General features: G+C 41.9%; 1 protein-coding gene across 1 annotated transcript; it reads left to right on the forward strand.

Annotated features, from left to right (window-relative positions):
• The first annotated feature begins 30,053 nt into the window (after positions 1–30,053).
• On the forward strand, positions 30,054–110,711 carry EVL (Enah/Vasp-like). The gene is made up of 14 exons (XM_080619445.1): positions 30,054–30,192; positions 38,419–38,587; positions 46,097–46,274; positions 90,682–90,745; positions 94,246–94,307; positions 98,336–98,565; positions 99,222–99,343; positions 102,672–102,732; positions 104,741–104,807; positions 106,169–106,235; positions 106,339–106,401; positions 108,673–108,739; positions 109,117–109,174; positions 110,195–110,711. The coding sequence occupies exons 1-14, from the start codon at positions 30,182–30,184 to the stop codon at positions 110,230–110,232; spliced, it is 1,257 nt and encodes a 418-aa protein (XP_080475571.1). The 5' UTR covers positions 30,054–30,181; the 3' UTR covers positions 110,233–110,711.
• Positions 110,712–113,764: the final 3,053 nt, after the last annotated feature.

The raw sequence follows: 113,764 nt of genomic DNA on the forward strand, positions 1-113,764 counted from the left end.
GTTGCAAAAAGAGTGTTTTGTAAGCCAGCAGAGAAGGCTTAGATGGGAGGGTATCGCCAGCCTAATGTTGGCCGAGTTAAGAAATAAATAACAAAGTGCTTTATTCTCAGGATTTTTTTAATTGGATAAAAATATGAGCAGACAGGTAAAGAAGACAGCTAAATGTGAAACAAATAGAGAAGGTAATGGAGTTAACTGGGGATTAAAATTTATCTTGAATAGTGTGCTTGTAATTATTTATTTATCCTGGTGTCTCTGTTAGTGGGACTTTAATAATGGCATACGCAGCAGGCTTGGTTAAAATGAGGACTTGAAGCAAATAGCATCTACTTTTATTTAAAAAGAGCTTTCAAATAGGAAACACAGCAGGAAAAACAGGTGTTGAAAGAATTGTAGGCTGAGAAAAACATTATTAGATTATATTCAGCCATTAATGGATCTGATTACCTGGTCGTTATTCTGAACACTGTTTGCAAGAGGTGGGAGATGTAAGAAATGCACTTTCTCCATGAAGTTTTGCTACCAGTGTTGAGATGCTTCTGTAGCTAAATGTCAATGCATGGTTGAGCAGCTTCAGAGGCTGGGAGAAGCTTCTTTGCCTGATACTTGATTAGATGCAGCATCTGGTGGTAAGTTATGACTGAAATCAGAAATCAGTACTCCTGTAAATGTGAACTATGGAAATGAAATTAGTGTCTAGATCTCATTCCGGAACAAGAGGGGAAGCTTTTATTTAACATGTACTGTTGTTAAAACTAATTAATATGGAAATTCACACAGAGTGGAAAGCCAATACAAGAAGGCAGCCCAGTAGAAGGACTTAGGGGTTGGGTTTTACCTTTAATAAACCTCAAATATATGAAAGTATCAAAATCAAGGATTCAAAATCAAAGTATTCAAATATCTAAACTGTATTTTATACTTCTTTTAGTCTGTGAACCTTTGTCAGTGTGTGCCACAGCTCATTGCTTGGCTGGATGAAGGTTTTTGCTTGATTGCTTTTTTTTTACCTTTAAAAAAGGATTGTTAAAATCTGACTTCACTTTAGGATATTTTATAGTCAGAGCTACAGGCTGGTTCTTGAAGTTATACAGAATATCTACAGGTGGGAGGCTGAAAGTAGTTTGCATTTAAGTGTTAAACCATCATTACCTCTTCGTCCAGAAGGACAGAGCATGCTGCATTCATTCCTGTTAGTTCTCCGGCATCAGTTAAATAATGCAAATTCAAAACTTGGAAACTGAATAGAATAAACAGAAAATCAGGGTTTGGAGTTTTTGCTTAGTTGGTTTGGTTTTCTTTCCCCCCTGGTGTTCTAATTATGAATAAAAATGTAATCAAGGAGAACTGTTAGCTCTAAAGCTGTGGAGGAGACCAAGCTGAAAGTCTGTCAGTTCAGTGTGATGGCAGATGTTATTTTATCTTTATTTGGTAATATTTTTGAAGTTAATTTTTAGATGGCATGTAAGGTGTTATGTAGGCTTATTTTTCTATGTTGTGAATTAATTTCAAATTTCCATCACTACATAGCATGGCAAATCAAAACCAGAAAAAAAAGGCAAATTGTACATAATTCACTTTTGTCCAAATTAATGTAAAAATTAAAATTCTAAATAAAGATATATTTAATCTGTGTAATTCCTCATTGTGTTTAGATACAGAGCAATGTATTCTAATCACCTAAGAAAGCACTAAGTTTCTTCTAACCAATGAGAGTTTTCTTTGGGAGAAGAGCTTAAAAAAGCAAAAACGCAAACCAAAATGGAGATGGTGCAGGAAACCCTGTTTTAATTAATTTTACTGATTTAAATCATAATTAATATCAGTGATACAAGTCAGCCCATGTACTTAGTGGTTTTGCAAGAACAATCTGCAGGCTCCCATGGAGATGAAGGTAGTGGGCTCAGAAGGAACCTGGGCAGTGGGGAGGGAGAGGTGGTACCCCAGGCAGCAGCACCCACCCCAGCTCACTGCAACACAAAAACAAGCGTTTCTCACTGCCAGGGAAGAGAGCTGGCCAGGACAGAGACCTGTGGCGCAGACCCAAGGCAGCTTCCGCAGTGGTTGTGAAATTGTGCTCTGAAGTCCTCTTATGAAACTAGCCTTTGCTTTTATTAGAAAGGTTTAAAGTATCCCAAATTGGAAAGAAACACTTAGTTTCTAGTTTAATGTGAATAAAAGGATATTGTAGGCAAAAATTGTGGGGTTTATTATTTGTCATTTTTTTATGATGTTCATCTATAATAGTTCAATTTTTCTGTAAGAGAAATAAGTCACCATTATGTACTGATCTCTCCTTATGGTGGTTAATTTTAGTGCGATGGTTTGTTCTGCTTTCAAGTGTCATTAATCCCCAAGAAGTAAATCAGTTTCTGAATAAGCTTTTGTTTGTTGTATTTGACTGGGGATTTAATTCTCAGCATTGTTAAAAACGCTTTTCTTTTTACGGAGGTACCTTGTTAGGAAGTGCAGCATGCGAATGGTGAAAATTTAGAGATTGTAGTTGTCTCCTGTTACTACTGTTATTTCTCCTTTTCCTTTCTCCTTCAGCCACATGTAGCTGTCTAGGGTTTGGGGTGAGGTTCCCTATAAGCGTAGTGGTTTGTTTGAAAAGGGTGAGCAGAGGAGGACCTGTGATGCAGTCTGGTCTGGAGCTCTTTGTCTGATTCTGACTTTGCTGCTCACCTGCATGGTGGCTTTGGGCGAGTCTTTTAGTCTTTTAGTCTTGGGTGGTGCAGCATCTGTGCTGATGTCTCTGTGCAATGGAAAATTTGGACTTTCTGTACAGGAAGACTTGCTTCACAGCTGACAGCGAGACAGAAGAGACTCATTAAAACAAACAAAAAACCCTCAGTAAAACCAACATGCTAAGAAAGAACTACCACAAACCACATAAGTTGCTCCCATGCGTCTTTACCTGCTCTTTCCAAGCAAAGTTTGTAGCACATCAGCCAAGAGACAAATAGTTAAAAGCACTCCAATACTGTGTCCCTGAGAAGAGTCAACAGAGAGGAGTTCTGTCTCATGGACAGTTGGTACCTTTGGGAGAGAATGATTCTCTTCTCTGTTACCTTCCATGTTTCTGAAAGATGTTATGGGATGATCCAAAGATGTGGTGATGATCCCAATTTAATTCAAGCAGAATTGAAAAATTGAGGCTGTGTGTGGCAGAAGTGGCTTGTTCTCACTCTAGTCAGCTCCAGAGGAAAAGCTCCAGAAGGTCACTGGGCACTTGGAAAGGTTTCACATTCTAGAAAGAGGTTGCTGGTGGTGGAGTCCCTGCTCTGTTGGAAACACGGGGCACTCTAATGGTATGCAAGGCAGCAGTAAACCTGTACACAGAGAGACAGAGGAGCCCATATGGAGAGGATAGCATACATGAAAAGACAAGAAAACAAGGATAATTTGTTTCTCCTTTTTTGTCACAGGACAAATGGGGGGGGGGTGTGTTTTGTTTTGGGGTGGGTTTGTTGAGGTTTTTTTAGTTTTGGGTTTTTTTTTTTTTGGGGGGGGGGGGTTGGTAGCATTATGTAAATTTTACTTTCTCCTTTGCAAAAAGGACTCAATCTCTACGACAACAGCTTTTATCAGTTTGGGGCTAGTCTGCACATGTGATGATGATGCTTCAGTGTTGTGTCTTTCTGGGCTTTTCATTTGTGACTTTATATCTAAAATTTCTACTTAAATACATGGTTACTCACTCTTTCTTCAAGACTGCTACAAGAAATAAAAAATTACACATCTGCTTCATTGAAATTGACCCTTCAATCTGCAGAAATAAAAGAACTGGTGACTTTTTGTTATGTATTGAATGTTTTATTGTAGATTCTACTGTGCCTCAGGCAACCTTGCTAAAAAAGGCCAGAAAATGTAAATGATGTGCTATGAATAGGCAAATGATTCCTTAGCAATAATGGGTGCTGCATAACCCTTGTGCCTTAGCAAAATGCCAAATCTGCAGTGAAATCTGGTAGCTGAATAATGTGTTGGGTTTGATTCTGCGGCTGGTTGTGGGCATGGAAAGGAAGATCCTCCAGCCCTGGCAGTGGGACTGCTCTGTGGAGGACAGCACTTGAGGAAGTTCAACCACAGCTTCTCATTGAAATTGGAAGGCAGATTTCACTACAAAGCAGTGCTCAGGACCAGCTGATTTGGCTTTCTCCAGTCCCTTCATACTCCTTTTTAAAAGCAAAGCAAATTTGTTGAAATAGAATGTGCCCCTGCTGCTAGGCTTGGGGGAAAACACAAGATGTCCTCTTATAATAGTAAAGTGCAATGCAGCAGTGTCTAACCAACACCAAAACGAAAGAACATAAACACAACTGTGTGTTGTATTATGGGCTTCCAAGTGATTTTTTTTCCTGTTTGTTTCTAATTTAAGAATTGCAGTAAATCATTATAGGATGAATGTATCTTAAGAAGTAACTCATGTTCTAATAAGGATGTCTGTGTAAGCCATACTATGTAGGAAGTGCCACTTTCTGTCACTCTATGTCATCAGAGCTGTTTCAGAGCATGTTTTCAGCTGTGTCAGCCACAGTGGATATTTTAAAAAATGCTTTCCTATTGTGCCATTCTGCTACTGACTCAACGAAGGAAAATGGTAAGGCCAGCTTTCAAACTGGTACATACTCTGTCTGCTTCAATGAAATCAATATTTTCAGTCTCCACCTACCCTGGCCTGGGGTTATCTTTGTGAACTGTGTATCAAAAGAGCATTTTATCATCACAAGCATTTGAAAATAATTTTCTAAAATCAATGTTCTATTTTCTTTAAAATTTGCATTTAGTAAAAAATTCTCAACATTTCTTTCCTCTAAAAAAGTTAGTGGCTCTTAATCGTGGGAGAAATACATCTGATATTATTTTCCTCAGTGACACGGTTTCATCTGTACTATGCCCCACATAATTCTGTCCTTACCACAGTGCCATTCCAGAGGTTACACCCAAGATAAATTTATCTCGATGTATCACAGGTTATTTAGCCATGGAAATGCGGGGTGGATGGGGAACCCAACACAAAATCTGGCTTCTTCTGTGGCTGTGCACAAGCTAGAAAATCTGCTGGCAGCAAACATGGCACATGGCAAAAAGTTAGTTGCCCTGATTCTGTTTTTTCTAGAAAGTCGAAGAGACAAAGGCAGCCCTGAGCCCCCTGAACCAGCAGTGCGTGAGGCATGTGGGGGTGCTCTGCTTGCTGGTGCAGCTGGATGTAGCATGCAACGCTCCCTGCATAGCACCAGCCATCATTCTTCATAATGTCTGTACCTCACAGAACTAATTTTACACTGAGCTGAACAGTAAGTATTTCACTGAATTCACTATTACACTAAAGGTCATCTCCACGCTCATAGCTCTCTCTTTATGTGGCCCAACATTATAAAAACCAGCTGCTCTGATGCTGCAACCAGACAGGCAGAGAACCACACTGTGTAGCTACAGGAACAGAAACATATGTATGTCCCTCTAATACCCATGTGTTAACTTCGGAGCTGCTCAAGGGTCATATCTTCATCCAGCGAATGGACAAAAATTGCCATCCTCTCTCTCTGCTTCCCTCAGCAATTGCTCATTGTAGATTTTTTTTATTTCTTTCTCCAGCAATGGTCTGCAACCTTGAATTGTGCTAATAACACACACCAGATTGATGGTCATGCCACACAGGCTTGGTAGCAGGGTTGCCGTAGTGCAGCCAGCATCCTCCTCGTGGAGATTACAGCCATGAATTTCCATCTGCTGTGACTATCTACAACATGATTCCTGGGTATGGGAATGTCAGTTGGCTCCCAAGGCTGAACAGGTTTCCATGTGACAACCATTCCTCCACCCCCAGCATCAATGCTGTAAAGACATCAGCAGCAGGTCATTTGCTTTGGATCCATAGTCTATGAGCCTGCAATTATATATTTTCCTCTACTGCATTAGACTGGTACCCAGATTGGTACCTTGTGAGACTTTATGCATACCTTATAGCATTCAGTCCAGTAGCAGTCATCTCTTTTGCTGGCTAATCAGAAGTGTTATTGTTCAGTATTGATTTTTTGGAGGTTAAAAAAAAAAAAGAAAACCAAGAAAGCTTCAAACCTTAATACCTTAATTAAACATGGTGTGAGCCAAGCGTGGAATTTCAGGACGGCAATGGAAGAAGCAGATCCATTTGGAGGCCAGTAGGCTCACAGCCTTACCAGCTGCGAAGTAACATCCCTTCTTGGTATGGCAAGCTCAGCACATGCAAAATTTATTGTCTGACTTTGGAAGCCTCTTGAAAACTTGACCTACATGCTGCTGTCACCCTGCACCCCATCTGGCAGCTCTGGTCCCTTCTCCTCAGCCCTGTTTGCTGATGACTGCTCAGGCAAAACCCTGACTGTGGCTTGTGAGCGTATAATTCTGTTGAAACACTGGTTTCCTTGTGTGGGTTCCTTTAGCATCCTTTAGACAGCCCTCCCCCTAACCGTAGGCATGGTCCCCTTATGAACACTGGAAGTTAAAATTGCTCACAGATTTCCCAATGGAAATTCTGAAAGCTGTGAGCAGTACTACTTCATGTATGTGACTGGTGTTACTGGGATGACTTGGATGAAGCTTCTGGGGAATGTGGAGTTGAGATTAATCCCTCCATGAAGCATTGGACCCTGTAGGCTGCAGCCAATAAAACCAACAGCTTTGAGATGAACCTTGCGAGGGCTTTTCAAGCACTCATTCCCAGGATGTTTCTAAATAGAGCCTGTGATTACTCCAGAAACCACAACTGTAACACTTTGGAGGAAGAAAAAAGGCTTAATAAAACCAAATGTGTTTGCTAACAGTAATTCACAGCAGGCTCCGTGGCCGGTCCTACCAGCTGCAATAGTCTGCAATGATTGCATTTAGCCAGGCTTAAAAGCAAGAGCAGTACAGGCTCTGGAGGAAGCTTCTGCTCTCTCCTATTGCCTGGAGAAATAAATTGCTTTATAGCGATGCCTGGAAATTGTGTGCCAGTCACATGCTAAACAGATAAAGAGGAAGCAGAGTAAAAATTTGCACAGTAGATTTGCAAAACTTTCTCAGTGAGGTATCAGTCTTTTGGGCCTCCTGTTAATAAAGGGCTTGATTCCTCCCTGTTTTCTTCCACGTGGTGGTTTGTCCCTGCAGGGACTATGTAAAGCACTGTCATATCAGATGCTGTTTTGTAACACTTGGCTTGTGCAAGTGCTGACAGCAATACCGGAAAGTAGCATTTATTTCTTTTTACCATGGTATGTTCTAGATCCATCAGGAGTTGCAAATGTTCTAGGATAAATATAGCTTGTTCCTTTGCTAGCTCTGAGACTGCTTTGACAAAGCTACTTTCCTACTGAAAAAGGAGAATATGGTGGAAAGGAAGAGGCATCTCCTGTGCTATGACAAATCTGAATGGTGACATGTGGAAAAAGGGTCTTGGACTTTGAATACCACCATAACTATCTAACTGTGAACTGAACCATTCATGATGGTGTTATGCAGGCCAGTTCTGTTCTCTCACAGACTACTCGGGGAGTGTGTTTACACCATCCTTAGTTTCTCTATTGTAATGTTCATCTACAACCTTCCACACAAATCTGTCTCCAAACTCTGTCTCCAGCTCTGTTGCCTTCAAAATGTTGCTTTGCCCTCTTTTCCAAAGACATGGTGTCAGCTCTGTTCTTTAGCAGACCATTCTCAGTGAGCAGATGAACGACTCCACGGATGGCAGCAGGAGCTTTGCATTTCTGAACTCATGCTTCTCAGGTCAGGTTCTTACCTGGGGCAGCTCTCCTCTTTGATGCCGGTGTACCCGCCTTGGCTCCCTTCTCTTGATCCATCAGTAGTAGCTGCGCTTCCTGTGTCCTAGGATCTTGTTGCTGCTATGTGTATGTCTACCCTTTCCTCTGACGTTTGTGATATCTGCCTTTAGTGCCCAGTTTATGCTTAAATGGTCTGATTTTTGGAGCAGAGAATTTCAGGGAATGGAAGGATATGCCCTTGCAAATAAGAAAAAAACTCTTACAAGATCAGTGGATTTCTGCAATATAAAGTGAATTTGAGGGAGAAGAATCTCCTTCATTTCTCCACATTCCTATGTTTTTTTCCCCAAAGTATTGCAAACAGCAAAACTGCTGCTGGAAAGCACTATCCTGGTGGTGGAAATGGTTTTCTGTGGCTACTTACAATTACTGGGGAGATCAATAGGGACTAGCAGCAGTTATGCAGTGAAGAGTGAATGATATGAACTTAACTTTCTCTCCCCTGCTGCAATGTATAGTGTACTGTGGCCCTGTTTCCTTATTTTCTTTATACATGAATGTTATTTCAGGCTTGATTTTTCTTGATTATCAACAAACAAGGTGCCGATTTCACTGTATTGAGGCAATGCAGAACTTTTGTGTAGGAGAATGTCTTCTCATAATCAGCCTTTCAAGCATGTTTGCAGGCTCACAAGTCCCTTCACCATAATGTGCTTTAAGATCATCTTGTTACTTTTTGTATATATATGTCCATGTGATGCATTTGGAGCTGCATGGGAAAGACATGAGCTTCTCGTGCCTTCCCTTAAAGCAATGCTGGCCTCATGAGGTGCCAGGCAAAGCAAAGTGGAATAGACTTAAAAAGCTGGGGAAAAAAATAAAAGTATTCATAAAAGAATGGGAGGCATTTGGTGTAATCTAGATATTACATAGTCTTAATTTTTTAAGTTTGGACAGCATGCTTAAATTGTTAAAGGTTAAAGGTTAAATTGGTTCCTTCAGAAATAATTGACAACAGCAATTGTGTTGCAGTGGTTTTGAAGGCTGGACTGAACAGTAAGATAAATAAGAATTACATTTTTGGTTTGTGCATTATCATATAGCTCTAATTCAGCTTAATAAGTCAATTATCCACTTGCAGAAATTAATTACAAAACAGGCTCTAAGAGTGTCCAGGATAGGTTGTGTCCAGCAAGCAGCATATTGTGGGATGTGATGAGTGATGCTGAGTCTCTCTCCATCTTTGTACCTGTAGGAGACTTCTTTCCTCAGGATAGAGGAGGTGGGAATAGAGAGCTTTGGTCTTGAACTTCAGTAGGAAACCTCCTGTCCATCTGTTATACTTAATATTCTGCTTTGCCTTGAGTAAAAGTAGGCTTGAGAACATCGTATGTTGGGGAAAATATCTTGGGGGGGGGGCTTGTAACTAATTGAGCTGCAGTGTTAAGGGCTCTCCATTGTTCTAAGGTACTTGGGTGCTGCACAGAGAGGATTTCCTGCAGGGATTTCAATCTGTAAAATGTGAAATGCCTGTCTGTAGCAAAGGTGCGGCTCATGCCTAACTCTTCTATGATTCTATGATTCTATGTCAAGGGAATATTATGCAATAGATCAGAGTTAAATTAAAACTCACTTTGTGTATTTATAAATGAGCAGAGGTATCTCTTTCCATCCTTAGGAGAATTTGACACATGCAAATGTATGAACCACAGTCTCTGGTGGTTGTCATAATTTTAAGTGAAAAACCCAGAGAGAACAAATTGCTTGTGTTTCTTCATGACAAAACCAGATTACATACAATCTGGAAGGAAATACTATGCTCGGCAAAATAAAACTGATTCATGTATTGCCTCTTAATCTTTCAGCGTTAGCACTGACTGAAGTTGAGGTTGGTTTTTGGGGATTTGGAGATTGTTTCTTGTAATCACTGAAAGAAGTTAAGCATTGAATTGATTATTTGAATATTTAAAGGCTGCACTGTGCATCACCATGAATGCTGTGATCTTTAGAGGCACTGACAGCTTTCCCTCTGGCTGTTAACATGTCTGCTTTATACAGCATAAATGTCAACATCACTGCTCCTCTAATTAGAGCAGTAGGTCAAACAGTGTCTTTGTTTGTAGAGGAACCTGAGCCATTAGCCATGTTAAGAAGCAGCCCCTTTGTTACGCTGGATTTCTTTTAAGGTTTGTTTTATCTTGTGACAACCTATAAATGCTGTTTTTCAGAGTGGGGCATTTTTGCGTTACACAGAAAGGGAAATACATAAAAGAGATCGTCTCTCAACCCGCTCAGCCACCTGAGCTGAGAAGCAAACCTTCCCCAGCAGTGCCAGCTCACTGCTGGTCTGACCTGCATTGATTTCGTTCTGTTCAAACACAAGAAATGTATGTTCCCAGAGACACTTTAAATACTAATAGTACTGTAAGTTGTAGAAGCTTATGAAGGTAGAGAAATATAGTGCTGTCCTTTAAAATTGTTTTCTGTTAACTGATGCAAAGCGAAATTGTCATGATCATCCTCATTTCAGTACTCTGCTGGAGGCACCACTTTGGTTTTGCCTTTTCTCATTTGTTTTTAAGTAGAACTTGGCACTATTTCCATAATGATAAATCTTCCATTTAAGACCAAGAAACCAATACTGACCATCTTGAATATCTGAAAAATGTGATTGCTATTTACAGTTTATCACATTTGTTTTTCTGACAGTCTTTGATTGCTTCTCTGAAATTGCTTCACTGAAATTGCCTGTGGCATTATGGAAATAGATGGAAAAGTATTTTAAACTGACATCAGGTTCAGCATTTTTTTTTTACATAAAATAATTTTTAAATGTTTTTAAATACATTTAAATAAAATATTTTTTAAAATATTTTTATTTCTGTGATCTTCTTTTTGGTGGATAAGTAGTTGGTGAGTCTCTAATGGATATTCTCAGATTTCAGAATAGCAGGATTTTTCCTAAGTCAAATGAGCTAATACAGGCAAGAGCTACCTTAATCTGCCTAGTGGTTTCTCTGGAAGGTGAGTGACAGCAGTAGACAGAAGTCATACAATCTTTCCTCCTTGAAGAAAAGCACATTGAAGAACAGTGCCTAGAACAGTCAGACAATGGATGGTTTGAGCCTGGTTTCTCTGTTCTATTTCCTCATTAGCATTTGGCACAATGCCTTGTGCTTCCTTTCTCCTGAATTCATTACAGATTGAATTGGTAGCTGAGAACCTGAAATTGCTTGCTGTGTCTCAATCAAAAAAGTCTCTTCTCCCTTTCTGCTGTGCCCCCCCAGCACCATGCTGGCATGCCGCCTTGAGGGAGCTGGGGCTCCTGCAGAGGTGTGGTCTTCCATTTGTTGGAGGACCTGTTCTTTACTACTATGGGTCCTTGAAGTTTCTTTGTTTTGTTTTGTTTTGCTTTCTTCTACATTTGCTCAGTGACCGTCATAACATAGAAAATTAAAGCTGTTCATCCCCCCCCAGACAGAAGCTGTATTCGCAAATTTATTATACCCTTCTCTGAAGAGCCGCTGCTGCTTCTGCCAAGTTAACTGCAGCAGATCTGTGACCTGGAGGCTGCTCTTCAGTAGGCTGAAATTAAACTATTCAACACTTTTCCAGTATTGTTAATACTGCTTCTATAAAGAAGCTGAGGCAGAGGATGCCAGGTGCCGAATCTCCCTTGGATTTTAGAGTGGTATCTAATGTACTTTAAGAAATCCCAGTCTTATCACTAAAAAACAAATGGAACTGAAATAACTGAATCAAACTTAATTTGTTATTGCAGGACAGATGTATCAATTGCTGTCTTTTAACTAGGTTTTCCACTTCTTATTGAATATAAGTTGAAGGACTAAGGTATACTGTTTCCCTTTTTTTTTTTTTTCAGAATAAGAATGTCCTTGTATGTGCACCAAAATACTGCAAATAAAAAGAATGAAATAATTTTGCCTGTGTGTGTAAAATAAGTTTTACATGAAAATCATACGTAAGTATAACCACTTTCTTAGTTTGCATAGTTTGGCTCATATTGGCTCAGTACAAGCATGGCCTGTGGGCTCTTCTGGCTCTTGGCTAAGAGATGCTTTCTGCACTGCTGAACAAAGGAGACACAGAGATGGTCACAGATGACTGCTACCTTTAGGAATGAGCCGGGGAGTTCTGTTGTTTTGGAAATACGGGTTTCCACAGCTCACACACCATCTGTACCCTGGTTATTTGCTGGTAACCCTGCTCAGCAGGAGGCATTTCTTTCTCTCCCTCACCCGGTAATGTAGTAATGTCTCTCACACTGCTCTATGCAGTTCCTTGAGACTCCAAAGTCAGAGCGGGGAACTGAACATGGCAGCAGTGAGTATGGCAGTATGCATGGCAAGGGCTTGGCAGTACCTGCCTTACGCATGTCACAAACCGACAGAGCCTGCATAGAAACCCAGACATAGGAAGCCTCATGTATCAGCAGGTCTTATTCTTATTCTCATTTTTTAAATGGCAGTGGAAATGAGAGACTGAGAGCAATGAGGCATTTGGCACATCAATTAATAGGTGTTGTTTTATTCTATTTGGCCTTTTCTCTTGTTTTGGGGCAGAAGGAGTCCTGAAGAGCAAAATGCCACTATCCAGTAAAGATACAAGGGAGAGATGGAAAGCCAGACAGATGCTAATGATTCCACTAGCTGTATAACTCCAAGCTGGAAGCTGGAGATCGTTCCCTGTGCAGGCTACCATGACCATCAGAGTGAGGCAGGGCAGTTTTGTTTTCACACATCACGTATTTCAGAGGAGCATTCCCCAAATCCGTGGTCTGATTTCCAGCTGTGGTTGTATTATTAAGTAAATAAGGACCATTGTCTGGGTGTTAGAAGCCAGTCAGCCTAGGCAGAAAGAGATGAGACAGGCAAGGACAGGCAGAAATATTGAAGAGAAAGGCTTGTAGCAAAAAATGCAGACAGTACTTAGGAAAATGCTTCTTTGAGACTATGCTTCCTAACCCAGTTCCAGTGCCCATCACGGGAACACAAGCTGGATTTGAATAGGGGTCTCAGAGGTCAGTGTTTTATCCATTAAGCTGTAACTGTCTAAACTGCGTATGCAGCCCAAGAGATAACTCAGATCTTTGCCTGATTTGTATTATGTTTGCACTTTGGGGAGTTGGTTTCAGCAGACCAAATAATGCTGAAACGTTGCTCAGCTGATAACACAGCAATTACAAAGTTCACTGTGAGAGATCATGCTGTGAACTGGCTGAAGGTTTCTGCATCAGTTCTGGTTTTGGTAAGCTCTTCAGCATATAGAGAGAAGGCAACACGGATGTAGAGGGAAGATGCTGGAGGTTATGGCAATTTATTAAATCTTTCAAAAATCATGTATGTTTTGGTTTGGTGTTGGTTTTTTGGTTTTTGTTTCATTTTAGATTTTTTTATTAACAATTTAATCATAGTACAGCTTTGGATGCTGATTTCCATATTCTTGTCAGGGATGAAAAATAATGGTTGCTGCACCTGAAAGAGGAATTTGCCTTTTGATTCCACCTGGCCATGGCCGTTAGCATCACTGTAGAGGCTAGGCTGCCTTAGCACTGGCCAGGTGGAAGATGTACTGCAGGTATGTTGCTCATTCTTAGAAATCCTCCACCACCTCATCTCAGCCCTCCTGAATTTGTTATCTTGGGAGATGATGGACCTTTGGGAAGTTCAGGAAGGTTTTAGCAGGAAAGAAGAGTTGAGTTACTTTTGAAACTTTCCGGCTTTCTGTACCCACCTCTCCTTTCTGTAACCTGTTGACTTGGGGGTAATTTTTTGTTCTCTTTAATTTTTTTTTTTTCAAAGCATTGTGTCAGTTATGCAGAAGAACAGTTCTAAATGCTTCAGTGCTGTTATAATAAAAACAGGGTGCTATTGTGAAAGCACGTCTTGACACAGAGGCTGTTGAACAAACACTCCCAGTCTGTATATTGGCTCAAGGGCTGAACTTCTGTATTAAGCTGGAAGGGTTATCATTTGGCAAGTCTATCTGGAGTGCTGATAAAAATATTGCATGTTTTAGGCAGTAAAAAAATGTCACAGAACTAGAAAGTTACACTTCTTTTGAAAAAGTGTGTAATTCCCAATACAAATGAGAGGACAAGATGGAGAATCTAGGAACTATAATGAACTTTCACACTTACAAGATGTAGCTGTGTTTGCTGCAACTTAGCAAGTGTAGATTTGCAGTCAAAGGAATTTAGGTGGTCTTTTTTTACAACTCAGCACCACAGAATAACTGAGTCTTCCATGTCTCATGGTTATTCAAAGATGATTTGGCTGTTTATACTTCTTAATCAGCATTTAACTTAAGGAAAAATCCCCCTTCTTTTAAATTGTTATAGCTTTCCTGATTGGCAGAAGGACTTTAAATTTATAGTTTACAGTTCTGGAAATTTTACTGAAAATTGCTTTGCCTTAGATTTTTTTAATTTCTAGTCCTGTTATATTTCCCTTTGCTGAACACTGTGGCTCAGTAGAAATAGAGGATGCTGCTGCACAAAGTCTTGGCATTTTTCTAGACCTGCTTTCTCTTAGAGCTCAGATAAGGGTCTGTATTATTTGTTGTCTTACCACACAGTGATCTCAAAGTGAGCTGTTCATAAGACAATCCACTGAGGTATGGGAAGAAGATACTAAAACCTCAGTAATACATGTATATAATTTATGAAGAAGTATATATTGGGGTGCATGAAGTTTTTTCTGATAAGAGTGTGGGGTCAAAAAAGTTGGGAGTACATTTTCATTACAGGAGATTGCTTTCATAAGATTTAATGAAATCATCAGCAGGCTACGTGTAGCCAAAATGCCTGAATTTACTGCCTGAAGTGCTTTTAGTAGAAGTTTAGTCCTGGATACTGTTACACATAAACATCAGCAGTAAAATTATATTGTATTTGGCAATAGCCTGAAGCTGATTTTAAAAGGGACTGTGCATGCCATTGTGGAGGCTTTGGCAGTTGTTGGCTGCAGGTGTAGAAGCTGAGAGCATGGGTAAAGGTGAGCAGCAATTCTTTGGGAGGCCCTTACTACCAACCTTTCTTTAGATTGCTTTCTGAAGGAAATAAGGCTTATGCAGTTGTTTCACTTTAGTGTCTGTTACATCCTTTTTGATCTCAGCTGTCCCAGTAGCTGAGCAGCAGACTCAGAAGCATCAGTCTAGTTTGACAAAGGAATAAAAACCTCACTGGTTTGTGAGACTCAGCAAGTGAGTGGAGAAGAGAATGACTCAAACTGAAGCTCGTCCTGAAGTAAAGGCAGCACATGGTCTAGATGACCAACCACTTGCTGCCAAACTGCATGTCTTGTATAGCTGGCCATTTAGTAGACACGTAACCCCTGAGAAGTGTTGCTGTAGGGTGTCTCTGCAGGATGGGAATGTCACAAGGGACATACCAAAGTCAAGAACATCATTTTAGAAGAGGTAAGGAAAATTGCTAGGGAAAAAGAGTGCAAATCATGGGAAAGCAGAAATACTTCTGCCATTATTTGACAAACACTGCACACAAACAAGTCTGGTGCGCAAATGTGCTCAAGGATCCTGTTTCAGTTTTGGCTTTCATAAAATACTTTTATCTGCCAGGCAATGGGGACAAATCTTTGCCAAGAAATAATGGAAGGGGGGAAGGAAGGGGCTGCCAGGATAATTTTTGTTTGTTTTTTTTTTTTAAGTATTGCCAGTAGTTTTGGACAAGGGATTTTCTTACTGCACATCTCTGTTCACTAGCTCTCCTTGTGTTTATTTTTACTAAAATAGTCTGAAAATCATTCTTCTTGTAAAAGAAGATTACAGCATGTTAATATACAGATTTCTGAGTACAGTTTATTTACATCTGCTGCTGGTTTATGCCCACCTTGAAGAGGGCTATACCTTTTCCATGCTGTAAATCTACAAATGATCAGACCTGCGATGTTCACTTTTTATCAGAATGAAGATACTTAATCTAAAAACGTACTATGACTCAGATGCACAGACTGCTTTTTGTGCCCAGGCATAACCTGTTATTCTTCCTAGCTGAAGCATATCTGCAAATACACAGATGATACAAAAGAGAAGTTTCTGATGGAGCTGAATTTTCCCACCAACTTCAGCAAGGTGTCATGGTTTAAGACCAGGCTGTAAATTAGAACCACGCAGTCTACTTCCCCCCCACCCTTTCTTTCCCCCACTCCTGGAGGGACGGGGAGGAGAATTGAAAGAATGCAACTCCCACAGGTTGAGATAACAACAGTTTAGTAACTAAGGTATAACACAAATCACTACTGCTGCCACCAATAATAATAATGATAAGGGAAATAACAAGGGAAGAGAATACAACACCTCATGACCCATCGACCGATACCTTGCCCCCACCCAGCAGTGATCTAGCCCTTCCGGGTAACTCTCAGTTACATCCTGGGCATGACGTGCTATGGTATGGAATACCTCTTTGGCTAGTTTGGGTCAGGTGTCCTGTCTCTCCTTCCTCCTGGCTTCCTCTCCTCCCTGGCAGAGCATGAGACTCACAAAGTCCTTGGTCAGAGTAAACATTTGAGCAGTAACTAAAAACATCGGTGTTACCAGCGTTGTTCCCAGGCTGAAAGTCAAAAACACAGCACTGCACCAGCTACTAAGAAGGAGAAAAAATGACTGCTACTGCTGATCCCAGAACAGTATCCACCCCTTATTCCATACCATTCACGTCATGCTCAGATCCCACATTTTCAATATACCATCACTCTCATCTCAGTGCGCTCTTATCTTAGTGCATGAACCAATCCCTATAAAGCTGCTGAGTCCATCTGGTCCATGATGTCGGGCTCCATCTCTTGTGACAGTCTTTCAGGGCAGGAGAGGCTGGGTGCAGTGTTGGATCATTGCCTGCTGATGCTGATCGTTCTTTTACCGCAGAACTCTGGTTCTATCAAAGTTCATTCTCTGTTGGGATGATGGTCGGAGGGAAGTCAGGGCCAGTCGCTGGTGACCTGAAGACATCTAGTTGGTGGGCTATAAAAGTATTACATAGCAGGCAACAGCATACAATTGAGTTCATTGGCTGTTTTCCCCTAAAATCAAATCCCCTTGAGGTATACATCGGACTCACAGTATCACAGTATCACAGTATGTTAGAGATTGGAAGGGACCTCAAGAGATCATCTAGTCCAATCCCCCTGCCAGAGCAGGAACACCTAGATAAGGTTACACAGGAATGTGTCCAGGCGGGTTTTGAATGTCTCCAGAGAAGGAGACTCCACAACCTCCCTGGGCAGCCTGTTCCAGTGTTCTGTCACTCCCCCATCTTCCCGCATTACCCACCAAGTACATCTGGGTCCCTGAGCAAAAGCAATCCCACAAGTGGGTTTGCCTTTACCTGAAGCAGGAATAACCCAGACTGTCTTCCCCAGCAAATTCTTCATGTGCACCACAGGAACTTTGTCCCCCTCTACAATATGTGAAAGTTCTGACTGGGCTGGAGCAGCCCTGTTGGCAGATCCTCTGGTGTTGACCAACCAGGTGGCCTTTGGTAAGTGTGTATCCCAGTGCTTGAAAGTTCCCCCACCCATTGCTCTCAGTGTAGTTTTTAACAGCCCATTGTACTGTTCGATTTTCCCAGAGGCTGGTGCATGGTAGGGGATGGGATATACCCACTCAATGCCATGCTCTTTGGCCCAAGTGTCTATAAGGTTATTCCAGAAATGAGTCCCATTGTCTGACTCAATTCTTTCTGGGGTGCCATGTCGCCACAAAACCTGTTTCTCAAGGCCCAGGATAGTGTTCCAGGCAGTGGTGTGGGGCACAGCGTATGTTTCCAGCCATCCGGTGGTTGCTTCCACCATGGTGAGCACATGGCGCTTGCCTTGGCGGGTTGGTGGGAGTGTGATATAATCAATCTGCCAGGCCTCCCCATATTAATACTTCAGGCGTCGTCCTCCATATCAAAAGAGGCTTTAACCGTTTGGCTTGTTTAATTGCAGCACATGTTTCACACTCATGAATAACCTGGGCAATAGTGTCCATTGTTAAGTCCACCCCTCGATCACGGGCCCATCTCTGTATTGCATCTCTGCCCTGATGGCCTGAAGTGTCATGGGCCCACTGGACCAAAAATAATTCATCCTTATGTTGCCAATCTAAGTCCATCTGAGCCACTTCAATCTTAGCAGCTTTATCCACTTGTTGGTTGTTCTGGTGTTCCTCAGTGGCCTGACTCTTGGGTACATGGGCAGCTACATGGCGTACCTTCACCACCAGGTTCTGCACCCGGGCAGCAATATCTTGCCACAGTGCAGCAGCCCAGATGGGTTTACCTCTGCATTGCCAGTTGCTCTGCTTCCATTGCTGCAACCACCCCCACAGGGCATTTGCCACCATCCGTGAGTCAGTATAGAGATAAAGTACTGGCCACTTTTCTCGTTCAGCAATGTCCAGGGCCAGCTGGATGGCTTTCACCTCGGCAAACTGACTCGATTCACCCTCTCCTTCACCAATTACTGCAACCTGTCATCGAGGACTTCATACAGCTGCCTTCCATCTCCGATGCTTTCCCACAATATGGCAGGACCCATCAGTAAACAAGGCATACTGCTGTTCACTTTCTGACAGTTTATTATATGGTGGGGCCTCTTCAGCACGCATCACCTCCTCCTCTGGTGACATTCCAAAATCTTTGCCCTCTGGCCAGTCCATGATGACTTCTAGAATGCCTGGACGACTGGGATTTCCTATTCAAGCTCGTTGTGTAATTAGTGCAGCCCATTTACTCCATGTCGCATCGGTTGCATGATGTGTAGAGGAGACCCTGCCTTTGAACATCCAGCCCAGCACGGGCAAACAGGGTGCCAGGAGGAGCTGTGCTTCAGTGCCAATCACCTCCGAAGCAGCTCGAACCCCTTCACAGGCTGCCAGTATCTCTTTCTCAGTTGGGGTATAGCTGGCCTCAGATCCTTTGTGCCCCTGACTCCAAAAGCCAAGGGGTCGAGTCTCCCCTGGAGCTTTCTGCCAGAGGCTCCAGGTAGGACCATTCTCCCTGGCTGCGGTGTACAGTACATTTTTTACATCTGGCCCATTCCGGACTGGTCCAAGGGCTACTGCATGAACTATCTCATGTTTAATTTGCTCAAAGGCTTGTTGTTGCTCAGGGCCCCATTTATAATCCTTCTTCTTTCGGGTCACATGATAAAGAGGGCTTACAATCGAACTATAATTTGGGATGTGCATTCTCCAGAACCCCACAGCACCCAAGAAAGCTTGTGTTTCTTTCTTATTAGTTGGTGGAGACATTGCTGTTATTTTGTTGATCACATCTGTAGGGATCTGGCGACGTCCATCTTGCCATTTTATTCCCAAAAATTGAATCTCCTGTGCAGGTCCCTTGACCTTACTCCGTTTTATGGCAAAACCAGCTTTCAGCAGGATTTGGATTATTTTCTTCCCTTTCTCAAAGACTTCTTCTGCTGTATTGCCCCACACAATAATGTCGTCAATGTATTGCAAGTGTTCTGGAGCTTGCCCCTGTTCCAGTGCAGTCTGGGAATCAGAGAGTCTCGGTTGGTGTGATACTGCCGCCGGTGCACTGTTGTGGTCGCGATTGGCACTTGTTGTTCTTCGACCTTCAGCAACCCCACAACAGAAGGATCCTCTGAGAGACCAGGCAAGGTGGACAGCTGCTCAATTTCCTCTGTCTCCAAAGCAGCAATACCAAAAGCCCATCGGTACCTTTTTGGTTCTTTGGAGTACCCTCTCCTGAGGTAGTCTATGCCAAGGATGCATGGAGCCTCTGGACCAGTCACAATGGGGTGCTTTTGCCATTTCCTCCCAGTCAGGCTGATTTCAGCCTCCAGTACAGTCAACTCTTGGGATCCTCCTGTCACTCCAGAAATATACATGGGTTCCACCCCTTGACAGCTTGATGGCATCAGGGTACACTGTGCACCAGTATCTACTAGAGCCTTATACTTCTGTGGGACTGATGTGCCAGGACATCTGATCTACACAGTCCAGTAAATCTGATTGTCCCCCTCCACCTGGCTGGAGGCAGGGCCCCTCTAACAGTCATCACAATGTTGGACACTTAAGTCTTGTTGAAAGGGATTATTCTTCTTTATCACAGAAGCTGGATTAAAATCAGCTCTTCCACTCCATCTGGGAACCTGCTCACCAGAGACTGAAGCCGCAGCTCTCATGGGATGATTAGTCTTGACCCTTGTTCCCCTTTTCAATTCACACACCTGTTACTCCAAAGCTGAAGTAGGTTTTCCATCCCACTTCATCATGTCTTCTCTGTGATCCCACAGGTAAAACCATAGGGTGGCCCGTGGCGTATACCTTCTATATCTTCTCTCTCGAACAATAGAACGCCTTTTGTTAATAGCTGAGATGCGTGTTGGTACACGTGAGGAGCTGGATAAATCAGATAGATCGTCTCTCAATTGTTTGAGATCCTGGGACAGTTTTTCCACAGCTGAGATGATGGAAGGGGTGAGATTGTCTTCGAACTCTCAGAGTTTATGAACCATTTCATCCACTGTTAGTGGTACTATGTCATTCCAGGTTACTGTTGCCAATGAATGGGCATATGATGACAGTGCATTCCATGTAAGTTTTCGCTGCATCGGTCATGTACATTCGACTTCATCTGGATCTATGGGTATATCCCCATTATTCGGCTTGATGTGATAGATCATCTCTACGATGGCTGATTCCCTCAGAGACTGGATGCCTTTGTCTAAAGTAGCCCACTTGGCCGAACGACTCATAACATCCTCCTTGTATGGAAACCTTTCTTTCACAGCTGCCAAGAGCCGCCTCCAAAGACTGAGGGGCTTTTTCTCTCTTGCAATTGCTTTGTCAATTCCTCCTTCTCTAGCAAGTGATCCCAGCTGCTTGGCTTCTGTACCTTCTAGTTCGTGACCATCGGCCCCATTGTCCCAGAATTGGAGCAACCAGGTGATGATGTGCTCCCCTGGTTGATGGGTAAAATCTTTTTGCATATTCCATAGCTTGGTTGAGGTCCGAGGTCGAGAAGTCACCTCTTCTTCCTCTTCGTCATGTGATGATAACTCCTGATCAAATGCTGGACCGGGTAGTGAATACATTGTTTCTTCATCTTGCTTCACTCTTCTTGCCTCTTTTTTGCTTTTTCTCTTACGTACAGGGGCAACCGATATTGGTACGAATTGGTCCTCTGGTTTAGCTGTAGTGATTGTCACTGTGGTTTGAGTAGCAACAGTACTTGTCGCTGGGGGTGGTGTAGCTGCTGTGCTTGGAGCTGGGGTAGCTAAGCTGTCTGTTGCATTTGAAGTTTGAGTAGCGGCTGTACTTGTCGCTGAGGCTGGTGTAGCTGCTGTACTTGTCGCTGGGGTAGCTGTGCTGTCCGTTGCAGCCAAAGTTTGAGTAGCGGCTGTATTTGTCGCTGGGGGTTGTGTAGCTGCTGTGCTTGGAGCTGGAGTAGCTGCGCTGTCTGTTGCTTTGCCCTCAGATCCGGGTACATTTTTTTCCTTTTGAAGGTTCTGGATAGTGTTGAACAAGACCCTGTAAGCATAGGCCAAGCCCCAGCGTGTTACCATGATTTGTCTCTCTCTGTTATGACCAGGGTGACAACACACCTCATTTAAGTGTTTTACTAATTCTTCTGGATTTTGCACTTGTTCGGTGGTGAAATTCCAAAGCACTGGAGGGGCCCACTGACCTAGATACTTGCCCATACTATCCCACACACCCTGCCACTCATGGCTGTCCAGCCTTGGGGAAAATCTCTTGGTCCCTTTATATCGTTGTCTAACACCAGACAAGACCCAAACCTGACTCTGCTTAACTCTTGAGATCAGACATAATGGTTGTGGACAAAACACACTCTGTATGCGTGCCAACATGTGAACCCCATTACAATCAGCAAACAGGTCTCAACAGCATTAAAAGGCCATTCAAAAACTTCAAAACTCTCAAACGATGCTGTAAATGGTCGGGGTGGGCACTGGGAGGGTGAGAGAATGTCTCCTTCACCGGTTGACCACCCGAGAAGGAGGAAAAAGATGTGTAATTGCTAAACACTTCTATTATATACCTCCCAAAGTCTAAAGGTGATGACCACACTGGGAACATAAGCTAGATCAGTTTCATGATCAATGATTCTATTGTATTACAAGTCATTACCATAAAGTACAATGAGACAAGAACCTTAGCCCAAGGCTCCCACCTGATAAACACTAACACAGCAAATACCGGCTCTAAGTAAGCTGCAACATACTGAAACTGTGAGATCAAAAACAACAACTTTGAGAGCCAATAAATCAGCATTGTGACAAGTGACTATTAATCCGAAACACTGAATGCTTATCACAAATACAATTAGTCACACTCCGGTCAGATCTGTCGTTATCTCAAGCCCTCTTGCCCCACGTTGGACGCCAAAAAGAACTGTCGTGGTTTAAGCCCAGGCCATAAATTAGAACCACGCAGTCTACTTCCCCCCCACCCTTTCTTTCCCCCACTCCTGGAGGGACAGGGAGGAGAATTGAAAGAATGCAACTCCCACAGGTTGAGATAACAACAGTTTAGTAACTAAGGTATAACACAAATCACTACTGCTGCCACCAATAATAATAATGATAAAAGAAATAACAAGGGAAGAGAATACAACACCTCACGACCCATCGACTGATACCTCGCTCCCACCCAGCAGTGATCTAGCCCTTCCGGGTAACTCTCAGTTACATCCTGGGCATGACGTGCTATGGTATGGAATACCTCTTTGGCTAGTTTGGGTCAGGTGTCCTGTCTCTGCTTCCTCCCAGCTTCCCCTCCTCCCTGGCAGAGCATGAGACTCACAAAGTCCTTGGTCAGGCTAAACATTTGAGCAGTAACTAAAAACATCGGTGTTACCAGCGTTGTTCCCAGGCTGAAAGTCAAAAACACAGCACTGCACCAGCTACTAAGAAGGAGAAAAAATGACTGCTACTGCTGAACCCAGGACACAAGGATTGAGCAGGTATCAAGTCACATAAAACTAGCTCAACATCCTGTTAAATGTTACAAGGGAGTATTGTAAGAGCCACTATTTATGTACTATAAGACAAGGAAAAGGTGGAAGGAATACGGATGCTCTAGTGTTGTTATGAGAGACAGCTTCCCTGTGTGTGCGCGCCACAGCATGTTGCATGGTGGTGAAGGATGTGGTGGGTTGACATGACAAACTTCTGGTTGTACCCATTCCACCTTCAGGGATCCTTCTGAAAGTTGAAGTTTCCCTTCAGACTACTGTTTCCAACCTGTCCTGTTCCAAGAAGCACAGGTATCAGAAGCAAGGGTAGACACAAGCTCATTCTTCATCATGGTGTGAAGCAGTCTCTTGTCCTCCTGTAGCCTTAACAAATGCCATCCTAGCACATCTTTCTTCCCTAAGTAGAGGAGATCACCAGCTTCTGCAGCTATCCTGCACAGCATGGCCTTCACTTTGCTGTTGTGCTTTGAGCCCTGACTTTTAATGAGTGGTGTTGCTGTCCTGAAAAGTGCTTTCCCAATGAATATCAAATGTGATGTGATATCAATGAATATCAGTGTGGCAGCCTCAACATCAGGGACGCACATGCCTTCAGAGAACTTCAAGTAATAAAAATGCAATAAAATGTAATTTCTGATAATTTTTTTCAGTTTCTTGCCCTTCTATCTCTTAAGCTGTCCTTATATGCCTTCTCTTCACTCCAGCATCAGAAACATCAGAAAACCACTCCTTATCTTCAAACCTGCTAGGCTGTACCTCACCCATCCATGAGCCTCTAAAAGGCTTATGATAGAAACACTTCCACTGAGTTACAGTGACCAGCAGCATGCTATAGAGGTGTCTCACAATGCAAGTATCTTACCTGCTCAGTAAAACACAACATTGAATTACATTACTTAGTGGTGGATAGCATTAAATAGCAAAGGTTAGTACTAGAAATGAGCAAGTGCTAGTTTGGAGTGAGAACCTCCTAACCTTGCTTTAAGACTATGGTAAAGTTGGTATTTCTTGTTTCACATCCAAATTGCTGAAATTTATATGACCTCCCTGTAAATCAGGAGCTACAAAGATAATGTATGCAGTTCAATTCACCATTGCCCACCGCTGCTGAAACCACTCATGATAATCAACATGTTTACTAAAGTATAAGGGAAAATGCAAGATGAAAGTGAAAATACATCTGCTGTGGAACAATGTTGGGGATTAGGATGTGTTTGGTGGCGTAAACACGAGAATGTTTTTCAGCTGATAACCCAAGTAAATTTGTATTGACACTCAGATCATTGCTAACAGCTCTTCAGATCAAGGTCATTGCTTTGCTTTACCATAAAAATAAAAATACGTGGAAAAGCAAAGTACACCTCTTAAAAATTTCAGTACAGAAGAAGGTTACATGCCAAGTGCAAGGTCCTACACCTGGGTCGGAGCAATCCCAGGCACAGCTGCAGGTTGGGCAGAGAAGAGATTCAGAGCAGCCCTGCAGAGAAGGACTTGGGGGTGTTGGTCGATGAAAAAATGAACATGAGCCAGCTTCAGTGTGTGCTCACAGCCCAGAAAGCCAACCGTATCCTGGGCTGCATCAAAAGGAGTGTGACCGACAGGTCGAAGGAGGTGATCCTGCCCCTCTACTCTGCTCTCGTGAGACCTCACTTGGAGTATTGTGTGCAGTTCTGGTGTCCTCAACATAAAAAGGACATGGAACTGTTGGAACAAGTCCAGAGGAGGGCCACGAGGATGATCAGGGGACTGGAGCACCTCCTGTATGAAGATAGGCTGAGAAAGTTGGGTCTGTTCAGCCTGGAGAAGAGAAGGCTGCGTGGAGACCTCATAGCAGCCTTCCAGTATATAGTAGTGGCTATAAGGATGCTGGGGAGGGACTCTTCATTAGGGACTGTAGTGATAGAACAAGGGGTAATGGGTTCAAACTTAAACAGGGGAAGTTTAGATTGGATATAAGGAAGAAGTTCTTTATTGTAAAGGTGGTGAGGCACTGGAATGGGTTGCCCAGGGAGGTTGTGAATGCTCCATCTCTGGCAGTGTTCAAGGCCAGGTTGGAGAGAGCCTTGGGTGGCATGGTTTAGTGTGAGGTGTCCCTGCCTATGGCAGAGGGGTTGGAACTAGATGATCTTAAGGTCCTTTCCAACCCTAACTATTCTATGATTCTATGATTCTGTGAAGGTTTATAATAGTATGTACTATAATTCTCAGCCTCTGGAAAAAACAGGAGATCATAGCTTCATCTGAGGCTACTGATGGGACCAGTAACTGCTTCTAGAGCAGGTGTGGCTGTTTCTAACTATGAGCAAGGAGGTGCCTTCTGCCTGCTGCAAGGAGATGCAGTGGCTGCAGTGAGATTAGAAGATACATGACGACTTAGAAGATACAGTCCTTTGTACCACTGGCTGTCATGAAACAACATGGAAGTGTTTGTTTAATACAGACTGTAAAATGTCCCAGGCACTCAGGACTCTTAAGTACTTCCGTACTTCCACGGGAACTTTTCCTGGGAAACTTTGATCATATTAAATAAATTTCCCATGATATCATAACGCTCCATTCATTATAAATGTGCTGATTTGCGGATGTGCAATTAGCTGACTCAAGCAAAAAAAAACATTATAGATATCCTGTGTATGAAGTGGCAGTTTATTTCTCTCCATATGGTTTATAAGTTGTTCCATGCTGCTTAACGTGAGGTCTGGGCTTACTGCTCATTACTCATCACAGTTTATAGAGAGGAAATTTGAAGGCAGCCACAGAGTTAATTCTTTGCAATACCGTTATTTTCTTAATGCATTACCTAAGCTGTTTGCATCAGTCAAAATAGTCCTCTTGAAAGCAGGTGAGTCCTGAGTGTTCCCTCCGCAGAGTGGGAGTGCAGAGGAAATCATCTTAGAAAAGGGCACTGCATGAACTGAGAGTCAAGGGCTTCCCAAAAGGAACAAATAGGGCTCCCCAAATCCTGCATAACTCAGGCCCTGTAAGGGATTTGGTATATATGTCTATTTTTTCCTGACATACGTTTATTTATCACTACTTGAATGAATCTCTACCAGTGGTTAAGTCTTGCCCCTCTTAAGTCCATGCAGAACTTCCTTGGACGTCAGTAGTGGTGGGACTGCGCCCTAAATTAATAGTCTCAGGAAGACTCTCACGTAAAATATGCTCAGCACAGGATAATTGTTTTGCTATCAAAGTGGCAGTTAGTACCTTACCTCATTCACGTTTTTAACTCTCGTGGTACTAAATAAGTAAATTCTACTCTCCAGTATCTATCCTGCTCCTTTAAAATGAGTGGAGAGCATGAAACAAAACAGATTTGAGAAAGGAATAGCATATATTAATGTACAGGGTTAAACTTCTGAGAACAAGGAATCTTTTTTTGTCTCATCAGCATGTTTAGCAGTTGCAAATCTCAGTGTATATGGAAATGCCTTATATTCAAAGGGTATTAACAGCTGTGAAATCAGTTGTGCAAATCTGAATATATTTACAAATCTGAACTGCATGTTTTATGTTTTTATGTAGCATTTGTGCATATATTGGTACAATTGCCTTGTAGTTTTTGAAATCTGAGTGTACAGTTTCAGTGTGAACTTTCTGATTCCTTAATCATGAGGTAATTAAACGAAAGCCATTGCCATATGCGCATTTTTTATTCTGTGCAATATAATAAGATGCCTTTTGGGAGTAACAGTGAATTAAAACCAGCAGATACATGTGTAAAAAGTTAATTTAAGGTGTGAAATACATGTTTATTAAGAAAAGAATGTTTTAATCATGTCTGCCTTCAAGTAGCTCCTAGGTGGTTACAGGTTTATTTTTGTATTATGACTGTAATAGTCTTTTTAGAGCACACACAGCACATTCTACAGTGCATCTCCAAATCGTTGTGTTTAGAGATGAGTCATTTTTGAGGCTGAGACGCTTACCTTTCTGGGTTCAGCTTATAGCTCTAAGGATCTAAAATATGTAATGTTAGTGTCTTACACAAATCATGTTTCATCTGGTAATGAAACTCTCTGCAAAAAAAAAAAAAAAAAAAGAGAACGCAGTACTTGGATGTCTTTGCAACATGAAAGCCTAGTATGTGGCCAGCAGACGTGCTGCTCAGAAACCTATGGGAGTATTCACATGCTTGCCTTGCTTCTTTGTTCAGGAATCCTGATCTTCTCACACAGATCTCAACACATGACTGAAATAATCTCTTTATCCAGCATATGGTCCTTTGTCAGGACTGGATAGAAATCAGCTACTGGGTTTTATTTGTCATTTCTCCCAGAGTGCTGTTTCCTTCTAAGTGCTCCTTTTCTAGTTCAGGGCAATGGAGGCATTTTAGCAATGCAAAGAGGTGATTAGAAGCACTTCTGCTGGAATGTATGCTGTAGTGCTTAATGAAATTAATTTGGCTTATGACGGGGGCATTGAGAGGCAGCACTGGGCTTTGTCCCACTCACTGTCACTGTTTCCCAGCGTAGCATTGGAAGTGTCAGTAGTGACCCGCTCTTTTCTGCGCTTCACGCATGCACAATGCTAGCAGGAGCTGGGGGGAAGCTGGAAGGTTTTGTGTCCAGGAGAACTGAATCTTTAAACCCAGATTATTCTAGTTGATATTGTTGTAGCTGATACTTGTGTGTGTAAGGAGAATCATACCTGCTTGGTTTAGCAGGAAAACTGTTCTGACAACAAAGTGCAGTCTCCTTGCCCAAAATCAGTGACCATGTTGATCCCAGACACATAAAATCAGAGAAATAAAAAGGCTGCTCAGATCTTTCCTTAGTCCATTTTCCTGCATCTCTCTGCCTAGAACAGTGGAGCTGATCTGGGCAACTAGTGATTTGAGTCCACAGGTATTTGGAGATACATTTTTCAGGTTATGTCCTTATTTTCTAAGACATGCAGTAAAGTACTATTTGCACAGACAAACTCTACAATAATAGTCTAAGCAGTGTATGAGCTATACAGAGGAGCTTCCACTTGCCAAGTTGAAATCCCAGAAAAAATTATACTAAACTGCTTCATTAAACAGAAAAAAAAAAAAAAAAAAGAAAAGCATAACAGAAAAAGCATTACTTGAATGTCAGCAAGAACTTTTATTTGCTGTTGGGTTTTAAACTTCCCCCACCAGCTGAAAACTGAAACCCTTCAGTCGTACAGAGATTCACTGCAGAGGAATCGGAAGCTGCAGCTGGACGAGTGATGGACTAGCAACTATGAGATCAAGTAGATTTTGACACCCATGTTTTCACTAGCTGCCATTTCACCAACAGTTTCTGCAGATCTTTCAGTTAGACCACAGAAGTGATCTTTTGTAACAGGAAAACTAGAGAACATGAAAAGCACTCTGCTCCTCTGCTCAGGTAGAGTGGCGTTTGCAGCCCTTTCTCCCAACAGAAACTGTGCTGAAGTGTTTATGTAGCTGGTGTGCCCTGCCAAATTAAGCCTATTTCATACACTCCTCTCTTCTTGCTATATTAAATGGGGATCTAAGGTTATTCACGTGTATGTTGCACTCTGAAACCACTGCAAGGACATGAGGTATTGTATAATCTCCTGAGGACTGGTCTTCTCAGGCCTTTTCAGGTTTTACTGTCATTAGTGGTCAAGTTTGGGCAGATGTGCAAAAGGTGTCAAAGTAGGTGAGAAAGATAAGATTTTGAGCAAGGGTTTAGAGAAGGGAGTTAGTTCATTTGCACCGCAATTAGGGAAACTGGATTTAGATTGGGTAATGTGCCGGTTTCTGGTTTATGCAATATCTGGGTGGGCAGAAAGTGGCTCAGAAACATGCTGTAGAGATACACAAGTGAGTGGGAACCCTCCCTCCTTCCATGTGCTGATCCTGCACTACCTTACTGGGGTCACACCATGACGTGCTCAAGTAGTGGCACGGCAGAAGTGTTTTCTTAATCAATGTGAATTTAAAAAGTGGTATTAAGGTAAAGGATGTAAATTTGCAAAGTTGATTTGTATTACTAGGCCATCTTTCTGTGATAGCCAAATGACAATACCCAGTTAATAGAGTGGCAGAGCAAGCAAATGACAGCCTGTAGAGATAGCAAAGGAGATTGGAAGCATTATTGCAAGGAAAACCCAACTTCCTTGTTAACGGGAATGTGGATGCATGCAAACACATATGTGGGCAGCTCATGGCAGGATTGAAACAAAAGTTTGTAGTATCTCAGGAGTCTCTTGCAGGCACAGTGCAATCAAGGAGGCTTAGTTTTGCAAGGCACTCCATTAAAAAAAGACAGAATGGTGGACAGAATTGTCTGAAAGGTGGCAGTGGATGGCACATCTCCAGCAGAAGCTGTGAGATAAGGTATCCTCCTGCTTATGGCTATGACCTCCACAGTGGTTACTTCAGGCCAAATCCCATCTGCCATTTGTGGGAGGCTTAGCATGGGACAGGCAGGCAGGGGACGCATGATAAAGTTTCATCTTTGCTATCCCCAGGTGCCCCAGCTGGCTGAAGGCCTGCCTGCTGCTGAGCCACATGGGCTCTCCCAGCTGCTGGTGATGGAGGCCAGGCACGCACTGCTTGCATACCCTGTGGGGCAAACTTTGTCTTGTTTTGTAAATGCTAGAGATTTCTCCCATGTCCTTCTATAAACTGCTTGATCAACTGCCTCCTTCTGTGAAGATGTGTTTCTTAGTTTCTGTATTTATGGTGAGGCCCCAAGTAGGATCGTAGGGTTGGAGAGCAACCAGAAAAAAGCTTTCGCTCTGGCTGGACCTGAAGTTAGCCAGATGTAAGGCAACTCCCATCTCATCTCATCTCATCTCATCTCATCTCATCTCATCTCATCTCATCTCATCTCATCTCATGGGAGATGAGAGTCAGCAGGCAGTGTCCTGAGCACCGTGATGTGCCAGTTCAAGTCTGGGGATGGAGCTGACCCCAGCCAGCTGGTGGGCAATGCCAGGTTGGCTGCAAGGCAGGAGGGGGCCCTCAGTACCACCGGGAGGCCCTGGGTTTGGTTCTGCAGCGTGCAAACGCCCATGCCATAAATGAATGATAGCGATATTTTCTGTCTGAGGTTTGTTTGCTTTTGGTTTCTCTTGGACAGTGAACCTGTGCGTTGAGAAAATAAGCAAAATGTTTTTAATATCCATGCCACCAATGAGGCAAAGGTGGTGCATCTAATCTTAATCTATATTGTTTGGACTTTTGTTCATTAAATTGGCTGTAAAAAAGAATGCATTTCTTCTTTAAAGTCCCTTCCCCGCCCATGCTGTACAAGCGTTACTTCCTGCCCTTCTGCTCTCTCAGTAGTGCTTCCCTTTCCTGTTTTGGTTATAAGCCTTCATAGAGACTCCTGGCTTGTCTCCCTGCCAAATTTGTCTTCTCAGTAATCAGGTGAAATAGTCTATTTTGCTTTAACCACACGTGCTGGGTTTGAGTGTACGCTCCTGCAGGATTACCTGACCAGGTCTTCCTCAGATGGCAGGCACGTAAGTATCTGGGGACCGAGCAGGGAGGCAGGGAATTTGTTGACCAGCGTTAATGTGACTGGATGGGAAGGAGAGCGTATATTGTCATAAATACAGAAGGTCTGTGTTTTGGTTATAGCCTCATAAGATAATTTATAATTGTATAAAATGGAAATTAAGCTTTTATGGAAATGCTACATTAATATGCATCCCCTAGCAGTGAGGGAGATTGACTTGACAGAGTGATCCTCTTTCATTCCTGGTCTGCCTCTGTGAGCTCCAGGGGAATTGTCACAGATTTATTTGCATTTCTTCTGGGATTGAAGGGAAACCAAAGCAAAGCAATTCTAGCTTTAATGAAAGATCTTCATGTTGATTTCCTGTACTCATGTACGAGTCTGCCTCTCCTGATTATTAATGATTATGATCTTTCAAAACCTTTGTTTAAGGTACTGTTCTCCTGAAATATGGATATGGCTAGCCCACGAGTGAGAGCCCAAGTCATGTATTTTCACTTGACAGTTCAGTTTTGGGTTTTGAATAAAGTGTATTTTACAAGATTAGTTACTTCTTGGGTTTTTTTCTGTAATATAAGGGAAATATATGAGGGAAAGTAGCTTATATTAATAGCAATCCGATCTAGTCAAGTTGCTTTTTCACTGGTTTTGATTAATTGGGTTGATGGTGTTTCCCCAGGCCATTTGCTAGATTAATTTTTAGGAAATTCTAAATATTTATTTGGGTTTTATTTTTAGGAACTCCCAAAGTATATCTTCAAGGTGGTATGCAAAATCTGAAAGTGAACCACACTTCATTGCAGAAAGAAATGTTGTGTGAATCAAAGCATTACTGGAGCAGTGGAGTTTCTCCATTAGGAGACAGCAGCAACCCTACCTTTTTGGAGCAGGTGACAGCTGAAGGGCATGTTTCCTGGAGCATGGCATGGCTCTGGGAGTCTTCTCAGAATTACTACACTTCCTCCATGAAGTGCCTTTTGCAAAGCAGTTCTCTTAAAGCATGTTTTTAACATATTGAGATACTGATGGCTGGAGTTCCCCTTAGAATCATTCGCACTCTTCCGCATCAGTTTGCAAAACCTACCAGAAAAGTGATGGGTTAAAATTAACTCCACTGCGTAGTTTCAAAATCTCAGGAACTCAACCTAAGCAGATGTGCTGCTTTACAAGGGCATCAATCTGCAGCCACTCTGCTGGCCTTAAATCTCCACTAATTGGCAGATGTGCTATTTACATGCCATGGCAGACACGAAGAGGTCAGGGCTCCCTGAGGACTTTCACTGGTGGTGCTGAGGTCAGAGCTGTTCTGGACTGACACTCAGGCCCAGGTGGGACATCTCTTCCCCCGTGCTGTCATTTTGCATACCTGATTTTTGTATTTCTACTCATTTCTCCCATGCTCAAGAGCACTGAGGGGTGACAGAAGGTTATGCAAGTTTCTCTGGGCATGCCAAGGTTGTATGCATGTTCCCAAATTTAGCAACTCGTCTCCCAAAGTCCTGGCTTAGTGTGGGACCTGGGTGCTGCACAAACTGTCTCTTTTCTGGTTTGCAGCTGAAGTATCTGCAGTAGATGTCTGCAACAGATACTGGACAAGGGAATTCCCACTGGGTATGCCAGTGTAATAAGGGAAAATTCACAATGAATGTCTTATTGCTAGCAGAAAAAAAAGAGCTCTTAGATACTCTTCCTTGTGGAGGTGAACTGGTGTTCATATTGCTTCTGTTAATGCTGTAGGTACCAGTGTTTCCATTTCCTGCTCTGTAAAATATGTATTTATCTTGCAGGTGTGTCATTAATTTATTTATAGCATCAGTCTGTTTTGAGAGCTGCTTATAAAGGAGGCTTTATTTTTGCACTATTTTCTTGTAATTATTTAATATTGAACTGTTTAGATGCTGGAGTTTAACAGCAGAGAAAGGTGATGGCCAGTCACCTGCAGCAGATGCTCAGTGCAAAACACTCATCTCCCACTGGCAATGCAGCCAAAGCCCAGCACCAAAGGCAGGTCTCCAATGTGTACATACAAGATGGGTGGGAGACCAAAAAATAGCAGCTCCCTTGGGAGCTGAGTTTCACTTCAGGCTGACTTGGGCAAGGGCAGCACTGCAGGCAACCACGAATGAGTGCCAGCTGAGGACTTCTGACTACTGGTTCCCAACTGGGTTGGTTTTTCAAGGGATCCCAGGAAGTGGGACTCAGAAAAGCAAATGGAGGTAGTCATTGTGGTACATCCATATTATATATGAAACTGTGACTGCTATTTTTCTAAATCTCTGCTAGACAATATTCAGGAGTCTGCGTGTCACTGAGGATTAAAAGCTCCCATCTGGATGTAAAGTCCCTATGGGCTTCTGCTGTCCTTTGGTGTGATCAAGTGGCTGGGTACTGTTGTTTCACTATGAGGTTTTGCTGCATTGCTGAGGGTGTAAGTTCTTCAGTACTCTGGGACAGAGGTAGAGTGAACGATGGTGACACCGACTGTCCTGCAGTTTGGTTGCAGAGAGAAGTAGACTTTGAAATAGGAGGTCCCGGAAGGAGTCACAAGTATGACTAGTGATGTGTTGGAGAAATAAGGCTCCCAAATAGAAATGGGGTCATGAGGCAAGCTGGCAGAGAATCTCTGGTGGGAAAGCTGGAGAGCCACTGCACTACAGCAGGTTTTATCCCGAATGAGCTTGGATCTCAGATATGGTCTATATGAGCCTTACTGACTTGTGTGCAGAGGGTCTTCCAGGTTTTTTTGTTCTGTAAATCCAGTTGTCAGAGAAAAGTGTCCACCTGTTTCTGTAAAGACTACTTCTGAAACACTTTCCCTGCATCCCAGTCATTACTATTTACTGTAGTGAAACTGATGGAAATGTTTAGCAAATTAGTCCACTGGAGTTTGTGGTACTCCTTAAATGCTGCAGAAACATGATTTGTACATTTGTCATTTTGAAGTTAGCAGAGACCACACATCCCTGTACACCAGATTTTGTATTTATGTTAGCTGTTTAAACTGGCATTGAGAGAATTCTATCAGCTTCTTAAATCAGCACCAGCACCTATTTCTTGCAGACCAGGTTTAACCACAGAAATGTGTGGTTCAAGAAAAAAGTCACAACTGTGACTTTATGTAGGCAGACTCAGTGGACACGTAGAGTGAGATGTGTTAAATGGTTTGTGAATTACCTCACATGTTCTGTGTGAATATTATTATGTTTTAATAATTGTATTAATTATGTTATGAATATTATCGACTTATGACACTAATAAAGATTACTAGATAAGTTCAAAAAAATTTTAGTTATTAATCATTTAAAGGTTGGGGGGGTGGACGAATGGGAAATGGAAATAAAAAAATATGGTAAATGTTTGTAAAAGCAGCTAAGAATACCAGAAAACAGCTTGTTTGAAGGTGAGAGAATCATGAGCAGCTTGAAGCAAGGTAAATCCATAATGGGTTCAAAGCATGATAGCTTGGTTTCTCTCAGGGGAGCTTTCACAATGCTAAGTGAATATCTGCCCTGAGGAAATGGTTGTGTCTGTAAATACAGAGGGTAGTGAAAGTCTCCTGGTCCAGCTGACATGCCTGAGTTGAGCCCACAGAATTTGATATTCAACCATGAAGTTGGTTAGTTAGTCCTGGTCCATGGTTTCCCCACTCCCAGCCTCCACAATCATTACTGTCATTTCATGCCCCTCTGCGTTTCTTCCTCATATTTAACTACTTGCAGTCAGCCAAGCAAACCCATTAAGTCTCATGATACAGATATTTTTTTCCCTAAGACTCCCTGTGTTATCTTTTCCATACTCCTTGGTGGCTCCTTTATGGCTATTAGACCTTGATAATCAGAAATTTACTAAAAACCAGAAAGAAAGAACTGCAGTTTTCAAGTTCTGCGAAGGTGGAAGAGGAGAGAATTTCTGGATGAAGCCATCTTCACTTCAGCAGTGTCTGTTGCCCCTGACTGCTTTCCCAAGTGCAGCAGTCTCTGTATATTAACTGGAACCTTTAAGCTTGACATGACTCATTTGGGGCTGTAAGTGCTGCTGGTGCCATAGCTAGCAGTACAAGGAGGATAAAACAAATCTGTGTGGCCAGCATGTGCTTGGCTGTCCACTCTCACCAGGGCTGAGAAAGAAGGGTCAAAGCTAACCCTTCCAGGAAGGATTAACTCCAGATCAGCTAAGCTGCTAATTTGTGAAGACAAATCCTAAACAGAAGAGACTGTGAAAATGGGCTATACAAAATTGAGCAAACAGTATTATGTGTAAACACTTCTCCTTTTTCAATTTATAGTTTCATAATATTGAAGCAATATTCAATAAATCTCAACAATGAATGCTGGTTTTTATGTACCAGCTGTGAACAAAGGATTTCCCAGTGCAGCCTGCTTCTATCAGATAGGAAGTTAAACAGATTTGCCTTAACTTCAGGCAAACAAGTGGTCCTGGTGCAGAGGTTTGCCATCCCACAGATGTAAAGCACTGAAGAGAAAATGCTTTCAGAATAAATAAGGGTGGGTATTAGGATTCGAATGTAAGACATCCCTAGAAGAGCTCATTCCCCTCCACATTTGAGTAAGATGTCTTACATCTGCCCTAGAGCAAAATGTAGTACGTTGCAGTAGATGTTATTTATAAACCTGAACAATTATGTAATTAATTAAGTTCCCTTTGCAATGCAATTTTTATCTTTATTACACAAAATTGCCTGTAGTGGAAACTCAGCAGATGAGTCTGACCACTTGCATGTTAACGTAACATAACAAAGAACTAGGAGAGTTAGTAATATTTGGCATGATATGTGGAACCTGATGGATCTTCTCCAACACATATCCATTTTTCAGTAACTTTTGTATATTCTTAGGAAAATAAAGCAACTTCTAGAAGTCTACAATAATGATTTTGTGTATGAACGCTAATACCTGCCAAACTCTTCTCATGGAGAAGGCCTGTGGCTATGAACAATAGTGTGACTAAACCCCATATTTATTACCTGTTTTGTGTAGTTGGCGTAAGTATCAATGGTGTATAGTCCCAAAAATAACAAACAATTTTGCTGGATCTTCCTGAAACCACTGTTGCTGGATTACATTTAAAATGGTAGACTCCACAGAGAATAATAGATTGATTCTCACTGACCTTTGCAAGAGGAACATTTTCTGAGCTGTTTTCAGGGAGGTCCTTTAAAGTGGCAGTGGGACAGTTATCCGTTTTGTGGGTAGAACGAGTAAAGAGTCTTCAGGCATAGAGTTACACCTCCATTTAGGGTGAGACATCAGGCTAGCAATGGGTTCCTGGGGGCATGTTAGGTTTTGATAGATTGATGAAGTGCTTTGTAGGAAAGGACTCCCCTTGTGCTGTACTTGTTTTATTTTCCTTTCTGTTATTTCACTCGAGGCCAAGTAACAGGCTTAAGCCTGTTTCCATTTAAATGAATGATGAAAAAATTCCATTGACTGCAGAGAGAGCAGGGATTGAGCATGATGTGTTGCTTTATGTTACAGTAACAATTTGTTGTCGTGCATTAAATATTACTCCTGGGTTCTATATCCATATTTCAGCCATGGGGTTGTAGAGGGGCTCTTTGCTGCAGTTTTAGTGACAGCAAATTTTGAAGGCAAAGTTGCTGGATCTACTGGAATCTTGATATGGCATTATGAACAGCATCACAATAAGGCCATAATGTCTGTATGGTTAGGTGTATTCTCTTTGTTGTAAGTAGGTATAATCTAGTTAATTTTGACTAATTAAGGAGCCCATGGTAATTGTGGGTTCCAGAATTCATCTGAAATGGAGACAACATTGAGTCCCAGGCTTGTTCTAATGAAACCAGTGCTGTGCTCTTGGTTACTTCAGTGCAGTGAGGCTTGTAGTGACCAGCAAGGCTTGAGGAGAAGGACATGGTGTCACACTGACCAAGTGTGACTCTCCCAGTAACCATGTTTCCTGGGAGCCTTCACACTTGCTGGGCAGGGGGTTGCTGTGGCCCGGGCAGCTGATCCCCCCACCAGCTCTGGTGCTGGAGCTGGCATGAGGCACCTGATAGCACAGTGCACCCATGAGGATAGCACCTCATGGGCACCATCCAGCCACAGGACCGCATCAGAGATTAATTTTAGCCATTGCACTTCTACATGGCAAAGCTAATCCCATGTACTTGCCTTTTTGCTGGTGCATGTCCCTCCCATCCTCCCCATGTGTGAATCCGAGGCTGACTGAGCATCCCTGGGCATGTCTGGAGGATGCTTGCAGTGCCGCTGCTGCTGCCAGTCTGCGGTTCTTGCACCAGTTGGAGGATTAGGTGGACTGAAGTGAGCTCAAATCCCTCAGCTGCTAGTTTCAGATATGGAGAAGCTGCCACGAGACATTAGCTTACCTTAGAATAGGGAGGGAGAGGTATTTTCTTGCTAAGCGTATCAGCAAAGCCACAGCTGTTCTCCAGGTATCTTGTGTAACAAAGCAGCAGCAAACAGTAGATGAGCCTGATTTTACAAATTCTGAAGAATATAATAAAATAATGTTTAGTCTTTCTGATCTGGATATATTGTTCCAGTGCCACAATCTAGCTGTTTCTATGCTATGTATAAAAATACAATTTATTCTGAATTTTATTTCCTTGTACTTTAGGGAGATGATTGTCAGCGTAGTTGCTTCCTCAGTAAACACTGTGAAGAGTTTTCAGGCTCTTACCCACAGCCTGGAGATCTGTGGGCTGCCTGGAGGCTATGGGAAGTGACTGGTAAAACAAGCCAGAGTCGGTAGGCTTTAGTTTGTACAATGGGGAATGCATCTGCTGTGGAAATCTTTTTTGAGACCCACAAATCAGAAAAGATTGAAAATTGCTGCTGTAATCTACCCAGATCCTCTTAATACTTACAGTAATGTGCTCCTTTTCATTAAAAGGATGACAGTGATGAGGTTGGGTGGGTTTGGGTTTGCAGCAGTTAGTAGAAGTGGTATAATTTGGCATGGTGGCAGTGCAGCCAGGACAGGAGTTTAGCATCAACCAGGAGCTTCTAATTCATTTCTTTGTGTGCTAGTGAGGCATTACTGAGGCAAAGCCAAAACAAAGACATATATGCAAGAGAAGGGAAAAAAGGGATTTTTGTGCAAAGCAGATTACCGCTTGACATTGCATTGCTGAAAATGATCTAATATGGCTTGGGCTAAGGATGGGAGGTGTATGTAAATATATAGGTCTAAAGTTAATAGGATGGTCATGATTTTTGCAGGTCTTAAATCTTAACAGTTTTATTTAGGCCCAAGATACACTATTTGCTTGTTGAAAATCCCTGTTATATTTGAAGACCTCAAATCTCCAAAGTTTGGAGGTTTCATTTTTTTCCTTTGTATAAGGAACTCGTGTATCTTCTGGTATAAGAAAAGTGACTGGGAAGTCAGGAAAGTGGGAATTTGAAATCCTGGTCCGTATTGACATGTCAGCTCAACAGTATTTGCCAGTGGCATTTCTTGCACATGCAAGGGTGTGTTTTGGCATGAATCAAGTATAGGTGTGTTTGTCACGAATATGCAAGCAAGAGGTAAAGAACTGATGACTGTGAGTCAACAGAAGAAAAATAGTTATTAATGCTATACAAAATAATGCAGACATTTGTGGATACTGCTTTCCCACTTTCTTTGCTACTGGAATGAAGGGAAAAAAAGTTCCTGTGTGTTCTGCACTGTGTATTCTGGGACTTCTAAGTGCGTCAGTGTGTCTGGGTATTAGGCGTTAGCTGGATTAACATAATTGATTTCTTCAGTTTACCTAACATGGCTTTTGGTTCAAGGTCTGCTTGCTTCCAGTTTTAAAAGTGTAACTCAGCTGTGGATGTCGTGTTTATTGTGTCAGTAAGCCATAAAATATTGGTAAGTTTTCATGCAAATGCAAAAGGCTTCACTTGCCAATAGGCACATAAAATAAATGAAGCATTCATACTGTTGGACAGTTTTCATAGCATTTAAGTGATATAGGTTATTCCTCAGGGCCTAATATTTTAAAAAATAAAATAGATTATCAGTTTAAAACAGCAGCATGCTGGAGGTTTTTAATTCTATGAACACATACAAGCCAGCTTTAGCAGAGAGATTGCACTCAAAGGATTAGCAGATCTCTTATGAAACATATGTTGTAAACAGTGCTGATAATTTCTTTTGGTTTCTTTTCCTTTAGATGTTTTCAGTAGTATACAGCAAATTCACTGTTTTTTTTCCTGATTTTGTTGTTTTTGCTCTCCAGTGAACAGAGTATTTGCCAAGCCCGAGCTTCAGTTATGGTCTATGACGATACCAGTAAGAAATGGGTGCCAATCAAACCTGGACAGCAGGGGTTCAGCAGAATCAACATATACCACAACACAGCCACTAACACCTTCAGGGTAGTTGGAGTTAAACTGCAAGATCAACAAGTGAGTAACTGTATTGAGTTTCCTGTAAATTAACCTTTGATCTCATTTCATACCATCAGTTCTATGCTTAATGCAGTCTAGCAACATTTCCTGTTCCCTGCAAGATGCCTATGAGTCTGTTTACAGCACTTACTCAGATTTTGTATAGGTTTTTTGCACACAGAATGTATCGCGATTTACTGGTGGTTTTTCGCAAACAACTGTTGGTATGCGCCAGAGATTTTAATTTTATTCCCCTTCCATTTTTGCTTGAGAAATGAGTCTTATTTCATTCTGCAGGGTTTGCTCTTAGCTCCACCTGACTTACTTTCTGCTCTGTTTTTGTACCATAAAAAAGAAGCAATCGTTCTGCACTGCCATCTCGTGTGATTGTTGCATTGCTGTGGTAAGCAATTAGTTCATTGTAATGCACTTTAAAATTCTAGGTGCACACTGTGATCTGATTTATGGCAGCCTAAGCCTGCGGGGCCTCATTAGGTATTAAAGGAGTTAAATGGGATTTAGATTATCAGAACAGGGATCAGGCCCCGCTCAGCCACCAAAGCACTGTGCTCAACCTGGGGCTGCCATGGCATGGCTGTGGGCAGCCTGGCTTGCAGGTTTGCTGGCAATATGTGCCGTCAGAAGCTCTGTAACCAAAAGACATGCATAGACCCTGAATCACAGAAGTTTATTTGGGTGGAGTAGCAGTGCTATACTATAGTGCCATTTGCATTTTAGAGCAGAAATGTCAGAGTCAAGGACTCTCTCTGTATGGTGTCATGAGCCTGGTACAGCAGTGGCAGTCCCTCTGCCCAGACAGCCTGCCTCTTGTGCTCACCTCGAGCCTCACCGTGGCAGAAGAATCAGGAAACAGTGGGCAACTGATTTCCTGTTGGTTCAGAGAGTGGTGTCGCTTTCTGGGAAGGTGTGATGAGCGCTGCCATCAGTGCGAGACAGGCAGGGCCAGGGCAAGGCAGGGCAAGCCAAGGCAGAGAGCTGGAGCTGGGCCACTACCATCTCTCATCTGCCACAGATGTTGAATTGACTGATCGGCTCATGGAAATGCAGATGATGTCCCTCAGCTATAATGATGCTTGGGCCAACTGGAAAAGTTAGGTTGCTTACGGGAAGTGTTAATGACCGCTATGCTGTCCATATACACAGTCATCATTTTGAAAAAGGAAAAGCAGAATAGAAATAGGTGGGGATTCTGAGCACATTGGTTTTCAGATCCTTGCAGTGCACTTTTGAAACATCTGCCATATCTTTTGCCACTGCTTTTATGCTTCTCAGTAAAGGCAATATATTAATGTAGTTCCATTTCAAAAACAGAAAATATTTTGAACAATAAGGGAAATACAGTGACTTCTTAGTGAGTTGTGAAAGCCAGTGCTGCTTTGTAACAGGCCATGCTGATACATTTTACATAGACAGCAGGTGAATGTAAATTATTTTCATGTGACTACAATCTAAGATGGGTCTGACTAGGCAATGTAAAACAAACAAAAGTAATAAAGTCTACATATATATATATATAAGGGATACTATGTACTAGAGGTCTGTCTTAATCAAAGTATACAATTTAAAAAGTAGGATATATTAAAAAGTCAAATCTTGATCTGTACTTTAAACATGCTTTGCATTAACTCTAACATTACATTTGCTTGCAAATGTTCCTGCTTATGAAGAGGCTGCATGCCATCTAAAACTCATCTCAATTCAGAAGGAACAGATAGAAGAATATATTTTTCTAGACTTTAAGGACTAAAATTCCTCCCTTGAACAAACAGTTTATCTTAGTCACTTAAAACCATTTAAAAGAAAGTATTCACCTTAAATATGATTACAAAAAAAAAACAGTATTATGAATTCAAGGTGGCGTAGCATAGTAGTATTAAAAGGAACATTCTGACAGTCTCAAGATTCAGAACTTAGTATATTTTATATGAGTCTCACATGGAATCATAAGCTTGCTAAGTATTTGCATTTAATGAGAACAAAAATGAATTTCAGTTAAAATAATTCTCTACAAGCCATTTCATGCTTGCTCTCAGGTTGTGCTAAATCACACTGAAAATGAGGTTTCAGTAAAAGCTGTTGCTTTGCCAGGAAAGCCGTATTTTTCTGAAAAGGACCAATCATATGTGATTTGGCATATAATGAAGCTGCACAGATTTTCAAGAATTAAGCAACTAGTTTAAAAAACATCACACAACAATACCACAGAGGAACAATTTTAAGTTTTACTGTATACTGTTTGGCAAGGTGCAGACCAGAGTAATCTTTATAAATTCACCCTTGCCTGCCTAATTTAATGTCTCCCTTTTAATTTTTGTTAGTTTATATTACACCCCACTCTTTAACTTTCATCTCTTTTTTTCCCCCCGTCTTTTTCTGTTGACTCCTTTATTGTCTTTGTCTAGCTGTTGTTCTGTTTTCTAGCTGGTTTTTTGGTGCACTTGTTGGAGTTTATGATACTGTCTTCACATGCTGCTTACCTTATCTGTATTTATCTTCTCTAGCTGACGGTGTCTAAAAAGTTCACTGCAAAGAAATACGGGTTTTAGAGTGGCAACTCAAGCGTCATTCTCATCACCAGGAAGTGGTCACCCAACCTCTTGTTCTCCTTTTGTGTGTGGGTGACATGCTTATCGCATGCTTGCACGCAAAAGCAGTGCTGTTACAGACCAGGGGTACATGAATTCCCTTTTCTGCTCTGCACAAATGTGCACATTTGCGTAGACTCATGCTGACATGAATGGTAATCTTCAGAAAGCCAGAAATAGACTTTTGAAGCTTTGAAGTAGCCACAGAGGCCAGAACTGGTTTGAAGCTAAGGCCGGATCAGTGCTACAATCATTTCATATCATGAGCTTTGATGTTTCCTTGCAGCCTTCGTTTTCTCGAAGCCCAACAGTCACAAGCAAATGGCTCACCCTCTTGTTGCAACTTGCCAGCTGTCCTTGTAACCTTGCCTGTTGTAAAGGTGAAGCTTCTGTCATAACGCAAGAAGTTCACAGAACTAAAAACACACAAGTGGCCCATCTTTATGGCTTAACTGACAAGCCGTACCTCCACAGTTCAGAGTCCTGATCAACCGAGGGCTTAAAGTTATGGTCTTACATCAAGTGACTTCTGCTCAGCATGATCTCATCACCAAAAGGCATGTGCTGAACAAATAGGTGGGGAGGAGGGTGCAAGTCAAAAGTGAATCATATCTCCTCCTGAGGGTTTGGTGTATTGATGTGGCTAAGAAGTGAATGTAAAAGCAGGGCCTTGGGGAAGGTAGGACATTTTACATTTGAGCTGAAGCCAAAACTGCAACAGGGACAGCATTCTTGGGGTATAAACTAAACCACATTTTTTTGAAAAATAAAGAGCTAATTATGACAGCTATGAGAGCTAATTATAAACAGCTAATTATGACTTATCAGAAGTTGGTCAGGTTTGGGCCTGCTTATGGAAATGAAGAATCTGGCCTCAACTTTATCAGGTTTTAGCTGCTACACCATATCCTTCTTCTGTTAGCAGCCACAGTATGGCTCTCCATGAGAAGAGTCTGAACTCTGGCAATGCAGCAGGCCCCAAGCTCATACCAAACTTGTGAACCATTTCATGTTCTGGAGAAACAGGCAAATGTCTTGTTCCAGTTTGATAAACAAGAGTATGGGTGGTAAGACTAGTGTAAGAGCTCTTCCTGTGATCTTGGTTATGGTTACACCTCAGATGCAGACCTGAGTCCAACTTGATCCCTTCTAGCCCCATTCTTGTGAGTCCTGTCAGCCACCACCATCATCACTGCTGACAACTTACAACTCAGCAGTCTGCGAACTGCAGTCATAGGGAAGAGCTTCTTGATTTTGAGCTTTTTAATAGATCCCAAAATTCCTTGCCTGCCCCAGAGAGCCTGCATTTGAAACTGAGATGAAAGAGTGAAAGATAGATAGTACCAGGTAGAAGTGAAGCAAATCTTTTTTTAACATTAAATTGATAGGAACGTTGAAAGGTGTCAACATATTAATACTATGAACAACTGGTCTGTAAAACTCCTTGCCATGCAAGATCACTGAAATCCAGAATTTAGTAGGTTTCAAAATAACACAGACATTTCTATCAGTAGTGAGACTACTGTGTTTTGGGATAGAAAATACTAAAAGGGGGTGGAAAAGAAAAAAATAGGCATATAAAATGTCACATTTCATCTTTTAAGACAAACTCCAGGTGAAGATTATAGGAAGAAATGCTTGTTATAGACAAATCCATTACTTATTTCTTCAAGATTTCCAGTGAGTTTCTTCAATTCATCTATTATAGACTACAGCTGAAGATTACCAGATGAATTGTTGGTCTGCTCAGCATGGCAGATGTTATCATCCTAATACATGAAGCTTTAGAGTAAAGGTCCCTTAGAAACACCTGTAAAAACCCTCCTATGATCCAAACAGGGAGACCTTCTTTGTTTTAGTTACTGCTCTGAAGCACTTTATATTATTTATAATCATGTGGCTTGCAGAGTCTCCACATCATCTGTATGAAATACCGTTGTACATTCATTCTTAACAACAGCAGAAGCTCTCCTCTTTTTTCTATTTTCTAGAAACAGTAGCCAAAGGAAATAACATGAGATTCTGGCTGGTTTATGTTTCATTTCCCATTTTTAAACTCTCTGTTTTGACTTTGAAAACAAGGTATTACATGTATAGGCATCCTGATGATTACTGAAGGTCAATATTCAAATTCTGTCCTTATTCAACTGAAGGGATCAAACCCTCAGAAGAGAAGGGATTCTCTCAGTTCCTTGGGTTAATGTTAAGGAAAGCAAATTTTGAACAGTTTGCCTGACTCCTATCAAACAGGTTTTGGCGTAGTTTTTTGCAGTTTTTGTTTTTCATTTTAAAACTGCGCTACATTCTCTTGTGCTCTTTGGATTTAATAGCGCTGTCCTTTGAAACAGAAGATTCTTTCACTAGGTGAGAAATACTTTGCAAAGCCTGGCAGAAGCTCACAGTCTTTCTAAACGTTTCCTCAAAGTACTAGCTGTGCCTTCCCTTGTTTAAGCTGCTTGGAAGTGGTAGGGAGATGTAAAAATTGGTATATGTTAAAACTGTTGGGTTAGTAATCCGGGCATGAGTCTACTTGATACTCCAAAGATTTCTTGATTGTGAGCATCATTGGTTCAGGCTCTCCCAGTGCTCAGCGTTAGAATGGGGGTGATGTCACCATTTTTCCAGAGAAAAGGACTATCTAAGCTGTCAGCTGTAAGAGAGAGTTCATGGCTTTGCTCAGTGATCAGAGCAAGGTGGTTTCCGCATCATTCTGGTTGGAGTGGGTGGCTTTCCATGCCTCATGCTGGCAATGTGGTTCCCATTTTCAGGGGACCGTTAGGAACCTGCATACCAAATATAGACTGCTCTGCATCTCCCTGTGGATCACAGATCAGGAATCTCTCTATGAAATGTCACGAAAAAAACAGTGTAGTTCTGATTGCTGCCCAGTGCATTTACATGGAAACTTAACTGATTTGAAAGCAACACTTGGACCAGATACTGAGTGTTCAATAGCCATCAGGATAATTTATACCTAAAGCTAGACCAAGTATTCAAAGACTATCTGCTGTCACTGTTTAATGCTGGCTCAGGTAGGTAAATGCAGTATAGAAATAGAGTATATCTGTAATTATCTACTTAGAATAGTGGCTTCATTGCTGATTTCCATATTTTTTATATATTAATATAGTATAATTATCAGACATATTAACTATATAAATGAGACAATGTCATCTTTCAAAAATAGGATTGTGTGAAGAACAATTTGCTGCTTTTGTATTAGGTGACTGTCCAATGTTTTTCTGACAATTTGAATTAGCAATCCACTGGAAAGTCAAATCTCAGAGGTAGGAGTCATTCATCTTTGAAATTAGTTTTAAAACTAGCTTTTATAATTGAGAAGAATTATCAGTCATCTAGCAAAAATATTGCTAATCTAAATAAATATGTTGGGAGTTTCTTAGATGCAATAAAACTTTCCAAAGTACTGGTCGATCAGACTGCAAAAAAGATGTATTTGTAAGTTTTCTGATGTGTGGGGTCCACCTGTATCAGTAAATGCTGTGTACAGCATTTATTCATTACTGGCTCTCTGTTCCCTTGTCTTCAGTTGTTGCTCCCATCTTACCAAGTCCAGGATGGTGAGATTTGCCCTAACAGTAAGCTCCCTGACAGTGTGCACCAAGGTCCCTCTTCCTCCTCCTGCATACCTCTACTTCCTCCTCCTTCTACCACTATCCAGCCTGGCTAGTTTACAGATGAGCCATACAGACTAGTTAGATTTCCATTGATTGGCTTTCAGCAAGGACCAGAAACTGTGGGATTGTTCTGGCTTTGATAAAAATCCAGTCAAAATAATTCCATTTGTAGAGACAATCTCAAATATTGAAAACCAGATTTGCTGTGTTTGAATAATGAACTTCAGACTGTGTCTGCTCATAGTTCTAAGTTTCTCTGTCCCTGGTTCCCTTCTGCCCCCAGCCTGTGTTGGCTGATGAAGAGGGAGCCTCTATTTCCGTTTCTTCTCTGTTCGCAAGTTGTCTGTGCCTGTTTATGAGAATAATTATTCTCCTGTCATTTTGTTTCTTAAATTTGCATCACAATAGAGTGCCATTGTCAGTCCACAGAGGGGTATCTCGGGGGTGCAGTCTCTGCTGTGGGTCCTTCTGGCCTATTAGTGGTGCAGTGGACACTTCTACCTTTCCACCTTCAGCTAGAGCAGCATTTGGGGGTTTTGCATTGTGGGTTTCTGGTTGGAGCTCAGGTGTTCCATGTGCCTTGCCCCCAGGATAAACAGGGCATTGTCCTAGCTATTCTGTGATTCTATGACTGTATTTAGCAGATTAAATCAAAACATGCAGAAACATCCTTCAACCTCAGTCACCTCTTACCTGGAATTAATAGCATGTACACCAAGGGAAGAGGTGAGAGAGGAAGTGTTTTGTTACCTGCTTTTGTCATTGCCTACCTGATTTGAGAAAAAAAGCCTCTCTCAACATAAGAAGTTGGTGGTGATCAGGCACTTGAGAGGAGGAGAGCAGAGCTGGTGCAATGAGTAGTCGAACATTTGTCTGCTGTATGGCAGGGTTAGCGCCAAGAGCTCTCTCTGGCTCTTTTTCTGACAATTGTGCATGATCACCCTCCAAAAAAAGGCAACAGCTGCTGGCACTGGCTGCTGACATCTGTCTGCAGTATTCGCACAGCTGTATCCTGCAGAGGTGCTCTAGAAAGCACAATCAGGTAATAGATTTTGCAAAACTAGCTTGCAAGCCCCTGAGGCTGAATTGAACCATTGTAAATCTCACCCCCAGATGTGGGTCTTCTGTCATCGAAATACAGACTGCCTTACCATACAGCTATATAGGAGCTACCATGCAAATTGCCTCTACCAATTTAATTAACCTTTACCAAAAGGTTGGGGTTTTTTCTCCACTGAAGACAGAACTATTTTTAATTTTCACTCCTCTGTTTCAAATCACAGGTAGTGATTAATTACTCAATTGTGAAAGGACTGAAGTACAATCAAGCAACACCTACCTTTCATCAATGGCGCGATGCACGGCAGGTCTATGGCTTGAATTTTGCAAGCAAAGAAGAGGCCACCACGTTCTCCAATGCAATGCTGTTTGCTCTGAATATCATGAACTCACAAGATGGAGGTAAGTTAGCAGCCACTATGCTGTTTATTAATCTGTGACATTTTACGGTGCTTGTTATCAATCACCTGGCCCAGTTGTCTTGCATAGTATGCCGTTATAAAACATGTTATTATATCTATATATATATATATATAGATATATAAAAAGTTAGTCTCTGGTAGACCGCCTTTTGATCAGCATTTGCTGTGGTATGCATTATACATGCGTTGAGGTTTTTCTCACCTCCCTTCGAATTTCTCGTGGTGCCTTAACTCATGATAGGAAATCAGTAGTTATGTGGGAATGCCTCAGCAGGCAGGTAGCCCACTGATTTATGTGGATCTGCATGTGCATTGTGTTACATGTAAGATGGCGGAATATATCTTTCAGTAAGCAGAAGCTAGAGTTAAATTAGCAACATATTATAAGGTAAGACTCAGAGCTGGTATTTCCAGTGTGTTCGGTGTCATCTATAACCATTGGCTCTTGTGAGCTGGCATTCAAAAAGAGGAGTGTGTGGTATCTCAGTTATTTCATACGGTAAAATGCAAAGGCTTGTACTCTGGACATTGACTGATGTTGTTCCTAAGTACCATATTGACTGTAGTTGAAATTTGTGAAGTTTACTGTTACATGAAATTGTCATTGCAGTAGCTTGATGCTACTGCATCAAATGGCCCAGAATGAAGTCCTGGTGTCTCAGTGGAAACCAGTTTCTGGTCTGCAGTATCTGAATGAAGTTCTGTCCTCAGTTACACACCTATGAGCTTTCTGCAGCTCCTGGGCTGGGGGCAGAATCCTGTGTGATATCTTTTTTTCCTGCAAAATACACACCACAGCCCTATTTTCCCTTTGAAAATGTAGTGAGACAAGGTTTGCATCACTTGCTGCCACCCAGGTTTCACTGAAGTAGTGATGAAGGGCAGCTCTCTAGAGAGGGGTTGTCTCCTGATAATCTTCAGTACAAAAATATGCCTTCCTAAAAGGTGTATTTGTGATATAAAAGTTTGTATATTTCTTTTGCTATTTCTGTTCATCCTCTTAAGTTGACAAATCAAAAGTCAATAAATGACTTAAATTCTGAGCTATATTTAGAACTGAATTCTGACTTCTTCAGCTTGAACCTTTTCAGCTGCAGTTGTGCCACAGCAAGAGACTTCAGGAGGAAATCTAGCTAACACTCACTAGTCCTGAACTCATTCAAGTCTGAAGAGTGCAGAGCTCTTTGGTTACTCATATGTGCTCAACCCTTTCAGACCACCAGATAAGACTCCCAATGTTCGGATACTTCAGCTATGGTCTTGATGTAGTGATTGGTTTACTGTCTATGATGAGTCTGCCTTTCTTCCAAAAGCCCTAAAGTGTGTTTTGTGCTTTTTTTTTTTTTCCTTCCCATCCATCTCTTTCTGTCAAAGGGAGTGGGGTTTTCACAGGATTTTGAGGTTGTTCCAGGCAAGTGCCTTGTTGAAACACAAGTCTCAAGATAAGGACTTTTTGGTCTTAGGCTAAAAATGAAAGAAACTATCTTAAAGTGGATACTTTAGTTATGTTAGCTACTCCTAATAAAAACAACAGGAATTTTTAAGGAAGTATATTTGTGTACTTGAAAAGCCTATTAGGTTTCTTTATGAATATAGAGACAATAATAATTTGCGTTTTGGGGAGTATTCTTTTATTCATTTACACACCAAAGTATGTTAGATGCTTTACAGACATAAGATCCACCCCATGCTGAAGAGCTTGAATTTAAACCTTGTAGTTGTCACATAGACAAACATGAATTGGGGCACAGATGCAAAAATTTCCTACTTTCTTTCTAGGAAAAAAACAGGTCAGTCTTTAACAACCCCTTTTTCTTTCATACATAAAGTGTTAAAAGTTTCAAAGATTGCCAGTTGTCCCAGTCTGTACAGCTGAGCTTGTAAAAAACTGAAATTTGGTTTAAAGGGAATTTCAGCTTTTTTGTTTTTTTAAAAAAACCTCTAATTCCATAAAACAAATTCACAAAATATGCATTTTTATCAGTTGTATCAATCAATAAAAATTATTTATATAAATATTTATCTTTAAAATTACATTAGCTACACATTGAGAACAGATTGTATTGAGGACTTTTATATCATAATAAATTTCCCGGTTATTGCAATGATCTCAGCATGCGAGTTGACAGCAGAAGTGCGTAGCGGATATAAGGTGTAAAATGCTTTTTCAGATCTGCTCTTCTAGGCTCATACAGCCCATAAGTTTTTGTGGGTATGAATTAATGCAAATAGGAATTCACATAAACACACATATCCATACATCTTTTCAGGCACTGCCACTGCCTGCATGCTCCATCCATTCTGCTGCCTACATGGTACATTAGAGCTTGCTTTTTCACATGGAAAAATCATTAGGGAAGAAAGTATGTATTATATCTGCGCACCCATGTATTAAAGTTGCTCATGTGCTTATGCAGATGGATGTGGGCTTTAAGGAATGCTTTTGTACACACAGAACAGCTTACACGCTAATAAAACCCTCAATCAAACCCGGAGTGTTAGAGGTTCCCTCTGCCACATTCATTGTAGAGAATACCCTATCTGTCTGCTAGCTCTACAGACTGGGATATGCTACACACACTATTTGATATGTGCTATTTCTAATGTTTACTTGTTTCATATATTCCCTGCTGAGATATTGTGTTTAGGTACTGCTAATCTTCCTGTTGCTGGATACAGATTCTGGCTTCCATGACTGCTTCTCCTTTCATTCTACCACCCACTTGCATAGACTAAAATTAATCATGGTAGACTACAGCAGAAAATCTGAGACTGCATCATACCTTCAGCAGACGTGGAGTCAGGGTTCTGTAAGATTTGGCAAAATAACTAGTCTCAGTTGCAGAGCAGTGGTGTGGGTTTTTGAATGGTGCGTTAGGCTGAATTAGTTTAAAAGAAATTATAGTAGTCCGTGTTTTGGGGAGCTAGAAATAACTTTTAGGCCATGCTGACTTTCAAATAAATGAGTCACTTCAAATGAATATACAGTTATAAACTAGCATTGAGAATTACTGTACTGTCCCACTTCCTCACAAAAGACTATGTTATCAGAGATCATTCACTGCAGGTGCTGATCTCTCTATGCTGCTTACAGGGGGCATCAGTGAAAACTGAACTGAGTGCTTTGTTAAGTGCCTACAGTTTAATGGTTGAATCAGATCCTGTATCCAGCCTGTGTTAACCTGGGTTGCCTGTCAAGATCAACCCTGCGGAGGGATTCTTCCCAGGAGTGTGATATCCCAAAGTCTGAGAAAGTTGGGGAAAACAGCCACAGTCTCAACTTGATGTGTAGTTGTATTTCTGCAGTGGATGAACTCATACTCTTACCCGTGGGGAGGGCTGGCCATATTACATGTGGCCAAGTTTCTCAGTGCTGTGGTGGGAGCCTCTCCCAGTGTGCGTCCTCAGGGTGGGGTGAAGCAAGCCCTGCACTGCAGAAGCTGAACGCATACTCAGCTTAGTCTTGTACTTTGTAAGGATGTTAATGATCATGTTAGGAGTATTCTGAAATGAGATAAGACTAAAAAGAAGTAATAGTACAAATGTGTACCATCCTTTCTTTGAAGGTTGACAGTTGCCTCACTGAATCACAATTGTTTACCTGCCAGCTTGTTTATGTGCCTAATTATTTTGATTTCCATGTAAGTCTCTTTAATCTGCTCTCCTTTACAAGAAAAAATGAAGAATTGGTCCTGAGCCAGCCTGCAAAATGGGAGCAAATGATAATATTGACTTGCTCATTACCAATCTGTTGCTTATGGTTCTTTAATGGTGTCATTTAGTAAGACCATTAATATGACAAGTGACTTTGCCATTAAATTGCTTTTCTTTCATGGGTGTTCACTTCATGAAGCCAAACCTTTTATTGGCGTAAGTTACCTGGTGCAAGGAGTGTCACCAGCTTACCTTGTCACCTGCAGCCTCCTTACACTGGAGACAGAGCATCACCCCTTCTTGATACTATGGGAAAGGCATTTTGCACAGATCCTGCCTGCAGGCTGTTTGATGTTTGGTAAGCAGATAAGGTTCATGTTCTTCAGGGATTATATCCTCTTAGCTTTAACGAATGCAGTGACCTGTGGCAGCACAGCATGGTTATTGAAGTAAGACATAAGGTGTGGAAATCAGTAAGCTAAAGTGGGCAAGTTCTTCCCTGGCATAATTTTGTAGAAAAGCTGGTGGTGCCCGTGATGAAGGTAACTCTTTCTGTGGGGCTTAACAGAGCCTATACACACTCTGTGCTTCTGCCGGTGAGTGGTTACACTTGACTGACAGGGAGATTGAGACTATTTTGTCTCCTTTAGTGCTTCCCGGATTGCTTGGGGCATGCAGAAGAATGACTTCATTTCTTCTCTTCCTTATTTGCTTACTTCAGACACTGTCCTTGCTTCCCTGCTGGGTCCTGACAGCACCTCTATGGTTCCATGCCACAGAAGGCAGTGGCTTGGCTTTGTGGCTTGACGTGATCAGCTCTGAGGGCATCTTGGGCTTCCATGGCTTAAAGGCTTGGTATCTCTTGGAGTAGATATGAGAGTCTGATCTATGCAACCTACTGGTAAATGCTGTTTATGGCATAGTGAATATAACGTATCATGGGCTTTTGCTTTTCTTTTCATGTCTTTGCCCCAGGGACTTGGATAGTTATTGTTGACTTGCAATGCAAAACCCCCCATATTTTAAAATGTAAATACTGCATTCTAGAAAGCCTTATTGCTGCAGAGTTAGTTAAAGAGGTCAGCTGTCTTCTCTGACTAAGAAAGGAGAAGTTGCAGGCAAGAATGAAATAGTAGGGGAGAGGTTTGAAGAAAATGAATAGTGATTTTTTTTTTTTTTTTTTTGCTTGTAAGAAAGCCATTTTCTTGCTCTGGCTCACAGACCACATAATACAGACATATAGGTCATGGAGGGTGCAGAGTTCAGCCTCGTGCTTTCTGACACGGAGTTTCACAGACCCAGCTTTAACTACGAGGGGGGCATTCTGGCACTAAGAAGGATTGCTCCTCACTCCTCTTCTTCTGATTAGCAGATCTGCTGGCTTTTCTTTCCACCATTGTGAATTATTTGACATATATTTCTCCAGCCCCCTTTCCCATAGATGGATTTGATTAAGTTCTTCAGAGTTTGAGATCTTTTTCCATTCCTTCAGTCATTCTGCTCTTTTCCTCATCCAGAAGTGACTGCATTTCTGTATTGCTGGGAGGAAATTCTTTGGAAAGCACTTTGAGCCCTCCAAAATAAGGGAAGAAATAGGAGAATAAAGCATTGATTCATCAAACAACAGATAAACTGGCAGCATATAGCATACATTCGCTCTCCAAGTTAGATGCCCTAAGTACTTACAAGATTTGTGTCAGTGCAGGCTGTGTATGGAGATTATGGTGAACTGGATTTCAGATGAAAGTCTACACAAGTTGGTTTTATTTGTATAATTTTGTGATGTTATATTCAGTTCATTTTTCATTAGAATTTTTCCAACTAGTCCCACATCTTTCTATATTTCAGTGGCACTAAAGTGTAACTGCTAGGAAAGTCAGTCAGCTGCATTCATCTTCTACGCTGCAGTGACTGTCTTATTTGATAATATTGCCCCAAGACTTCCCAGCACCACAGAGGACACAATGTGGGAAGACAAAAGACTGCATCTTCATTACAGTACTGCATAATACATAAAATAGCTCATCAATAATGGAGGGGGCCCACCACAGGACACAATGTCCACTTGCAGCCAGCTGGTTCTAAAACCATGCTGGTATAAAGAGATCTGTGCTGCATGCAAGGCACTTTGCATACTGCACTGCGGACTCATTTCCCATGCTATCAGGTGCGTTGGTGCAGATTATAAACCACTAAGGTGGTATATTCTGTCCATGTTGTACTTTTAAGTGTGCTAATAGTATTTAAAGACTTGTGTAACTTCATGCTGTGTAGACAATGCAGGACTGTAAGCATGCCATTCTGCTGCCTGTCTTTTCATCAAATCGTTCCAGAAGTTGCCCCTATTTATAATGCAGGCTTAGAGAACTTGTAAATAACAAATGTTTAAACTTACTAGTGTAAATATGATCCATGTGGTCAGACACCTAGCGCTAGCCAAAATAGCAACCCACAGGGAATGGTTTATTTGGTGCATGTTAAAAGTACAAAAAGCTTTTGCTCCTTTAGAAAACAAAGAAGCTTTCCCAGGAGAATAAATCTTTCCCGAGTGACATCTTCCCAAAGCACCAGAGAAAGGTTTAGAGAAATTAATTTCACAGTTTTTCCAGCCTACTCCAGTTTCAATATAAAATTTGGTTGCTCAGAAATGCTCTGCAGATAGGGCAGTTTCTAATCTAACTTGCTGTGCTTTGTAAGTCAATGAAGAGGGAGGGAAAATTCAAGTAAGATTGAGTTTTTTCTGTTCATCGCTGGAACTATTGCTGCAACTGTTCCAGAAAAAATCCACCTGACTTATAAATAATCTTTTAGTATATTTCTTACTATAGGAATAAATTTCTTTCCTTGCAAACTGGACAGAGATGAGCTGTTGCCCAGCTAACTAAGTGTGAATTTATTTTCCCTGCCATGTGCTCAGTGCATCTCCCTCTGCCTGACCCTCTGAGAGCGTAAGTCCCTTGTGACCCCAGTTGAAAAACATCAGCTCAGGCTATAGCAGCACTTGTTGTGTCATGCTCCCAAGGCTCTTACTGTGCTGATGGGGATGACAGTCCTAAAAAAAAGCCCACTGCCAATGTTTCCAAGTCAGCCAACACTTCTCCTCCTGGAATTATGGGCTCTTTTCTTGCAAACCTCCTCTGCCTGGAAAACGGCTCAGTGCCCTCTTCTCAGGTTAACCTGTGTTTCCTGAGGTGGATATATGACATTTATATGAACCTGGGCACACTTCATAAGTTGAGTTCACATTAAGAGAAACATGTTTAAAAACAGAACTGGAAGAAACTAACCCAGCTGGAAGAAGAAGTGAGTAAAGCTGGTTAGTCTTCTGCATTAGTTTGGCTCCAGCTGACTGGAGCACAGGACGTGACTTGAACTCCTGAATAGATAAACTGGGATTACAGACTCCTTTCAGTGTTAGAACTGTAAATATCATTCCTATTATTTGTCTGTCAGGAAGTCTCTAGCTGTTATTTAATTATTCTGCTGTATAGAAGTAGGCATCACTTTTTTCAAATCAGTTTTTCAATCCCTCCAATGAACAGGATCCACAGCAGAAAGTTTTCCAGGGCAGTGAAGTGCTCTCCCAGTGTTATGCTAATGAAAACCCATGGCATGTTGCTTGTTTGCATCTTAGCCACTTTTCTGCAGGACTCTATTATACCCCTGCTTAGAGCAGCAGCAGCGCTGAAGCTGCTGTTTCATGTCTAGAACAACAAAAGGCGCCTCTGTTCTTTGCAGAGCATAACAAATCTAATGGCTCTTGAGTCTCTTGCTGATGTTTTTTGCTTTTCTGAATTCTTCACTAAATGAAAACTGCTTCAGGAAGGAAACTGTGGGGAGAAAATTGTTGAGCGATTTAAGAGAGTCTCGTGTCACTGAAAGTGAAGACTTCTGCTAACGAGGCTCCTTAGCACTGTTGCCCTCAAACCCTGTTTTTCTGAAACTCTGCCTGATTCTGCTCCTCTGACTTGTGCAGGCAATGAGCAAAGGGATGCATTTACACCCCAGCCTGCTTTCTTACCTCCTTCATGAGCGGACAGTCTGTGCTTGCAGGCCACAGCCCTACAGAAAACAAGCATATGAAAAGCAAATGGCTTTTTTGTGATGAGAACAGTATTTTTCCCTTTACCTTTTCCAGTGCCATACTTTGGCATGTTAAATCTCAGTACATTTTGTTTTGCTCAACAGTAATAGTCTGTGAGACATTTATTTATTGATTGGGCATTTGATTTCTTCCAGTGAAAGAGAAATTGCTTCTTGGAAGAGATTTGATTTTTTAACAAACCTTTCCATTTTGTGTTCATTTTCTGTCATTCTTAACGTGCTTTGATACTTGGTGTCCTGGGGTAGCCTCTAAAATAACATGACTTCATTTGTGCAAAAAGAAGAATTTGTTTTTCTAGGGCAGTTTGTCTTCCTTTTCAGACCATACATGAGTTAGAGGTGCTGTAATTCCACGCAGAGCAATCAATGCTCTGTCTACCTCTGTACATACATGAACATCTCACCCCACTCTTCAGATTGATTCCCACCATTCTTAAAGTTAAATATTGGTATAGTTCATAATATATAATGTTATAGAGTAAGTTGAAAAGAGCATTCTGTGAATTTTTTCTCACTAGAAGAGGAGAAAGTATATTGAAAATAAATCAACTATTTTTAATACTGTAAGGGATCCCATTGTTCTTAAAAGAAAAAAAGGACCAGGTGTGCTGTGATGGTAGTTACACAGATCCAGATGAGCAAAGAGTGATAACTACTGATAGGCACTTCTAACCTAATTCAGCCAAACCAAACTGATTTTTACAATGGTGCTGTTCTCCTCCAAATGCACTTCAGTTTCTGAAAAGTAAACTATAGAAACTTAGAAACTTCTAAGAGGTTGCATGGAAAGTGGCATCTGCAGCTTTCTACTGTGTTAATAAGTATCTGAATATACATAACACAGGAATACATGTTGTATTCATTTTAAATCATCTTGCAGAAATGGTGCCTTCTGATAATGACAATGCTGTCTGATTCTAGTCTTAGCCCTCCCCTTATACTATTCATGAGTACGCTATGCTAATTTTTAGGTATGAGATAATTTATACCAGTGGTTCACTTGAGATAAGATATCCAGATGTGTAGGGATTAAGATAGGCTTGGGTTATTAGTTGTTTAGCTGGTTCTTTTTTTTTTATTTAGTAGACTTCCCAGGTTCCTAGCTAAGAGCCAGACCTTATAATAGTTTGTCTCTACACAATAATTCATACAGTCTCCTAGCTGTGATCCCAGTCCAAACAAGTAGTAACTGTGTGATCACAATCATCCCATTAACGATAGTAAAAAGGCGGGCATCTGTAGCACAGTGTTTTGTACCCGAACTGGGCTGTATGTGTGGCCAAGGAACAGTAACAGATGCTGCTGGGACAGTAGGTTACACATTTTAAATGTCTCTGTCAGGCAGCTGTAGGTGAAATTCAGCCTATTTTTCTTCTCTCTTTCATCACTGACTGTAAGGGATTGCTGCTAAGAACCCTTCTTCGGTTCATGAAAATTTTGCTATGATACTCTCCCAAACTTTCTAATTAATGGATTAATTACTCCTAATTATGCTATAATTAATTTGTAATGGCAATAATAATTAAACTTCTAGTTTAATAATAATAAATTAGGGACGTGGAAAATAATGTGTATAAGCTGTATTTTTCGTGATGCTCCATGGATTTCTCTTGGAAAGTTAGTGAGAACTCGTAGGAATACATGTGCATTGTGCGTGTCCTCATGTGTGTGTTCACATGCGTAACACACATCAGATTATCACTTCTCTGACTGCCTGAGCTCTGCAAACAGAAAGTCTTTGTACATGCTAATTTTTGGATTTTATACCAGGATTGAACTCAGCAAGGAATTCACACATATATAGATAAAAGTCAGGAATAAGTTGCTGGGTTGAGAGGATTTTTAACATGTAAAATTGATCGTGTTTTGTATTTTGTTTTCAAACTCTGCTTTCATTATGTGCCATAGTACACCGTATGCACAACACTTACTAAAAACATGTCCCTGGTCAAAACACCCAGTGTTTAGGACCAGAGAACTGAACAGTGCAGCTGGGGTGGGAGAACACAGCTCTGCAGCCCTCTCCAGAGGCAGGCTCAGCTGAGGGGAAAGTCTGCTGCTTAATTCTAACCTACCGAGTGAATCGCCATATGCTGCTGCCAGCAAAGCATGTACAGCAGCTTCTGCTACTGGCTGGTAATCCCCAGGAGCTCACCCAAAGTCTATTAATTGCCTGCTTAGATGACTCCATGTGGTCATCCAGCATCTTATTTTTCACTGCCAGGGACCCGAAAGCTCTAGGTTGTGTTGCATTCTACAAGCAGCATCTCAGACCCTTATGGCAATGACTGTTGTAATTTCTCCAGTAAATCCTAATGAAGTAATGCAGCTGAAAATAGCATTCATTTAATTGAACTTCAGCCATGTAAATTCTAGGCATCTCATCTACAACAACTGTACAGTTTCCTTTCCAGTCTGTGTAGCAAGGACGGCTCACTTGAAGGTGATGAGCGTGGATGCAGTCCTGTGCTGCTGGCTGGTGGCTCAACAAGCCACACAGTCACTGTGACACAACAGGGAGCAGTCCACAACTGTGATAAAATGGAACAATCTTGAGTCATCCTGCAGCTCAGGAAGAAAGTAATCTGCTAATAGGTAATTTCAGTTCATGGAGCACCTAGCATTTGCGCTTGTACGTGCTCAGCTGCACAGCAAGAAGGCAGCGTGATTCAGGTCTTGAAGGTACCTTTAAGAGTCTGCTCCAATTCTGCTGGTAAAAAAGACAAACCCTGCAAAGCAATCACCGTCAATCTGTCTTGCATGGATTGCTTTATCTGTTGGTCTTGATTAATATTGCAGAGTGCTCTATAGAAAATATCAGTTTTAATTCCGTTCCCTTCACTGCTGGTTTCCAGGAACTCCCTCTGCTGGTTAGTGCAACGGCTGAAAACTGTGTGTACGTCTTCATCTGTGCCACACGTAGATAATAAGGGTAGATACTGCAGGCACAGCAATGTGAGGGAGAAAATTAAGCTTATTTATTCCCTAAATGCAAAGAAATTAACAGCAATTACTTACTGTACTAGTTTTGTGCTGTTTTGATGCAAGCCTGTTCTTTAAGCTAAGGGAGAGAATCAAGTGCTTAAATAAGCCATCTTTCAATATTGACTAACTCTTTCATAACAGACCCATCTTGTGCTCCTCTTAATTTCCCCAGAATCTCACTGAGGTGACAGTTTAGTGCCCAAGAGCTACTGAGTGCTCTGTTCTCATTTCTGGCTGGTGGGATCCAAGGGTTGTGGAGTGGATGATGGCCTTCCAGTAGTATTGCCTTTGCTGGCACAAGTAAATGCTCAACATTTCAACATTTCAACATTTTCACCTGTCTTAGACATGTAAAGAAGTGTCCTCCTCTTTGTGTCTGCAAAGCAGTGCTCCATTTCTTCACTTTTGTCTGAAGCAGTGAACACTCTCTGTGTATCTGCTGCAGGTATTTCTATTGTATAATCAACCACTTCCGAATCCTTTGAGAAATCACCCGTAACAGCCAGACTAGAAGATGTTGGCTGGAAACTAGTCCTTATACATGGCCCAGAGAGCTGATACTTCATAGTAATTCAGACTGATACCCTCATTTCCATGTTCTACTGTACCTACCCAGTGCTTTTTGCTCCCATCTCCAGTGCCTTCCTCCGAGTCCTTTCTAAGTCTTCCTTTTTTATGTCTGTCTTCCTTCCTCCTTTATGGAGACAGCATAAACACATAATCATTTCCATAGACAAGAATATGTACTAATATCTTCCCTTATCTTAACCAATGACAAGCCCCAAAGGCAGTTCACCCCTGGTCTGCAGGTAAGCACTGAGCACCCTGATCCACCACTGCTCCTCATCTGAAGGTCCAGTAAGAGAGGGGAATATGCACTGACAGAGGCATCCATGAAGGAACTATTGCTGTACTAATGGCATCCTATCCCAGCAATATAATTAACCAAATTTTGTACTTTGCAAAACCAGGTACCCAGATTATGGGAAAAGTAAATTTTATTTCAACTCTGTGTAGGAGATGATTGTGAATTTGAGGCCAATGGTTACAGAGTACCACAACCATCCAGGCAATAGATAGCAAGATTATTGTATTTTAATACATAATCAGTGGAGCTATCACTCTTACAAGGGGAACATAACTTTATTTGACTCTTAAGACCATGCATAATTCAATGTACGGAAGTCCTTTTCATTCTGATCTTATGCAAGACTCAGAGGACATGAGAAGGAGCTAAGGGAATTACAAATTTAATTCTTTTAATTTTCTAGTGGTGTTCTGCAAATTAGCAGAATGCTGCTGTGGGGAAGCTGGGAGGCAGCTGCCTTAGTGGTGCTTCTCATAAGCATGCTCCCACTATCAACTGCAGGAGTTAAACAGAAGCACAGCTGTAAAACTACATCGCACATGAGGATTGCAGGTTTCTAAAGTACTGCCCAGGAGACAATGCAGGAGAGGCAATCTCAATGTGTTTTCTAAGGCAGAAATTTTAGAATCAGTTGGTTGTAGTAGATGGCAATGAGCTATGATTTGTCATCTCCAAGTGCTCTCTTGTATAATGTTGTCTAAGCAAATTAGTGCAACTATTGTAAATGGCTTTCTGCAATGAATTATTGCAATAAAAACATTGTTAGGGATAAATCTGTTGTATTAGTATTTGAACTGACAATATGTGCATTGGCCATGCTGAGAAAGTTGCCGTCTAAAGGTTTGACAGCTATAGACATATAGTGGGGGAACTGGGAGAAGTTTAGGATCTGACAGTCTTGATCTGACATTCCTATCTCGTTTCTCCTGAAAGAGTGTGGAAGTTAGGAATGGTAAGGTGGGAGGGAGCCAGCCATATAGCTATTAGAGAACACTTGCTATTTTCAGAAGGGCCTGGATCCCCAAAGCTAGCTATGGTAAGTTAATGTTTCCAAACCCCTTCTTCCTCGCCAATGCAGGCAATGGTCTTGCTCCAGGCTTCCTCAGACTTTGTCTTCTGTGGTCATAGACTTCAGATGGTAAGTTCAGACTCTCAATACTGAGCTCAAACTTACAAGAGGTGGAAGCTGGTAGTAAACTTCCCATGGTACGAAGCCCAGAGGTATCATTCTGGGAAGGAGCAGGCATAACACACACATAGCTGGTTGCGTGGCTTCTCTTGGTGCTGTCAGTGTAGCTGTTGCAACACAAAAGTTGACGTACAGTGTGGCAGCGTCTTTGCACATGGTGATACATGCAAGTTGGTGGTGTCTGTACTTACAGCCTACTTGGGTGTTCACTAGGAGGAATATCTTGGCTTTTCTCACACCTTTAAAAACAAACATACAGTCACAAGTCATTGGGGTTGTCACCTCTTGACTGCTTGAACTCACTAAATGTAATTTGCTTGTTCTTGTGAAGAAATTGCGCATTTCCTGCAGCATGGCAAAGAGGAGCAGGACTGCAGCTACCCACATGCCAGTCTGGTGCTTTGTGGACAGGGGCAAGAGGATGTTCAGAAGGTTGGATATTGTCAGAAATTCATTTGAATATAGATTGTCTTGAACTTTGATGGATGTTTAGTTCTAGTTTACAGACATTTGTTTTTTCTTTTCCTGGTATAGCATAGGCAACCAGTATTGTCATCCACTATAGAAATGGCACTGCATATTTAGATCTGAGTGCTTATTTGCACATTTAGCACTGATGCCCCTGCATCATTTACAAATATTTCAATTACTTCAATTTCACTTCTCTGTGCTTTGCCAGCAAATCTTACAGGATCCTTGGTAAATGCAAAAGAAAACACTCTGAATCAGCAAAACAGCAAGGCTAACTGAACTTGGACAAAAACAAACAAGCCTTTCAGTGTCCTCCACAGCTTGCCAAATCACTAAGTGCTGATGATGGATTAACAAAGGTGGCACATCTAATGCAAAAGCTGACATGCGCAGCACTGCAGGAGGGGGACCCTTGTGTGGGGATGGAGGGATGGATGGGTGGATGTAGGGAGCCGAAGTGCATTGACAGCATGTGAGTTGCTCCCTGCAGCACTCTGGAGACACAAGGCCAAAGTGTGGAAGGGTTTCTGGATCTGCAGCGGAAGCAGGAAGCATAAGGAAAAAGCTTGGTCCCTGTAGAGTCAGCAGCAAAACTCCGATTCATTGAGATAAGTGAGGAATTTACCCCTGGTTTGTGAAAGGAAGAAAGGTTTGAAAAGTGTAACAAAGAAGGATCCAAAGGAAAGCATGCCTCATGCTTTCTGTTATTTCGTTCTTCAGCTCTCTGACCTTTCTGATCACTCTAAATCTAATATTTAGACTTCCAGGTTTAAGCTTGAACAATAAACATAAATGTATCGCTCTTTAGGTGAGCTGGCATTTGATTCCTTTCTTTACTATCTGCTTCGACATTCCTGTAAGTCAGGAGTAACTGTATTTTTTTGACTGTTCTTGCAATGATTTTTTTGCAGATGAAATTGCCCCTGGGTGGCCTTTCATTATCTCATCAGCCTGAGAGTGCACCCCCAAACTGCATTCTTTTTGCTTATCAGAGTTTTCTGGCATGTCCAGAAACTGCCCAGCTAGGATCGTTCTGTATATATTTCTTGTCTTAGATCCAATTATTTTGCAGTTAGATCTTTCAACACCGCTGTATTTTTAAATAATGTTTTCCCTGACACTGCAAATGGTGCAGAAAGTTGTAGGCAGGCGACAACCGAATTCAGCTGTTAAGAGTTGGGGGCAGGAGGGTTAGTCAGCAAGCCTTAATACACAAGGAGACTATTTTTACAGTGATACATTGAGAAGCTATTGAAAAACCTCAGCAGTGCACAGATTGCCCATGCTGTAAAGGCCGGCCTCAGTGTGTTGGGCCCATCAGCAGGGACTGAGTATGCAAGTGCTGCTAAAAAGTCTGGTTTATAGTCAGGTTTTCTCATGCATTTCAGTGCCACAGCTTATATTCATTCTAGTTTCTCTTCAGCTTCTAAAGTTAAATTACAGATGCAAAAACAGATTTATGTATTTCTTCTGGAGCATTCTAGAGGCCCATCAAGCCTGAGGAACTCACCAAAATATCTGCACCAGGCATGGGGTGGGTGCTTAAGTCACAGAATCATAGAATCATAGAATAGTTAAGGTTGGAAAGGACCTTAAGATCATCTAGTTCCAACTCCCCTGCCATGGGCAGGGACACCCCACACTAAACCATGTCATCCAAGCCTCTGTCCAACCTGGCCTTGAACACTGCCAAGGATGGAGCATTCACAACCTCCTTGGGCAACCCATTCCAGTGCCTCACCCCCCTCACAGTAAAGAATTTCTTCCTTATATCCAATCTAAATTTCCCCTGTTTAAATTTGAACCCGTTATCCCTTGTCCTGTCACTACAGTCTCTGATGAACAGTTCCTCCCCAGCATCCCTATAGCCCCCCTTCAGATACTGAAAGGCTGCTATGAAGTCTTCACACAGCCTTCTCATCATTCTCATCAGTGGTGACTTCTCATCAAGGTCACCATTTCATCAATAGTGGGAAAATTGTTTTCAGTGGTTTTCAAGGTTCTCTTAAGAGAAACCAAAACTTTTCCCCAGAAATGTGCTACATCTGATTGTACTTATCATTTTAGTAAAATCAAAATGGAACTTTTGACCTTCCTGAGAAGATAAAGCATGTATTTTTCATTCTGAAATTACCTTCTGCTTCACTTTTCTTTTCAAATGCAAATAATGGTTATCTTGAGGGCAATAACAAAATCCCAGCTTTCCAATTTAGAAGAAAGAGAAATTCAAGCTACTCATTATTTCTTGTTTATATTTTAAAGCTGAAATTCAAAGTAAATTACAAAAACATGAAAAGACCTGTTTTGTTGCTTTGGGGTTTTTTTAAAGCTGAAATGAAACATTGTGATATTTTTAATGAAAGGGAATATCTTTTACTCAAAACCAAACCCCCATACAATTCTATTCAAATTCACAAATTGTCTTTAAATTAAATTTTTAAATTAAACCCTGAAATTTTACTGTAAATTCTTTTTTCACCACTGCGCTAGAAGCAGTAATGCAGTAATGATTCCTGATCAGCAGTATCTTGGATTGCTGGATTTCACATTATTTTTATTAACGGATTATTTTTAGCAGTAATATTCATTTGCAGCTAACGTGAGAACAGTAGCTATTTAAACAAAATTGCAAAACATATTGTCAGCTTTCACACCACATAAATTAAACCACTATTTTCTCAAATTACATGAGAAACAGATATAGTAGGGTGTTTGGTGGTTTTATCATCTAAAATGATTCTGAAAGGGTATCTTTTTTTATTGGTGGTTTTGAGGAGAAACTTGCAATATAAAATATAAAATATTATATATATAAAATATATTGCTAATGTAAAATTAAGCAAATGTATACATAAAATCTGAAGGAATGTGAATGTAAGGAGCAGAAAGCTGTATAAGTCAGAAGTCCTTGCCCTTTCCACCTGGCCATGCCCGTGTGTGCCTGCCCAGGGTTGTCCCTGCTACTGGCCTTCCTATTTCTGGGTGCAGAATGGATGGAAGCACATCATTTTGAGGTGTCGTTTCTGGGGCTGTTTCCTCCTGTTTTCCTTATAAGCAGTTGTGCTAATCAGCTGATTTATGGGTTTCATTTACCTTTCTCTTCAGCTCTGCGAAAGGGATAACAATGCCTCTGTTTTCTGTTTTACATGTGCTTTAATATTAAGTGGGTTTGGACTATTTTCAATTTAACCTTGGTCAGAGATTTTGAAGTGTTTTTACCTGGGCTTTCCTCACCACATTTCAGCCTTCTCACTGAGCTCAGTGCATACAGGAGTTACCATTAAATCTCATTTTCTTCCATTTTTTTCAGCTGGAGCATGTTCCTATTAATGTAAGTGTTTGAGGATTAACTGTAGCCTGTAGGGTTTCTGCCATCACAACCCAGGTTGTTCAGAATATATCCTCTGCAATGGGTTTGTAAACAGAGATGGTTGGCCCGAGCAAATTTAAATCAATCTTTTTTTCTCCCTGTTGCTGGTAGAGAATGGGCTTCCAGTGCTTTTATTTAAGTGTTCTGGTCATGTTTTCAATGGCTTTTTATTTAGAAGAAAGCAAACCTGAGATTCGACTTGTTGGTAGGGTGAAGCATAGCATCTGAGCTGACTTCTTTGTGCACAGCATTAAAAATGAAAAAAAAAAAAAGAAACTTCTGTTTTGAGGTGGTATTTTTTCATGGTATATACAGTTCTCCTAAAAGGAGATGCTTCCACCGCTAGGAATCAGGTGGTACATTTTTATAGGGCTCAGTGTACATGGCTTGTAGTACACTGGAAAAGAATTAAATCCCCCAAATCAGTCAAATGGCCAAACAGTCTTAGTAGCCAGGAGCCTTTGGTATGAAACTGTCTCTAAAAGAGGAATAACAGCTGCACCTTGTGGGTTTGAAATGCCTTGCAGAGGTTAAGGAAAGAAGTCTTTTGTCATGACTGTCCTTCATGAAAGTCTTTCATTAGCTGACTTTCAGGAGTTATTGGCAGGGTTTTGTCTTCTCAGAATAGATCTTTGTTTTGGGGTAGTGAAGATGTGAACACGTTTACAATGATGACTATGTAGAGAGAGTATTATTTAAGGATTTATGTTCATTTGCATGTCAGATTAAGGTCCTATGCTATTCCCTGTGTGAATTAAACAGAGTTATGAAAGGTACGCGCTTTTCTGATGGATTTCTATGTTGAATTGCGGGGACATATTATCAGATGAAAGTGCCTGCTCCTATTCATTAAAATCCTTTTGTATATGGAATGGATATAAAAATAGGCTTTGCATTGTATATGTGAATAATGTTCCATATTCACACAGATTTTTATTTCAAAGAAATTATAGGTTTGTACCATGCACTGGCTTTGTGTAGTATCTTCTGATTTACACATTTGGTGGAAGCCAAATCTGTTGAGACTAACAGGTTTATAAAACGCTCTCTATTCCTGTTGAAGACTGAGTGTAATACATGAAATGATTGCAGCATGAATGTTTTTTTCTGAATGGCTTGTTTTAATGTGGCTTGTGTGAGAAGCTGTCTCTACTTGCTAATTCAGCTGACCTCTGCTCAATTTCACCTTTCGCTTGCAGCTGAGCTTTGTGAAGAGATTCACAGAGCCATTATATAATTAAATTCAGCATAACAGAAGGCAGATATGTAATTACACCTATATTTTGTTTTATTTCCCAGCTGTAAAGTGTGGTGGTTTTGCTTCCTTCTTTTTTTTTTCCCTTTTTTTCTGAGCAGATCCAAGCAGAAGTGATGGCCTATCTCAGCAATGAGAATTGGTGGGGATTTGTAAGCCAGCTTAGAACAAGTGCATATTGGAAGTTTAATAGGACAAGTTAGGTTTAATAGTTGGTTTATTAGAATATTCTGATATTTTTGTAGTAAGCTGACAGCAGGTCTGCTGTGGGCTCTGGCAGCATTTTCTCTCCTCGTGCTTTCTGCAGAAATGAGGAAGGATGTGTTTGCTCTGGGACACCATTTAAAGCAAGCTCAGTCATGTATGGGTAGTTACGTGCAGTAAGTTATGTGTGCGTAATATCTGATGGGATGGAGTGGGTAACTGCTGAGGGGACTAGAAGGAGGATGGGGTACTTTTCTTGGGGTTTTTTCTTCCTTTGTTCCGTTATTCAACATCTATTCAAGACAGAAGTCCAGTTTGGGAATGAGCAAGTGACTGCTATGCAGCTATATGGGAAGACCTGAGCAGCTCAGTGCTCTGTGTTGTCTTGGGGGTTAAAAACTCTTCATGTCCTTCAAAAGCAAACCCTGTCTGCCTTTTTACGAGCCTACAAGTACTGGCTGTCCTCTGGTTCCAGCTGATCCAGAGTGTGTATCCAAAAAGCTGTCTCTTTCGGTCTCCGAATTGAAGCCAAAGAGCTTGCCTTGTGAATTTGTCCTGATTGAATGGAAACCATGAGTAAAGCATATCAGCTAGTCAGGAAGCAGAAATGTATTCAGCCTCTCCAAATCAAACTTTGTCAATGAGAAGAGGATCGGCTTTGGTTTCCACGCTTTTAGTTCAATCATCCTAAAAGCACTAGATATCTTAGAAAAAATAATAAATAGATTTATTATTCTGCCAAGGTTTATTTGATTTAAAATTCCCAGTCTGAGGGGGAAAAGAGTATAATTTCATTTTCTAAATGATATTGAAAGGTTCCTTATGAACTGAAAAGAGACCAAGAAATGAGAAATATTTTCCTTTTTAATTTGTGCCTTTTTTAGGACAGTAAAAGATGACAGGTAGAGAAAGTCTGACAAAAAATCTTGTGCTTTGGCACAGAAGCAACATAAAGTCTTTTAGACATCCATATTCTGAAAATTATTTATTTTCAATTGTTAAAGCGGAAGCACAATATAATGATGCTTCCAGGTCTGCTGTTAAAATGCATCACTTCTATTTATTCACTCCAGCCCAGTTTCAGGACTGAAGCTGAGTGTTTGCTTAGTTGTCAAATGCAACAGTTCAGGTTTCTGTTTAAGCATGTGCTCACCTACTTGTTGTGGTAGGATTCCAAATGGTGTTGTAGTATCACAGTGCAGAAGAGCAAAGTGTTGGCATTGGGAGGTTTGAGAGGGCTCACTATGCTGCCAACTTTTTTCCCAAGTGTCCTAAACCCCTGGGGCAGGAAGGAGATGGGCCACGAGACCTCATCTCCACAAAGGCCATACACTGCTCTGTTGCCATGAGCTCTGCCATTCAGGACACAGTTGCATTATCACAGGTAAGAAGTAGTTTATAGAACTGCTTCACTGAGAGTGAAATTGTGACCTCAGCCATTGTGCAGTGTTACTGATGAGAGTGTGATCTCTGGAAGAGAGAGACCTTCATCATCAGGGGAACTTTTGATTTCGCGTTTCCTTGTCATTTGTTATTTCTTGTCATTCCCATCTTCAGTCAAACATACCTTTGTTTATTCCTCAAAATATCACACAACAGCATGACAGCTGCACACAGCATGTAGATCTGTCAGAAAGAAAGATCACAAGGAAGGATGCCCTTGAGAGACATTGAGATCCTTTTCCCTGAGCACAGCCGCAGTTCCCATCTGCAGTGCCCAATCCCTCACCCATCCTGTTGTCCCTCTCTGTTAATGGCCCTGGCAGCTGAGAGCCCTGACCTATGCACCATTTTTCTTCTTACTTTTCCTCTGGGCATAGACCTGAGAATAACATCTTTTTTTTGCCCTTTTCATCCTTTCAGAGCATGTCCAGATCTGTTGAATCTTTCTTCTTGTGCTGTCCCTGAGTCAGACTCTGGTCTTTCACAAGCACCCTCTCTCAAGTTATGGCAGGGCTTTTTGGGGTGCTCACAGCTGAGATGCTTGGACTACAGCACTGCCAGCTGCACAGGCAGGCTCCCAAGCAACCCAAATCAGTGGAGCATCACCTGCCAGTCACAGCGATGGATGCCTCCTCCCTTGGCTGTCACCATTCTTCACCCTGCAGCCTGCATCCCCTCTATGAGCTTGGCACATTCTTGCCTCATCTTCAGTTTTTCTTCAAACAGGCAGCAATGTTGCCCACAGTCACTTGGTGAGGACACACAATGAGAGAGGCAAAGGACAGGAAGATTCTTCTGTCATTTCAGTCTTGGAGCTGCTCCCCAGCTTCCCTTACTCTACCCCTCTCTTCCCTAATTTTGGACAGGAAGGGCTTCGGCAAGGATGGGCATGTGGGGCATCCAGGCAGGCACAAAGCACTGAAGGCTGATTCTCCAGTGTCAGGTTGCAGGTACAGCGAGCAGTGCTGGGTCCTGGAGACATGGTGCAGTACAAAGGTTTACAGGAGTTGCTGTACATTACCTTGAAATAGAATGCCATGCAAAAAGGTGGCAGGATAGAAAGAAAGAGCATCCCTGTGTTGTATTCAGTCACATCCCTTACAGAGAGGAAGTTTCCTATGCAGTACTACACACACACACACTTGGTTTTTAATCAGTAGCGTGGAGGTATAGCGCAACAAGGTGCTCCAAACTGCAAACTCCTGCCCATATGAGGATGATCACTCACCTCAGGTCATGAGCTGGCATCTGTGGAAGTACACACATGAATAATCTCTCACCAATACTGATAAGAGATTTGCTTTTTTGTGCCTAGTCCTATATTTTCATTTGGGAGTTTAAACTGGAAAAGAGCTGCAAGATCTGTCTGATGTATGACTGTGTGTAAATTGCCATGGTAACTGCTGCATCACGTGTGCTCAAGGCATTTTCCTAAGTGCTGCAAGAAGCTGTAGATGTGTTTCTTTATGCAGCTCAAAGCCAAGTTTCATTAAGCCACTAGCTGTTCTCTTTTTTCGGTATCTCTTTTCCTTTTCTTACCACTATCAATTTTAGCTCTCTGTTTTTAATTTTCCTTTATAAAGATGAGTGCTGGTTTGCAGCACAGGCCCTTATCTGTACTAGAACCCCCTTTTAATTACAAGAGCAATCATAACCTAGAACAACTCTTCTTTGACACAGAAAGATTTAGAGTAGCATTGGAGAAGCTGTCATCATTTAGCTCACAACCTAATTTTGGAATTCTGAAGACTGCAAACAGCGTTCCAGGTCAAAGATCCTGAGTTGTCACATTCTTATGAAATTATTTATTATTAAATGAACATAAATCGTTTGGCTTGGACTACTTTGCTGTAGCACATAGAATAGTATTGTGTCTTTTTGGAATTTTAATACTAAGTAAGCATCCTACTTTTTTGGTCCCTTGTTTCATACAAGGTCATCTGTAACAGCAGAGCTTAAATTCAGGAAACCATTTAGGAGATTAAGTATACTTATGTACTAAATGCTGAATATCTTTGAAGTACCTACCTTAATTAAGATCTAAAAGCTGCTCAGTGATTCGGGAGATAACTCATTTTGCAATAAAAAACATGTTCAGATGAAGTTTCTTTATTTGCTCTCCATATGCTGCGGAGACCAGTGATACTTGCTTCCTTTATTTCCTCAGTGTCTTCAGACAGCTATTTAGGAATCTCTGGAGATCATCTACTCCGAGCAACTACTTAAAGCAAGGCTAAATTCAGAATTTGATCAGGTTGCTCAAGGCCTTTTCCCAGTGAGCATTGCCAAGAATGGCCACATGGCCAAGCCCTTGTTCCAGGGCCGTGCCTTTCCCATCATGAAACACCTCAGCATGTGCACCAGCAATGCAGTTGTTCCTCAGCCTTCCCTTTACTGAGCTGCACAAGACAACTCTACTGGCCCCTTTGCATGTGCCATTTGCATCCCCCAGACATCTTCATCACCCTCCAGTGGATCATACGACTGTGTCAATGGTTCTCTTGTATTAGGGTCCAGAGCTGGACCCAGTGTTACAGGTGCAGAGTTGACTCAAGGCCAGTTAGATACAGGGGAGTTATGCTGCCTTTCATCTCAGCTGTCCTCCTTCCAGGCCAGTATTTAAAATATCTTATCAGGGTGAGAATAGCAAAACACGAATGTTTCTACATTCAGCTTCATCTTGTCAAACATGGGGGGAGTCAGCATCTCCCTGGCACAGTGTAGAAATCAGTGTGGGAATAGAAGCACACCCGGTGGGGTAGAGCACTTGCCCTGCACCTAGGTAGCTTGCCTGGGTTGCCGTGCCACCTTGGCATGGCCCTGCCGTGTTGAGTAGGCATGGCCTAAGGAAATGAAACAAATGGCATTATTGCTTCATGAACAAGAAGTATTTCTTTTAATGTAGGGTATATACCATATGTCCAACTCACGGCTGTGCTTCCTGAGAGTGTGGAGTGTGAAGGATAGAAACTCTGGTGTTTCCCAAAGAACCTGGGAACCAAAGCGCCTTCTAGTTTACCTGCTCACTTTCAAAGTGTTGATAATCATATGTTGAAAGTAATGAACTTGTCAGTATTGTGGGAACCATAGATCACATGCAAATTGCAAACATAATCTTATAATTACAACAATCTTAGGTGCTGTCTTGTTTCTCCTTATGTCAGTAAAAGGATTTCCATTGACTTCCCTTGGGGGTTTTGTGTGATGAGTGTCTGCTGTTATTGTATTGACTTCATGGTTATTTTTTGTGTAGTAGTGGAGTTTTAGCTAAGAAACACCAGATTCCTTCATTTCTTACCATCAGTGACATTTTATGTTCATTAAAGATACGTCTGAAATAGAGAAATAGGAATGAGAGCAAACTGTATTGTTAAACAGAAGTTGGTTTAGCTATCAGGAGTATGCAGACATGTCTGCAGAACTCCCCTGAAATTCAACAAGTAGTTAAGCTTATCTCCTCAAATATGGGATACTATTATTAGCAAAGCATTTAATTAGCTGTCCATTGCAGTAGAGCTGAAAGCCAAATACCTCATATGGCATTTCCCAAGTAGCCTGTCTGTAGTTCACAGAGCAACACTTTGAGGTTGTGTGTCACGTAGAGACTTAAGATTTTGCTGCAGAGAGCTTTATAATAATTGTATTACTATTACCAGCCAAAAAAATGAAAAAGCACTTTTTGTTTTAAACAATTATAAGACAAATTAAACTGGTCTGACTTCAGACATGGAAAGAATTGTCTAACAAATGCCTTAAGAAGGTGAAAAAGTAATATAAACCTTCAGGACACTTTGAATTGTCCAATACCAGTGTTCTGGCTTCTGCTCCAGCACAGCTAATGAATGACAGAGGGGTTTAAGAACAGGCTTTTGTGACACATCCTCCAGGTATCAAAACAATTCTAGGTAGGATTAAGATGAATGGCAAGGAGTACTTGTGGAGGGATTTATATAGTAATTTGCTGACTGCATGTTCTCTTGACTCTTTGTAATGCCAGGAGAAGCAGGGTGCTGGCTCCTCCTCTGCACAACTCAGCACTTTGCAGAACTGGGTCTTCATCTACTACTTCAAGCATATTGTCCCAGATCAGGCAAGCACGTGACTGTGAAGTAAGATGTCTTCACCACTGCCTTCTTCCATGAGATGAAAACAAGAATATTGACAGAGACAGGGATTTCTCTATGGTTGCAATAGCAGCACAAACACCCGAAGTGGGAAGACTTCTGTGCTTTGGGTTTCATTGAGGCATCCTTGGTGTATTTTGTGTTTGTGTCTGTCTCACAGATCAAGGCTCAGGACGCCACAAGGCTCAGGGCTTGGCAGCACTCCTCCCCTTCTGGCTGATGAGTGATCTTGCCTAATGGGAGTATGGCCAGAGGGTATCCCTGCCTCGTAAATGGGAATCCTCTATTAGAAGATCAAGACTTAGTTGCCTAGACTGGGACCAGTCCAGGACAGGGAGTAACTCCATGCATGTATTTGTCATCACCTAGTAAACTGTATCTAAAAATAAAACCAAGACATCATTGACAGTAGCCCCCAAGTAAAAGATTTATTAATATAGATAAAAATGTTTATTTTCATAATATTTTTTCAAACAAGAGTATTAAGCCAAATGTTTGGTTTAATATAAATTACCCATAGATATTAATAATCTGCGTTTACTGAGTAGAATGGTAACACTATTTGTAGGAGAAAATATAAAAACTGAAATTCATTGGAGAAGTGTTTGGCACTACCATTAGGTCTGATGCTGCTTAGTGTGGGGTTTCTATTTGTTTAATTCAAGATAATGTGCAGGCAAGACTGCAGAACAAGAAAAATACAAGCATACATTTAATATTACTTACATTGTTTGTTCATGCATACCTAAGCTAAAGACTTTGTACCGTATGATTTCAAATTCTTTTTGTATGTCCATAATCAATATTCATGGTTATATTCTCACTTAAAGTATGTTCTCTCTGCTAAACAAAAGATTCTGAAACCTACCTTGAAGTAAACACAAAATATAAGGCATATATGTTCAGCCCAAACTTTGCTCTTGCTTACACACATGTGGACTGTAGCAATAGCTACAACCAGCTATGTGTGTGAAAATCAAAGGGCAGATGCTGCTTAAGCACAACACTGGCAATGTGAAACTAGTAGACTTTCAAGGACTGAGACACAGTACATTCAGAACATGTTCAATCCTCATTTCTCATTTCAGCTAGGGAGCAGGAAAATACTGTTTACCAAAGAGGATACATCAGCACAGAAATCATCATCATCTAGGTTCAATTTAGCAGGAAATTATGTCCATCGGGTTCAAAGGAGTACCACTGAGTTCCAGGGGAGGGGCTGGTTTTCAATAACATCATAGAATCATAGAATGGTTAGGGTTGGAAAGGACCTTAAGATCAGCTAGTTCCAACCCCCCTGCCATGGGCAGGAACACCTCACACTAAACCATGTCGCCCAAGGCTCACTCCAACCTGGCCTTGAACACTGCCAAGGATGGAGCATTCACGATTTCTTTGGGCAACCCATTCCAGTGCCTCACCACCCTAACAGTAAAGAACTTCTTCCTTACATCCAATCTAACCTGAACTTACCTTGTTTAAATCCATTACGCCTTGTCTTATCGCTGCAGTACCTGGTGAAGAGTCCCTCTCTGGCACCCATGTAGGCCCCATTCAGATACTGGAAGGCTGCTATTATGTTCAGCTTTCACTCTTCATTCCTATTTGGGCAAGAAGTGCAAAAGCACTAAGATATAGTCCAGACATCTAATTCTGCTCATTACACTCTTAAGGAGTAATAAATTTCACTAATAATACCTTTGACAGTAATAAAACTGTAAAAATATGCTAATAAGTGATTAGATTTTTTTTGTCAATTGAATCAAAAAATGTAACTTGGTGTGTGCATCAAAGCAACTTCAGAAAGTATCACCATGTTTGAACATGAGTCATTCTTAAAAAGCATTCATAACATCTGTCAAAGTTATTTAGCTCCATAACTTTGCCTGTTTTGGATACGTATCTCTTGACAATCATTTTAATGTCTTGTACTGTGTTCCTCTATAAGTTGGTACTTAGAAGAAGTGAAATTGTTAGTGCTGTGTATTTTTTATGTAGCACCTTAGGCAGAAAGAAAGAAAACTGACAAGATCCAACCTCACATTCGCTTTAATTCCTAGGGAAGGATGTTTCATTATTTTCCCCCACTTTGAAGTGGCGGGTCTCTGAAATCTCTTTTTAATGATACAGGTGAGAAATAAATATGTAGAGGAAGAAGTCAGCATGCAGAATTTGAAGAACACAAGACATTTTGAGGCTGTGCCATGCAGGAGGATGGGAGCAGCATCTCAGTGTTGGAGGGTGTGCATTCCACGTCCCTGGGCTCCTGGCACTGCCTCTGGTTCAGCAGCCAGGCAGGAGTTTCTCTCATCGTCAATGAACCAGCTGTTACGGCAGATGATCGTGCTGAATTTCAGGTCATTTGATAACTAGGGCAGGCAGCCGTGTTTTGCAGTTCAGCTTGGGTGACATGTAGATTAAGAACTTCATCAGCATGATGCAGAATTGCTCACGTTTCTCAGTTGCTTGGATGGGTCTGTGCTGGGGGTGGGGAGGGAGTATTCAACCAGGTCTTGTCCTTGGCAACCAGATAACAGGAACTGCCTCCTGCTTGGCACTTCTGCATGTGATAAAAGTGCAGGATGTTGCTAGTTTTTCGGCTTTGTTATGAATGACATTCAAGAGCGGTTCTTATTTAGGCTACCACTTAAATCTGCAAGCTGTTTGCAGGCCTGGTAGGCTCTGCTTGCTCATGTCAACTGCTTCTTCAATATGAATTGTGGTGCCAGCTTCCAGACTTGCAAAGAAATTCTTACACCCATGTCACGGAAGGCAAGGGAAACTTCTGAATTCCTTCAGTGGCTTGGCAACACCTGAGAGGGGATTGCCCATAAGGAGCCGTAGGGAAACAACCTAACCATGCCTTGTGCTCAAGCTGCTCCTAAGAAAAGTGGCAAGTCTTGCTCAGAGCCAGGAGAAGGATTACTGTAAAATTCTGGGGAAAGCAGCTGGAAATACCATGGTAATTTTCTCAGCTTGGCAGGCTTTTTAGCTTTAATGGATTCCCAGAAGAATCGAGGAGATCTTTGGTGTAAAGGAAGTTGTAACAGATGACTCTAGATTCCTAGATTTTTGAGTCAGAAGAGATCAATAAAGCCATCTACTGTAACCTCTGTGTTCAGACCTACAGTGTTCTGAACATAAATTCTTTACCAGGAAGGTAATGTTCTGTTTGTGCTAGAAAGGCATACTTTAGAAAGCCACGGTCTTGATTTAATAACTGCATGTGATACAGAATCTGCCACTTCCCCAGTTAAGTTTTCCCAACTGGCTCATTATCATCACTAATAAAATACCGTATCTGAAAAGATACGCCTTGCCTCTGAGAGCACCGAGCTCAGGCACCTGCCTTGCTGATGCTGATATGTGGTTTCCAAACCGGACTGTCTGGTCATCTCAGCGCTGGGCAGGATGTGGCCAACATGCCCTCCACATGGGGGATCAGCACAGAGCGGGGCTACAGGGGTATACTTGGGATCTGAAACAGCACTGCTGTAAGAAATGTAGGAAGAAAGGCAGGGCTATGTTAGATTTCGAGAAATAACCTTGAAGAGCCTTTTTGGTGTGATTAAGGTTGGTTTTAATTAGAAGGCAGTCTCTGCCCTCTCTTCCCCCAAGCTTCTCATACCATAGTAAAAATCACCTACATTTCAAAATGGTAGAAATTTAGGGAGAAGACAAAAGAGCAGAGCAATAGGTATTTTGACAGAGAGCAGACTGCTAAAGATGCTTGTCATATTAGAGGTGGCAGCTAAGACTTGTTTTCTGTGTTTCAAAGTGAATACGCCCTTTAAGGCAAACAAGCTATTTTTAACTCTCATTCTGGCAAGTCCTTTTTCCTTGTGCTGGCAGGGAAGATATGTGCCCTGTGTCAGAGTTGTCTCACAACCGTAAACCTCATCAGCCTTCTTTCAGTACGGAAAGCCAGATAATAGGACAGAAAGTTGATCACCAAAGCTCAATGATTAATAAACGACTCCTCATCTGGGGGGATGAACAGGGAGGAGGGAAGCCTGTTTTATTTAGGAGGAATGGTCCCATTGTGTGGATGGTAAGACAGAGCCAAACGGGTGTTTATTACTCACTAAGAGGAGCATTTGCACACCGTGCCCCCCACAAGGCTTACTCTGGCACACCCAGCAGTGAGTCACCAGCAGTGCACAGGATGGTGAGCCAAAATACAGAGTGGCATTCTGTTTTCTAAACCCTCCTTGAATCTATGGGTATTTTGGTAGAGTCTGTGGCTTAGTCTCTTAGGATTAGACTCATCCCAGCTATATTTACACAACTGAAAGTCTGCTGTGGAGTCTCACCCAGGCTCCTCCTGTAATCAGCAGAGACACACGCTGCCAGGGAGGAATCATCCCTCTTTCAGATTGGCACTGATAGCTGAGGAGGTTTTAAGAGGCTTCTGACACAACCAGAAGTTTTCAAAGCTGAAACATTTTTTAAACATTTTTGTGCTCTTTACAGGAGTTTGGGATTTTTTCTTGGGTGTCAGGCTTTCTGCATTATATGAAATATACATCATAGTCTCCTGCAAAATGGCTGTTCTTATTCTCAGGGAACAGAATGCACTTTCTGAACATTTTCAAGTGAATCGTAATCAATTTGCAAGTTTAAACTAATTAAAGTTAGGCCCTCTGAGTAGTATCAAAACCATGCATTTCCTTTACACCAAATGATCTTAATAGCAGTGTAGCATAGACTTCAGAATTAGCCATCAGTTAAATTAATGAAAATTTTTTGCAGAAGACAATTTAAAAAGCATATGTTGTAATACAGGTATGTTACTAGTTACCGTTTAATTGTTACCATGCTATGGGCTACTGACAGGCAGCAGCTTAAATAACCTGCAAGTGGAGCAACTGTCATCAGAAATGACTTACCAGCCTTCATCTTTCCTGTGCAGCTATTTGGCCCCTAGCAGTACTCTGCAAAGAAAATATATGTAAAGTGCAAGCATGTCTTTTTAAAATAGTTCAATTTAGTACCACAAACACTGATTTAATCAGAGCATATTGTTAGAGAATGGCATCAGTACAAGATGCTCCAGTGCAGATAAATTTCTGGTGGCTGTAATCTTTACTTGAGTTTATGGGGGTTTTCTGGGCACAGTCTGTGAGATTCGCATCTGCTTGGAATGCTTCTTGCTCTCTATTTCTTGCAGAAACTTCCAGTCTTGCATCCTATTCAAAATTGCTTGTAACTGGAAATATGTATTAGGCTCTAGTTTGAAATAGATGCTGTGCTAGGTGGGTCTTCTCACTCTTGTGGGTGAGTCTTGTTTCAGGCACTTGAATCTGGGCTGTCCATATAAGAAATGAAGGTTACATGCTGAATTCCTAGGTCAGTCTCAGTCCCTTGTGCCAATATTGCAGATACGGAAATTCAGGAGAGGATCCATCAGTATGGGCTCGGCCAAGGTCTCTGTGCAGGTAGCAGCTCCAGAGAGACGAAGTGTGAAGATGAGTGGGGTGCTTTCTCCCAAGTCTTAAATCTGCTCCATACAGTCTTGCAACGAGATTGCTGGAGTGTGTGAACGTGGTGTCTGTAGACTATGTAGTGGTGGGAAACACTTGAGTTCTTTTTGGCATGGCACCCAGGAGTCCTTTGGAAGTGACAACGGAAATGGATGTGAAGAGCAGAGAAAGATAAGTTAAGCCTGATTCAGTGCAATTGGCTTCTACAGATAGAACAAAATATTTGACATTGATTCTCAATAAAAGAAACTGGTTTCCATCTTCAGGACTACAATGATCTGGGCAATGGCATGACGATGGTGGTTTTAGTATATTTGCTCAGCTGAGGAACTTAAAAGTTCAGGGTTCTCCTTGACTGTTTTCCAGAGCTCTCTAGAGTACAGACCTTCTCAGAGTGTCAGTGGATAAAGACACTACTAAAACCATTAAACCAAGCACTCAGTTCACTTCCTAGTGTTAACTTCAGTTTTGGCACGGCCTCTGAGTTTTTAGCTGTCTAATGTGCTGTTCAGTGCCTCCCCAAGCATGGATAATAGATATTTGGAATAAAAAAGGAAAGCAACCTTTTCAATTAAAGGCAAAATGTACAGAAAGTATAACGGCACAAGTTTTATCAGCTGTCTGTTGGCTTCTATGTGCACAGTCTCCAGATACAATCAGTAGGTGCTCAAACAGATAATTACAGTCTTCCTGCAAAAGGCTTCATGTAGGAGAGCCACCTGCCTGCCTGCTACCATTTGCAGGATCAGAGCTGTTCTTTATTTTTACTGCTGCAGATTGTGGAATCACACTTTTCCAACTTCTGTTTGGAAAAAAAGAAGCATTTTTCTAGCACATCTTTCAGAGGACTGCTGCACCAGGTAAGTGCTGGGCATCGAGATTTGTCAGCCTTTGTTACAGACTCAGTAGTGATCTATATTTGTCAAAATGCAATTTGCACAATTGATTTCCTCTTACAAGGATTACAAGAGCAGTTAGCTGAGCAAGTGTTTGCCTTCTAGCCAGCTGGTATTGGTTTGTGCTCAAAATAGGGTCAAGATTGTTTTTTATACTGGAGTACTAGATGGTCAATTGAGTTGTTACTTAAAGTCTTTGCAAGTGCTGCTCATTCAGGAATCATCTGGCCTGCCACAGGCAAGCTGGCTGAAACCTTTGGGAAGGCAGGAGTCAAATTATGACAGTAAGAAAGTAGGTTTTTAAGGGGTTTATGCCCAGTACCAAGTGCTGCATAGCAGACTATCACTTTGAAGTGACTTCCATGCAGCTGGTGGCACATGTGCCACACCTTAGGCATCCCAGTACAGGTGTTATAAAAACGTTTGGTCGCAGTGTTTTCAGCCACACCTGAATTACTTTTTCCCATACTTAGACTAGCACTGAGAGCATCCAGCAAGTCATAACTTTGTCCAAAGTAGAAAACAGAGGTGGTCATACTTCCGGGGCAGCTGCTTTCTCAGGTTCTTTATAGTTATTTTTCCTGTGGTCCACGCTGCTGTTTCCCATTTCTGGGGGGTCACCTTATGACTGATGTGATTGTGGATCCCAGTCTTCATTTTAGAGTCATAAGTGATGGTGGAGTCCCTGGGGGAACCTGTTTCCTGTCCATATGTGCTTTCCTTGCATATCATGCTGTGCCATTCAGTCATCTTGTGGCACTAGCTCTGCTGACCCACTTTGTGTTTAAATGGGCTATTTAAAAATATTATGTTAATTTTAGGGTTAAGTAGAGGGAGAAGTAAGCATACTCATTCATTTTCCTGTTGCATGGCTGACTTTGTTGACAGGGTGTTTACTGTCCTGGTGGTAAATCTGCCCAAGGATCTTCAGGAACTCGTTAATCTCTATTAGATCAGTCTGAGATGCTGTTTGGCCTTGAAGGATATTTTTCAGCTTTATATTAGTCATGAGCATATTTAACTCCTTAGATACCACAATCTTAGTGTGTAAGACAATAATAAAGAAAACATGGGGTATCATTTGGCTAATTAAGTAACTGAGTTAGATGCATTCTTATGACAGAATGAAGTTGTTAGTTTACAGATTCACTCATTTTTGTATATTGTTTCTAATTGCCTACATTGTGTAGTACTATTTTCTTTTGAAAGAGCAGGTGGTTCTGGAGGTGGTGCAGAGTAATTCAGTGCTTCAGAGATGAGAGCTGATATTTTACACCAGCTAGATGCTTCTCTTCATTGTGAGATATAATAGGAAAGCACAGGAGAACATAAAGGATTTGGAGTGTCTTCAAAACTGAGAATGCAATGCTGTGATCATACCTTTTTCTCTAGAAAAGTAAAGTCCTAATGATAAAACATAGTCTACAGTTTTATCGTTTATATGCCAATTTTGTTTATTTAAATGTATTTCTGGATTTTTTAAAACCTTCAGAAAGTAATTACCGAAGACCATTGGCATTTATGGCTATGGGAGCCTGAATTTACACTCAGGTTTGCATGTAATATTCCTGTTTGCTTATGTGCTTCTAATGGCTTTATAAGCCAGCAAGCAGAAAACAATGGGCATATGCAGGTAGAATTTAGACCATCTGTGTGCCATAGTGGGAAAGATAGTTTGCTACTACCAGAGTTTTTGCTGCCTCAAATATTGAATAGTTAACATTTGTTTTGCTGCATCTGATAGTGGAGCATACCTAAGTACCAATATTGAAGACTTAAAATGGGACATAAATAATTCATAGCAACAAGCATTAGAAAACATATGATAAGCAGCTTTGCTATTAGAATATCTATGTTGTAGGAGGCAAGGTGCAGGGAGAGAACAACTACTCAGTTATGCTGAATATGTATCGTTTGAGGATAAGAATGGTTCTGATACATTGCAAGGTAGTTATGAACCTGTCTCCACCTGGGGTTTCACCTGCTCTACTCATAGGAAGAGCCTTATAGTTTTTATTCAGTATATTCTAGAAATTACATATTAGGTGAAAGAGCTACCTTATGAGTTCAGTGGGTCAAAACATTAATCTGTCTAAATCAGAGTAGTGTCACTGAGGGCTACTGAGATGCATCCCTTTAAACTAGCTACGACTTTGCTTGGGGAGTACGGGATTGGGCTGTGTGAAGTCCACTGTAGATAGAATAATGCAAAGGCAAGGAGAAGGGAAATAGATGGATCAAAGGACTGGTGATAAGGCAAAGGTGACAGTCTAAATACTGTTTAGCCAGCCTCCTCATACAAACAGTCCATTAACTTCAGCCTCATTGCTTCTGTGAGACCTGCCGTACTTATGCAGAGAAAAGTGATTAGCAAACTAGAAAGGGACAGAAGTGTTGGGATCACAGCTGATCAGGAATGCTAGGATGATTAAAATAACTGGAAGCCAGTAGATGGGATTTTAAGCCACACATACATTTCTAAATCCAGCTTGTTCACACTTAGATTTTCAGACTAGTGCTCAACATTCATCGCTGGTGTAAACCTGTTGACTTCAGCAACTACACCGCCACTGAACTTGATCCTGCATGTTCATTTGCAGTCAAGCTAACTTTCTATTTATTCACACTTTGCATTTATTGTAATTACTTGCATGTAAGCGAACATATGGTGGTCTGATTGGAGCAGGAGGCAGAAAATGTAATTTCTTTATGACTTGCCCTGTATTATGTGAAAGTCCAGACAATGAAGTCTGGCTTCAGACACCCTGAAGCGTTGTGATAGGTGAAGCAGAGGATCCAATTAAATATTTAAGTGGCTGGGCCCACTTTGCTGCTGCAGCAGTGGATAGATTACACCTGATGAAACCTGGTCTGCAGCGGGGTGGTTGGTAAGTGCTGGGCATGAGGAAGGTGCAGGGAGGAGTGTGCTGAGGTGGCTGCTGCCATACTATGGTCAGCAGGGAATGGATTTGGCACTGCTTCTGTCTCTGCCACTGTGACTGCATCATCCTGTGCCGAATGTCTTGTAGGTTATGGAACCTCCCTGCTGCCTTGCATGCCCCATCCCTTGCATGCCATGTTCTGGTGGGAGCTGTCCTGGGAACTGGGAAGGGATGCTTGTGCCAGGGTGCTTTGCATGTAATGTTCTGTGTGCTATCCAGTTGTGCTGGGAAATCACTTGCAGCTGTAGCTCATTGATGGATTGTCTTTTGCTTGCTTTTAATTCCAGCAGGTGGGCAGTAGGATGCTCACTATGATTCTATGAAATGACCCATTAGGTTCAGATGGCACCAGCATTAGTCAGGGCTATTAAATCAGAGAAAGTCATTACAGCAAGAATATGGGATGATGACTTCTGAATCAATGTGTTGGATTGCTTCTGTCTTTATTTGCTAGTGAATAGCATCTGTATTCACAGAATAGATACTGGTTTAAAAAAATAGTTATGAACAAGTGCAGCGTTTTATACCTGCTATAGATATCTGGATATTTACCTGCATTTTTTTCTCCATAATGACCTGCCTGAGAAATCCAAGCAGGACTGTGTAGGGTTGAGCGATTAAGTTGAAGGAAAATGGGTAGATTTACTGTGGACCTTCCTGATTACAGGAACTTTTACTTCTTTTAAGCAGAGAGCTTGCCTTTTGATGTAAGTGTGAATGGGATCAGGTGCTGTATTTGATTTGTTGTTGTTATTGTTTATCCACTGAATTTATTAGACTTGTGAGTTTATTATCAAGGAGTACTGCCCATTTCTAATGATGATTTTTCATGGGTTTGGTTTTGGGTTTTTGTTTGGGTTGTTTGTTTTGTTTTGTTTTGTTTTTCCATAAATCCTCAAATACATCTCGATTTAGTTATGTTTTGTAGAAAAGTCCTCTGCCTTCCAGCACTCTGTCCGAGTGCAGATGCCCATCCTAGTTATCTTACAGCAGTGTTGGGTTTAAATCTTGGTAAAATGGATCTTAAATACCCAATTTGCATCTAGTTAATGGTTATAACGTGGTGTTTTCTATGTACACGTGCATGTTGCTTTGATGCACATATGGGACCCTGTTGTTCTCCATGATGTAGAGAAGACCGCCCTGAGAAGTTGACTGTCTCACCGGAGAGTGGAAAAGGAAGGAGACATTCAAAAACTTGCAAGATTCTGTGGAGTTGAGCTGTGGTGCTCTAAGCATCTCAGGTGCTGCACCAGGCTACACTATGTAGCTATATTTTTCTGATTTAATATGTCAAAAGTCTTATTGTTAAACAAAACTAGAGATGATGTTTGATCACCTAAGTATATAAATAGCTGATTGAACTTCTTTACATGTCCTGTTTCCCTGTAGCTTCAGAGATTTTAAGGGATTCAATTTGTCCCCAAAAAGGCTTGAATTCCTGTTTTTTATTTGATGTAAGGAATTGTAAGTATGAAGTGGGTATTAGCAAGTATATGCATGTATTCATGCAAATACACACATGGTTACACTTAGCTAAAGGAAGATTCTCAGTTTATATTTCCTGGAACAGTTGCGTGGGGCTTGAGGTGTCAATGAGAAAGTGCTTTCTTAGCTCAGTGATTCTCTTACTGCAGAGCACAAGGCCAGCATGGCCAGTGGTCCCTTCTCTGTTGAGACAGCGCCTGGCAAACTGTCACTGGAGTGAAACAGTTCATGTCCTCATTAAAACCAAATTCAGGAAAATATCTTTGCAATATAAGCTATATTTTAGATGGTGTGTATTGATTTACACCCTTGGCTTCTTCAAAGCATCTACTGCCTAGGCTCTGGCATTAAGCAGATCCCCATGCAGTGGTGGGAAGGTGACAGCTTCTCAGTATGGCCAGTGCTTCAATTTTAACAAGAGTCTGATGATATTTGCCATTTTTCTTGACGCTCCATTACTGCCTAAAGGCACAAGATTATGAGTTAATCTTAACCTTTATTGAAAAGCTTCAAACATGAGTGTGCAGGAAAGTAGGCTTGATGCACATTCTAAAAAACAATCAAAATAGGTGTGGAACAAAAAAGAACTGAAGTGCTTGTGGGCTTGTTTATTTGATACTAGTAACTGTGGGGTTTGTTTAGTACTGGGGTTTTTTTAGCTAGTCTTACAGTCCTGAATTGTATGGAATATTTTTTTCACTTAATGGCACTGGTCTACATCTTGTCCCGTTGCCTTCCCTGTATGTGTTTATAAAGCCAGCTACATTGGAATCACACCCTTAGAAATTCAGCAATACCTTTTTTCCCTTAAAAAATATTAAATAAAAAAGAACTATTCCCATAGCATTCCATGCACATACCGTTTTTCTCAGAGCCAGAGGCAGTTCCCAGAACAAAAGCAATTGGTCATCAACTAAAGAGGATGCTTACTTATCATGAAACTGCCTGTGGAAACAAGGCTCTAAGCGCAGCAGAGCCCCAGTGTCAGCCCCTGCAAAGGAGGGAGGTGCTGATAGTCCCCCCTCGGTGCTGCATGGCAGGTGGCTGCCTTATCTGCCTCTATTTCATTAGTGCATAACTGAGCAGTTGCTAAATTAGTTCTTTCTTGCTCAGAGCTCAGCGCAGCAAACAGAATCCCCCCGAGATGCTCGAGTTCCACCTTCCCCTGCCCTACACAGGTTTCCTGTGCTCATCTTACTGGCCATACTCTCAGTTTCTTGGAAAGCTGGCACTGCACAGGGTCTGGTCCTGTCCCAGCACATTCACTGGGCTCTGCAGCACTGGGGCCCTACCCAGTTAGCAGTGTAGGCATGATCTTCTGCTTTGCTGCCACCCTAAAAGGTCTTGTGCTTGAAGCACTTCGCTGGGAAGTGGGGGACCAAGGTTCAGCCACTTCCCCTGCTCAGAGGGAACTGCACATTTAATTTCCCACCTCCTCCCACCCCAACAAGTTCATGCTATTCCTGTGTGATGTACTCTAGGTTACCCTGCTCTCGCACGGGGGTTGGACTAGATGATCTTTTGAGGTCCCTTCCAACCCTCGGGATTCTGTGATTCTGTGATTCCTGTCAGGGCGGAGTTGCTGAGAGGAAAATAATTCCCAGTCCTCCTGTAATTCTTATATTTTATGTTAATCAATCACTGGATAAAATGCAGGGAGTCCAGACCAGACACATGAACACTCCACCCCTCTTGCATGCCTTAACCATGGGGACGCAGGCCTCCCACACCAGATTGCATTCTGACCCCTGATAGCCCTGGATCCACCTCATTGTGGAAGGCTTCCTTTTTGCACAGTGACCTATATGTATTTTTAAATTTCTTTTAAAGCTGATTGTGCCATCTTTTATGCGAGAAGTAAACCAAGCTGTGCTCCTGAGCTGAGGCACCGATGCTGAGATAAATGCACCAGAGCCACATCCTTTACATATTAAATATGATCCCTGCTGTCAGAATGCAGTCATTTACTGCAGGAGCTGCTTTAGCATCGTCTCATCTTTATTGCATTCAGAATTAAAAGAAATAAGTTTTTCTCCTCCAGCTCAACCAAGACACCAGCATGAAAAAATCATGAAATGTTGTGCCAGTGCCATGATGGATAAACAACCAGGATCAAGCAATTGCCATCATATTTTATGCAAAATAACTGAACTAACAGCTTTAGCAGTTGAGTCAAAGGCATGCTGGTTTCATGTTCATGTGCTCAGTAGCACTTCTGGTGAATTGAAGGCTATTTCTAATCATCTTGCAGCACTGGATCTTTGCATGACCTTTCTATTCAGTAACTCCTCTCTGCGTCTCAGTGCACATGCACAGCTGTGTGCCTGTGCATGTAGGGACCCCTGCAATTCCATTTGTTGGTTTTCCTTAGAAAGATAAAAAAGGGACTATGCACAGTGCAAACACCTGTACCTATGTACTTGAACTAATGATAGGGTAGGGCACTCCTATGTTAAATACCAGGCTTGTTTTTCCAGCTCTGCCACTGTCCTTGAATCTTATCTACATCAGAAAGTATTAGCAGTGAATGTTAAATCAGTTTTTAGTTTGAGTGAACAGAATTCATACAGCCCCCCTGTGCTCACACCCTTATTTCAGTTTAAGGAGGGCCTGTTTCATGTTAGATTAATGTAATTTTACAGGTAAAAGAACAAAATAAAGCAACCTTGGGAATGGTGCTTGTAAGAGTTTCTAAGATGGGAGTTTCTAAAGTTCAGCTGAGAGTTGGTTCCTGGATACACACAGCTCCTTGTCTAGTGTAGTATAAGGTAAAATGAGGTTATATGAAACATTGCAGGGGTTGGTTTTAAGAGGATGTGGTTTACTTTGCACTGCCACAAACTTGCAGCACTGTCAGTCACCAAGGGACAAGGGAGGGAGGTGGAGAAGTTTTCTGGCACAGAGCTGGAAATGCTCATTTCACTGCACTCTTCTTGCCATAGGTCAAACCAAATTTAGTCTGCATGAGAATAAGAGTGCCTAAGGTGACCTTTTGCATAGGTTTAACTGTGTCAGTAGCAAATTTCACCTGTAGGTAAATTGATGCAACCAAATTTTACTTGTGCAGACATGGTGTAATTGAGCCACTTCTGCCTTCAGGTAAAGCTTCTTCTGCCTTCAGGTGAAGCTTAATTAAGACTGATAAAGTTCTTTGCAGTTCTCAGAGGAAATGTTTGGCCCATGTGTAAATGATGTTATAGAAGGTATTTAATGTACTCTGTTACAAATGTTGTGGAGGCACCCAGCCTGTGAATAACTCTCTCTGAAACTCTTTTCTAATTCAAGTTAATGTTTAATAGGAATGAGGCAAACACTGCCTGAAAGCAGGCTTTGTGGCACTGCACCCAGACCCTCCCTTCAGTGGGTGTGCTCCCTCTCTCTCTGCCAGGGTGGTTTTGCTTACCGTGAATCGAATGATCCAACAGGACCCTGTAGTCGCTCTGCAGGACATTAAGAGTCCAAACACCCAGCATGGAAATGCTGTGGCAGCACACGTGAGGGGCCTGTGGCTCTGCTTAGCCACAGTGATGGGGCACAGTGAGCAGGGTGATTCCTCTTCCAAACCCTTTAACTCACCATGGGCATTCAGGTCTACATGGACTGCCATGTCATCTAACTCTGGTTGTACTAGCTTGGGCACTAGAAGTAGAGTAGGCATGTCTACATGCTTATCTAGGCTAATTAGGTCCGTGCTTTGTCCCAGATAATTATCTCTACTAATGAGTCAGAGTGCAGTGTCACCAGCACAGCCGTGATGCACCCAGTTCCTGTGCTGGCTCCTTCTATGGGCACTGATTGTGGCATGTGGCTGTGCCAGGATATCTCCGGCTTGTGCAGTCCCCATCAGGACAGACAGAAGGGGCTGAGAGCAGGTTTAGGTCCTCAGCGCAGAGGCAGATGTTTAAAGTGCTGGCAGCAGCAGTGTGATTGCCCAACAACAACGGCAAGAGAGCTGAAATTACAGCCAGGCTGTGGACGGAGGGAAGCAGTGGTGAAGGAGCAGCAGATTTTTCCAGCCAGATTTTTTCCTCCAGCCAGAGCCCACTTGACCACACACCCACATCACAAGGCTGTGGGGTGCTGTGGGATGGTTGAGGAGATCAGGCAGCAGCACCGCCAGGACCAAGGAACACCCCCGAGTTTGTGGAGGTGAAGGGGAGAGGTCAGGGGGAGGACAGCAAAATGCACCACCCAGCCGAGTCCTGGGGCGGGTTTGCAGGTTGGCCCCAGGAGCTGGCTGCAGCCTCTCCAGGGCTCCTTCCCCAGTGCCCTGACTTGTGGAACCATGACCCAGGCCATACCTGAATGAGGACACTGGGATTAGCATTGGTCAGAAATGCTTTTCAGACACATTTTTCTTCTGTCACATTCCTGGGATATAAATGACAATGGGTCGGACCTGGCGCCTGAACCTGAATCTCCTGCAATCCAAGTACCTGCTGAAACAATCAAGCAATGAGAGAGAGCTATCTGTCTGTCTGTCTCTCACCTCTTTTTTCTCCTGTGGTCTGCTCTGGGTATTTTTTTTATTCACACAAAATCATCGTGTTCTGCTCATATGCAGAACAAAAATTTTCCATTTCACGAATTTAAAGCTCAGATATATTTCTTATTTGACTCTGACTCAGGACCCTTTCTTTAGACCACATTCATCACACTGGTCCATAAGCACCATGGAAGCTATAGGGGTTGCAGAAACCCTACCTTGGTCTGCATCCGGTGTCTATAATGAATAAAAGATCTGTAAATGCATTAGATTGGACCTTCTGCATTGTAGAAGCACAAAATCCTGGTTCCTAATAGAAATGGGCCTACCTTCGCCATTTTCTTGAGTGCATGCAGTCAGGGGCGTTTGCTGTCATAGTATAAGTAAAAGAGGAAAAAGAAATACTGCTTGGGGCTACCCCAGCAGGAGAAAAATGGTGACATTGTTCCTGTCTTCTTGTGCCTTCCTGCCACAACTGTAACAGAGTGGAAACCAGAGCATGGGTTTTCCCTTGGTGATAGCTTTGATCCTGTTTTGTGACTGGCCATGAGTCCAGACATCTCTAAGCAGTAGTAGGTTGCAGTAGTGCAGGATTGGCCACCAGCATATGGAAAACATCATCCCCACTGTGAAGTAGTGCCTTGTGCCAGGAGTTCCCCATCGCAGCCTTTAAGGGCAAGCTGGGGACAGGCAGAGCCAGTGCTGATGTGGAGGAGCAGGAGGAGGAAGAGCAAACATGGAAAATGTCAGTGTGCTCCCAAATTTGCCTTGACCTGAAATCAGATATATAAAAACGTGGTTAATTATAACCATGCAAGGAAGTGAGGAAACACAGACATTCACAGTGTATCTCCTGCATTAATTAGTTGGTAAAATGTAGATTGCAACAGCTGTGAAGCTGCAAACTGGTCAGTAGCAAAACTGACTCTCCTGGTTATTGTGCCGAGAAGCACTTTTCTCTTTGAGAATGATCTCAAAAGCTGTCAGGGTCAGAAGCATCTCACAGGATAACTGGAGAAGCATCTTTAAGCAAGGAGGCCAACACCAAGAGTGCTTACAGTTCATGTCTGCTCAGGTCTGAGAAATATCTAAAAATGTGCAGAGGAGTTAAACTTAGAAATCCACTTGTGTTTAAAAAACCTTCAGTCAAACAGGTGTCTGTATGTGCACTGCAGAGAATATACATAGGGAACCAAGCATAAAAATAAACCCTGCCTTTCAGTGCTGGTATGAGCTTTGGCTAAGCATGCTAAGAGCAAGTTCAAGGGTGAGAGAAACAAGAAGCTCCACCATTACAGAGACTGAAGTTTGCAGAATTCACATCGGATGGTGTTTTGCCTGAGTCTGCTGAGAAGTCAGGATTAGAATGCGAGAAAAATCCAGTCGAATTTATGTTTCTGGCAATGAACAGACCTGAAAGCTTGGGTTGGACTTTTAGATCTATTGCCCACTCTCAGGCAAAATCAGGGCAGACCAAAACAGAAAACATCCAACCTTTTACTTTAGGGTTTGCAAATGAAGATTTCATATTACTGTAGAAAAATTATTTGTTTGAATAAAATCACAAGCAGGATACCAGAAGGAATTATTGCTTACGGTCATGAGTAACTCATATAAAACAACCAGTGCCAAACAGAACTGGTGTGTTTTCTCAGTGGTGGCAAGAAGAGCTGTAAGCCAACTGGAGTGTGATTGCCCTGAACGCCCTGTATCCGCATGCAACTTGCCTCAAACTCTTTTCCAACCACTTCCAATCAATACAAACAGGTATCCCTGTTCCCACAGGCTGAAACTGACCTCTGCAGCTGGTCCAGGCTTTTCCTCAGGTAGCATTATCTTTACCAACTTTTACCCCACAGCTTCTTGTTTTGCACAGGAGAGAGGATAAGCTACCTGTTACAGCTTCAGTCCTCCTCTTCTGTTCATGCTTGCCTTTTTCTGCCTGCCAGCTTTGTTAAGGTACTTCACTGCTAAAGCACTTGGAGAACAAAATTGTGTTAAACAAAACTAATGTGCAGAAGAGGACATTTAAAATAGGATGGGATATGAAGTGAATGCAGTTTACTTCTCACTACTGGTCACTAATGAAATAGAAGTAAAATGAGTTTGGAAAAGATTTAAAGAAATGAATGATGTTTTACTGCAGTGTGTTGATTAAGAAATCTGAACTCGTAAAAGAGGAATTAGTCATTACTCAAATCTTGTTACATGTCAGGGTCAGAAAAAACCCAGTGTCAGGCCTATTGCGTTTATGATTCCCAGAGTGAAATTAAGATGCAAACAAGGTCAAGTACCACAATCAATCAGTTTGTTTGTTATAAAAAGACAATTATTATAAAAAAGGAAATTATTATAAAAAAATAGTGATAGGACAGATCAGAAAAAAGGTAGAAATCAAGCAAGCATTCAGAGTGCAGAAAGATAGTCACCACTGAGGATCCAGTGGTGTGCTGAGGGTCTATAGTTGTCATCTTCAGTGGTGGAAGTCCCCCAGGGTCCATAGCCACCATCTGTGGAGGGTGTCCCGCATGGAGATGACCTTTTTCCCCTTTTGTTATGTGTTGAGGAGAGTACTTCTGTTCTTAATGTCATGTGCTGCACGTTCCTGGTGGACCAGTTTCGCTGGTCTTGCAGCCAGCTCTTCAACTGCATGTCTGTGTCAATCCTTGAGATAATGGGCAGCAATTCCTCACACCAGTCCTTGAGATAATGGAGTCTCATCTCAGCTCCTCACATCCGTCTGTCAGACAATGGGCAGTGGAGTCCCATCTCAGCTCCTCATACCCATGTTCAAGATAGTGGAACTCAGTTTCTCATACCAGTCTTTGAGACAATGAACAGTGGAGTCTGATTTATTTCAGTCTCTCACACATGCTCAAGATACTGGTGAAAGAATTAAGGTGCTTTAGGGGCCTACATTCATGTACCCTGTGCATCTGAAAAGTTGCCTGGCTTTTTAAATTAGTGTGCAAATAAAAATGTTTGCAAATTTGTCACCACATGTACAAAGAGTTTTCAAATGTCTATTTACTGAGTCAGGTCTTAAGTAGCTTCTTTCCTTTTCTTTTGTTTGGGTTTGTTTGATTTTCATCCTATATGTCCAATTCATGACAGTGCCCACGGGAAAAAGAAGTTGGATTTTTTTTGTGTGGTGTTGATAATCTGGTCTTTGATTTCTTCCATGTGTCTAGTATTAGTCAAACTGGCCATACTGCCTTATTTTTCTAGGCATTTGGCCCCAAGAGAAGACTCATGTCAAAATACTGGATTAAGATGGCATCATTAGAGCGTCCTATACACTTTCACATGATTTATAGCCAGGGAATAATTGTTGTTTCTGCTGTGTCATCCTCTGGCCTTTCATGTGGGTGCCTACTTTTAGCCCTCTTTCCATCAAGGTGCCATCTTCTGTATGATGCTCTGAGTCCTTATACAAAGGAAATCTTTTGTGATTAAATCATATGCAGTGATGAGCATGGTAAGGCTTTTCATGGTGGAATTTGTTGCGCAGTGAGGAAAGTGTAACTGACTTAAGCCTTGAACATCCTTCACCTGGAAGTCTGTTTACTTAAGTATCTCACAGGTATGTGAACGTGTGTGTTGCCTGCACACACCAGAGCCAGGATCCAAACCGGTGATACTAATAACTGTGTGGAGTCTGGATCAATTCCTTACCTGTCTTCCTACTAAACTCACAAGTTGTTTAAATTCACACTGTTAACTGCTACTCAGCGGTAGCTCTAACCTTCTTTCACTTCAGTGGTGAAGATGCACAGTACAAGCATTTACACAGTAACATGACATCCTGGTTGCACCTTAAACTTAAACACCTTAAACATGCGAGCCTCCTGCTCTGTGCTTCCCTAACACCTGCAAATTTTCTTTCCTGAGGCTTGCTTCCAAAAAAACCAATCCCCTCCGCTTCACTGTTTTGTGTGATCTTTACAAAATGTGGCACTTCTGTCTAAACAGTTTGCTGAAGGCCTGTGGCAAATGATATTAAGTTGTCAGTCATGAGACATAAAAGAAGTGAAATGTCTTCACTTCATACCCAATCCAAAGGTATTTTTAAATGTCAGAGCTTTTGACTCAGTGGTTGTCACTGGCTCCATTTTTGGGATACCCAAAACTGGAATACATGGACCCTACTTCCAGAAAATGCTGTGTTCCCTTTCTGCAAACGTTAGTCCTTAAATACATTTCAAAAATATGCACAATTTCATCAGGATCAGTCAGCTCTGGAATTTCTGACTGCAATGCATTTCTGCCATCTTGCCAGTTTTCACACAGTCATACTTTCTAAATTTGTTTCCAGATGACATTCTGCCTGGCAGAAACATGTAAAGAAACTGGAGAGAAATACCGTTAACAATTTGTGAGTGACATATTTGGGTTTGTGTTTAATTGTTGTTGGATAAGTTTTAAAAGGATGAAACTTTACGTTTGAAAATGAAAGAAATAAGATAGACGTAATACTTTCAAGCATATAAGTGACCTGTTTCTCAGTGCTGTTTATCAGGAATATTGCTGTTGCATTTACTAGAACTCTCATTAGTCTTTAGTCCCACTTGAAACCCACCTCTTCAAATCAATGGAACAATCCTCCTTCCACCAAATGCAGGACCACTGTAGCTTACGTTACCAAGAATTATTCTGAAAATAACATGTAGTGTCAGTATGCTTGATTAAAAGTCCAAGAACAGAGATTAAATGGTCAGAGTCAACAGAGGAGATGTGACTAAAACTACATGCGTAGTTGGGTTTTGTTGGTGAATACTAGTGAAAGCTCACCTTGATGTGGATCCTGTAGAAGCAGAAGACTGACAGCATTGTAAAAAGAAAAGCCACCTTTGTACAAGGCTTGTTTAATTTTGCATTTCCTTGCACCTTCCAACAGGTAGCGTCACCAGGTAGCTGGTGATGGGCGTCTCCATCACCAGCTCATCATCAAAGCAGCACCAGCTAGCATGTATGCTCATAAACTCAGCATTGTGGCTGAATCACTGTGCAAGCACAGAATAAACCAGGGATCTGAACTAGATCTGAACCCTACAGAAGCTAGAGATGCACCCCAGTGTGATGGACTGTCCTTCCACAGGACATTTTTTACAACACTATGGGTCTTCACTGTCTCCAAGGGGTTAGTATATAGTCTAAAGCTTCAATGATGCCAAGTTTCTGGACAGTGGACAAATCTGCTCACACATTTAGCCATTGGGTTCTCCCAGTGGGACTGAAGATTTATAGGAGGTGATGATTTGTGTAGTAGGAAAAAATTAATTAAAAAAAACCAAGAAGAGGACAATAATTCTTGAGGTTTTTCTCTCACAGTAAGATGGAGAAGCCATTACTCTGAGTGGCACTGTGTTTTGGAAAAGTCAGCCACATTTGCTTTCCTAATAGCATTCTCTCATTTTTTCTGTAGGTCCAGCTGCCCAGCGCCAGGTCCAGAATGGGCCATCTCCAGATGAGATGGAAGCACAGAGAAGGTGAGTTCATCAATTACAATAGAGGTCTAGTTTGTAGCTTGGATGAACGTGCAGTCCTTGCTCACCAATAAGCTGTTCCTTTTACTTGTATCTATTTTAAGCTGATTCTAAGTTTCTGCAATTATTGCTAATGATTCTGTATTGGCTTTTAAAGGGTGAGGTGAACTGAAGCTCTAGCCAAATTCTTTGCTCCAAAGCAAGCAATGTTCAGAGTTAAAGACAAAACACATTTAAGAGAGATTTGTAGAGTGTGTGTTTCTCAGGCATATTAAGTAAGAAAGCCTAGCTTTTTCCTGTTCTGGATCATCTGCTGACGGTTGACAGTTATATTGCCCAAAGAGCATCTGATGGACTGCATGCTGAGTAATAGCTTAGGCCCATTTTGTGTGTAGCTATTTCCTATAACATATGCTGTTCCTTTTATGAATTGTTTTTCTCTAAACAAAAATAATAAATGAAAGTATAAAGTCATGCTCTTCACCTTTACACGTACGTTAGACTTAGTGCCATTATCACACATGTCCTTTTCTCTAGCTGCTAAGAGTGTTCTTCTTGACTTCAAAGGGGAGGTGGGCAGGAATCTCCATAATGAAATTATGAGGCCCATCTCATGGCAGTTTTACTGATTCAGGCCAGATTCCTGTGGCAGCAATAGAAATACCTGGTGCAGCAGTATCCCAGGACTAAGGTTTCGTAGGGATTTACATATGACTATTAAATGGGTCAGCGGATAATAATATTTCACTTGAGATTTATAAGATTTACTTTGGGACAGCAAAGCTATCACAAAGATCAGAGTAGAGCTCCTGCTCACTCAGAGGTGGGGGGGATGCTGCCTGTCCCTGCCACCTGGCTGAAAGGCCTCGTCCAGGTCTTCATTTAACCAATAGAAATCACTGATTCTTCAGACCATATGTAACTCAGACGCCAAATTTAGGTATCTAGGTGTCATGTACATTTAAAGTGTGTGCAGCTTAACTACATTAGTAAGAATATATATATAACAAAAAAAATTATTTTTCATTTAGAAGCGGTAAAAGCCTTTTACATAGGTATGTCTGACTGCTACAGGGCACGTGGTTCTGGGAAAGCCTCTTTTGCTCCACTGGACTGGAATAAACTATGTCAGTAGATGCACTGCTTCTGCACTAGAGGATTTTCAGCTTTAATTATGCTGATGCTTTCTATAAGAGAAAAGACCTAATTTTAGGCCTAGCTTTTTTTGAACATCTTATAAGCAGGCAAGAAAATTAAGTTATGGTAACTACCCTGCAAGTCTGCCTGTTTAACAGGGGTTTAGAGACCTTTACACAAATGTTAGAAGAATATATTTTTAAGTCAGAATGTAATTTGTCCCCTCTCATTCTTTACTCCTTGCATACTCCTTAAGCAGCCTTGTGCCAATGTCAGGCTTTATTTAGTTCCACTGGAATAAATTGGACTTCCTATGAGTGTAGGAACTTCTCCTTTTAGCACTTCTTTAGCGCTAAACATTAGAACTTCTGCTTTTTCCTTTAGTGTGAGAGACACATATAAACTGCTTCTGCCCAAGTGCAGACAGGACTGGCAATGGCTTACCCTTATTTTGGGGAGCACCTTGCACTTCTGTCTGCTCTGCAGCAGCTGTAACAACTTGAAGATGTCTTACCCATATTTCTTTCCTGGGCTGTCAGGTTGGGGTTTTCCAAGTCTGTCCTCCAGATAAGTCTGGAATTTCCCTCAGGTCTAAGGTGGAAAATCTGTGTGTCAAGTTGTTCTCCATCATCAAATTTTGCTAATAAATGCCAAGCTAAGGTAGGGGATGGTATGCTTAGGAAATTCTTAGTACATGTTCTTACAATTGAAATTTTAGCAGTGCAGTTGATGCTGTTGCATGTGTTCAGCCCATAACTATCAAGTAAGAGCCAGGGTATGTACTGAAGTAAAGATTTCTATTTATTTGGTTTAAAGTGTCATAGCTTAAATGAAACCAGTTGAATCAGCCATCTAAGACTGTTATCAAAACTGCCCCCTTTGCACCTGGAATAATTTTCTCAGATGCCTAGAACAGCTTTCCAGAAATTGCCTGCATTTGATGGATTGCATGTCCTAAACATAAAACTAGTTTAGGATTGATCCCTCCACAGTGAAATCATGGATTTTCATTTCCCATCTATTGAATTAGACTTGAAATTTGGGAAATCTATTTTGCAAATTAAGACATTCTTTTTTCCTACCTAATATACCTTTATATTTCTGGACTTTTTTCCTGTTAAAAAGCTGCTCTTGGTATGTAAATAAGATAGATTTTTTTTTTTTTTTTTTAATTGCAGACTCAGAATGAGACAAGTAAAAAAATTTAACAGGGAGATCTGTCTAAAATGTTATGTAAGGAGTGAAAATAGAAGTGTTGCTTACAGTTAAGCTTGCCATGTAACAGACCATGAAATAAAGCCTTTGCAGAAGAAATAAATCTATGCAGTTAAGGCTGGCCCAAACATATTCAAGGCAAACTTGCCCTAGAAACCATGGAAGAAAATTACAGGAAGCCTTATTACCCAGTACTTCAGTAAGGTAGTTTCAGAGTTGGTTTAGTGTTGTTGAAACCTTCAGCCCATATCCAAAAAAGCCTTGCAAATATTCTCGGTTTTAGCCATCAATCTTTTTAACGAGAGAAACGACAGGGTGGGTTTGTGGCAGGGGTCAGGTACAGCTCCTTCTGCTCACAGCGTGCAAGAGAAGACCTCTGCTGATAGACCCTGGGAACTGCACATCTCTGGGAAGCGGAGGCAGGGAAAAGGCTTGGTGGTGCGTTTCCGTGTGGGACCCCAGGCCCCAGGGGAGCACAGGAGCTAGCAACTCCTGAGCAGTAAGGTGCCCAAAAAGAAGCAGTGCAACGTCGTGATCAGCTTTTCATTTGTGGAAGAAACACGGTGGTTGGAGCCCAGGAGAAGCTGTGCTGGGGCGTGGGGTTTCAGGCTGGCAGCCAGCCTGGCAACACCAACATAGGGCTTGGATGTGCACCTGTTGTACAGTCAGCACTTAACACCTTCCTTACGTTTTCGTTCTTACACAAGTCGTGTGGGATCTTGATCATGAAAGACTCAGGACTGTGTCATTTTATGCAAGACACCCCTTAATCTTTCCTTGCAATGCTCGTGCACATCAGGTTAGTAACACTCATGGCTGCTGTGCTCTCCTGGCCTTGGGCACTGACTGTTCCTCATGCAGAGCCCACCGAAGAGCTATTTTAAATGGGTCATCCAACCCCTGCCATGTCCAGCAGGTGCAGGGCAATGTCCTGGTTATACTTCCCCAACATGTGCAGTGGCATCGATGCAGCCAGGGCAGGTGAAATCAAACTCACCTCCATCTCAAGGGATCAGCATTCCTGTGATGGACTGGCTCACACCACCCAAGATATACGCTTGAGTGCTTCTCAAAGTGCTTGCTCTGTAAAGCTTTTACTCAAAATTATAAGGAATACATAATGACTGAGGGTTTTTGTATTGCTGTTTTAGACAAGTGATGGAGCAACAGCAACAGCGCCAGGAATCTCTGGAAAGAAGAACCTCTACCACAGGCATGTATCAAACCAAGCAGATATAGTCTCTTCTCACTTGTCTTCTCTAGATGTAGCTGGGTTTTGTGTGGTACAATACAAGAGCTAGACTGCTACAAGTGGTTATAGCTATGATTAGATTTTAAAGCATTTTCAGTTAGAGACTTACATGCATTTGGGCATGGTTTCTCAGCGGCTCATGTACAGGGCATCAGGTGGTTTTGCACTTCGAAGAACTTGTACAGCTGAGGGGGACTTTAGGCATACCAAGGGACTCTGGCCATGCTTCTTTCACCCCCATGAGGAGAGCAGGTAGCACAGCCACCACAAGAGTTGACTCCACATTTCCAGGGGATGTCAGCACACAGCGGTTAATGTGCTGGATGTACCAGGTCAGGCGCTCCCCATTACTCTGCAGCCCAAAGCAAACTACAGCGCAGAGGAAAATACAGTTCTAGATGCTCACTGATGGGGATTTTGTGGTCATGAAGTGAGGAGTCTTATGTAAGCCTGATGGAAAAAACATATACATTTAATGAGCTTACAAAAATCTTCTATAGATACTAAGTTGCATTAAGCTGAGAGATGACAGGAATAGCTTATAACAACGAAGTATGGCTTTGCCTCTCTGAAAGAAGGCAAAGCAAGCAAGCCAAGATGGCCATCTTGTGTTTGGGCTTTTGTTTTGGGGATTTTTTTCAGTTAATCTGGCCACATAAGTGCAGTGTTTTCCCTCAGCTGTTACAACTTTTTAGGTTTTGGCTTGAAACCGGTTCAGACATACACACATATCTTAGTCAGCAACAGAAGTTGTTGGCCTCTGTTTCGACAGAGGTTACCGTGTACAATTCTGCATAGGGAATGTAGCCAAAATCCTGCCTCAGCATCTGTGAGGAGCAGGGTGTGGTTCTCAGGGGCTTCTGGCTGTTCCCTCCCTGGCTGCAAGGTGGCCACTGCAGTATTCAGCATGCCTCTTGCAGCTCCCCTGGTGCAAGGGTGATGCTCGTGATCCTGACTCAGATTCACATGGGGCTTGGAGGAGCTTCACTGGCACTGGAGCACGCAGCCCATCCCGTTCTGCCAGGGTCCTGTTCAACACAGGCTCAGTTCTGCTGAGGATTGGAAACCCCCACGCCAGTGCCTGCGCCATCTCCTCTTTGCTTTGTTTGAGTTTCTGTTTGCGTTTACTTCACGGTTCCTTTTTCTTCGTTCCGCTTTGCCTTGGTTTCATTCCTGCCACGTATCCATCTTATTCTTTTCATTTGTCTTTTCTGTTCTTTTAGTTTCCACCCATCAGATAAGCATATGCTCTCCCCCCTCTCAGCCCCAGTCTTCTCCTCCCACCTGCAGTGACTGCAGTGCTCCTGCCTCTGGTGCTGTGCCCCTACCACCACCTCATGCCAGTGCTGTCTCTTCAGCACCCGCTGTCCTCGAGCCCACTAGTCCATTCTCTTTCAGACCCCTGTGGAGAGCCAAAGACACACTGCAGCTCCTGCACAGTCACTCAGCCTCTGAGCTGCCAACAGGCCCAGGTTCTCCCTCTCCCGCCTGCTCAAACCTCAGGACCCTAATGCCAGGCATCAGGCAAACCTCACTGTCTCCACCACCTCCCCATCCTTCCCACTTCCCCTTTGCTTCTCGCCAGCCTCTCAGACGCCTTTCTCTTTCATGCTCTCCTTGGTCTTCTGCTTCCTCTGCCACAAATGCACCACCTCTGCAGAGGGTTGATGTCCCGCAGCCACGAGGTCCCACCATCCTGCCTTTGATTCCTGCCCTGCCTGAGAGGGTCAAGGGACCCACATATAAAGCAAGCCAGGAGACCTTGGCAAATGTATCTCTGAATGGCCATCCTGAAGAACAAATCGCTTTAGGCCCCTCTGTGACCCAGGTGAAAAGTGTGGACGGGTCCTTCTTTCCACACCTAGGAGCTGCACCCTCTTCCCTACTGCCCACCATCACCAGCCCCTCCAGCTCCTTTGGCCAGGCTCCCTCCACATCCTCCCATCCATCATCACGTCCTCCTCAGCAGTGGTATCAGCCCGTGTCAAACTGTCTTCCATTGCCTCCCCCTTACGCTGCTGTGTCTGAGGTGACTAGGCCCAGGAGGACCCCTCCTTACATGACTTCATCAGCCATTGCCCACTTGAGTAAGTACTGATTTTGAATGAGTTGTGACCTGTACAAAGCCTTAGCTTTCAGCTGTTTAAAAAGCCCCACCAGCACTGCCTGTGACCACTATAAAAAGAGATGAGAGACCAAAGGCTACTTCTGCTTCATGTGATTTCTGAAAGGTGTAAAAGTACCGAAATCACTCACGACTGGTCCAAGGACCCTCTGAGCTAAAAGCAAGGCAGAAAACAAGAATTATTTAGGACCAGGGCCCTGTAGCTGTGATCTTGCAATGCATATTCTTACTGTATTAGCCCAGGAGGAGATTTTTATCATTCAGCAGAGTCAAATTGCATTTTGCAGTACAAAACCTATTTTCAGCTGGTCCAGATGTAGTGGATGGGCTCACCTGAAGCTGGAGGCCAGGTCTGCTGTTGACTAGTTGTCCGTGTATCAGTACTGGTAGAGGCTGTGATTTTTATTCTTTTTCTTCAGTGATATTTCTGTTACTAGCAAGAGATGTAACATGGTTTTGTTATAGAATCCCCTGTGCTTGTGTAACTTCCTGGTATAAACTGCATTTGTAGTGGAGGACTTGTCACTATAACTATTCCAGCAAACCTTTTTCATTGCAGGCAGATCAAGAACTTGGGTCTGCCACTTTGCATATGGTCTTGATTTCTAGTGTTCATCTAAAGCCTGTGGAGTTAGAACAGTCACAAGTAATGCCTATTTGCAATTCAGTTCATACATTTTTTCCACTGGGATCCATTCCTGTTCATAACCACATATGATGCTTAAATGATATGCTTAGAAAAGGAAGAAAACTGAGACATTTCCTTTCACTTTCTGCTAAAAAAATTATTGCAACCACTAGAGGCTCAGTCCTGCTGATACAAGCCCTTCAAATCTACTTAGTTCAATAAAGTTATTTTAAGCTCACATCAGTCCATTATTTTGACTCAGATCAATTTTTGCCTCAGGCTGTCTTCTAATTAGATGGGTCTAGTTTTGCAATTACAATTAACTGTGCCTACAATGAATTACTGGTTGTTATGTTTGTGAGCCAAAGAGGGGTTGAAATGTTTAGATTATTTCTAATAGCAGCTATGGTTCAGTTCAAGAATGGAATTGGGAGTGTGAAATAATGGCAGAAATAACCATAGAAATAAGGCAGTATTGGAAGAAAACCTAGATAAGAAGAAAAACAGGCTGTTGATGTTAAATACAGTTCCCAAGTGTTCCTCAGTCAAAACCTGCCTGTCTTTCAAAATAACACTTACTGAACAACTGAACTTGTGATTGCATATCAGGAGCAGCCTGTTCAGAGAGAGTATAATGTGGAGAAATACCCTTGGGCAGGTGTATTTGTTCAATTGACCTGTTAGAGACAGGCAAAACAGTGCAACGGAGTTACCCACCACCAGCGCCTCCAACAGGCTGCTGCTTGAGGAGCTTTGCTGAACCTTGGAATGCTTGTAGCTGGAGTCTCCCCCATTGTTTTGCAAGACTGGCTGAGGCCGTACACCTTGCATTAACAGAAAGGAGGATGTGTCGCTGTAGTCCACGAGTCTGGTGAAAAACTGATGTTAACTAAAGTCCATGGAGTTGGTTGATGTTGTTTATTATCTCCATGTAGAAAGCTATGAGACAAGCAGAAGGTGCCACTTATGAATTGGGAAGTGTTGTCTGTGTTTTGAGTTCAGCACAGAATAAATAAAGGCTAGTTTATCAGTGACAGGGTGTTGCAGGAGGACACAACTGTAGCTGATTGACCACTGATGCAACTACCATTTCCCATTTTCCTGTATGCTTGATACTTCCTTGCATTGATCACTTTTCGTGCAGTCGGGTCATGGCCCTGGGAGCAGAAACATGACCTGGTGTACAGGCTGGAGGAGATAGTACATCAAGTGTAACTCATATTCTCTGCATTTCAGGTCCAGCACTTCCACCTGGTCATCCCAGTGGCGCTGCTGTCATCCCCACTTCGTGCGGGGGGCCCCCACCTCCACCACCCCCCCCAGTCCCTCCGCCACCCATGGGAACCGCACCCCCCCCACCTCCCCCCCTGCCGGCAGGCGCTGGCCAAGGGATTGGCACTGAAGATGGGTCAGTGTCAGGGCTCGCAGCGGCTCTGGCTGGTGCCAAACTAAGGAGAGTTCAACGGGTAAGGAGGTGGCACTGGAACTCCCCCAGGGGCTCTTCTCTGCTGCGGGAAAGCCTGGTGCAGCTTGGTGCAATGATCTGCAAATCCAATGTGAAATATGGTGAAACACACTTTCAGCTGCCCCCCTTAGGTGAATTTTGAAATGTGAATTTGTAGTGTAAATAAAGCTGAGCAGCAGATGTTTGGTGGAATTCCTGCTTCTCAGAAAATGTTAATTATCAAATCACTGCGAGTTCTCACGTTTCCAGGATTTCAGTACTTCTGCAAAGCCCACCACTGCACTGTTAGTGTTTTCATTATAAGTGGTTAAAACTGCATCGTGATTACCGAAAACAGTGTAGACTGTTGAGGCAGCACATCAATAGGTGTCCACTTAGGTAAAGGTTGCCTAAGCGTGCATAAACATAATCATGAACAAAGAGCACTCTGGGGGTGCTCTGAAAACTCTGGGGTTTTTCATCATTTGCCCATATATTTGCCTCACCCAGACAGCTCCTGGTCTTAGTAAGGTCTTTATTCCAAGGCAGAACACATCCTATCTCTGTTTTTGGGCTGTGATGGTGATCACTTCTTCTAATAATTAGGAAAACTAATCATTGAGGGTGTGGTTGTAAATGAAACTTTTCATTAATTCCAATGCTTATTTCTGTCTTAAGCCAGAAGATGGTTCAGGAGGGTCCAGCCCCAGTGGGGTTTCTAAAAGTGATGCCAATCGAACAAGTAGTGGAGGAGGTGGAGGAGGACTAATGGAAGAAATGAATAAATTGCTGGCAAAAAGGTTTGTATTTAGACTTCGAGTAAGCACTAGCATGAGCTCTGCAGCAAATTGTGAAACAAGATGCTGTCAGTTTGGTTATCAGTGGGTCACTTTGGGGCTTCTTTGAATTTGACCAGATCTACATAGATGCTAGTCACCAGCATTGCCTGGTGAAACTGTGTGTGTTTATATATATACATACATATATATATATATATCTGAAACTGTAGATGTTGCAGCAATGTTACCTGGCAGAGTTTAGCTGCTGTAAGAAATCCTTCAGTGTGGTAGCCTTCAAAGATGGTGACAAATATATCCTCTGGACTTTTGCCATTTTACCAGATCTATTTCAAAGTTACTGTGTTCAGATAGAGTAAACTATGAAAGGAACTTAAACAAATTATTCTTTATGCAACACATTCAGGATGTTGAACCTAAAAACATGAACAGAAGTGCAATAAAAGGGCAACATCTTGGCAGGTGATTTGTTATTGATTCTCAGTGCATTTCAGACAGGCTAGCCAAGTTATTCTCGTCTAAGGCAAGTCATGATGTATCAAGCTACCAGCTGTTAAAAGACAATTATTCCAATTATTTTTTCTTTCTGCTTTCCCCTTATTCCATCAATAATGTTCTGTCAGACTCCCAAGCTCCTAGTATTAGATGTTTGATTTTTAGCTCTATCTTTTTTAACGTATGAATAGTGAAAGGATGAGTAAAATAATGAAGAGTAGGTACAGTTGTATAGTGCTCAGAGATGGAGTTCTTAAATATATTGTCCAATACAAAAACAGTTCCCAGTTCAGAGGATGGATACACAACACTATAAAATATTCCCAGCAGTGTAAAATACCAAACAGATCACTTTCTTTCTTTTCTGAACTAAAATAGCTTAACAGCTTTTAATAGTTGTTTACTGGTTCACCTTCTGATCTATTATATGCTGCTACCTGTCAAGACTGACTGCTGAACTGAATGATGTCTGTAAGCAAAGTAAGGTTCGGTGACTAGATGCTGGGGTAACGCCTTCTGTTCAAACAAACACATTAAATGGACATCTCATATGCTTGGTTATAGAAATCCTGCAAATTTCTGTGGTTCTAGTCTAACATGTACTCCAGTATGGCTTTTGGCAGTGGATTCTGATGTCTTCAGGTATTCAGGGTCAAATTCACTCAGTATCTTAAAAGAACCTGCACTACCATAAGCATCCTTTCCCAGGGCATTGACAGCAACAGAATTGTTTCCTAAGTTTTGCTTCACAAAGCCATGGAATTGCAATGAATTTTCAGTCAAGGGTGCAATCTGGGCACATGCTGCTAAACTGTTACTGAGGGGATTTCTTTTTGCTAGAAAGCCCTTTTTATTTGGGATGACATAGAAAAGGGAAGAACCTGGCACTGTGTTTCATGTTGCTCTTACCGAGCTGGCAGGCGGGAGTTAAAAAGAGGGTTTCTTTAAACTGAGCATGTTCAGTACAGAAATCACTGAGTGACAAGCCTGGGATACCAAGGGCCCTTTGCTGAACAGAAAACCACATGCTCAGAAACAGGGAATGCGTCTAATGCTGGGTAAGTAATGAAAGAAAATGCTTCCAAGAGGTCAGGTGGTATAAAATACTGCTGTCTAGTATTAGTGGCCCCCGTGAGAACAGCCGTTTGCTTCAGGACTGAAGTGCAAGCAGAATAATGAACTCTCTCACAAACTACTATAATTTCTAGCCCAGTTAAGTTTCTTGCAGAACATAAATCTAACACTGGTTAGGAGGGTCTCTCACCCAGGGAAGTATTTCCCTCACTGAAGTTTGTAATCATTGTAAGCTTTTTTTCTCAGAAGAATCAAGTCAATATTAGAAAAAGAATATAAAAATTATTACTGATCCAATAAAATTATTAATGCAGTTGAATATCTGGAAATAATTCCCACAGAGCACTGTGTCCTACAAACACATGTGTTTGACTCCTAGTTTTCTGTCAGATTTACATAAAAGCCTCCAATTTGTGTATCCAGTGAGGCTTTTCTTTTGCCAGTGATATGAAAAAAAAAATCCTTTGACAAACCTGTAGCAGTGCTTTGAAACTCAGAAGCCTTTTTAGTGCCATTGGGATTTTTTGTTCTGTGAGATTAATTTTGTCCACTTCAGAAGCAAGACTAAATGAAAAATTATCATATTGGTGTTTCAAAAACCATCTGCTAAGGGTAGTGTTCACAGGTGGATAAGGGTCATCACAACCAAAGTTCATGTGGAGACTGGAGCCGCAGTTCCCCTAACTGTCTAAAATGGGAAATCGGATGTCTAGAGAATCAGTGCCTGGCACACTGGAGTACTCTTTAGACCCTAAATAGGGCTTGAAAATCAAGAATCTGGTTTTCTTCTGCCAGTGTGGTTAACACCCAAGAAGTTTTACCATGTGCTCTTCAAAGATAACCAACATCTTTGTTTACTCTCATGTCCAGTTTATCCAGTGGGTGGATTGCAGCTCTTTGCCACTGCTTCTCAGAAAGTTTTGCCTCTCCTCAGGAAGCAGGACAGTGTGAGAGTCCCAGGTGCTCACTCAACTTCTGTAGGCACCACCAGCACTGCCAAGGGGTTTAGGAGCTCTGCTGCCTTTGAACTGGGTTTGAGACTCACCAAAGGCACTTGAAAACCCAGGCTGGTGCACTTGGTTCCTGGCTCTTGGTCTCCAGCCAGAGCTTTCCCACCCTGAAGGGAGAAGGGGTCTTGACTGAGCAGAAACAGTGCCTGTTCTTTTCCAGTGGGGATGGACGTGGCTAGAAGGGCTTTTCTGACTCTCATCCAGTCACATGGGAACACTGCCACAGTCGTTTCTCTGAGTGAGAATAGGGATGGGGTTATAAAGGACAGGTGGTAAAATGATCCTGGAACTAGCTGAGAACAGTGAAGTCTCTGCAATACTCACCTGAGCCACCTGGGGGAGGGTTAGCTTGGTTTTCAGAAACCCTTGGTGATTTGGGGTGTTCGTCTTGTGTTAGGACACAGGAGCCACCATCTCCTCAGCCCTAGAGAGAAGCCATCCCTTTCTCACTCAGTTTCATATCCAGCTCTGCCTCCTTCCTCCACTTCAACACATTTCCTTATGCTCTGCACCCAGTGTTCCTCTGTTAAACACCTCATAATTTTGCCCCTCTCCCTGAGTTGTATCACCAAGGTCTGGATTCCTCCCCTCCACCCTAACCCTACGCTACCAAACACATCAGCCTTTATCACATTCCCTGGGATGAACTAAGTAAATAATAACTCCCACCAGAGCCTGAATCAGCCTTCCCACATGGAAGATATGTTTCTAGAGGATTGACTGTGTGTCCTATCTCATGTTCCTTTGCAAAGGAGGAAAGCAGCGTCACAGTCAGACAAGCCAGCTGACAAAAAGGAAGAGGAAAGCCAGAATGTAAGTGAAAGACTCCTCACTGTTCTGCTTTTGCGAATATGTTGATGTGCTGCCTTGTAAGCCAAAGTCCTCTGCTCATTCACTGTGTGTGGCAGGCAGTGACAAGCAGTGCTGATCCAGGAATAGATTTACACATTCAGTCAAAAGGTAAATGTAACTGCTTCCACCTTTCCTGGGAACAGCAGCCTATAAACAAGAATTGCTGCCTTATTCATAGGTGAGGTATTGTCCGAACTAGGTTAATAGGTACTTTCTCATGGTCTGATCCAAGTATTGTAGGTATGGTAGGTTTTTGCCTCATCAGAAGATGCATTGAACCTTCTGACAAGTAAATTTGAGATAAAGTTCATGATTCTTATTTTAAATTTGCAGTTTCAGCTAAGCTGAAGTGGATCATCAACTATGTGGTGTAACTTTGGAAGAATCAGCTCTCTTCAGACCCCAGAGCGCACATGCAAAATATCTCGGGGGGTTGAAGGGGTAACAGTGCATTAACCATTAGACCATCCGAAGGTTAAAATATGTGTTCATGATACCTACATTAAAATGAGATGATAGAGCTTGAACAGCCTGAGAGAACATTGATTCACCTCTGTTTTAACTGTTCTGTTTGTATGTTGTCCACAAAAGCAAGTAAGAGGTTTGATTTTACTCAGTCTTTATGCTGAACTTGGTGCACCAATTTTGGGTTCAACATGCAGATTAAAACACTTATTTTTTACTCACTGAACTGCTAAAGCATGGGAGACCTTTCCAGTCTCAAGAGAGGCCAGGATATACACTATGTCCCTTCCCATGTGGTGCTTTTCTGGGCTGCTGCTCATACAGCATTCCTGTTGCTAACCAGCACCCTCATGAAGGCTCTCCGCCATGGCTGCAAGCTTGTAAAGCATTGTGTGTGTCTTGTATCACCTATATAGAGATCTTGTCTCCAAAGACAAAGTAACAGTTGCTCAGTAGGAAATCCATTTGGAAAACGTAGGTCTCACCCCAGTCTGAAAGGTTTGTAGCAAAAGCAGGAATAAGCACTTTGCACTGTTTAAGGAGAAAAGCAGCTATTTTCTCTTGTTCCTCAAGGGGTGCTTCAAGCATGGAATTTGCCTATTGAACCCGCTATGCAACCATTGCTCTAAATTTTGCCCCAAAGCTGGTTTTGAGCCATGCACTCAGAGATGAAAGGTACCATTTAGCTTCTAACTATTCAGCCTCTGCTGTCTTTCCACCCTTTCTTCTCTCCCCCTGAAACTCTGCATTAATTTACATCCTAAATCAAACTTTTTGATAGCACCAAACTGTTCAGAAACATGTTTTAGAGAACACCTGCTTGACATGTATCTTGAGGACACTTTGTGGCAGAGGATCTTCTGTCAGACTGGGTGCAATTCCATTTTACAATGCACAGTTAATGCTTTTCCTGAGTGTGTTTGGAGGGTTGCTAAATAATATTGATGTATCAAATACAGAGGTGAATGTTTTATGATCTGTTATAAAACTCAGAAAAAAGAGTCCAAATATGTGATGTAGTGTTTAATCTTCTGCTTAGGAGGAGTATTGGATTACTTAGTTACATTTGGTAGTACCTGGACTATTCTTACTAATACCAGTGGCTCTCCTGGGCTAAAAGGCTGGGATCCGACGTAGTGTTCCTTCAGACAGCTCAGTTCCCATATCTAAATTTGGGAAGTGGGTGGTTTGTATTTAAACATCAGCAGCCAGAACTATAGAGTGGAAATGCAGCCTGGTGTGGTGTACAGGGATGAGGGTGATTCAGTGGAATCATGAAAAGATGTCCATATTAGCAAAAAATTAAAATGTATCTTGCCATGCTAAAGAGAGAGAAAGGTTGAAGTATAAATGAGCTTGAGCCCATACCTTAGCAGCAGTGCCTGTTAGACATGCTTGGAGGAAACTTGCTTTTGTACCACCTGTGCTGCAACTGGTCTACAGAGCAGAAGAGGACTCTGCTTCATCTCCAGAATTCAGTAATGTCCTGTTTTTCTCTTTGTAGGATGATGCTAGCACCTCTCCTTCACCCAGTACACGAGGTTCCACCCAGCAGCAGCAAAATTCATCAGGTATTAAATCAAACTACTAGTGTTGTAGTTGTCTTCTTAATCGAGTCTTTTCCACCACTTCCAGACTCTGGGTTCATCATTCTGCTTCTGAATGCAACTAAAAGGAAAATTCTCAAATACCTTGTTGTTTTAATGTTAATTAATTTAATTTTAAAATGTTGTTTTAAAAACCGTACTCAGCAAGAAATTGTGATTTTATACACTTCACAGCCAAGACAATGCCAATACAGCCAGTTTAGTTAACGGGGTCCAGTCATGTAACTAAGGATCTGTGTCTTCAACATTGTGAAATCTTCTAAGAGTAAAAAAGCTGTATTATTTTCTTTTTTGTAGTGTAGCTGTCTCCTGGTTTATGCAGTTGGGGAATGGATCTTGGTAGCTTGTTGCAGTGAGCCTGATCCTGAGATTTGCTAGGTGAAATTAAGGAGCCCCCAAAATATGCTTCTGCTATGATGAGTTGAAATGACTGTCTCTAAGTAGATAAGCTGCAAGCCAGTCAGATTCATTCTTGCATCAGTCTTGGCTTTCATAGGTGCTAAAAGAAACCTTCCTGAAGGGAATGCGTATTTAACCATACCAGCTTCCTTTTGGAACAAAGCCACTATTTGCGTGCTTTGCAAGGGAAGGGGAAGAAGCCAGGAGAAAGGTGCATGTAAATGAGGAATGATATCTAGACATTTCCTGAGAGTGACATAATTCTTTTAGGAGCTTTTTAGGACCTCAGGGAGGAGCAAACCCTTGTGCATGAAGTTGTGTGTTACTGAAGTCTCTGAAACAGTTCACTTTGTTTTAGGAGGGGATTAAAACAATAGTAAGCGTTTTCAGTAACAGGTTGCTTAGTGCAGCTTTTAGCAATGTTCTGCAAGTTAGAAATCGAGACAACATTAAATTCTCTGTGGAGATTTGCATCATGGGGGTCTCACTCCCTTTTTTTAGATACACCCATATTTTCTGCCAACTATGCAGACAAAAAAAAAACTAGGCCTTTTTAACTTAAAATATAACTAAGGATTGTACTTAATAAAATAAGCCTTGTAACAATTAGCCTGTATTTCTTAATAGAAATGATTTATGCATTTCCTCCTACTGATCCAGTTCCATGTCTTTTTAGTATTGTTTAACTATCTGGTGCCTAATTAAAGGGATCACTAAGCAGATTTTTGCCAATGCTTTCTCTGTAATATAGGCAACCTCTTATATTCACTCAATATTCCTTCATTCAATCAGTCCTGCTTTCCTGGATCTTTCTAAGTCGCTCATCCTCACTGAATGAAAGCAGCTGTGTAAGACAATAAACTTCAGGATATTTATATCTTTAGAGAAAAAATAATCAACAGTAACTTTTCATTTTTGTTTTCCAGACTCTGGAAAGAAGCCATGGGAAAGAAGCAATTCTGTTGAAAAGCCTGTATCTTCATTACTTTCTAGGTGAGCTGCATGGGGTGTCCCTCTGGCTGGCTAGCAGTTGGGATGGTCATGCTGTCCCGTGTCACGTGCACAACTCATTTCTCGTTTCATTCCATTGCTATAGAAATCCATCAGTGGTGAAGAGCTGTGAAGCTAAGAGCCCCACACAATCCCACGTGTCTTCTAGGTACTGGCTAACAGCCTGGCTTCTTAACCGTCTTGGCTTGTCCTTTGGCTAATCCCATTGTTCAGCACTAATGTTTGTCTTCTGTGACGTCTTTTACTCATTCTCTTACATTCTGCTTTGTCTGTCGCTGCACAAAGTGTGAAGGTGGAATGTGTCATGTCAAAGTCTTGTTCCATGGAAACAGCCCCCTGCTCAGGTGTGCACAGGCATCACAGACATTAATCACACTTTAAGCAAGTGCTTAAAGCATCTATGCTCGTGAAGCAGAGGCACGAGCTTGGCAGTGCACTGTGCCATGTGAAAGGCAAGTTTTGGAGCATCTTTTTACAGCAGGTACAGGATGACCCTGCCAATAGAAGAGGTCTTCATTGTCCAACCTCTGCAGAGATTCAAAGCCAAGGCAGAAATGTCTGAGGAGCTTGCAGGTGGGAGAAGGGAAGTTATTCCTCCATCCATGCAACTGCAGTGGGTGCATGAGAAAGAACAGCAAAGCTTGGTGCAATAAGTTAATAACATCAAGCTGTAAGAAGTTCTAGCCACAGAAAAGGAGTTCAGAAATACAGGGTATAAAAGCTGGCAGGTGTCAAAAGCCAAGAAGCCTAAAGTAGGACTCCAAATGTCCCATCAATGTGAACAGCCAAGCTGCAGTTTTATCACCCATATTCTTACCACCATAAAGATTGAAATGAAGTTTGTTGAACAGCTAAAGAGACTTCCTTCCAGTGCCGATCTTGAATGACACAGTGTTACTGCAGTAGTGGATGCTGAGATGGATGGATAAGCTGAATAAGGTGAATGTTTAGCATTCACTACAAGAGATGTCCTTTCGTTTACACTATTATGTATATGACAGTGCTGATTTCTCTCTGCAGAGAGAAAGTTGCCAATGGCAACTATCTGCATGTACTTGCTGCTGTGTTAAAGATGCTGGAACATGCCCTGCCCAAACATTCAGAGGGATGCATCAGTGTTACTAGAACAAAATATAGTCTCTCCAGTTCTCCTGAAACCAATGCGACATGTTGGTTCTGGGAAATAGGTGAGAGTTTCAATATAGAAAGACCATTCATTTTTTCAATTGGGAATGAAACATGGGCTATTTAAAACAGCCATCAAGTTTTCACCAGCTATCTTCTATAATGTCATTCCTTCCTGGGAGGAGGACTAGTTCAGTGGGAAAAAATCCTTTCTTAGTTTAATATCTGGACTGGTGCTCAGTCTTTGCTTGCTCAAACAACTTCTGTGGGGGAAGCAGAGCAGGTTTCCAAAGCCCTCTCTCAGCAATGACCTGTTTCCATTCCTGTTCAGTTTAATGGCATTTGTATCTGTTTTAATTCCCGGCATAGTTGTGAGATGGTAGGAGACCTGTTAAGATTTTCCTGAGAAGGGGTTGCTAGACCAAGCATACTTTCAGGACTGATAGAATCTCCACCATCCCCCAGTTTGGGCCCAAAGATGATAGCAGAGTTATTTGAAGCTTTTCCTGTTATTTAGATAGCATAGTTAATTTTTGAAGTTTTTTAGAGTTACTGATTAAAAGAGAAATTCAAGCAGCTTCTTCTTCCTTCATTTATTTTATCAGCCATCATCAGAGTTCAGCCCACTGACTTAATAACATCCTGGAAGATCAATAGCACTCGAGTGTATTAGCCAGATTAGTTTTGTTTGTGACTCAAGAAAAGGTACCTGTGCTACACAGTGCTACCAACAAGCTCCATTGGACTCAGGCCTTCCAAGGAAAGGATTACTGGGTTATTACTTTTCCTGTAATATTTTTCTAACTTGTTTTCTGCTATTACTTCAGCACCAGTTGAAGTCTGGGTGGCTAAACAGGGTTGCTGTACAGAAAACAGACTGTGAGAGAAAACCAGACATCTAGCTTGCAAATTTCAAATGCTGTAACAAAACACATCGTTAAACAGGCTTTATCCCCTGAAGACATCTCAGCATTTTCTAGTCTGAAATCACTGAGACTCCCAACACCAAAAAACCCCCAATAAATTAAGCTTCATTGCAGTCTTTGCATTCCCTTCAGTATGTCTGCAATAGGAGAAAGCAGCATCTTTGAGGGTCAGGTTGCAAACAGGAGCAGTGCTGCTCGCCAGCTGCCGAATGCTCCTGAGCAGCACAATAGGGAGCTTCTGGTTCAGCAGTCAAACATGGGTGCTCCTGCTCTGGTGTGTGTTTCATCCACGCTATCAGGCAGGTGTAGCTTAATGTCCACTGCAAGGAACTGATGGGCTTTTTAATGTTCTTTTTCCCTTTTTCCAGGATGAAGCCAGTGAGCAGCAGCAATGATGTGGCTATGGATGCATTAGATTTTGATCGAATGAAACAGGTGAGTGTAAAGGTCTTTCACACCTCAGAGGTTTGGTGAGCTACCCATTTTCCCCCATGCATGCGCTGTACAAGCAAAACAGCTGTTCAGTCTTCTGATTTCCTCTACAACTAGGTGCTTAGAGGAGGGCTAGATGGTAAGCAGCAAGAGAGCACAATCTCACTGCTATTTCATCAAGATATCTGTACAGAAATGTGCAAATAAATATGCCAGCATCTTCTGCATCCTTGGCCTGGGAGTGCAGAGGTAGCTGTTAGTAGTGCTAGGCTCTGATCATCAGAGGAGGTGGGGGACAAGCACAACCATGTTAAACTTTCATTTTCTTCCACCAGTTAGAAGGAAATTCTGAGCAGCTGACTTGTGTTTTGTCTCATCAGGAAATATTGGAGGAAGTTGTAAGAGAGTTACACAAAGTGAAAGAGGAGATAATTGATGGTAAGAAAGAGAAAAATTATTATTTTTCTCATCTTTATGACTAATTTCCCATAGATAAGATGATAGGAACTGCAGAGAGTTCCCTGGTGTTTTCAGACTTCTGTGGACAGCTCTGATTTATATACACGTTTGAAGAAAAAGCATCTACTTTAAGTGAGCTCTGATCGTGACATTGTGTTTACATCCTTTATTTTTATGCTGTTGATGAGCATTTTCACCCCCAGCCTGTGAGAAATTCACTGGCTGGTGTTTCTCACAGCTGAGAGGATGAGAGAGGGCCTTCCCATAGCATGTCAGTTTATCACAATCAGGGAGTGTGAAATCGCTTGTAACTAGCCGGCCACACAGGCTGGGATGAGGAGGGCACAAAGGTACCAAACTGAAAATCCATCCCGAGCATCTTCTGTAGGTTTCCTATTCTTGAAGAGCTATTTCAGACCTTCATTCAATTCCAGCTTTCCGAGTAGCCGTGTATTTTTATAATATATTGAAAAGTACAACTACTAAATGTATCAGTACTGTTTTATAAATTGCTCTGCAATATATAACTAAATGTGTTTTTCAGGGCCATTATTGAAATGCACAGCAAAATCCCTATCTGAAGCCCACATTGGGGCATATGCACACCCTGCACTCCCCATCTTAGATTCACACAGAAGGGGAAAGAGAGGAGACTGTAAAACAGCTAAAATCCGTTCCCTGTCCCCTTGCCCTCGAGCTGTGTGCTCACAAACCCTTGGGCAATTTGCAGTTGAGGAGACCCTTGCTACCGTCCCAGCAGCTTGGTCCTCAGAGCCTTCCTAGTTCATTCCAGTGCAAAATAAGACATTCACATAAACCGCAGATGCAACTTCTTACACCAGTACTGCAATTGCAAGCAAACAGCTGCTTACCCTTACTCATCCTTTTACCCTCCACTCATCCTTTTACCAGCGTGTACTTTCTGCAACCTCTATACTTAGTATTTTCCATCACACTGGGTATGACATTACGCATTAACCTTTTGCTTTGGTTTTCTAGCCATACGGCAGGAGTTGAGTAGAATCAGTACAACATAATGATTGCAAAGCATTTGGACGGTACTAAGAATGCTAGGAAGATCGGATCATTTCTAAGTGTACCAAGGTCATGCAAGATGGTGAGAGAGGACACCGGCACTGTCTTTGTTCTTATACCCTTTTTATTAGCAGACTCAGCACACTTTGAAGCTTGCTGCTGCCTTGGATTCGCTTCATTTTAAAAGTCTTAATCTAAAGAATATTAAATTTTAAATTTCTGGATTTTTTAGATTTCATCTGACACTGCACATTGGATTTGTCAGCCTTTTTTGTATTTTGTATTTGCTTATTTAAATGTATTACCTTTCTTTTTAGTAGTAGATAAGAACACACGTGAACCATTTGCTTTTGATAGATTACTTCAAAGTAATTTTACTAGTAGTCTGCAATGTAAATGAAGATCCTTTGCCAACAGAAATGTATTGAGGCATCACAAGAAGAAACAGAGACATGTTAGTTGTCAGCCAACAAGTTCTTTGTCTCAGAGTAATCACAATATAAAAAAATGGTACGTCAGTGCATCACAGTATCTGTGTTCATATTGGTAATAAACTGTTTATTGTCCACATGGCCCTGCCTTTCTTTGTTTCATTCACCACTTGAGCTGCACTTTTACGTCACTTGAGTTAATGATGAGAGGAAAGTGACTGAGACGTACTGTGGGTTGACAGCTCTGCCCAGCCAGTGCCACAGAGTGGGAGGAGAGAGCCTGAGCAGACCCAAGAGAGGAGGCAGGGTGAGGTGTGCTTTGCAGTTAGTTGTAAAATGTTACCTGCTTTGGCTTGGAAAGCGTGGGATTGCTCTTTAGCACACTTTAAAGTCTGCCTTTTAGAAGACAGTCTGGTCTTTACAATGTGGGTCTACTGCAGATTAAATACAGAAGTCCGTGTTTAATGCAACAGCGAGCTCCAGCCTGAGCCTGATGGCTGTTAGCCGTTTAATGCCACCAGGAGGTGAGAGACAGGTTAAACAGTGAGGTAAGATTCCACATGGGAATTATAGCTGTCAGACATTGATGTGCACCACAATACAACAGCCCCAGAAGCACAAGAAGGAGCCTTTCCAGTATGAAGAACGCAGGCAAGGATCAGTAACAGCAAAGATTATAATGATCTCATACAGTAGCTCACGTGTTTCTTAATTATAAATCCATTTAATGGCAAACCTGACAATGTCAAGTATTTTTCAAAACTGCTGCCTCTCAGATAATCACAACCATTCTGTGAAACTCTCCCATAATCTTAATTAAGCTTTAGGAAGTTGGGGGCTGGCATGGCTCACTTTCTCCCTTGGAATGTGGCATTATGCCTAAGGTCAGTAATAACTGTGTTGTAATTCAGGCCGAGTGTACACCCTGGATATGGTGTGCCCTCCGTTAACATCAGCCATCTGCTGTAAATGAGTTTTTCTTACATTCTTCTTCTGCCTTTGCAGGCCTCATATAATTAAGACATAATAAGCTGAAGTTTGCACAGGGCCACTTAATAGCTGTAGGAGCAAGGTGTGCCCAAGTGGAAGGGGAAGCTTGGCTGATAGGAGCAGGAGAGCAGACCTGGCAGCATTAGCACTTTGCTGGTTCCCAGCTTATGTGGACAGGGGTGCCCAGGATGGCTTATTTGCAGTAGTGGCAATGCCAGAGGATTTCCCCTCCCAGACACTAAGTCAGGTTGCCTGTTTACTCTGTGGAGAAGGGTGTCCTTTCATGCTGGGCTTGTTGAGCCGCTACAACAGGGCAGGCCATAGGCATTTTACATAGCAGAAATCAAAGGGTGCATTAACCTCCACTCGTGACTCCAATACAGCGATTTTACTCCTATCTCGTCTTGCTAGAGCATTAGTGTGGCCACACAGTGAAGTGGATCTGAATTTATTATTAAGTGAATAGAATAAACCTATACATAGCCCTAATGTACTTTTAACCCAGACCCACACGCTCTGTGGTTATCAAAAAAACCCTGCTGCCAACGTTAACTGGTCGTGGCCAAGACAAGTGCCTATGGAGAGGAGGGGATCACAGCCTTCTTCAGCAACACCCACATGCAGTGAAACAGCTCGCACCACACATCTGCCCGTACGAGGCTTCCAGCCACTTCAAATTCCCACTGAGGTGGAAAGCACAGAGCAGGAACTACCCAGGCAAAGCAAGCTGGGACCATGATGAAAATATTGCTGGGAGGCAGGATAAGAAGCAGTTGCCAGGTTGGTTACTCATGCTTACAGCATAGCCTCTGTGTCAGGCTAGGCTAGTAATCTGTAGACCGCATATGTCAGTGCATCGTGAAACAGCTGAGTAAAGAACTATAGAAAGCTCATTTGCCATAGAGGAGAAGGACAACAGTCAGGTTGAGGAAGATAGATAGTATAATCTTTATTGTGGTTTTTATATTAACTTGCTAAGTCAGCCAAGAGAGTTCAGGAAGGATACATGAAGTTGAGTACTTGATTGTGAAGTGGCAGCAGCACTGAAATGAATTAATAAAAGCCTGAAGCTTCCTGACGTGAGCACTGATACAATGAAGTTAATGGAGGTTCCCACACCGAAACCTCTTTCTCTGGGAGAAAAAAAAAAAGGCTTTAATAATTAAGACATAACATCTTAAGTACGTTCTTCACTGAAGAACCAGTTAAGTCTGAAGTGTCAGAATAGGCCCCATTCTTCCTCTTCTTTTACAGAAGCGCAACCCACTGACCAAAACAGTATCTGAATGAACTGGTATTCTGGCCCTGCATCACAAAGGATCTTGCACTGCTGAGCAAACCTGTGTATTTACCAGATTCATCAGACAGATGAGAAAAATGGAGAAAGGGAAAATGGAGGAGGAGAAACCCACATTGGAGTGGACTAGCTCGGATGCCTGATGCACCAGGTAGCAAACAGACAGACTTACTTACTGGATCCAGTGCTGTAGAAGGAAAGAATGAAATTATGCATATTAAGGAAATTGGGCTTCCCAGATCTAATAACATACTTTGAGGAACCAATGAGAATGCACTATAATACTTTCCTCTGTTACAGACATGGATTTCCAGGAGAAAACATAAAAGTTAAATTGTTAGAGGTTAGAGTATAAGAAGGCCTTTATAGATCTCTCTTTTAACCATTTACTAAGGATAGAAATAAGTCATCAGCTTTCCAGGGTGGAGCAAAGTTATTAGATGGCATCTGAATTCCTGACCCCCAAGATACTGTTTTGCTTGGAGAAAGATATGGTGATTCAGGTTTTTGATGATACAGAATTATTGATGATAGCAGAAGTTTATAGTTTGAGAGTTCAGGCAGGACAATTTAGCTATTCCAGTGGGTGGAAACGACAGGTGAAGGCTAATGTCAATAGTCCAAAGTAAGACATGTAAGGAGAGAAACAACCCTAGCTCCAAGTGTATCTCTTTAACACCATCAGAGGCAACTTTTAAAGAGCTGGAGAATCACATGCTTCCCAAATGTCAAGTCGGTGTGCCTTGAATGACAGAGGAAAAAGCTTACAATTATTCTAAAAGCAGTTAGGAACAAATACCACTGTAATGTCTCCAT

This window comes from Psittacula echo, assembly GCF_963264785.1.
Source record: "Psittacula echo genome assembly, chromosome: 5".
Lineage (NCBI taxonomy): Eukaryota > Metazoa > Chordata > Aves > Psittaciformes > Psittacidae > Psittacula > Psittacula echo.

Excerpts from the sequence above, each read along its gene's own strand:
- EVL (XM_080619445.1), top strand. Across the intron at positions 98,566-99,221 it reads AACTAAGGAGAGTTCAACGG|CCAGAAGATGGTTCAGGAGG; the intron begins GTAAGGAGGTGG and ends TTCTGTCTTAAG. Across the intron at positions 106,402-108,672 it reads CAATCCCACGTGTCTTCTAG|GATGAAGCCAGTGAGCAGCA; the intron begins GTACTGGCTAAC and ends CCCTTTTTCCAG.